The 142,634-nt window shown below is 42.5% G+C and overlaps 12 protein-coding genes and 4 long non-coding RNA genes across 19 annotated transcripts in view; 7 read left to right on the forward strand and 9 right to left on the reverse strand.

The window, feature by feature from the left end:
* Positions 1-15,598: 15,598 nt before the first annotated feature.
* LOC134182836 (52 kDa repressor of the inhibitor of the protein kinase-like) lies at positions 15,599-16,927 on the forward strand. The gene is made up of 2 exons (XM_062650277.1): positions 15,599-16,063; positions 16,118-16,927. The coding sequence occupies exons 1-2, from the start codon at positions 15,599-15,601 to the stop codon at positions 16,925-16,927; spliced, it is 1,275 nt and encodes a 424-aa protein (XP_062506261.1).
* Positions 16,928-18,457: 1,530 nt separating this feature from the next.
* LOC134183067 (uncharacterized) lies at positions 18,458-19,468 on the reverse strand. The gene is made up of 3 exons (XR_009970438.1): positions 19,357-19,468; positions 18,582-18,656; positions 18,458-18,519 (listed from the first exon to the last, which is right to left on the reverse strand). It is a non-coding gene; the product is annotated as an uncharacterized LOC134183067 (long non-coding RNA).
* A 4,840-nt stretch (positions 19,469-24,308) lies between these two features.
* Positions 24,309-25,283, forward strand: LOC134182838 (uncharacterized). Its single transcript, XM_062650278.1, has one exon. It carries the CDS (start codon positions 24,309-24,311, stop codon positions 25,281-25,283), a length of 975 nt encoding a protein of 324 aa, XP_062506262.1.
* Positions 25,284-40,157: 14,874 nt separating this feature from the next.
* LOC134183705 (microcephalin-like) lies at positions 40,158-50,508 on the forward strand. 2 transcript variants are annotated; one of them, XM_062651296.1, is made up of 9 exons: positions 40,158-40,293; positions 40,353-40,472; positions 41,221-41,306; positions 46,324-46,359; positions 47,213-47,295; positions 49,893-49,980; positions 50,037-50,091; positions 50,170-50,226; positions 50,276-50,508. In XM_062651296.1, the coding sequence occupies exons 2-9, from the start codon at positions 40,397-40,399 to the stop codon at positions 50,338-50,340; spliced, it is 546 nt and encodes a 181-aa protein (XP_062507280.1). In that variant the 5' UTR covers positions 40,158-40,293; positions 40,353-40,396; the 3' UTR covers positions 50,341-50,508. The 2 variants fall into 2 exon arrangements, with proteins under 2 accessions (XP_062507280.1, XP_062507282.1); XM_062651298.1 differs by having other exon boundaries at positions 50,282-50,508.
* A 399-nt stretch (positions 50,509-50,907) lies between these two features.
* LOC134182839 (uncharacterized) lies at positions 50,908-82,608 on the forward strand. The gene is made up of 16 exons (XM_062650279.1): positions 50,908-51,042; positions 51,122-51,185; positions 53,958-53,993; positions 54,036-54,096; positions 60,250-60,367; positions 60,570-60,732; positions 63,651-63,770; positions 71,627-71,746; positions 71,807-71,836; positions 73,262-73,788; positions 77,582-77,619; positions 77,686-77,848; positions 77,908-77,985; positions 81,980-82,120; positions 82,239-82,329; positions 82,388-82,608. Exons 1-16 carry the CDS (start codon positions 50,908-50,910, stop codon positions 82,450-82,452), a joined length of 1,950 nt encoding a protein of 649 aa, XP_062506263.1. The 3' UTR covers positions 82,453-82,608.
* A 50-nt stretch (positions 82,609-82,658) lies between these two features.
* On the forward strand, positions 82,659-84,337 carry LOC134183202 (transcription factor Sox-3-like). Its single transcript, XM_062650684.1, has one exon. It carries the CDS (start codon positions 82,978-82,980, stop codon positions 84,208-84,210), a length of 1,233 nt encoding a protein of 410 aa, XP_062506668.1. The 5' UTR covers positions 82,659-82,977; the 3' UTR covers positions 84,211-84,337.
* Positions 84,338-89,305: 4,968 nt separating this feature from the next.
* On the reverse strand, positions 89,306-91,889 carry LOC134183214 (uncharacterized). Of its 2 annotated transcripts, XR_009970461.1 has the most exons (4): positions 91,644-91,889; positions 91,463-91,584; positions 89,887-90,010; positions 89,306-89,829 (listed from the first exon to the last, which is right to left on the reverse strand). It is a non-coding gene; the product is annotated as an uncharacterized LOC134183214 (long non-coding RNA). The 2 variants fall into 2 exon arrangements; XR_009970460.1 differs by having other exon boundaries at positions 89,306-90,010.
* Positions 91,890-92,482: 593 nt separating this feature from the next.
* LOC134183212 (uncharacterized) lies at positions 92,483-99,436 on the reverse strand. Of its 2 annotated transcripts, none has more exons than XR_009970459.1 (7): positions 98,567-99,436; positions 98,358-98,508; positions 98,207-98,275; positions 94,186-94,271; positions 93,973-94,086; positions 93,175-93,317; positions 92,483-93,104 (listed from the first exon to the last, which is right to left on the reverse strand). It is a non-coding gene; the product is annotated as an uncharacterized LOC134183212 (long non-coding RNA). The 2 variants fall into 2 exon arrangements; XR_009970458.1 differs by having other exon boundaries at positions 94,186-94,274.
* Positions 99,437-102,241: 2,805 nt separating this feature from the next.
* LOC134182840 (uncharacterized) lies at positions 102,242-103,310 on the reverse strand. The gene is made up of 3 exons (XM_062650280.1): positions 103,006-103,310; positions 102,878-102,950; positions 102,242-102,790 (listed from the first exon to the last, which is right to left on the reverse strand). The coding sequence occupies exons 1-3, from the start codon at positions 103,308-103,310 to the stop codon at positions 102,242-102,244; spliced, it is 927 nt and encodes a 308-aa protein (XP_062506264.1).
* Positions 103,311-104,297: 987 nt separating this feature from the next.
* Positions 104,298-105,765, reverse strand: LOC134182841 (uncharacterized protein K02A2.6-like). Its single transcript, XM_062650282.1, has 2 exons — positions 104,358-105,765; positions 104,298-104,305 (listed from the first exon to the last, which is right to left on the reverse strand). Exons 1-2 carry the CDS (start codon positions 105,763-105,765, stop codon positions 104,298-104,300), a joined length of 1,416 nt encoding a protein of 471 aa, XP_062506266.1.
* Positions 105,766-108,755: 2,990 nt separating this feature from the next.
* On the forward strand, positions 108,756-109,798 carry LOC134183821 (uncharacterized). The gene is made up of 3 exons (XR_009970587.1): positions 108,756-109,251; positions 109,313-109,382; positions 109,447-109,798. It is a non-coding gene; the product is annotated as an uncharacterized LOC134183821 (long non-coding RNA).
* Positions 109,799-114,393: 4,595 nt separating this feature from the next.
* LOC134182818 (uncharacterized) lies at positions 114,394-114,865 on the forward strand. The gene has a single exon (XM_062650264.1). The coding sequence runs from the start codon at positions 114,456-114,458 to the stop codon at positions 114,861-114,863; it is 408 nt and encodes a 135-aa protein (XP_062506248.1). The 5' UTR covers positions 114,394-114,455; the 3' UTR covers positions 114,864-114,865.
* Positions 114,866-120,825: 5,960 nt separating this feature from the next.
* Positions 120,826-123,476, reverse strand: LOC134183177 (major facilitator superfamily domain-containing protein 6-like). Its single transcript, XM_062650658.1, has 2 exons — positions 121,902-123,476; positions 120,826-121,845 (listed from the first exon to the last, which is right to left on the reverse strand). Exons 1-2 carry the CDS (start codon positions 123,423-123,425, stop codon positions 121,828-121,830), a joined length of 1,542 nt encoding a protein of 513 aa, XP_062506642.1. The 5' UTR covers positions 123,426-123,476; the 3' UTR covers positions 120,826-121,827.
* A 1,506-nt stretch (positions 123,477-124,982) lies between these two features.
* On the reverse strand, positions 124,983-126,508 carry LOC134183238 (SPARC-like). The gene is made up of 7 exons (XM_062650728.1): positions 126,323-126,508; positions 126,171-126,260; positions 125,917-126,110; positions 125,769-125,842; positions 125,621-125,715; positions 125,439-125,563; positions 124,983-125,374 (listed from the first exon to the last, which is right to left on the reverse strand). The coding sequence occupies exons 1-7, from the start codon at positions 126,410-126,412 to the stop codon at positions 125,224-125,226; spliced, it is 819 nt and encodes a 272-aa protein (XP_062506712.1). The 5' UTR covers positions 126,413-126,508; the 3' UTR covers positions 124,983-125,223.
* A 3,649-nt stretch (positions 126,509-130,157) lies between these two features.
* On the reverse strand, positions 130,158-133,895 carry LOC134182842 (uncharacterized). Its single transcript, XM_062650283.1, has 6 exons — positions 133,649-133,895; positions 133,459-133,576; positions 132,115-132,842; positions 131,960-132,052; positions 131,193-131,706; positions 130,158-131,085 (listed from the first exon to the last, which is right to left on the reverse strand). Exons 1-6 carry the CDS (start codon positions 133,893-133,895, stop codon positions 130,317-130,319), a joined length of 2,469 nt encoding a protein of 822 aa, XP_062506267.1. The 3' UTR covers positions 130,158-130,316.
* A 1,431-nt stretch (positions 133,896-135,326) lies between these two features.
* The window catches only part of LOC134182843 (uncharacterized), a 7,808-nt gene continuing 500 nt past the window's right edge, over positions 135,327-142,634 (reverse strand). The window contains exons 4-5 of the mRNA XM_062650284.1: positions 135,673-135,741; positions 135,327-135,597 (exon numbers count right to left, since the gene is read on the reverse strand). Coding sequence (XP_062506268.1) covers positions 135,561-135,597; positions 135,673-135,741 — 106 coding nt within the window. The 3' untranslated portion in view covers positions 135,327-135,560. The remainder of the gene's footprint in view (positions 135,598-135,672; positions 135,742-142,634) is intronic.

Genomic DNA, 142,634 nt, shown 5'->3' on the forward strand with positions numbered 1-142,634 from the left:
ATTTGTAAAGGTTGCGAAGCAACTCCATTTCTATTGCAAAGCTAGGCTCACAATAATATGTCAATAATTGACACTTACACCCAGACAGTGAAGTTTGTCAGAACATATACAAGTTGATCTGTAACACTGCCATCACAACAACAATTTCATGGTGTCATAATGGTTTCGTCCGGAAGGTGTGGCTTTGCAAGTAGCTCAATTCCCTAGAGTAGCATTCTAACTCTAAAGTGAATAATAAAGAAACAAGTAGCTGAAGGAAACCTTGCAATTGGCAGGTGTGCGCTTACTCACTTCAATATTTTGAAATGGGTATGACTTGTTCCACTCGAGAGTTGTTACTTTTACGTTATTGCGTAAAGTATCAGTATGCTAACAGAGCCTATATTGCTTTGCACATTTGACGATTGACGTTTTCCATCATAGATCTCCAGCCGGCATTTCCTGTGTTGCTGTTCGACTTGTGCCAATTGATTTGAATTTGCAGTGTCACATTATGTCATAGGTAGAAGTAGACAGTTGCTTGAAGCCTCAGGCTATACCATTATTAATTAACTTACTGCCTCACATGTTTGGAAGTATTTCGGAATTAATTAAATTTTTCGGTTTAACAGTATTTAATTAGCCACGGGCGGATCTGCTAAATTCAAATTAGGTGGTTTATTGACTGCAGCAAGCTGAAGTTCCGCCCATTGATATTGTAGAGCTTATTATGTTTCCAGAACCACAGGGAATCACGACAAAATGCACTTTGCAGATTGCATCGTGACCCAATCCATCTGTAAACCAGGCAGATGGAATGTTCCCAAGTGCTGGCAGAGCTTTTACAAGCAAGATGGATTGAAGAAGGCGCAGTTGGATCAAGGTGGTTTGAAGTTTTGACTCTTGCTGTTTCAATTTTAGGTCGCCACGCTTTAGAAAACTCCACAAAACACCAATATGACAAGTTTTTTTTGACGGATTTCCTGTAGACCTCTAAGGATCTAAGACTTAGAGTGAGGTGAGGGTGAGGTGAGGGTGAGGTAGGGGCGAGGGTGAGGTAGGGGCGAGGGTGGGGGTTAAGGTGGATCAAGAGAGAGAGCTGGTTGAGTTATATCTAGCGTTAGGGAGGAGAGAGTTAGGGTGGTGAGAGACTTGGGGTGGAGAAAGAGTTGGTGGAGAGAGAGAGAGTTGGGGTGGAGAGAGAGTTCGGGTGGAGAGAGAGTTGGGATGAGAGAGATTGGGGGTAGAAATCTAGACTTAGGGTGGAAAACATCTAAAGTTATTACGTTGGAGAGTTATAGGGTGAAGAGAAAGTTGCAATGGAGATAGAGTTGGGGTGGAGAGAGCTATAGCTATAGGGTGCATGGAGAGAGTTACTGTGTTAGGGGTAGTCATTATTAAGCGTCCGGGGGACTGGCAAATTTGCTGTGGAAGCCATAAGTTTGAAATTCAGTGATTTACAGGGGTCACTAAGCATTTGCGTCACGTCATCTGTTGGGGTTCATAATTTTTCAGGGTTTCTATACTATAGAATTGCGGGTTGAATGGAAATGACCAACTTTAGAAATCATTCTTAGGCCGCACTTGAGCCCTGAAACAGACTACATTGTATTGTACATACCTATTTCATTATATATACTGTATGTGCACATATATAGGGTCATCAAAAGTTAACCGACAAACAGTGGGGCAACTATACGGACCTCTTCAAATTTGCCAGCCCCGGGTACTTAATAATGACCGGCGCCTTAGATGTTGTGTCGTCCGGAGTTAGAGTATCGCGATTCCTTGATGAATTATCAAACCGTCCTCTCGCGTTCGACTTTATCTAGAACGACGCGTCAGATCTTCAATCTGAAACGCCCATTCCTGATCTCAAACGGTACACACGGAGCGTATCGCTTATTACCAGCCGCGTGGATAAAATGCAATATTTTCGAGTATATCCAGGTTCTTCAATAATAGGCTTTCCTTCGTTCTCCCGTGTGTATGCACGCGCATCGAATAGTCAATACACTGTAACCCCATATAGGCTATAATATCCGTTATTAACCCGAGGCGCGCATGCGCTAGGATTACAGTAGTGTAGTCTGTGGACCAGTGATTCATTGAGCGACCGGCCAAATGGACGGCCAATTGGAATGAACCGCATGCGCTTATTGTTCTCGCTGATTTTTAATTAGCGTGCCAGTCGATGCGATGATGTTTTCGCGTGCTTTCAAGAGGTATATCGAATAACTGTCTGATGTGGCCAATTCCACGTGGTAGTCGAGCCTCCTTCCCGCTTTCTTTATGTTAATTGATTAACGGGTGCCCAGGAGCTGTAACCTAAGCTAGCAGCCGAGGCCCTAAAATTTAGAGGTTGTACGTGTACGTCGCTCAGAGTTACTTAAGACTGCTATAGATAGTGGGTTTGAGGTGTTGGAGCTCTAGAGCTCCTGTGAACGTCGCAACAAATGCATGATATTATGATGCAAGCGCTGATCACTAAACGGCTCCCGAGATCGGGAGCCGTTAATGTCACCTGGGAGCGGTTATTATGCAAAGATTGTACAGTAACTATAAATTGCACAGGAAGAAGGCGGTCTGAAACCAGGCTCTCCCCGCTTCTGAGTGACATACGGGAAACGTCAAAGAGACTGACTCGAGTCTATACAGCTTGTAAACCCATTCAGGTTTACGCTCCATTAATTAATGTTAATAAATTAACTAATTACTTCAAATCGGTAATTAGATAAAATGGTCATCAACTACAGGTGCCTCCAAAAAGTTAGAATCGATGGACATTAATTAATTAATTAAGCCACCTCCTGAAAATGTATCAGATTTATTTGCACTAGAAGAACGCGGTTCGCTTTCCATCCCCACGCGCGTTCGGAGTGGCTTAAGGGCGTCTTGAAGCAACCCATTCCGCACTGTATCTAGATGTTGTTGTGCCACTGGTAGTTGCCTAATGGGTCATAGACTACATATTTTGCGGAAATCAACCCGCAATGCCTGTGACAACATGACATCCGTTTTCACAATTACTGTACTAGGTCACATCTTATATATACGTTCTACAATCTTTCTTGCTTTGGAACACTCAATACCTAGTTCCTTCTATTTGAAGTCAATCTAGTCTGTCAAAAGTGTAGCAATTCAAGCCTCTATACCTTGCAGGAATCTCAAGATTTCTCTTGCCATCACATGGGGCTCACCATCTACAACAAGAAGAGGAAGTTTCCAGCTGTCCTACCTGGGGTTGATGCCGGCTTCCATCTCCCATTTTTCTTCATTCTGATTGTGACCCCACTGAGATGGTATCATCCTTCCTGTACCTTGGAAGTTCTGTCTCCAACGATGTCTAATCACGTTTGCAAAAAGGTCTTCTGCTTGGCTGTCAGAGCAAACAGAGCAAATTTTTCCATTCAGTCGTGGGTTTTAGTCTTGCCGCACCAGTCTGCTGCTATTTTTAGAATACACTCTCGGTTGGTTGTAAAAGTTGGTAGACCTGTTTGATGCATGCAGCCGACCGTTATCTGTGTCTAGGAACGGAGTTGTTTCTCAAGATTTATTTTGGACATTCTGTAGAGTTAGAGGGATATTATTGCTGTTGCTGACCACATGCATGCATTGTCTCCTTGTTTGCTGCTGCTGCTCTTGCGAGTGGATGCTTTGACACAATTGTATGCTACGGGTGTAATCGTCTTCTATAGGCAAGATTGTGAGATTGTTGAGTTAATTGTTGTAACCCACATACCAGCTGCTTGCTCATGTTTTCACTGTTTCAAACAACAGAAACATCTTCTACACAATGATGTGCTGTCTTCAATAGTCAATCAATGCTAACGACTGTGCTGAGAAGAAATATAACTGCTTCTTGTCTTGTAATAATTATGAAAGACGTCACTTCATACGACATGCACGAAACCTTGACAGATAGGTGCCGTTATTTAATGCATCTTTAAGCAACCCATTCCAACCCAGCCGTAAAACTCTCTAGATCTTGTTACGCTTGATGCCTAATCGGTCATCGACTACATAACCTGTGGAACTCCGATCTTAATTGCCTGTGACAACATGACATTCATATTCACAAATACTTTACTAGGCCGCATCTTACATTCTACATTTCTTCTTTGTTGGAACAAACTATATGTAGTTCCTCTTAATTACAGGTCAATCTGCTAGTTCTGTCAATGTTGTAATTCAAGCCTCTCTACCTGGCTGGAAGTCTGGATTCCTCTTGCCAACGCATGGGGCTTATCATCAACTACACAAAGACAACGCTTTCAGCTTTCCTACCTAGAGATGATGCCCGCCTTCCATTTCCATTTTTCTTCATCTGATTTTAACCCCATTGAGGTCGAAGCATCCTTCCAGTACCTTGGAAGTTCTGTCTCCACTAATAATTTTGAAGCAGGTCTGCAAAAAGGCCTGCGTCTTGCTGTGACAGCAAACAGATCAAAGATTTCCCAAACAGTCGTGGTTCCTAGTCTTGCAGCACTGCTGTGCTGGTCCTTCTTTTAGAGTACACACTGACTCGGTTTGGTTGTAAAAGTTGGTAGACCGATTTGATGCATGCAGACGACCTGTGCCTGTGTCTAGGGAACAGAGTTGTTTCTCAACTGACAAGTTTTGTTTTGTTACAAGTAGAACATTCTGCAAAGTGTTTGAAAGGTGTTATTGATGTTAGTGACCACATGCATGCATATATTGCTGATGCTCTTGCTATTATGATAGTGAGATTGTTGAGTAAACTGCTGTGACATAGCATACTGCTTGCTCAAGTTTTCACTGTTTCAAACAACAGAAGATCTTTGCAATGATGAGCTCTCTTTATTAGACGATCGATGCTATTTACCACTGCTCCGAAAAGGAATAGAAATGCTTCTTGTCGCGCAATAATTATGAACATCACTTCATACAACTTGCACGTTTCCTCAACGTATACTGTATATGTGCCGTTATGATCAGTAAACGGATCGATCTGCCTAACGCGTGCGGGTAGCGTAGTCTTTACTTTCGCTACCATTTCTACGTCCTTGTCGGTAGCACTGACTTAGAGAACTGATTACTGTAGTGCACGTCTACTTGAAATCGTAATTTACATCCAGAGACGTGATTGCTCCTATCTCTCATCACACTACTGGTATGTATATAGGCAATGAATGTATTAGTTTGAAATAGTTGAAAAATAGAAAACACAATACTGTTAGAGAAAGTGATAGGACACCACTGAACTAGTAAAACATTTTGCTAGAAGACATATTAGAAGGCTACTTGAGCTTACTTACCCTGTGACAGGCAGAAGGTTTATATACAGTACTATATATACTGTTTAAGAACATTTTCTTATAGTCTGATGTACAAATGGTGGCAACAGCCTGTATTGAGTTGAAAGAGAGAGAGAGTGTGTGTGATTGAGATTGTTTTCTTACAGTTTCCACATACTGCACACCGTCCGATATAATTAATCTCAGTGCCGCCTGCTTGTAGCAGTGAATTGATTTTCTATAAGATTTCGAAAATGATTTATGCAGAATTCAATTAGTCTAGTAGATTTATCTAGTCATATTTCATGAGCTCCGCATGAGAGTGTGTTGGAGAAGGAATCACTAGAATTTTCGATCTGCCAACAGTCTATACAACAACTTCCCGATTAGTGAGGACTATAGTAGAGTGCAGGTTGATTAAGTTCATGTATATGGCTTACAGTATAGAAACGATCTACTCGTTGATCAGCATGAGCAAAATATATGATCCAGACAGTCTGTCAAAAAATTTGGTGCGCGAAAAGAGGGTCTGTTGCTCTTACCATAATATGAGCTACCTGACTGAATTGGCACATGCTTTGTAGAGCTCAAATGGTTTCAAAGATTTTGGGACAGTCTTATCTGACGTGCTGCTTACCTCAGATAAATGAGATGTCTTCATGACGATGTTCTTTCTTTGATCTCTAATTAGTTACGTAGGTGTGCAGCTTTAAGGTACATACCCATTGGCGGTTCTAACAGCTTTAGACCTACAATCGAATTATCTACCTCTTCGAAAGAATAATACCAGTGTCACGGCGTAGAACCTTCCCTCACGCATGACCTCCGGGGAAGCTCAGGCCCTATGGTAAAAAAATCGACCGAAGTTACTGTACTTAGGGTAGAATTGCCGCCCGTAAGGGCAGAACTTCCTCCCATCTAGTTTGCAGTTCCCTATCCCTAACACTAACCCATAACCCTAACGCGAACCCAAACCCGAACCCGAACCCTAACTCTAGGATCCGAGGAGGTTTTAACCTAGCGTGTTAGCTTCCCTGGAGGTCGGAGATAATACCCTGTAACACTAGACTCGAACCAGTCTCTGTCCGCCTTGTCATTCACCGAATTGTCAATCGTCGGTGCAGAGAGACGTTTCAGACCGCCCAGTGACGTCACTAAATACTGCCATTAGCGCACAATGTGAGCCAGCTGCCTTGGGCACATTTCCACATGTCTTGTAACCGCCCTTGCCGTGGTTGCAAAGACGTGGCCCACAAACACTTTACAAATTACCAAGAGAGCGTTTCTATTGCTATCTGCGCCTACATTCGCATTGATCTATGAGTTAGCGCGGCTTTTGAATGCGAGTTTTGTCTTTTGTCGGATGATCTGGGTCTCTTACGCGTCGTTTGCACTATCGGCTCCAAGAGCTTCGGAATCCAATGCAAATGACTCGAGACAAGAAACGGTTGAGACGCAGTTCATGTGTTGATGTGTAATGCGTGCTTGTCTTTGACAACGTGCGGGCTCGTTGGCTGGTTAGTTTACATCCTGCATAAGTTATCGGCTCCCGGAAGCCGTTTATTATATATGTCTGATATATACTCCCCCGTCTGATACAGATCGGTAACGAGGTGCAATAATGGGGAGCACTAGTGCGTTTAGTGACGTCAGTGGGTGGTCTGAGACCAGTCTCTCGGCGCCCAGGATTGACAATCCGGAGAATGAGGAGGGCGGAGAGAGACTGGGTCCAGTCTAATGTGACAGCGGTATCCACTTGATCATGCAAGTCACTACTCATGATGAATGCTAACTCAATTTGGTAGTGTGGGTGCTGCATTCGACGTCATTGATTAAATGATATTACAATTTTGTGTCTGTGAGACAACTAGGTCGATTCTACACAAATTAAAATTGTCTTTTCTAAGCTATTCTTCTTGTCTACCTTACTTCCAGTTTGATTCTATTGTCTTGATGTTCCGTGGAACTTTCCGAAACCGAGCAAGAATGACGTCTAGAAGTATTCTCGATATAGAATGATCTTCATTACATCGGACTACACTATGTTTGTTGTGAGCTGTGCTGTTTGGTCTGATGACAGAAAACTGTACGACAGTGATAAATCAACAGCAATGTACAATAATAAGTTTGATAATGGCCAAATTGGTTAAACGACATTGTGTAGTCCAGAAAGCATCCTGTTGACAGTTGATGTGTAAACTTTACTTTGTGCTTCTTTGACGTTGTCATTTGCCAGCTATTTGAATTGAAGCTTGACTGTGGGATTTGCTAAACCAATGATGAACATCCTGAATGACTCTGAAACAGGATCTATTCTCCCAAACTAAAAGTAACCTTTCAGACTTTGAAATTCTAAGTACAGTACTACACTTACCAAATTTTGTTAAACTAACTTTACTTGGTAAGTCATTGTAGTGTGTTAAGCATTAACAAATAACTTTAATAAAATATTTGAATAATTCAGCAAGTTGCAATTGGCATTAGTGAAGTGAAGCTTTAGCTTGACAGCAATTACATTAATTAGAATGTGAATTGCTTATATATAGATTATGAAGGAAATTTCAACTAGGGTACCTGGTACATGCATTGCGAATAGTTGATCAGTAACGTGGCTGTGAGGTCATTTAGTAAACATGTTTGAACGAGTGATTGCGATGTCACTATTAGCAATGATGAAAGCTGAGTGTGGATAGCATTGTAAATCATGCTTTGGCTGCGTGCAGTGTTGACCAAACCATCGGGCAAGTTGTGAGCTGTCGGAATAGCAATAGTTGGAGCAGTTGAATTCTTCTAGTATTAGATTTGACTAGTTTGTGTAAGAGTTTGAGAGAAGATATACGGATCTATACAACTGTAAACGTGTTGTGTTGCTTGAGTGATCTCAATGAATGAGCATTTCAAGACAAAGATCTCTATTTTGAGACTAACAAGTTGCGAACTAACTCCATGCTCTATATACTGCAATTCTAGGCTCAGGAGACTGTGAAGTTTGTCAGAACACGTACACGTTGTTCTATAACGCCACGACAGTTGTCATGGTGTCATAATTGTTTGTGCGTAAGATGACTTTGCAAGTCGCTCAACACACAAGAGCAGCGTTCTCTGTACAAGCAAATAATAGAAAAGAAACAATTTGCAAGGAGAAGAGCACATCTCTATCAATACCTTGTAATTGGTCACTTCAAATTTTGCTTCCTTCTGCTGAAATGTATTTATTGATTTCGCACACTTGAGAGATGCTACTTTTACGTTATACATAAAAATGGGTATGCTAACAGAGCATGCTCTGCACATTTGAGTGAATGAAATAGCATCTCAAACATAATTAGGTGTTCCATGAACATTACGAAGGAGGACACAAGAAAAGTTAGCACTCTGTACTTATCACCTTTGCTAGACGGTGGCTAGAATGGCTAATTCCTGTTTTGAATCGAAGATGTCAAATTGAGAAACCTAGACCCAATGGCAAGTCATGATTACTAAAATAGTAGGTCATTATGTTTGATGAAGGAATGTCGACAATTGGACGATAGATGGCAACTGCATGTACACACACTGTTGTACTGCATGTTGCCTTTGCCACATCCTGGATACGGGTCTCGGCAAGTGTTTCTACTCGTAGGGTGCAATAACTGTTGGGGCAAATCAATGTTTGTATGTCTGAGTGTCTTTATCCTATGTATACCTACACAGAGAACGGCTAAAGTCGATAGCAGCAACTCTTTCATAGAGAAAAACTACAAAATTCTATCTTGACCCATACTCTTCTGGAGATGTGGTATTTAATTTTAATTTGGAAAATAATTGGAATTGGATTGTGGTGTTCTGTAGTTTTTGCATTGTGCTCAATAAAGCAATTTTACTGAACAAAACCACAGGGTACTAAATGAAAACCACAGGGTATTATGTGAAACAAACTGTTCAATCTGCCGGCAAACATCAGAGAAAACATCTCATTATACATTCACGTATGGTCTAATATCTAAGAGGCCACACCTACTAATATTGGGAAGCATAGGCGTAGGAAGCACGGGGGCCCGGGGGCACGTGCCCCCCACTTTTTGACATGTCTGTTCTGAACATAATCGCTACTGGTCTTGGGATTTTCCTGATGTCTTCGAGAACAAAAGCAACTGGTAACTGGTAACGCCCACACAAGACCGCCAATGAAGGTGCCCCCCCAGTCGAAAGTTGCTTCCTACGCCTATGGGAAGGCCATAGCCTCCCTAAGGTCGTCCATGCTTAGCGATGCCACTAGCTGAAACGAGATCTGACGTCTAGTATTCGATGTTGCACTAATTCGCGCGCCGGCACTGCAAGAAGCGACGAGGAAAGTGGAAAGGCCGAAAAGTGCTTTGCATGGTTTACTTTCGTCTTTCTAAAATGCCAGCTTGATTGTAACTTTTGGAAATATGGCTAAGTGGAAACGTCTCTAAGTGGAAACCAGATATGAGTATAAGTGGACACGAGATATGACTAACTGCAACGTCCTCTGTTCAATAATGCGCGCGCACCAAGCGTCGCTATAATAGTTCATTATTATAATTGGAAAGTGCAATGGTGCACGGATTTTTCTTATATTTATTACAATTGCTGTAGTGTAGTTATCTTTCATGACTACAACGTTTGCATAGCTACCTTTCTTGTCACTATGAATTGTTGATACCAACACGTCATGGCCCCAACGAAATGACAGCCATAATTGTTGTTATTCTAGTCCTTCAACCAGCTGACTTACCTACTCACTTACATAATCTGCCAGTCATCGTATAAATACATACATACAAACATACATACATACATATATATATATATATATATATATATATATATATATATATATATGTCTAAGTGTGCTGTAAGTCTAGCTTGTTCGGTGTTTGAATATGAGAGAATTGACTGCATTTTTAGGAGCATAAAAGATAGTCTATGCTAATTGATTGAGTTATCTCCTATTGGCTTCCATTAATTAGCTAATGAAGTATCTCTTGCTAATTCCAGCTGACGGTTCAATGATAAGCGGGTGACAGTCTATAGAACGGTTGCTGAGCTTTGTCACTAATCGGCACGCATTCTACCTATACCACGGAAACCAAATGAAGCGAGGTACAAAGAGAATGCGTCGACCCTCGCCTGTCTGTGTATATTCGGGACACAACGAAGACGACAGCCCATTCGTTCCTGCAGATAATGAGACGTTACGTAAAATGGCTGATATCGAGCCAATGCTACCGCAAGACGAGGTTGTGTGTCGCTCGCCTTCTAATTCTAGCAGAGTGCGCAGGCCTATGAACGCTTTCATGATTTGGTCGCTGAAAGAGAGGAAGAGACTTGGGCGCGAAAATCCTGACCTGCACAATACTGATGTGAGCAAAATGCTCGGGAAACTGTGGAAACTGTTGCCTTCAACGTACAAAAGGAAGTTTGTCGATGAAGCGGAACAACAGCGTCTTGCTCATATTCAAAAGTATCCAGATTACAAGTTCACGCCTCGACAACGACGCAGAAAATTCAGGAAAAAGCAGAGCTCGAACTCAGGAACGAGCTCCAACTCAGGAACGAGCTCCTCCCACCCGGTGGAGATTAGTCTCCGCGGTAGTCAGCTTACGCAAGGAGATCCGGCTCCCATAACTGCCAGACGTGACGACACTGTCGCTGCGAAGACAACCATCTCAAGTGATAAGTATACTTATTATAGGATGCCAAGAAAATTTGTAGACCAGTTTAAACAATGGCAAATGGAGGTGTTTGGTGAGATGGTGTCGGAGTGGGTGGATGTGACGAGGATAGGCTCACCCAAGAATTATTGCTTGCACGTCAAGTCTCCTTCTACTTTGCAAGATCAACAACCTTTGCGGGTCATGTCAAACAACTCAGGTTTAGTGCCATCTGAACTGAACGATTCGTCATTAGCCTTCTGTGAGTCCTGCGCGGTTGCTAATCCGATGATAGATTTGGCATCATCACCTGAGGAAGCTGTAGCTCTAATCGCTTCTCTCGCCAACAAAAAGTCTTTCTCCTCAGCGTTCTCTTCTCAAGGTAGCGGTTCTTACCCGTGGTCAATGCCATTTGATATGGAAGATGGGATCTATTGTAACTCTACAGTTGGATTTGCAACTAGTTCTGCTGCCACACAGTCTTCTTGTTTTGATGATTTGTTCATGTCGAATGTTCTCTCTCCAATAGCTGGAGATAGGTTATCTCACTTTGGCATGCTTTCAGCAGGGCAGCCTACTAATGGAATAGTGAAGCAGCTGCTTGAAACGCCAAGTAGGAATGTCAATGGACTGCAGAGCACTATTGGCATGCCTCATAGAACTATTGATCATGACTGGGGTCACTTTCCGCTGGACGTACTTATCTAAGTTTTTCTGACCATTTCATGTAAAATTGATCTTGTAGAACTTGCTAGTTTGATTAGATCAAATAGTTGCTGAAATATCAAATAGAATGCCTCCAGGTCTATTTTGTGTTGTGAGATGTCACTGTGTAATTAATGATGCTTCGAGTCTGTTTTACACGAAATCAGCGAGCAGCAGCGTACTTTATCAAACGAACACTACTATACTAGCTAGACTGGTTTAGCTTTGTGGTCAATATTGTTGCACAACAGCAGAACAGCTCGGTGACCAATCAATGTACATTGCTCGCGGACCATATAATCTTGTTTCGAACAAACAACTCCAATAAGTTGAATAGCAACTCAACGCCATCTGCTTGTAGATCTCTTAGGAAACGCATGATAATAAAAGAGCAGCTACCAGTGCACCATTGCCGTGTAATTTAAGAAAGGATTAGTAGTAGCTTTACATCAGTTGTGTGTATATATATATACTGTTTGAGGAAGCGTGGGATGCCCATGAAGCGTTTTGGAAAGCGAATACCATCGCTTGCAAAGTTGAGCTAGAGGCAGTTTATGGACATATGCTCAATATGCAACAAAAGTACAATGTATACAATGTACAATGTATACGTACGCAGTGTGAGGTGATCGGGTATCGACGGTCAATTTAGGAGTCTCCCGATGTGCAAATTAGCTAATCATTATTTGATCAAAAAAATTATGATATCCATTTCATATGTACTTGATGATAATCAAGTCATGTGCCTGAAATGGCACTTGCTCGGCATACATCGATCTAGAGCTGAATGCTTTTAAGCACTTGGAGGGAAAGTGTAGAGGACTGCAGAATCTTACCTCTAGCTACAGTGAATTGAGGTCTTGAGAACAATGTTCTTTATAATACTCAATTAATAGTAATTACTTCAGTAAGTATAAAATAATATCAACTCTATACATTCTGACAGTTTTAGCAGCTTTCAGAAGTACGGAACTACTCAATTACCATTCAAAAAATGATATCGCTCCACTTGATGAAGACTAAATAACTCTTTGTCAATTCAACATCAGATCATATTACAACCCCTTGTTTACGAGACATTTGCAGCAACAAATGTTTGTTCTAGATTAGTTTGGTTGATTGAAGTTTAACACTTCGATTGATATTTATTAGCCTCACGTTGCACTAAATTAATAGCAAGCTCCAGTTATGCTCGAGGTAATGTGTCTGTAGTTGCAGTCAGAATTATATTGCTGCTTTAACAGATTCCTAATGAGCTCGTCGTTTACCCAAGAACAATAGATGATTGATCATCGCGTTTATACACATCAGTCTGTTGCCCTTACATATGAATAGTGTTGAAACTAGCTGACAATGCTAAACTACATCTTGCTTGGTATTACATTTGTGAGATATATGTGAGACTAGTTATATGTTGAAATGTCTTTGCTCTGCTGACAGAGCACAGAAAGTAATAGCAATGATGAACTAGATGAAACATTAATAACAGCAATTACAACAAAAATACTAAGTGATTAATAAGGAATTTATGTAATCTACTATTTTGTGGACAAGTGATACCTTTTGACAATGTCAATGATTAACTAGCTATTTGAATTAAATCATAGCTAAGATTTGGCAAGCAAACAAATGAAAACAATGTAAACCAAACATTGAACGACTTGGACTGATCCACCTTTCTGAATAAAACTAATCTTTCAGACTTTGAAAATTTAATTTTAATTAAATGGGATTTAACCAAAGCTTTGTTGCACTGGGTAATTAGTAACAATATATTTAAAACATTGAAATAGTTTAGCAAGTTGATATATTTGCTTAATTAATTAGTGTGCTGTACGTGAGTACATGGATTGGCAATACTCGATCAGCATGGCTGTTGTGCGTCGTCATTCAGTGGACTTGTCTCCATATGGCATTGTGATGCCATTGTCAGTGTTAGAAATTATGATGTAGGCTGAGTCTGAATAGGACAGTAGACTATGCTGTGGTTGCATAGATAGAGGAAAATTATAAAACATATAATCTAAACAGATCGAGATGGTTGTGTTGCCTGAGTATTATCTCAAACAACAAATTCAACTAATATACCCCTTCACACCTTGAATAGAGAATGTAAGTTGGGAAAAATCATCATTATCTTCCTAAGTCCTGTCTGCCCATGTGCTATAACGTGGCGTTTAGTGTAATTGGTATAAGGCAAGAAGTCGTTAATATTCACACACTACTGTACCATCTATATAGTATTTCGTCCAACAGCGCAGTTACACTGTCAACTAGATTCTGTACAAGATTAAAAGGAATTGACGCCCACGCTGTCTGGACTGCCGCCCAGAGATCGGCTGCTGCGAGGGTGAGTGCCACAGATGCGCAGACACAAGACCAGTGACGTCATTAGCACGAATTAAGCCACTCTCTCGTCGCTAAACGCAGCGTGGATGGGGGCGTTGTCTTGTTGTAGTACAAAATCTTCGCCGATCAAAATGCAAGCGTCGGACAAGAATCTCCTGGTAGCCTGTAGCGTTTAGCTTCCCTTCAATTTCGTGAATGAAACCAACACCGCTAGCAGCAGCGTGTCTAGACGGGGGTGCGAGGGGCGCGCGCCACCCCTCAAATATTATCGTCCTTGATTTTCTGTTCAAGAGGTCATCTCTCTCCTCAGAATGTGAGTACCAATTTGCCGTCTATACACGCCAATTGTCCTGCCCGGATGTACAACGGAAGAGGTCTGGAAGTTCGAGGCTAATCGATTCGCTGAAGACTCAAAGTTGTCCAGACGTCGAAGAGCCGACCCAAACGACCCGCGCAGCAGAAAATTGATGGATTTTTCGCAAAGCCAACTTGTGTTGCGAACTGTGATGCGTCCTCTGAGAAGTCTGACAGTCACCCTATCGTCTGTAGTATTCGTGACGTTTCCGGAGAAGTCCCAGTCAAGTCTGCTGTTTCCGAACCTCAAGTTGAATCTGAGGTATATACTAGTGTTGATGCTCCAAATAGCCATTCATCGTCGTCCGTCAATCTTGTAATACGCGATGTCTTGGATGGAAACTCTAAGTGACGCTCAAAAGCTGAAAATTATTCGAGAGAGGAAGCCAGCAGCTGGTTGTTCATTGCCGTTCTCCCATGTCAAGGACAAGAGGAAACAGTCACGAACGTCACATCGTGTCCTCCAGAGAAGTCTTCTGACAAGCATGAGTGGATAGGCTATTATGATGGTGATGGTGATTTGTCCAAGGCTAGTGTTTTCTGCATACCTTGTGTTCTCTTCCCAACCGTCCACCGTGATGGATCACGCAGAGCTGATAATCTTATCACGAAACTCCATCGTAATTTCAAAAAGATTAGTGGAGATGCTGATATTCATGGTGGACTTCAGTACCATGCTGACTCAATGTTCAAGCTTAAAGACTTCACATTCATTTCAGCCAATCTTTAGCAACGTATTGATGCAAAGATCAGTCAAAGATCACAAGAGCGGATGCGCAAAAACAGGGACATCCTATTCTCCATTCTTCGATGCCTTGAATTTGCTGGTAGACAGGGTTTGGCCCTTCGGGGTCATCGTGATAATCTTATTAGTGATGGTGGTCCGCAAGGCAACTTTCACGCCCTCATTCGCTTTGCTGTGGCATCAGGTGATTTCATTCTTAAACAGCATCTGGAAAGTTGTCCCAAGAATGCCCAGTATCTTTCAAACACTGCACAGAATCAGCTGATTTTGTGTATGGGTGATGAGCTGACTGCAACCATTGTGAGAGAAATCAAGAAATCGCATTTCTATGGCATACAGGCAGATGAGGTCACGGATGTAAGCGAACGAGAGCAGCTTGGCATTTCAGTTCGATATGAAAAGGAGGGAGAAGCGGTGGAGAAACTAACAGCGTTTGTGAAATGCAAGTCTGTAACTGGATCCGCTATCAGCAGCAAGATCTTGAGTGAGCTATAACGTGATGGTTGGATCCAAAACGATGCCGCGCCCAGACGTACGACGGTGCAGGATCAATGAGTGGTCATCCAAATGGATGCCAAGCTAAATTCAGAGAATTTGTTCCTGAGGCACGATACTTTCATTGCGCAAGTCATCAGTTAAATCTTGCTCTTACTAAGGCTTGTGCAGTTAAATTTGTTCAATGTATGCTATCCGATTTGCAAGCTCTTCAGGTATTTTTCAAATACTCCCCTAAGAGACAGCGCTGCCTAGAAACTTGCACTGCCGTGCTTAACCTAGACCGAAAGCAGAACGGGAAATCGGAGATATGTAGCCTGAAGTTAAAGTTGTTGTCTGTAACACGTTGGGTTGGGCGTCATACCGCCATTTCTGATTTCATCAAGATATACGAGGCCATCATCTACTGCCTTGAGGTAATCTGTGGCCGAAGTCCAGTTCCATCCATTGATCAGCAGTCAGAAGCTGCCATGGCCCACCCAGAAGAAATCAATACGTTTGACGCTAAGTCAGTGACGAAGGCAAATGGTCTGCTATGAGCCCTGTTATCGGACAAGTTCATTGTCGCTCTTCAGTGTAATGCGTTCGTTTCTGGCTACTTGAAAGGTCTCAGTGTTCTTCTACAAGGGTCTCACTTGGATATCCTCGAGGCCTATTCAGAGATTCCCAACACTGTTCAGCTCTTTCAAGAGCACAGGAAAAAAGCTGTGGACACATTTCGCAACATGTACGATTCCATCTGCTTGATGACTAGTCTGTTTGGAAGAGACACGCCAGAAATTCCTCGTTTGGTGGCACGTCAAACTCTTCGAAGCAACCTCTCTGTATCAAGTCCCGATTCATATTGGCGGGCATCTGTATTCATACCATTTATAGATTCTTTGATTCCAGAGTTGTGTAGTCGGTTCACTAGTCTCACTCAAAAGACCATTCAAGCACTTCTCCTTCTCCCAGCCAACATGAGAAATTTAAAAGAGGAGAACATCATCAACACCTTTAGTGCGTATGAGTCAGACCTACCTGATGCTTCATCCTACTCAGCTGAGATCAACCGATGGCGCAAGAAGTGGGACAATGCGTCCCAGACACCTGAGACTCTCCCAGTTACTTTGAAGGAGACAATGGAGGCGACAAATTCCTTGCTGTATCCAAATATAGCGCGAATTCTACACCTTCTTGCCATCATTCCTGTAACATCAGCTAATGTCGAACACACTAACTCAGCACTCAAGTTAATCAAAACGAATCTCCGAAGCACAATGTCACAGGCCCGACTGAATGCTCTGGTTTCGTTGGTCTGCCACCGGTCTGTTTCTTTAAACATTGATGCAGTTGTCAATCGTTTTGCGCAAGCACACCCTAGACTTGCTCCTGAATCCAGTTAAGGATGAATCTGTTGCTCTTTTAAACACTTCTAATCTCTTAGCTGAGTAAAATATATCTAGTCACTCAAATGCTATCTCTTCTTGATGTCGGTATTTCTTCCAGTCATTTTAAATGATGAATTACTTGTTTGTCTTCTCTGGTAAGAAACATTTCTCTTGATCTATATACTTTCAACAAATTGTGCATGTTCTAGTCTCATGTATGGCATAGTGCTGGCATAGTGTATATTAATATTAATTATTCTGTCTTAGATCAATGCATTAGTACAATAAATATACTGTATACGCTGCGCCCCCACCTCAGCAAAATCCTGAAACCGCCGCTGGCTAGAAGCCATGGTGCCCCACAACATGACGCTAGCTGGATGCTAGTTGGACGCTAGCTGGATGTTAGTTGGACGCTAGACAAACGGCATTGTAGGAAAGTTCTTCTCCTTGTCTGCGCTAAACGCACGTACAGCCGTCGTTTCCAACGCCGACTGTTCATCAGTGAAAAGAACTTTATTCCAGTCGTCTTCTCTCCAGTCTCTGTGATTTGCCATCAACTGTCGTGGGACTCGCCGATGTTCATCGGTACATAGGCAGCGGTTTTTACGAGATCGTCGAGCATTGAGACCTCTCTCTGACAGGCGTCTACTATTGAGGGAACGTGACACGGCTGGCCATTCACGACGGTCAAGTCTCTGGCAGAGTGACTTGGCGATCTCGAAGACCAGCAAATTCAATATGTCGGTCAGTTCGAGTTGTTGTTTTTCTGCTTCGGACTGGTCTTCTTTTGTATAGTCGCAGCTGCCGTCTTGAAGCCTTTCTACAAAAGACTCCTACAGCTCGGGCCACTTCACGTTCTGACAACCCGTTCTCAATATGGACCTCTATGTTTTCTATAGTCTTGTGGCTGCACTGCTTTCCTCGAGGCGTGGTTACACACGAACAACGCAAAGAATCGAAATTGGAACGAAAGGATGACTGAACTGTAGGATTGCCGACGTTCGCCGCTCTGTGAACTCAAATAGCGTATAAGAACAGGACAATTTGGCGCCATTGTCTCAACTTGCTCCATTCTAAACTAAAGAATATAACCGGAAGTAGGGAATTTAGTGTGCAGTAAGAAATAACATTGAAGCCAACAGCTCCGTCTTGTAAACGTTAGTGCGTTGATCTAGTGCTTTTTGGTATTTTGAACAGTTACAAGTTTGTTACGTCATAAACAATTTGCTCATTTCCTGTTAAAGACAAAACGGCAATTTCTAGCAACATGACAATGAATGTAATGTTAAGTTCTCTCAGAAGTAGAAAGCGTATCAAAGAAACCGTTTAAATTGGACATTTGTGATTACTGCCTGACAAACGCACTTCGACTTCTTAGTAAAAGACGAACAAAATTATTTAGTTGTAGCTACTATAAGAGCAAAAGTATTGCTAGATGTTGGTAGTTCAAAGTAATCATGAAGGAACTCCTGCATGGTATTATTTTAATCCATTCACATATTTTGTCGGTTACGTGAGTAGGGTACATGGATTTATAATTTTGCAAGAGTCTGTACCTACACAAGCTGTTCTATAACGTTATCATCATGGTCCTAATTTTGCGTCTGCAACAAAAATATTTCCTGTGCAAATAGTAGAAAGAAAGCATTAGAAACAGAGCTCATACCTCGATCGCTGTTCCTTTGTAGGTTTGCTTTGTTTTCTTCAAATTTTTGCTTTCTTGTGCTTTTTCTCTTGACTTCTACATCAAAAGAGATGGCACTCTATAAGTACACATACAGACTGAGTATGCTAAAGTAATATAGAGCATGTTCTGCTCCTATATAGGAACTATAGCTTCTCCAACCTAATTCTGCCACAAAATTAACACTTGGTAACTAATTATGCAAACACTTGCCAAATTCTACCTTGAACCGGTTTAGGAAGCGTTGAAGTGAATCTAGACGCACTGGCCAATTCAGATGACTAAAACAATAGGTGATTGCTTAAAGTGAAGTAATGTCAATGCATGGTCAATTCCAGTTAGACTTTCCCCACACTTGCTGGCTTGGCAAAGTCTCTCCTGGGCAAGGATCGAGTAGTTAGCTCTAGGAGCGAGTAACTATAATCTGCTTATGCTTTGTACACTCATCGTCACCGAATGGGTTACCTTAATTTTTAGTGCCCGTTCTGTTACCGAAAATGGAAAGAGCTATCGAAAAGGTCAACTAGGCTCCTGCTTTCTCTTCCAACAGTGAGGGTGAAAAGAACGTCTATAGTCGGGCGAGAAAGGTGCTAAGATGTTTCCTGTCTAGGCATTGCGCGTCGTTCACGAGAAAAGAACAGAGGCATATCCAAGTCCTCTTTCTGATACGATATGACCCTCATGCCGTCAATCTAGATCGGTCATTGATTACCAGTTGGACTGCACATGCCAAAACATGTACCATACGATGGGTTACCTGTTTAGTTGGCGGGCGCCCAGTTAATTAAGGTAAAGACTTCAATTGTCCATCATGAGGGGACGTACGAGACACACAATAACAACGACGACGTGGCTAGAGTGCTAGTAACGGCACCGGATACCCAGACCTTGCAGCGCTGGCAGCCACGTGACTTACCGCTGCGCGGCTCCCGGGGCCGCATGCCTTTTGCTGTTAGACAGCTTCCAGATGATCTGACATTCGGTAATTTCAATTTTGTAAGCAGAAATATAATGGGCGCAGATCAATGGGCTCTTCCAGCCTCGTAGAGTGGAAGAGCCGTTCCGTATTTAAATACTGGTTGATCTTTTTACTGGTGTCAGGTTTTCCAAATTCTTCCAAACTCTTCCAGAAGAGCCCAATAGAACGCGCTCTAGTAGATGTGCGAGGCTCAGCTGTACACGTACCCAGATGTCGTGGTCCGAGACCCGATATCTATAGATTATAAGACTACTCCGTCATGAGAGTGCATCCAGATTACTACTACGTATCTGCTAAAATTAATTAATTGGTATTAATTAATTAAACGTGTCGCGTCAATGAGTGGCCCCTGCAAGTGCGAGGTTCTCAGGTTTGTACTCTGAACTAGCTTCAGATCCATGGCCATGCTGGCATGGCAGACCCACGTGCAAAGTATACCAGTGACACGAAACACGTACGTCGCGCTCTAACCGGATGCTTGATGGAGTAACTTTTCCACTCCAGTATAGTACCGGTAGGTAACACGCGCTGCATAGAGATCGATTGCAGCACACTGTTCCAGCAGTTTTTCCAGGAACAAGAGATTAGTTTTTATTTCGTAAATGAATCGTACAAGAAGTGTAGAGCTTGCTAGTTACGACGTGTAGAATATATAAGTCTGTTCTACCGATGCACACGCATGCATGCAGCAAAACAAACACACATCTTTCAGACGAGACAATACAAGCATTCATGCAGCGTTGCTGAGCTTTCAAAATTGCATAGGAAGGTCATACAGACACTAGAAAAAGAAAATATTTTATAATACAAGACTTCATAATTGTTGAAAGGCCATGCACACATTTAGACTAGTGCTTGGGAGATAGGGGTCCACCCTCCAAGGCGTATAGACTACACTGTAGCTCTGTTGCATGTGCGACGCCATTGAGACTATAGATCATACGCGGTAAGAAATTGTAGAACACATTGCCACGCAAATCTACAGAGACCTGACTCGTGCATTCTCCATTTTCCATGCGGTCTAGGCTGTCATGCAGTACAGTACAACGTGATCTAGAGTGTGGATGTTCGCACAGCCATGCATGCATGTAGTGAGTACTGCACGTACCTCTTGTATAGAAACGGTCTGACTGCAAATACATCACCAGGCAGTGATCATATCCCCTCATCTGACAATCTGTAGGCTGCAGCTGCTGGCTGGCGAGTAATTTGACTATACTGTATGCTTGAGATCATCTAGCAGTTGGAGAAGGCCGTAAACCAATGAAACACCGTTCTTGTCTTTGGATTTGGATCAGACATCGCGTGCGCATGGTTTTGTTTGACTGCACGCTAGCGCAATCCATGCGCTCATTCGCCTAGCTTTTGTCATAAAGAGGTGAAAAGGGCAGTGGAGGCTCACACAACTATTTAGAGATATACGCGTAGAGTCGACAATTTTATCATAACGCAAAACACACTCTAGACACAGTATAATTACGTTGCTATTATAGTGCATCAGAGGCGCTGGAATAAATGAAAAGTGTGCAGGTTTAACGCGCGCTAAAGGGCCTGGCTACTCTGTCGTCTGTACTCCGGGTTTCTACGTACGGCTTGTGACTGGATAACGCTAGTGAACTGCTGTGCAGCTTCAAATCCGCAATCAAATCCATGATCGATATTCATATAGGCCGGACCGCCGGTTGAGTAGCTAGGTGTAGGAACTGCTGGTACGTACCTAGTATTTGAGACCGTACTCACCAGTGGGGTCCATCAGCAGAAACCAGGGTGTAATGATTTCACTATGAGTGGACAATTTCTGGCCATTTCGGCCAAGGGATGTCATTGATGGGTGATGCCTTGGATCTCCTATCTATCATCACGAACCTACAGCTGTTGTAGGTAAAAGGAAGCTTTTGTTTCGAAATTCCAGGAAAACATATTACATGCAGTTCCAGCAAATGATATGATTTTAACTTAGCTAATGATTGCCAGTAGGTTTTGAGTACAGCCGTAAGCTGTGCCCTTTTTGCTTTTCGGAGCTGTTCCTGCCCTTGCATTGCCCGCCTGTCTACAAATATGGCCTACAAATGCTAGCAACAACCTGTCCCCGGTCAATAAGCTGCAAGACGAAAGAATGGTAGATCGAGTGTCTAGAAATGCATCATGACACATGAGCTACGTATGAAGAAATTAAGTAGCTAGTAAAGTTAGACCACTGGCTAGTAGACTGCTGTAGCTTTGTACCCAAGAAAATTTTCTATTATGAACGGCTCTTTCGCATATAATGTTTACGGCTAGAGGGTTGCTCAGAGCAACAAATAATATAAGTTGGATAGCAACTCAATGCCATCTGCTTTTACGATTAAATATAGATTTCTAATGAGATGTCGGACAATTATTCATGCAAAAGGTGCATGTAATCTAATAAATATTAATATGCATATTAAATAAGCACACTGGGAAATTGAATCACTTGGGATGTCGAGCAGCAAACAGATCATAGGACAACACCGATTTGCGACAACTAGTAATGTATACATCTACGGTGTGGGCTTATTGGGTATCAATGTTTACAAGGCTTATTAGTACAGTGTGGAAACTAACTAATGGTTGTGTAATTAATATGATCAAATTTGTGATTTAGAGAGTCTGTAAGAAAGAGTGGCGCAAAAAGAGAGGCTATTGCCCTTGATGATTATGCTCTTCTATGTGCATGACTAAAATGGCATTTGCTTGGTATGGATGTAGAACTGAATGTCTTCAAACGTTGTCGAGGAAAACTGTAGTACTGCATCACTTTACTTCAGATGATTGGGAGTTCTTTACAGTATTAACTAATCTTTCTTTGACTGTTGATTAGTTAAGTAGGTGTGAAGCTTCAAGGTACATACTCGGTAACAGTTCTAGCACTTTTAACAAAATATGGGTCCAGGGACTATCCAAATCGAATTACTGAATTTCACCCATTTGAAATGATAATATCGCTAACCACTTGAACACACCACTCATGATGCGTGCTAACTTTGACATTGTCGGATCTGCGCTGCATGGATTAGACATCGATCAAATCATATTACAACCTTGTGTCTTTGAGACTAATGATTTTATTCTGCACTAACAAATCAAATTGTCTGTTGTATATTGGGTTGATCTACGTCTCTTTCAGTTGGATAACCAACTCACGCTGCGATAAAATAGAAGGCAAGTCATAGAAATGCCTGATGCAATGTACTTGAAGTGGCAGCCAGAGTGATCCAAAATCACTAGCACATTTAAAATGAACTGTTCATGCATATCCTTTGTGTTGACACAAGAAAAGGAAATACGCCACCACATCTAATCAAACACATCAATCTACTAGCTGCACTCACATTGAAATCGTGTTGAAACATTTGAGTAAGTGCTGGAACTACACATCCTTCTCAGCTGTCGTGGTTCCCATTTGGATAGCCTGTGCCATCTCAAAGCTCTGCAAGACGTACTTAAACCTTGCTAGAATAATGTCATCTAGACGTCTTCTTCAGCTACACAATCTTGAAGTAAACAATTAACATTCTGCATTTTAGTACATTAGATGTGTTGTGTTGTTACTTTGCTGACAGAACACAGTAATAACAATGACAAAACAACAACAACAATAACAATTAAATGATAATGACCAGAAATGTGGCTGTTTAATGTATGTAGTCTGGAAAGCATTCTTGTTGCATGTGACGTGTGCATCTTTACGATGTCACTTGCCAGCTATTTTTGACTAGTTATAAAATACTGTCTCTAAGTCATTCAATTTACTTTTGGTCTACATATATTCATTTGTTTCTCAATAACTAAAACTGACCATTCATGTTTTGGAATACCACATCAACAAACTATTGGAACACTTCGATCTCACCGAAGGTGACAAGAGGACGGTTGTGATGAGAATTTGACAGATAGAGACATTATGGTATAGGTTCCACCAAAGAATACTCATCAAATTGGCTTATCCTATCCTAGATACTCACGCGAATGGAGCTTCTAGAGCAAGTCCAACGATGTGCCCCCCCCCCCCCGCCCAAAAGACTAGACTCTCACCAAATGCTAGCAACTATGGAACACTGTCGAAGATCTTATCCAGGGGTGGTAAGGTCTTCTACAGACACCCACTGTTGAACGTACCCGGATATCCTTTCCATTTGACCAACGCTCGTCGACCCCTTTTTTGTATCAACTTCTTGATGCGAAAAACGTGTTAGGACGTCTTTTGTAACCCTGGTTCGTAGAAGGAGCACTCTATGGTCTCTTCGTTCCAGTCTTTTATCTTGTAGGTCACCGGGTTGGTGTTTTGCATTTCGACGACCTCGAACACTAGTAGTATATAGAGTGCCGGTTCTGGACCACTTGCATCTCTCCAATACAAATGCCTATATTTCTATGGTCTAGTATTTTTTGGATCTCTCCAATACAAATGCCTACTTTTTGTGGTCTAGTATTTCACTAGTATCTCTCCAATACAAACAACTACTTTATGATCTTACTTCATCTATTTCACTTCTCCGCCCCCTGTCTCCCGTCCATGAGTCTAATGTATGTTTAGCTTCTCTATCTAGTATCTTCCCTCGACGAGGGCGCGCATCCCACTCGGCGCCCGAGACGAAGCAAGTTCTGAGAGAGAATTGCGCCGAAATGGTTGCGAAATCACGGTTGCGAAACAGAAATTTGCGCTATTGTTATAGGGCGCTCCATTAGAGAAATCTAATCTTTTGTATATGGCGATTCCGTTAAAATATCTTGCCGCTGCTCAAGTGGTGCGTTATCACGGGGCAACTCTTGCCGAATTTCCTGCGAATACGCATCAAGCTCTAGGGGTCCAGTGGCTGAGAGTTCGAATGCATCCAAATGGTAAAGATTTTATCGTAGACCACTACACCCTTTCTCCTAATAAAGTTATATCCATTGCGGCCACATTTGGTCACGCCGCTATGGTACCTCTGGCTCGAAAACTTGGTTCCACTCATATCCAAGAGGCTATGAATATGGCTGCTTATGGAGGCCACGAGCACGTCGTGCGATTGTGTTACAACTACGGCGACATGTTCGATCCTGACGAAGTCATGGAAAGGGCCGCAGAGGGTGGTCATGAACACGTCGCGCACCTGTGCCGCAAACTGGGAGCTACCGATCTCAACCGAGCAATCCTCTGGCCGCAAGTGGTGGTTTCGAGAACGTCATGCGTCTTTGTCGCGATTGGGGTCACCAAGTTCGATATGCCCATGGCTTGGGCCACGGACACCGGGCACGAACACATCGCACGTCTCTGTCATGAATGGGGCGCCACCAACTTCCACATGTCTATGAGATGGGCCGCAAGTGGTGGTCACGAATCCATAGCGCGTCTGTGTCGTGATTGGGGGCCACCTACTTCGACGAGGCTATGGCCTGGGCCGCAGAGGGGTCACGAGAATCTTGTGCGTTTATGTCACGAATGGGGTGCCACAGGCGTTGACAACGCTATGATATGTGCCGCGGACAAGGGTCATGAATCCATCGTGCGGCTTTGTCGTGAATTGGGCGCTGTCGATATTGACGCTACCATGGCGCAAGCTGCCGGGAAAGGCTACGTAGACATCGTAATTCTATGCCTTGAATGGGGTGCCTCCGACCTTAAATGGGCCATAGCATGTGCCAGGAATGAAGGCTACGAAGACATTGTACGCTTATGTCGTCGATGGTCATCTATCTAAAAACAGACCTAACCCAACCAGCTCTACCACCACCCTATATAAAAGATAATTTTTTTATGTCTTTGTTTTGGAGATGGGTGCAGTGGCTTGCACCACGGTTGATCATATGGTTCGTCTTCCACGGTCTCCTCTTCGTCCATGTCCTCGCAGGAAAGTGTCAGAACACACAATGCCGAGTCGAGCGCCTAGTGCTCGATAGACCCTAGGGTGTGTAGTAAGAGACAGCTGAGCTATTTGATTGGTCGGTTCAAGACTTTCAATGCCTTTTCGAGAGCCACCGAACTGAGGTGCCCGTCCTCGTGCAAACGCAACAGATGTTTGAGATTCTCCATACACAAAAGGTTGCATAAAAATGTTGCACCCTATTAGAGAAATGAATTCTATATATTAAGATGTTGTGCACATGCAAAGCAGACGATTGGTACGGCATCGCCTGCCGCAAACCCCGAGACGTTATTTGGTGTTTCGACTGTGGGGCCACCATCCACTACAATGAGCGATGTTGGTACTGCGCTCTCCACTGTCCTCTAAAGTTAAAATGGATCGATCCCACTCCTAAAAATTGTGCATGTGGTGGTGAATATAAAAAGGTGTGCGAGTATGAACACGAATGCAAGAGCTGTGGTTTCATCCACCAAGCTGAACAACCGCAAGCTGGGCCGCACGCTCACTATATCCCAAAATCTAAATACAACATGAAATACCACATCAGGAAACAACTGCAACGACTCGATCAGAAGAGGTTGGTCGTGATGAGAACTCGACAGATAGCAAGAATATGGTATAGCCTCCACCAAAGAAAACTCATCAAATTGGATTTCATCCTATCCAAGATATTCACACGTATGGGTCTTTCAGAGCAAGCCCAACGGTGTGCGTTCATCAAAAAGAAAACTCCAGTCGAATACGAGCAATTATGGGACACCATCGTAGATCTCATCCAAGGGTGGTAAGGTTGTCCACCCAACTGTTGAATGTATTGTGATATCCTTTCCATTTGACGAACGCTCGTTGTCCCTTTCTCCGTATCAACTTCTCGATACGAAACACATCCTGGGTCGTCTTCTGTAGCTCTGGCTCGTAGAAGGATCGGTCGACGGACTCACCATTCAAATCTTTGACCTTATAGGTCACCCGATTGGTGTTCTGTATTTCGACGATCTGGAAACTTCTTCGGTCCAGTTGGGTGTGTATCCTTTTCAAAGGTGGTCTTTTTCTTGGATATTCGAACGCGATCACCGACTTTGAATTTGGGTTTGTGGGGTTTGACTGTGTCACCATACAAATAATTCCAAACGATGACTTCGTTTTTCTGGCTTTGGTGGGCGTCATTCGCATAGATCTGTGATGGGAGGTATTGTATTGTTTCAACAGAGTATCCAAAACGTCAACATATCTGTAGGTGTTGTTGGCCGAAAAGTACTTCCACGTCTTCTTTTTCAGAGTCCGATTAAATCTTTCTACCACCACCGCTTTACCTTCATTGTAGGTCGAATGCCTGTGAATATCATTTTCTTTTAACCAGCGATACATGGTCTTGTTGCAAAACTTACCAGGACGATCTACCCATAAGTTCCTAGGCTTCTCGTTGATCGTATCCAATGCTTCTACGATGGCTTTACTAGTTTATCGTGTAGACGAATCGACCACGCTTACTTGCTAAACACGACGATGACGTTGAGGAGATACTCGAATCCGTCGATGTATTTTGAGAAAGACTGCATGTCAACTAAATCTGCAGACCACGTATTGTCCACACCTCCAACGAGCACACGCCTTGTCGGAAATCGACGTTTGATGGGTCTATGGAGTTCTTCTGCAAGTTGGTCTGTCCACACTAATTTTTCTTACCAATACCAGCAGTACCAGGCAAACTTATCCCTCTACCAGCAGTTCCGGGAAGTCTCAAACCCTCTCCACGAAATAATTTGCCTACAACAGGGTCCAATAACGATCCTACAAGAGGCGCCGCTAGACTGCCGAGCATCATTCCCGCCATCGGGCCTAACCCACCCTCCTTCGTGCGTCGTTGCTTCCCACGCCTACGACGCTTCACACCAGTAATAGCTCCATCAGTGTTGGCTGCGCCAAAACCGAACAAACTTTTTAGCACTCCCAGAAAGTCACTCTCTTTGGCTTCCTGCATGGATATGAATCTGGATTTCTTGGCTCCACATACAGGACATACAGATTTTAGAGCTATCCTGTTGCTCTTTGTCCTCACGCTGTGGGATTCGCTTCCTGAGTTTGCCTTTTACAACTCACACAGTACGACGACATAGTACTATATACAGGTCTACATAAAAATCTTAGCTAAACCCTCCTATACGGTGTTCGTTTTCGGATGACGGTACTTGAGTGAAATCAAGAAGAATATCACGCATAGGACGTCACTTCCAACGATGGACTACAAAGTAGATACAATAATAGCCACACAGAACGCTATTGATACCCTATAGCATACTGGAATTATATACGATTCCTTTACCAGTCTTCTGCATATACTGATAGACCACACTTGGAGACCGCATACCGAAACTATCAAAATATTCTACATCTCGTTTCTGAGGAACATTATAAATGGCGACCCAATGGGTAACATTACCAGCAAAGTAATCTTCCAGGTCCAGTATGAGACATTCGTCGGCTGTGGGGTTGGCGGGCATGGTATCCTTGCGATAGGTCCCTCTATAGTTGGCTACCCCTCCAATCATCAAGATCTTGTAGATCTGCATATTGGTCAGCAGTGACTAGTCTTTGCTCGTCTTCTCTCTTTTTTTTTACCAAACCCAAATAGTTTGCCTACCATAGGAGCCGCTATACCAGTGAGCATCGATCCCATAAATGGACCAAAGCCACCGGTCTTAGTCTTAGGGATACGACGCCGTTGTTAAGACGTTGCTTCTTACCACTACCAGTGATGGCTTTATGGATTCCAGCAGATGCTGTGCCGAGAGCTAGAGAGCCGAGTACTTTGGGGGCGTATTTGATGACGTAGGGCATTATTTTAGCAGCGATGGCACCGATGGCTCCACTATTTTTGCTATCTTTGTCTTGGATAGTTTCAACTCGATATTCCGACTACCCGCTTTTACTTTGATGATCTTGTTGTATTGAGTATTGGTGATATTTAGGATATCGTCTCCCAAAAGCTGAGAGTGAGACAATCGCATGGTGTAGCCCATATGTTTTTGATGAGCATTTCGTAGCGCCTCCTTCTGACTATCGGTCAGAGTGAATCCGTACTTGAGCGTGAATCCGTACTTGGCGTAACTAATGTCTCTATGTATAGGCTACATTAAACGATCACATTTATCTTTGCACTCATCACTTCCAACGTCATATACCGATCACTCAATACCACGCAATACACACGATACTTCGAAGTGTCGGAATTTGCCAAGTTTCTGAAATCGCTTGCCAACTGCCACCGCACTTCGATGTCGGAGGAGCCCATCTGCAACTTGTCTCGGTATTTGGATACATCAAAGTGTATGAGTGGATAAAGGCTTGCAAACTCTTCGATAGTCAATGGTCTCCCCGAATCCGTGTCCAAATATTGATGGACCGCTTCTTGGAACAACATGTACGCTCTCGAGTAATTTCTAGAGGTAGTGGTCAAGTTCGTCTCGATCTCTCTCTCCGAGTATTGTCTGCTATTGACCGTACACTCAACCGTGTTAGTTTAGTGTTATGGAAGACTTGATTGTTCTGCTCTTGTTTTTCTGTTTCCCGTTTGATAGACGCAAATACTACAAAGACGTATTGAGGGAGTTGTTCGCTGGCAACGCTGGTGACTCTCCAGGTGGGACCTAAATCGGTGGCTCCGAATTGATTTCTATACACTCTCATCTGCTCAAAGTAGAGACTACGTCGCGCCCTCGACACGAGCAAAGCTTCCAAATCCTTCTGCACGGACAGTGACGGTCGAACCTTGTGCATCACCCGCGGCTATGACATTTCAGTTGCCATTGACGACGTATACGTCAGACTGGACGAACCCGACGCTGACGACGAAGAGACCCCAAGCAAGCGCCCGCGTAAGGAAGACCAACCAAACTAGCAAGTCCAGACCGCTGGCGGCGAGCACATTAGTGCTGTTGGTACACACTCACTGGTGGCCCGTCAGCTGCCGACGTCGAAAGCGTAGCCGCGGTGTTTATGACAGAACTCTATGATAACCGTAAAAGCGACTCAGTTAGATAAGAGTGGTCAGACTAGCGAGATTGATGTGCCGGTAGAATGTGCCACCTCGTCGGAAAAGACAAAGCGTTCCGAACGCCAGACCTGGAGTGCTTCCCGACGAACTACCTCGCCTTCGAGATCGCTATCGCCGCCAGGAAGGAAACCGAGGAAAAGAAAAGAAAGCGGCTTAAATCAAGATAACGCTCTCCATGGTCGAGAGACAAGGCCACTGGAGTACTTACTCCCGCCCAGTCACCTCGATAAGTATATTATGTTCTCATTTCCGGATCTGCTCTACCTATGTATTTTCTATTGATTATGGCTGTCGTGAATATTGCTTGTCTGAATGTAAACAGTTTGAGACAACCGGCTAAGAGACACTCGATCAACAATTTGATCGTGACTCATGACATTCATGTCTTATGTATACAGGAGCCTCACTGCGCTTCGATCAAAGAGCAACACGGGTGAAAGAAAGAAATTGGAACCATGGCACTGTTCGACAGCGTGAAGTGACCATATTCAAGTCTCCTTCGTTGGATGCACCGGTTATGTCCATAGCGCACGATGATGAGGAACGACTACTGTCGGTGACACTGTCTATTCAAGAAGTCGATTACACGTTCACGAACGTCTACTGTCCTAATGGCAAAATAGAGCGCAGGACGTTCTTTAAAGACATTCTTGAGCCGACGTTAGCTCGATCGCGTCACTTTGTGGCAAGCGACTTCAACACCATACTAGGTGCGTCGAAAGGCAGACTGTCCGGCATTGTCTCCCATACCTAGCGATGCGATATCGACGAGGTTATTCGTCAGCATGCTCGCGACGAACGGTCTGAGTGACGTGTATCGTACTGTTTACCTGACGACCCGCGGTTTTACGTGGAGAAAACCAAATGCGCGTGATATGTCGCGGATAGATTACGTTCTGGTGTCCAATGACAGCCCGTTATCACAACCGCTTCCGACGTGTGTCCATGGCAGTGGTCGGATCATTCGTTAGTTAAAGCCTCTTTTGCCTTTCAGGACCGACCCGCTAGGGGCCTCGAATATTGGCACTTGAAAGTGTCCGTACTTAACGACCCTCACTATTGTCGGATTATACGCAATTTCTGGCAGACGCGGCGGGATAAGCGCCAACGATTTGTGTCTCTCCCCTCGCGTGGTGGGACGTGGGCAAGGCGTATGTTCGCGATATGACCATCGACGTCTGTCAGGCGAAGAGCAGGACGCGAAACCAGCGTCATAAACAGCTTCAACGGCGGATGGAGACCCTCCAAAGGCTCGTGGCAGAGGAACAGACGGTTGCTGACGCCGTCTGTTCTCTCCGTTCCTGTGAAGAAGAATTAAGACAGTTACACCGGGTCTCCCTAACTGGGAACCGTATCCGTTCGCTTATCTAGTGGCTTGAGGAGGGCGAAAAAGCATCTCGTTTCTTCTTATCGTAAGAGAGAATGCGAGGGCGTGAATCGTCCATAATAGAGTTGCAAGACGACGACGGTGGTGTTGCACACAAGACACCGTGTGCTATGCTGGATGTCGCCGCAACTTTTTGCGACCACCTATTTCGTGCGGAGTCTACGACACCGGAATATGAGGAAGTTATTTTCGACTCACTTACTTCTACTTTGAATGACGACGACAGACAGTCTGTCGACGCGCCATTATCGCTCGAGGAGTGCCGTTCAATCCATGAAGTCGAACAAGTCACCTGATATAGACAAGATACCGGTGGAATTTTATAGAGCGTCTTGGGATTTGTTGTGCGACGACCTGTTGGAGGTGTTCAGCGCCGTCGTCGGAGAACCAAGTCTCAGTCAGAAAACGGGCATTATACGTCTTCTGTATAAGAAGAATGACCATCGCGATCTTCGAAATTGGCGTCCAATATTGTTGCTGACCGCGGACTACAAGATCTTGGCCAAACGTTTGGCCAACAGGATTACATCGGTGCTGGCTGGCGTCTGTAGCTCATCTGGATAAGAAGTGCAGCGTACCCCGCCGCAGCATCCGAGACAACCGTCGCCTGTTGCAGAATGTGATCGATTGCTGCGACGTGGCTAATCGGCCAGCTGCCTTGTTTAGTCTCGATCAGGAGAAGACCTTCGATCTCTTGTCTTGGTCGCTCCTGGACGGCGTCTTACAGCGATTCAATTTGGTCCATACTTTCGTCGATGTGTCAAATGCCTTTACACGGACATCTCCAGTCGCATCATTATAAATGGCTGGCTCTCGCGACGTATTCATCCTAGTCGTGGAGTACGGCAGGGATGTTCGCTGTCTCCTATTTTGTATGTCCTTGTGTCTGAGACGTTCTCTTGCTTGATTCGGTCGTCACGAGTCGGGGGACTCGCCTTGCCTGGGACGGATGACTGTCTCGAGCTCATTCAGTATGCCGACGACACCACTGTCGTCGTCACTTCGAACGAGGACCTCGACGTCCTTAGAGAGTGCATTGGCGCGTACCAACTCGGCAGCGGTGCTCGACTCAACGTTGCTAAATCTCGTGGACTCTTTCTCGGGTCTGGACCGCCCATTAGAGCTCCGGTGGACGTGTGGTGACCTTTGTCTTTTAGTTATCTGCGTCGGAACGAATCCACGACTGCGTGAAGACAACTGGCAAGCGGCTGTTGAGATGAACGCCGTCATTCAAGCTTGGAGGAATCGAAGCGTCTCTCTCGTGGCTAGACAGTTGTCGCCAAAACGCTTGTATTATCCAAACTTTTGGTATGTTGCACGGGTTGTCCCTCCACCTTGGCGACTCCTTGATCGGTTGAACGCCGCGATCAGGAAATTCGTTTTGGGGCAGACACCGTGCATGTGTTAAACGTCGGATCTGCTGCCGTCCTGTGATAAAGGAGGCCTCGGGGGCATCGTTGTCAAGGGAAAGATCGACGCGTTTCAGCTGGAGTGGATAGGTCGTCTCCTCGACGATAGTTCAGCCAAGTGGAAATATTTTGCCAAGGACTGGCTCGGTCGCGCGGCGGAGCCGTTTACGGACTATCGTGAGCTGTTGTCTGGCAACTGTTCGCCGATCGCGCAGGGACTGCTGCCAACATTCCATTTTGCGAATCCCTGCGACATACCACAGTTACGGCAGAGCGGACAGGAGAGCACCCGCCACCATTACCGAAGCCCTAGCGTAACCTCTGTGTGGCATCTCTTGCGTGACGGGGGACGGAGAACGATGTTTCAATTCTGTTACGGCTCGAGCAGGAATAACAATGGTCGCCGATCTGAGAGACGACGGAGAATGGAGAGACCTATTTCGAAGCCGTTCAAACGAATTCCGTCTTATCAAACAACAACTGCTCTTTACCGCACGCACGTGGTTTACACTCCCGCAAGGTCCGTCCCGCCCGCTTGAAGTAACCATCAAATTGACTCTGGAACCATCTACGCCATTACTATGCCACTCGATGCATCGCGTAATCGCCCAGTTCCGTGACGAGGCCCCTCTGGCGGCTGCTCGGTGGAGATTACCGACGCCATTCGGTGACCGGGAGTCGGCGTGGAGCGATTTTCAAGCGGCTCGTCTCCCCATGCAGTGCTCGCGCGACATGGCGTTTAAATTCTTGCATGTGGTACTTCCGACGTCCGAACGTCAATATCTCTTTGACATTTTGCCTAGCAATGTTCGGTGTGCGGTTGTGGTAGGCCCGACCAATACCATGTATTCGGTCGTTGCCCTCTGGCGCGATCTTTGCGGCTTGCTCTTTGCCGCTTGCTGCACACCTTATACGGATTTTCAGTTTCCCGTTAACGTCACTCTCTGGTCTGCTCCCTTCTTGTGTGGAAGTTTGTCGTCGTCTACTTGGCGGGATGGTCGACGGCGGACTCCCGTGAGATCGCTAAAAAGATTGCGGTCTCGCTACGAACGAGAATTATGGACGACTGGTACGCCTTTCGGTGTCGTCATCTGTCAGCTATAGCATCCTTCAAGACCACGTGGATGCCTGTAAATAGCGACTTGTGTCGTCTTACCCCGCCGGACAAGGACCTGATCACCACCCTTTCACCTTCTCTGCGTTTAGCTTATAATTAGCTGAGCATCCTCTTGTCTCCATTTCCTTTGACCATTTTCCAATTTGGTAATAACAAAAAACACAAAAATGACAATTACAAAATCTACAAATATTTTGTTGGGAGGGAAAGGTGATGTTAGAGGTCCGTACATCTGTGTCTATGATTCAGTCAAGTCATAGTCTTTAGCCTTGCCAGTCGTTTCTGCAATACGGCATGTTTTCAAAGTTTGGTTGCGGGCAGTCAACTGGATGTTGTTGATCGTGACAACAGCAACGGCGCCCCAACAGAAACGATAAAACTAACTCAAGTACATAACGCCATTTAAGGGCCGTAGTCTTGCCGGTAATTATTATTATACAGGATGATTTTATTATTCTTAACTCGTACCGCGGGTTGCTACCCGGGGGTTTATCAATTTGTAATTGCTAACACCGGTAGCGTAAAAGAAAGACTTGGTGAAAGAATGAGAGCAATAACCACACAAATAGAACCCGGCCACTTTCTTGATATCTTTGATATAGAAGGCATGATGCTCAAACATTCCGATGGTCATCGTGTCGGAATAGTGGCCGGATTGTCGTGTCAGGTGCCATGCGTGCTCGGTCGGCTGGTACACGCGAATACCGAACTTGAAATTGTTTTTCGATTTTGTCGAGATTGTCTAGATTGGTCTTGGGTACATCGAGGCTCTTCTCACTGTAGAAGGATGTGGCGAGCTCTCTGGCTTTGGAGGTGCTGAGATCTGCTCGCACCCCTTGGTGTAGAGCAAGACAGCGAAACAGACATAGGTTGGCATTCCACGTGTCCAGAGCAACGAGGCCCTTCTTCTGGCGCAGCCATTTGGGTAGGGATACCGTACCGAGTAGGGCTACCGTACCGAGTAGGGCTGTCGTGTCTGGACGATGGACATTTGGACTTGGATAAATCGTACAAACACCCACTTGCTGTTGGGACGATTTATGTTGTCTGTAATGAATCGGTCTTCTTCTTGTGTGGCTATTAAGTCGCGGGCTTGTTGGAGCCGATTCATTCTCTTGCTGCTGGATGGGTTTTGCTCAACAATATCACTCTACCATCTTCGATATTTCGAAATTCGATAGGTGTAGGAGTGGTTGGGGTAGAATGCCGTCTGAGCGTGGGGTTTCAGCTTCTCCATCATTCGCTCAGTTAGACTACCATCTACACCTCGAAGAAATTAGGAGGTCACTGTTCTATGCCCTTTGGTCACTCGTTCTGGTTGACCTTCCAGCTCGTTCAAAAAGTAGGCACCTTTCTTGCGATGTGTGATGCTAGGGGTATGTGTCCCTTTTTGGGAGACTTTTATGCCAGCTAAGTGGTATCGTGGATTTGCATATCTTGACTCACCTTTTTGGCTCGCAATGAGGCATAGGCCTCTTCGCGATTTTTTTTGCAATTCACCTTTCGCCTGCGCAGGATCATCGACAACTCCGCGCTGTGCCAAATGTGGGCCATTTTGCCAGGCGCGTTGAATTCGTTGTTCCATCTCCAAGTCTCTAGCGTTGGAGATGAGTTGCACGAGTTGTGCTCAGCGCAGGCGAGAGAGTCTCTCGAACCCGATGTCTTTGGCCTGCTTTCGCAGATTTTCATCTTTGTTAAAACAACGGGTTTAGTAGATGACCCTCCGATCGCATTGAGTTGCTGAGACATAATCAGAGAAATCTGTGCTTATACAATAGAGTAGATTATTTGTCTAACAGGGCATAATTTCTTAGCGCTCCAATAGACAACGCACGCAAGTCTGTTGCTATATACTAGATATGCTAATTCTCTAATACACAGGGAATCCGACAGAAAACCATAGTGGTTTTTTTTGGATTTTTGGGGTTTCTTCTAGGGTTACTGATACAATTGCCTGGTGGGGTTTTCAAAACCCCTTCTAAAACTCCACAAAACCCCTTTCAAGGTTTTGAAGGGTTTATGTTACCACTGGTGGTTTAAAAATAGTATATTGATATAATTTTGTATGGAAATGTCCTTAATTCGATTAATTAAATAGGATAGATATAAAATTGGATCAAATCAAGTCCCGCCTTAAATTAAATTGGCAGAGTGTACCTATTAATAGCATGTGGTCTATTAATAAAATAAAATAGATATTAAATAATTATTTAAATCCCGCCTTTGCCATAGCACGCGTTTTCAAGGTAGCATGTGTCACGAGTGTATACATGTACTTGAATCGTTCAGTTATTACTATTCAGCTACTAGACCACAGCACGGTACACTGCAGGCTTAGCTAGGTGATTAAAAAATATCTACAAAAGTAATGTCCTCGTGGCGATCGAAGGATACGCGGTTTGCTAGTCTGCTTTTTCACTTGGTTTCTGATGATTCTCTTGCCCAGGTGATGAATCTCTAGCAGCAGCTGCGGTTTCTTCCAGTTGAACCGTCATGCGCGACCTTTGGTTGAGCACTCAGGAGATTTTATCGTTTTTTAATAGAAAGCAGTTGTTGTAGCTGCAGTAACGCAGACAAGAAGAGACAAGAGGTACCTGTATTTGTATTATCGAATCTTCTCGAAAAGCCTCAATCTCAGCCCCATTCATATTTGTAACAGGAAGAAACTGTCGACATCTTTTGAGGTGGGGTAGGCCTCTTCATCCATGTTTTCACCTACGTACAATACCAACAGGAAATGTGAAGAATCTGAAGTTGTTAGCGACAATCAAAGTACCTAGACGTTTCTGACAACTAGACCACGTTCAACCAAGACCGTACAACAGCGTAATTTCGTAGATGAAATCTAGCTAGAGCAAGACCATTGTAGGTGACCATGCAGCAGCTACTGGAGCGTTGGCGTGACAAAGTATACCTTTTGGATTAGGGACACGTCTTTGCTTGTCGCTGCACTGTGCTGTTGCAGGTGAAGGCATAGGATGCGTAATCCTCTTGCAGCCGCCGACGCTAGATGACCGCCAAAACAGATCGACCGTTGAACTTGAACTGCCGGTTGAGTCCAAGTGCCCGCGTATTTGCTATTTGAACAGTGCGTGATGGTGATTGGCTACAGGCAAGGCTCCCGTTCAGGTGCGATTTCCAAGCTTGATGCCGATTAGTTCATTTCGATCCTCCTCGATTCTACTACTGATGTTGCAATACCGGTCACATCTTGTCAGTCTCCGGGTGGGAGCTGTTTATTCTCTAAATAATTGTAATTGTTAGTCTACTTCCCGCTAAAGTATGAAAGTAAACAATAGCACTCTGTTTGGTAGGCGTGATCTTGGACCACGAGTGCACCCAGGGTGGTAAATTGACATGATTAATTAACAAAACATTCCAAAAATTTTTGTCTTCAGTTCTAAGAGGTTAGAGATAGAAATAGGGAAAGTGCAGCTCTCTCTAGGCTGTAAAACTAATGAGTTCTACTGAATAGTTTACAATTTACAAGTATGTAGTGAGGTGCCTCGGAATTCCAGCACCTTGCTCGTGACCACTGTGCGGTTTGATTTCTCTCTCACAATTGTAGTAAGATCAATAAGCTGTAGCCCAAGTTAATTTGCGAGTTGTTCATGAAGTCAGGGCTGTAAGAAATTTCTTGAGAAACATTCTCGAGATTAGCATCTGTATACAACATTGACGAATTGCTAGCTTGCATTAAATTGTTCTGCTGCCATCTTTGGAACGATCTTCACCAAGTCCTAGATCAGTAATTACTGCTGCGACTCCACAACAATTGTATATACCGGTAACTTGCAATTGGCAATCTTAAATGGTTTGCTAGGCTTATGCAAGGGATCTGGGATGTTTCAGGGTTTTGAAGGGTTACGGTGGGTAGTGGACTGCACTACGAACTCGTGCCGTAGTTCAGTTGAGAGCATTCCATCTGCCTGTTTCTCTGTTGTAGACGAGTTTGCAGATGGAGAGGGTCACGATGTACGCTGCAAAATGCTGACAGTGTTTCTTGCAACCGAAATGTAAGGCAGAAGGCGTGGTTGAAGAGGTGTGGTGTTGCAAGCCTCGTGGTTTTACGTAGGCACGCCCTAGAAACCCCACAAAACACCTATAAATCTGACAGGGTTTTCTGTCGGATTCCCTGTGATAGGACGCAACTTTCTCTATAGAGCACCTCACACGATTATGTGGCTTTAATTAAGGAGCAGGTGGTATCACCTTGACAGCAGATATACTACTAGCTTCCAAATGCGTCCGCACGGAGAGCGACGGTCGAACCTTGGGCACCCATACGGACAAATCCTCAGTGTTGAATTTACCTGCAGCCGCAGTGCCAGCTCTATGGATACAATTTTCTGGAGAACTTCTGTGTATGGTGTAGGTGTGCTTTACTCCCATCATAACTGTGCCGATATCCCGATGGGATCCCAACACGGCATTCAAGGGTAGGATTATGGTGACCGATTTTTGCACTTCTTTCGGTAGTGGGAGATAGGAGCCACCGCGGATCGGTTGGTGACGTGCAGTGTGGAGTTGAAACTTTGTGATACCGTTACCGTCCATCTGCTTCCTTCATTGGTAAAATTTCCAGGATACGTGGGATCCTTTGTCCAACGCATCTGAGATCTCATCAGCTGTAAGGGCTCCATTTTACTTCTGCATGCGGGTTCATTCCATTGGTCTACGCCTTCTGGAGTCTGTCTGTAAAGACGAACTTCCAGAAGCAGTTGAAATTTTACACCGTTCAGCGATAGTATTTCCTCGACGCGTTTGAGATGGATTTGTAAACGCGCGCTTGCCAGAAAGAATCGAGGGTCGTGTTGATTCTCTGGCACGTCCATCTGCCAGCCTCGGATGAAATTACCTACAGCGTAAGGCATCTGCTTCCACTGCAGCGCACGTAGGGAAGTAATCACACTTGGAGCTGAAGTGGGCTTCACATGTGGATTTGGAGTAGGTGTCACACGTGGAGCTGGAATGGGCTTCACCTGTGGAGTTGGAGTAGGTTTCACACTTGGAGCTCGACTAGGCTTCACACGTAGAGTTAAGGTAAGTTTCACATGTGGAGCTGGAATGGGCTTCACACGTGGAGTGGAGGTACGTTTCACTCGTGGAGGTGGAATGGGCTTCACACGTGGAGTGGTAACAACCACTGTTAGAGCTGTCTCCTCTTTGGAAGGGATTCATTCTTATACGTTTCCAAGGATGTACAATGTCCTTGGTGAAACAAACTTGCCAGGTTTGAAATAACACTATCCATCGCTGTGCTAAACGATCCATCGCTGTGCTATATTTATAGAATAGTTATTTCTCTAATAGGGCGCAATTTCTTGACACTTCAAGAGACTGTTACACAAATGTGCTTATACATAGGCTATATTATTTGTCTAATAGAGTACAACTTGTTAGAGGTCCTGACAGAGAAAATCACACAAACGTGCTTAGCTCGACCGAAAACTTCTATGACCAAGGACAGAATGACGCTATCTACGCAGTGCACTGCGTTTATAGTTGACCTGTGCACGTGATGAGCACGTGGGATTTCCCCCAAGTCCCCCACTTCCCCAGATTCTCCTGAAATTCCCCATGGAACGGATTTTACTGGATCTAACCAGTCTGGACCGGATTACTAAACGTCATAAGCTTTCGGCATTCTTCCAGTATATATTTCCGTAAACTTCCTGTTTACTTCCGGTAACAAAGTTTGGCTTTCGGTGTATTTCCCATGTACTTCCTGTGTATATCCTGTTATAGCAGATGTGCGCCCTACTAAACAAATGACCTCCATAGATATAAACTGTACCAGTACGTGTCTACTAGATACCCTCGAGCACATGCATAGACTAACGGACAGGAGACGGAGCGAAACAGATGGGGTAGAATCACAAAAATAGTTATTTGCATTGGTGAGATCCAAGTGAAATACTAGACCACAAAAATAGGCATTTGTATGGGAGAGATCAGAGTGAAATACTAGACCACAAAAATTAAGCATTTGTATTGGAGATATCCAAGTGGTCCAAAGAGGACACTTTACATACTACTATCATCCATATTATATATATGTATGGATGACTTAAAGCTGTTTGCTTTAAAAATTGTGCAAAAGTGACCAGGACTCAATTGATTAATTATAACCCTTAAAATGTTATCTGCAGATATGGAAATAAACTTTAGAAAAGACTGTGCATAAAAAAAGAGAAAACTACCCTAGAAAAGACTGTGCATAATAAAAAAAGAGAAATACCGTAGTTTCAAGCCCCAGCAGAGATTCTGTCTCATCTCCTTTCCATGAACTGGACTCGTGCAGTATATGACTCTAGTAGGTATCTTGGCATCTTTAAATCGAATCTTCTGCAAGAAAATGAAATCTTCTGTAACATCTGCGAAGCCTATACGTAGCAGATAACAATGCATGTATAAATCATAAACGTACAGTACGAAAAACAGAACGTTAATTATAATAATAATATAATAATATATATTTCTATAGCATCACCACAGTAATGCAGTAATTAGCTAAATTATAATATTTAATTAACACATATCTAGGCTAGTGGAGATGATTCTAGTTGTTAGTGGTGACCTACACTACGATATTAAAAAGGCAGACTAGAGCTAAACAACTGCAGTATTAAGTGTTAATGTTGACCTGAAGTGCTAGGGCAGAGGCGGATTTCCGATTTTCGCGAGTGGTGTCACAAACGTTGATATCTATGTCTTCGATCGCAGCTATACGCATGCGTAAAGTCTTGGCGGACCAGTTTGACTTGTCAGTCGACACTCTTGAATTTGCCGCGCTATCATACAGTAAAGACCTCTATACCGTAATTCTAAGCAACTGCTTTTATTTGCGACTCGTCGGCGTGTTCCGCTAACTATTGGTAGGCGAAGTTGTTTCTGCCACTGCAAGTAACAACTAGACGGTTCTCCTTTGTTGCAGTTGGTAGCGAGTTTCACGTGGAATACAACTTGAGGAGTTTTTCAATGGAAATTGGAGCATGCGCAGAGAACGACGACGAGGTTGTGCTTTGCACTCAGCCAGTCGCAGCACCGTTGAATGGTACGAGTTTTGTTAGGGTTGAGGTTTTCTCTTTCTGCGTTTCTGCTTCGGATTACAAACCGTTGTGTTGTTCTCCATTTTCAGGACACGTAGTTCAGTGTCATTCTTTATTTATTGCTCTAATAATTACACTACTGAATTAACTAGTGTTCAATGTGTTCAGTTTTGTAAATATTTGGAAGGCCAGGCAACTGGGAAGGTTAATTTACAGTGATCATTTCTGCATGAACACAAATGTTCCTTGGCACTTGCCACATTGTGTTTTGCATGTTAGAAATACCTATTGTTCTTTTGTTAATTAGTAATGATTGTGTATTCACCTGAAAAGGCGTGTTCTGTGGACTTCTGCTGTTACTGTTCTAATAGAATTGGCACAGTCTTGAAGACCACATAGAGGTTTGTTGTCACAAGCTAGGCTTATTGTGTCTTCAGAGCACTTTGATGTGTCATGAGTTTCTAGTGACAATTATCTTTTCAAAGACTAGAAGACTTGAAGTTTGTACTGTTATAATTTACACTGTATTAAGCTGACGTGATGGCAGACGATCTGTTTAGTACTAAAATCTAAACTTTTCTTCAGGATGGTTCAACTTCATGAATAATAACTGTTAGATTATATGTTATCACAACTGATAGACATGATTGTGCATTGTTTATTATGGTAGTCAGGCAAGTAATTCTGCATTCATCTCATGTCATATGTAAATGGTTGGTGGCTGTTTAAGATATTTTGATTTGTCATTTGTAGGAGTTGTAGCACTGGTGGACGTTCGTGGTCAATGTGAAAATCGTTTCCGGGGCATTGCTCGAGAGGTCGAGAAGCTGGGAGGCAAAGTAGGTGTTTAGGTGTTAATGTCTTAGGAGTTTAGGACCATCTTTGGCTGCTTTATGGGATGTGTAGAGGTAGGTAGCGACTGTCTTGACAAGAAGGAGGCAGCTATCTACGTTTGTCTTTCTCATACGTTTGGTTGCTATATATTCACGAAATTTGTAAGTGACTTAGTTGAATTGATTTTGCCTATTTTTACCACTTCCTTGCAAGGGTAAAATTTAAAAAATGGCAACATGTGCACTTTGAAATGCAGTTGCTTTCTTATCAGTCTACGGAAACAGCCCACGCGTTATCTTTCAAAACAAGACCCGGATTATATGCATCTCTTTGTGTTACAATGTCCCGTATTTGGGTGCTTGATATGTCAACTACTTTACTGATAATCTGTGTAGCCACCAGAGGTTTTTCTTCTCCATTGTCGCAACGTGTAGTGAAAAGAAGGTTTGGAGCATAATTTCAACGATAGGTAGGATGCAACAGAGGACGAGTTCTTGTAGGAGAGGGACGGAAGTGGACGCGCTTTGATGCTGTCACCGCCATGGCGCCTCACTTCGTGAATTTCGTCCCAGGAAACAAGATGACCAGCTACCCTGTTTCGATCAGCATAGGATGCAGTGTATCTTAGTCGATTGCTAACAGCAGTTTGCGTTGGTCTCGTGATTTCTATTGCACAGGAGCGGAAGATGAAACGGGCGGAAATGGCTGATCTTGAAATGCACAGTGTGCTGTAAGTACATTCACTACGAAGTACGGGCACTTTTGTATGAATCTTCAGGCCTTCAGGTGTGCATTGATTGTTTTGGAGGCGATTTATTGTCGTCTAGGGTACAGGCAAGACGATTTAGGTCTAGATGGTTTTGCGCCTTGCTGGTCGGGAGCCAACTTTTGAACTTCCTGTGCAATTAGCTCCACCGCTAGAAGGCAATTTGTTTCCCTCATGCTATTGCATTGATGTTTTTCTTTACACTTTGCAAGAGCAGCACCAAATCGTTGCTTGTGAGGGTGTCTATCGGTTGCATGAAATACGAGTTTTGTTGACTCAGGTCAGGTCTTGTGACAAACAGTAGGCGGGGCTGATGGTAGTAGGCGGGACTTAGGCTTTTGATCTTTGCCTGATGCTTACCCGTACTCCTTGTTCCGCATATTTCAGTCAGCAATAGTTGTACAAGCACTCTGACAAGTTGTACAACGTTGTACGAGCACATTTACTCTATCGTACCTGTAGCTGAACGTAGTTACGTCGGGAAGAGAACGTTGAACACCTAAAGGGGTCCTTGTCGTGAAATCTTGCCATAGCAATGCAAGTAACCCAGCGTGAGCATTCACGTTCGATAACAGCTATAAAGTCGAGACAACTGATCATTTTCGCTGATGTTTTGCTCTTTGGGATTATCCGGGTACTTTTGAAAGATAGACTACGGGTTGTTCCGTGCACTGTATTGGAAGAGCACTGATCGAGATTGGGTAGTCCAAGTACTTTGGGAGGTGTACTTCCCACCCAATCCAGCTGTGGGTTAACTCTAACAAGTCACTTGTACATTGCTATTACTAATTACACTTGTCACAAGGATGAGCCCCACCCTGTTGTCATGAGATGCCGTATAAGATGAAATATTGGCGGAGAATTTATTTTGGCAGACTGGTGGATTTTTCAGCGAGCGCGAATATAAAATCCGTCATTAATTTGGCCACCAGGATATGTTGACGTCATCACACACGTGGATCAGGCATGGGGCGCTACACGTGGATGAGACCACGAGATGGCAACCCCTGCTTGCTGTCTGTTGTGCCTACCTTGTCTAGCAGAGAGGTTAAACATGAGAATGAGGCTGTGATACTGAAGCTATTGATGAAGCAAGAGGAGTCGTGTGGGATACATTGTTTGCACTGACACAGCAATTCTTCATTAATACAGTAGTTGGAGACCAGTAATTAGTTTGGGAAATGTGATGGCTACGAACGCAGCTGTCACTCGCAAACTCCTCCATTATGCGGACACTTAATTAGCTAGTTGGTGGGGAATATTATACATATATATATATATATATATATATATATCAATTATCTTATACTATATAATACGCGAACGCTCCGGAACGCCCACTTCTGTCTGTCCACATGTCTGTAACGCGTCGATCGACACGACGCCGGTCTCGGATCGTCGCGAAATGCAGCGGAAGGGTCGAGATCGCAAGTCAGAGATGAACGGTTGAGTCCGATTTCGCCCGGACTGACTCTGACAGCCAGAAACGAGACTTTGGCGGTCTGAAATGAGATGCGCTGGAGTTTGTTTGTTCAATTGACCGAGTATGCGAATGTGACGTATGCTCACCAGCCATTGCCTAGGCTATCTGGTCTAGAGTAGAGTGCAAGATGCGGCCGCTGCAGTCAGAGGTTTTAAGCCGGCTCACTGGGCCACGTGTTCGTGCGTCCGTACATTTAATGTATGTTACGGAAGATGCGTCTTCATTCCGGAAGAGGCTTCATTCTCCACGAATAGATCATGACGTTGTATGTTTGCGTAGAGTCTAAACTGTGCTGTCTGGAGTGTGTAAGATGCATAACGCTTGGGAACGCCCACTTCCCTCTGTCCACATGTCTGTAATGCGCCGATCGACACGACGCCGGTCTCCAATCGTCGTGAAATGCGACGAACTGGTCGAGTTCAGCCGTCGGAGACGAACATCTAGTACTGTCACAATTGAAAGATTTCACTTATTGTCTAAGAAAAATTTACAATCTAAAAGTCCCAGTATGTTTTGACAGCAGTGTCGGTATAATTATGACGCAGACTGTAGTTTCGTGCGCTCTATCACTCTGTTTGAAGAAAACTAGCATCTATCACAAGGTCAACAAAAGAGGCACTGTTGGCTGATGAAGCCGTATTACATTACTTTAGCTTATGCATTGAAATCTCAATGCGCATGTCCTAGCAGTTTCATTTTACAAAGCAGATTTTTTGTTCGATTTAGTTCTGGTTTTGTCAGTTTCAATAGTAGCAACGCATCCTCAATTTCAATTTAGAACTGCAAATCGAACGTGCCCTATTACAGTATCAGTGTCACTCTATGCTCCTCATTTGCATACGAGAAAATGAAAATCTGACATTGCTTAGTAGGAAAAAGCAAAATTTATCAATAGTGAAATTTTGTTGATATGCAGTCTTGGTAACTTATCTGTAACTAATTTTACTGTCTTTTATTTGCTACACTGACTCAGTGAAGGACAAATAGGCAGGCAGGACACTTCGTTGCTCAAACCAGGTTCACACTAACTTACTACTTTGATCTCTTTTTGGAGTAAAAGTTTAACGAGTCTTTTGGAGAAAGGTTGAACACATGTAGGGTCTTAAAGGAACACGGTCACGATTTTGTCCATGATTGTTAACACTACTTTCTCATGCAGATTTCTTTAACCTTGCTATAGATTACCTATAGATTACATATAGTAAGACCGAACGGAGGATCTATGGCATTCCCAAGAGATGAAATGATGTTGTCAGACGAATCTGATGAAGAAGCGGAAGTAGATCTAGCTGAGCCATGGTATAGTCTTTTGTTGCACTTCATATTTTGATTTGTAAGCTACTTTTGTATTGCAATTGGTGCAGTAGGAGATTGTGAGATGCAAGTTGCAGCAGGAACTGCACTAGTGCGAGATGCGAAGGAAGAGTTTGTGAGCGCAAAGTTGCTAGAGTACGTTGAGGGGTTTTGGGCCTTGCAGATCTGAAATGTGCGTTCATTTTTTATGAGGTCATCCAGCTTTTTCTGTGCACCACTATGGCTTCTAAACGAAATCATGCAACGAGAGAAGCATAGAATGTCATGTGTTGAGCTATAGTGTCATGTGCTGAACTATTGTCGAAAACACATACAAAGATCCAGAAATGGTAACTGGTGAGATTTGGAGTGCCTATTTTGCTGATTAATTATTCATAAAGAGTCTTTGATTGAAGCTTTACTTATTGGGGAGAAATTTGAATTCGGCAATTCAAGTTGAGCATTTTGGTGTCCACACTTGAGTTTGAGGGAACCATAACTGTGTTCCTTTACGGGAATTACCTATTTTTAATAACCTTATATTTGGTTTTACAATACTATGGTAACCAGTGTTCCATTAACTTGAAATCACATCTAATTTGTGTGGATGAAGGAGGCTATAAAGGGGCACTTCACTGATTGACGCACGCCCAGTAGACGTTAACGTACATTAAGGCATTGGGCGGACAGAACGGTTTTTGTGTTGCGCGGTGCATTGTTTTGGTCTTGCTTTCCAAGGCCAACTACTATAGCACACAAGAGACAGGTCTAGATGCTTCACGCGACTCTGACCGTGAAAGAGAACAAGTTACAGTTCATAACTGACTCAGTCGTTTGTACGTTGTAGACTCCACATGATCGTCTTGAGCGACTTGCAATCGCTCGGTCTTTTGCACCTTTCTCTGTGTTTCTTTCTACTAATGGAGGCCATACTACAGTACAAAAGGGCTTAAGTGATGCGAAAAACACACGGAAACGTGCGTCACCGCATTAATCACGTGACAAAGTCCCTTCATTCCATAGCCGAACCATCAGTGTATATGTGCTTTTCGCCATCGGTTGAATGTTAGTCAGTGACGTGATAGCACATTTTACTTTCGCCTATACAAATATCAAAGTTTACACGAAGCGGTAAAACGAAACCTACACATAATGGACTTTATTTGAAGAAATTGTTTCTTACGATTTTGTTTTCTTGCGCTATCATAATGCTTAGGTATCGAGTTTGCTCTGAGATAGCACCAAACTTCCCAACTTGAAAAAGACCAGAAACGATTAGCTAATGCGCATACGTCAATCGGTGAAGTGCTCCTTTAAAGTACTAGTAGATGGCCAGACAAACACGCTGACAGACGGTGAAAGAGGACACACAGCACTGATGGAATTATTGATACATTAATGCGCTAAAGTGGTGTCAAAGTTTCCTTCAGGTGACTGTTTCCGAATCCAAAATTGAAATGTTTTATTTTTATGTCTGTAGGCTGTGAGCAGGTTCACATCTGACATCACTCATGTGGTTTGTAATTGTTTCTTTCTTAAGTTAATTGGGGCGAGCCTTGGCGAGAACCTGTGCTGTACTGTGTTGAGATGTGTTTGATGGTACATACCTAGGCGTACGTACGTGCGACCGACAGGCTGGAAATAACGTTGATTTTGAGGCAATCACAGACATGATGGTTTGTTATGTGACAATACAGGTGTAAATGTAATAGCTGTACGGCTCTCCAGGTTGCTGCACGCCAGTTCCACGGGACTATTAATAAGAGAATGTGCAAACAGGCTCGAGCTTCTAGAGATGGCTTGATGACTGCGGCCAAAAATGCAGCTAGATGTGAGAACACGTCACTATTTCAAAGATTTACATTAGTGCTCTACCTATATATGTGCATATTCTCCACAATGTCCAAACGCGAGCATCCACATCCGGCTGTGAATGAAATATACTTGTAGGCTGATTTGAAGCGAACAAGTTACAGGTGAATTTCTTTGCTAGAGTATCTACGAACTGTGTACTAAATGCTTGTGAGCATAGCACACCACAAGGTGGTTTGAGTTCTGTGTTGGCATGGTTGCGGAGGTGTACGAATTGGTTTGTGTCTAGATCAAATTTCTATGTGACACATCAAGAGAGGAAGATGTTTACAACTGATTGTTGTGTGCCACGGGACTGCTACGAGAATGCAAACAGGCTGGAACTCCAAACTATATAAAGAAATTTACGTTAGCGTAGGCTGTATATCGATATGTGCATGTTCTTCACGATGACAAATCACTGTGTCTCCGGTCCGTCTGTTCTCACCGAGGCTCGCCCCAACAATGCTTTGCATTTTTAACTAGTTAACAAGGTTGTATTTGGTGTTGCTCATCAGATTTTTCAGAATGGCAAAACTCATGTCAAAGAAAAGGCTGACAAGAAAGGCATTCCAGTTGTGTCTGTGCTGTGGCTAGAAAGGTTAGTTGACATTAGCTAACTATAATCATTACACCGTAGGTATTTACTTTTATACAAGAAGAAGCAGACAGATAGACAATTACACGACCAAATAGACAGCTCAGTGCCGGATTAACGGTTGGTCATTTGATTGGACATTTGTCCAACCAAGTCATAATCATGTTCAAACGACCATACTTACCAATCAGTTCCAGGCATATTCTGTAAGTCCACAAATTTTTCTATGCGTTTTATTTTCGTATTGTACAGCTCTAATGTAATAAACTAAAATGCATACCAAAATTTTTTGGACAACAAACTGTTATTCCGAATCACCACTAGCGATGTATGTAATAACACATGCAAGATTCAACTGAACAAACTCTGGCTTACAATGACAGAAGACCAAAATGACATTCTCTACTTACAACATGTCCTGTTTGCAACGTTATGATGTTACTCAACTCAAAAGTTTAACTGTTTTTGAAATTACTCTGACTTACATTAACAACAGAAGATGAAGATGAACCAGACAGTTGATATTAGTTCCAATGCGCATCCCAACACTACCCTTTGGTTGTCAACGCAGCTGCTGTCTTGCAAGGCATGCAAGTACTGTATTTCCGCACGATTAGGTGTATGCCGGTAATGGTGAGGATTCAACTGCACATGTGCCATAATTAAATTCGGCGGCAGACGTTCACCTAAAGAATTCAGCTTCTCCCGAAGTCCGGCTAGTAGAGAGAGAAGTCGAACAGTCAGCAGGTACCAAGAATGGATCTTCGCAGTGTTGCAGAAAGTCATACACAATCGATAAAAAGCTGGCGCTACTATGCAAGTACGACGAGCTCGGTGTACAAAATGAAAGTTGACAGGGAATGTGTAGTGTCTCGTCAGTCTGTACAGGATTGGGTTTAAACAAGCAGAAGAGCAGATAGACCTGACATATGAGGAAGACGATGAAGAGGAGGAGGATGAAGACAGAGAAATCAAACATTACAGGGTTACTTATATCCTACATCTAGATAAGGAAAATACGTCTTAGTGTTTATGTATGTTAGTTCAATCAATATCTAAGAACGGATACAGATATGGGTCCAGTCTATAGGGAGGTTAGTCAATCGCCTCTCTTTCTCAGGCATGCCGCTATACCCTGGGTTATACTGGCACCCTGGTGATCCCCAGCTCAAACCGGCATACAGCTAAATGCACGGAAATATGGTAAGTCTTCACTTTTTCGGCCACCAAAATGCCGGTCCATGAAAAAGGGGTCTGCCGCGACCTTTGTGCTAGTTGTACCATTTCCTCAGGCTATTGGTTTGATACTAGTAACTCTTTTCGATACACATTGCAGATTGATTGAACTGTTGACTTTGTGATTCTGTACGTCAGCAGTTTTTGCAGACAAGCACATTTTCTCGTAAGTACACATTCTTCAGTGACTTGGGCAATTGTTCTTGGAGTCATAGACGTGATATTGTCCTCTCTTTTTGCTTTTAGTTGCCGAGTGATCTCGATTCAGAGATTTCTCCACACCATCATTTGCAACTGCATGGTCCTCTTGTTGGATCCCAGATGCTCCTCAGTTTGGCACAGCTCTTTGGTAGTGCAAGGGTGCCGCCTGTCTGGCGCTATGGCAACGCACATAGTGCCAAGACCAATTTTGCAGTGCCAGAGCAGTGCCAAGGTTGTACATAGTAATACTTGCCACGTCCATTACTGATTCTAGTGTGCAGTGTAGGTATGTCAATACATCAAAGTGAGGAACAATTAACTCCTACTGGCTAAGCAATAGGAGGTTGGGTGACTCTGGTCTTGAGATGCAGACTACGGCTGTCATATATACTTTCATACTTTACCAGTCTTAGATGCCTACTTTACCAGTATGCGTGGGAGTGTCCATTGAGTCAAAGTACTTGGCCAGCGCCAAGTGCGTTTTAGCGCTGCATTTGCAGTGCCAACCATTTCAAACTTGGGCACCCCTGGTAGTGGTCGTAGTTATTTTTATCTTTAGTTGTGGGCCAAGCATGGATATCACTTTGCTGTAGCTTAGAACTCATCAATGACATACATTGACGGCCTGACCCACATGGAATGAAGCAATTGCTTTACTAGCGTATACTAAAATTGTCCGTTAGCTAAAGCCCTACGAAAATAGTCACATACAAAAATTTGGGGATTTACAGTAGCAAGGGCGGCCATTTCGATGTCTAGTAATGCAGATGATTGTGTGTGTGTTTGTTCAAGTATATGATGTGATTATAGCTGCAACTCGCAAGTATTGGCATATTCTAAAATGTAGATTAATTAATGCTATAGGTGTAGGTGCAGAAAAAATGTAACGAGTTGAGTGCTTCTGCGAATTCCTTATTGTGCAACGTCTGTTACACACATAATGTTTACAGTTACTTTATGAAAATACGCATGTATACTTTATATTCGTGAATATATAGATTTATAGAACAATTAAAATAAATATGCCACTGCTGCAAGCCAAATGAGGATGTTTGACTTTTTATGGATGCATGTCTGGTCAACCACGAGTTGTTATATAATAATAGTATATTCTGCACTGCAGCTGTAATCACCATGCACTAGATGATAAAGATGTCTTTTAGCTGTCGACAAACAGGAGAAATTGCTTCAGAGGCAAAGTATCCTGTCATTTACAACGAGTCAACACCGGTCATTTTGGGGAAGCTGAAGGTTTTGAAATTGCACTCACTATTTTCTGGACAGTTTCTATTGTCCTGATTTTGTAGAGAATGAAGTCAATGCAACCAAAGTCATTTGATGAGCAGCTCAGTCGTAGCATAGGTGAGACAAATTTTATTGTGTTGGACACTGAAAATACTGGGTGAATGCAAAAATGGAATCTGTTTGTGTGTTTTGAAGAGCGTGCAAAACAGAGAAGAGTCAAAGGCATGCAGAAGGCTACCTATCATTCACCAGGTAAGACATTTTTTGGTGATGGTGTTTTTGTTTTCTAACACCAGACAAGTATTAGCATTACTGCAAGGCTCCAAATTTGGCATCTTGGTCTTCTCTTACCCAAATCTCTGGTGATGACCCCACTGTAGCAGAGCTCGAAATAATGGACGGACATCAGACAATGTCCGGGCAACTGAATCTATGCGCAGACATCCTAGTCCAGTCATCAATCTGAACTGTAGCCAAGGAATCTTGATTTTGTTAACCAATGTGAGCTTAGAACAAGCTAGAGCAAGCTGTTGAGCATGTAACTTTTAGCATGTACATGTACAAGGCAGTATCCTATGTCTGCTGCATCACAGGTGGTCACAGGTGAAGATAACACGTTTAACTCTTTAGGTGTTTTACGATAATAAACAGCTGGTGTTACCATTTTAGGTGTTGTGTTAATTAACATGTGGTTGGGTTGAATTCATTTTTCTGGTGGTTGTTGCAGGTCTTGAATGTGTCTAGGTAAGGCAGCCATTCCATCCTTCGGCCAGCCATCCGTTGAGTGTAGTCCTGCAACTAGGCCACTGCTCATCTCTTTCTATGCAATTATAGCAGGCTTTACCCCTTGGCATAGTTTCACATACTGATGATAGGTGCCATGGGCTATCACAAATCATTTAGTTTAGCTTCTTAACTTGTCTTCGTTTTCTGATGGCTGCGTTTGAGTTCCCTACGATTGATTTACGTTCCTTCAGAGTGGACAACTTTGCAGCATCAATTCTGCCAGAAGATGCACCGTCTGGCTACCTACCAGTAATGGTGAAACGATGGGAATTGCCTCTTTTGGTCAGCAAGCGCTTTCGCATGTGGAGAAGAGAACCAACATAAAATTTTAATGGAAAACACAGAGTATTATGCTGATCAGTTTGTGTTCAGTGCATTAGCATTATATAATAGTACAATTATGCAAACAGTGAAAGAGTGCCAAGGTGTTAAAATTAATTCAAGTTACCTGAAACAACCTTGCTATCCCAGTAAGGCAGTGGGCTTTATGCCCCAAATGGCACACACTAATCTGGTTGCTAGGGCTCAAAGAGGTACATGTAGTGTACATGTGCATGATGCTGCATCGTGAAGTCCACAGAGCAGTGACATCAGCTCTTTATGGATACATTATGAATATATTATGCATATATTATTATAATATATATATATATATATATATATATATATATATATATATATATATATAGTATATGTTTGATCAAATTTGGTGGAAGTCTGGTCAAAAGCTGTAGAGTACTAGGCTAACCTGCTTACTAAATGTGTCTTATGTTATCTTTCATTATCCAACTCATAATGTTGTGACCTGGATGTTGTGCATACTGTATGTATGAGGGTATGTCCACTGAGTAGGTGATGATGATTGAGTTAATGTCACTTGCTTAATTGATGTGATAGTAAATCGGCATTTGAAAGACACAGTAAGTGACTTTGTTATAAGTAGGACAGGCTAAATTTGAAGTTGGAAGAGTTCTGATGGTAGAGTCATCACAATTTTTATGCTCGTTGTTGTTTTGTTTGAATAACACTGATCCTTGATTGCTCAAATGCTTCCAGCAATTAATGACACATCCCTGGCCATAGTCCTATGTCTTTTGTGCATATGTAAGCAGTACTACACTTGCTTCAGCAATTTCAATTAAACTACAATGCAGTACAACAGCAAGTTAGTGGTAGCTAGACTTAATTTGGGCACTTTTCTGACAGGTTCTGGGGCTTTCAAAGTCCCATGTATTATGCTTAAATTTGACCGACCCGTCTGAATACAGTATCAGCTCGACACGTTGGTGCATCGTTGCCGGCAGTTCCTAACCCTAACATGGGCCTTGCCATGGCCCAGAGAGAGTTTGTAATATCATTGCGGGTTTGGTTGGGAATTCCTATACATTTCCATCTGATCTGGGTTCCAAGCGTTCTTTTTGTAGCCAAGCCTTGGATCAATTTGGTGATCACTTGTTGGGTATGGGGAAGAGGAATTAAGAACAAGACATCATGAAGCTAGTTATTGTCCATGCTTTGTTAGTCGACAACTCCAATTGCTGTAAAGAACAGCATTATTGCCATGACTGCAAGACAAGGCCAAGTGATGTTTTTCACCCTGACTTTGAACAGGGTTGTCCCACTTACTTTGACATTATATTGAGGAACTTTCTCCAGCCTTCGTATATGATCAAAGCAGCTCAACATGCAGGTTCATTCTGCAGCTGAAGCAGGAGAATGAAAAAGATGAACACTAGAGTCCATTGTTCGTCTACTATCGTTCAAGGGAAACCTCAGTCAGCCAAGCCACCAATAACATTCATGAACAGCTTTCCATCAAACAATGGCTGTCCAATGCCAAGATTATTCAGCAGAGATTGGCTTTGGACTGTAGAGATAGTGTGTCTTGAATATATGTGTGTGTGTGTGTGTGTGTGTGTGTATATATATATATATATATATATATATATATATATATATATATGTACATTCCACAGTCATCTCACAATGAGCCAGGCACATCCTATTTCCACCAACGGCTTTCTATTAAACTCTGGTTGTATAATGCAGAGATAATTCTAGAGAGATTGTCTGTAGATTGCTCTGATGACGTTCTAGACTTTTTGTAGAGTGGGGGGTTTGGGTTGGTTTTGGGTTAGTTTTTAAAAATATATGCACTGCATAAATAAATATATATATATATATATATATATATATATATATATATATATATATACATACATACATACATACATACAAGTGTACCCACCACTGTGGGGATACTTAAAACTGAAACTAAACCGTAAAAAGTACATGGTCATGACTGTCTAAAGCTAATCTACGTAGCAACATCTTGGCATTGTAGGACCATAATTTGACAGACAGTTGTTTATGAAAATTTCTAACAGCTTTTGCTGACTGTCATATTCCCTTTAACAGGCAACCTTCGTGCAATAGCCTTAATGACATGATGACTGTGTGGTGACCAGAGGCTCAAGGATTCGCAGAACAAGAGATGACAGACACCGCCAGCTGCTGTTACACGACTTTCATGATGGTCGTCTTTGTCCTGCTCTCCTGACTCTGCAGCAGCACCAGCTTGGTGTGCCGCTTGAACAAGATATAGCGGCTGCAGAAAATTTCTCACTATAATGTCGAAGTATGTTGATCATCCTTGATCAAAATCAGGGTGAAATATATCACCTGGCCTTGTGGAGCTGTCACTTCTGCAACGTTGTTGTTTCCTGCAGTTAGAGTTATATATATATATATATATATATATATATATATATATATATATATATATATATATATATATATATATACAGTGTTCTCCCCAGGCATCTCAAGCCATGGCGGCCTGCCATCCCTTGCCTAACGCCGCCACGCCATACTATCTATGTGCTAGGCAAGAAATGGGAGACCAGTGGTTTGAGTTCTTGTCTATATGAATAAAACACCTGTTGTGGAAAGTCCAAAAGTAACGTCATAGAGATCGCTTTGTCCAAAATATATTTATGACGTTTTGAATCCAATCCGACGTCATTTAGTGGCATATTCGCCCACATTCCAGTCCGTATGTGAGTCACGTCCTCGGCAGCCATTTGTGCCGTGGAGTCGTTATTGGTGCGTTGAGAGAATACAAAGTCGCAAGGCAAAGTACATCAATGCGTTGAATTGTGTTGTTGAAGTGATAGCCCAATTTCTTGTTCTTCTAGTGGCGTTTTTGGCACCTACGGAAGCCGATCTGGAAGGTGTTACCTTGCACAGGATGTAAGACAATGCACTGATTACAGACGCCAAAACGTGCTTGAACGGCATCGGCCCAAAGCCTAAGCTAGCGAAAGCATTGCTCAGGTTAGTGTAGACACATTCGTGGTTTTGAAAAACTTGTAGATCTCGGCGAGCATGCGGATATGCTGCGCACTTGCACGTCTCTATCTAGTGTTGATATCGGCATGGAAAATTGTCACCAACTGCTTAGTGAACTTGTCTATTAGTGCTAAGTTACCAACTAAAGCTATTACAATGGATTTTGTGATTTGTATTGGCATGGATTCAATGGAATATGTTGGGAGGCACAGGTTTCCGACATTTATGCAGATTAGAAAGTAGCCCGGATGAAAAGCGGGGCATTAGAGGGTTAGTGATAGCTTGCTTGTGTTGTTCTCTGTCCACGCATAAAAATGTAGTGCAGCTAACATTTTAGACCAAACACAAGCACCCTATGTTGCTCTAGCACTGCACCGCAAAGCCAGCAAACCCCAATCAGATGACTACGCCCACTTTTGAAACACCTACGCCCACTTTTGAAACACCCACGCCCACAAGTGCGTTTTAGTTAGCCACGCCTTTGTGATATTCTGGGGAGAACACTGATATATATATATATATATATATATATATATATATATATATATATATATATATATATGTATGTATATATATATATATATATATATATATATATATATATATGTATGTATATATATATATATATATATATATATATATATATATATATATATATATAACTCTAGACCAGACTCTAGTCTGGACCAAAACGATACTAAAATGATTTCAGAAGTGCTTATCAAAAAGCTATGCTAAATGGTAGTCTAACAGCCTAGGGTCATTTTACCGAATTCGATAATGAGATGGAAAGATGAAGGATGAGATGGAAAGATGAATAATGAGATGGAAAGATGCCTGCTTTTGCATTACTCAAACATATCATTTGTAAATGCCATGAGATCTCACGAACAAAGAAGAGACGTCTGCCGTGTTTGCGGCGATAGCTTGGTGGACGGCATGACTCTTCAGTGACCGGCATAATTATAGGTCCACCTAGCATATGTGATGTAGTACAAAATATAAACACATTTTATTGTTGAAGTTAATTAAACAAAATGATAGAGGGTTTAGATACTAAGGTTGGTCATGCTGTTTTCGACACAGCTGGTCTTTGCAGATTTTCAAGCGATTCTAGAGTAAAGAGTTGAGGTAGTTTGGCAACTAGCTAAATTAGTGCTGTCTAGTGTGGAGTTGATTTCTGTATTTTCAAAGGAATCACGTGATGAGAACGTCAACAACCGATGCCAATGGGTTGCTGCCAATGTCTTACTTCTTTGACAGCCTTGATTTAGAGAGAAAAGCAGCTTATTACTTTGCAAAAAAGACAAAAGACTCCTGTGACGTCACAGGAGTCATGCACATGCAAACAGTCATCTCAGGGCTTGAGCAATGACTGTTTCTTGTTTTACCAATAGTCAACGCACTTTTCTAGCCCAATTCTTATGAAAATTTCAGATGTTCTCTGTCAACATTACTCTAGACAAAGGAAACACTGACTTCTGGTTTGTTGCAAGATGGTTGAAGAGTGCAGCTGAAAAAATCAGCTGTTTTAGTGGGGGCACCAAATGCTCTATCTGCAAAACTAGCATGCAGCACAGCCTATTCATTCAGCTGTTTTCTTTGGTCATGACAATTTTGTGCTGTTTCCTCTCCTTGCCATAGGCTGCGTGGTCTGCAACTTAGTGCTGGAACTCGTGGCAAAATCGAAACCCGACATGAAAACAGCTTTTTCCAATGCATTACTGAACATCTGTTGGAAAATCACGAAGGGCAGTAGCGAATACAGGAAACAGTCAGGAGAAAGAAAACGAAAATTGCACGAGATGATCGTTTGTTACAGAGATTCGCCATTGCTGACAGAGGCTACGTCGCGAGGCAGCCGAGTGGACGCTTTGCCACTGCAACAGGCAAGTCCCTAGCTGAGAGATCCATTGTTCGTCGTCTCAGAAAAAGAGTGAGTGAGCGGTAGCACGCCAGCACCTGGACAGAAAGCACACGTCGTTTTTTCAGCTGAAGTTACACGATGCCAATGCAAATGAAAACCTGTGGCACTGGTTGAAGGTCTCCGCTAATCGACACCATGTTGAAACACAAGAACGACTCTGGGAAGCAATACAGGACTCTTATAGATGGGAATTCCCCAAAACACGTGATCGAAAACTTGATAGCGTTACTTCCCAGGAGGAATGCAGCAATCCAGAGAGCAAAGGAAAAAGCCAGTAAGTACTGAACCATTCTTTTTAATGTCATTAGTCACAATAAATTTAAATCTGCTTTTATGAAAGCCACAACAAATCTCAGAGACAGCAAAGCCTTTTAGTCTACTGTTTCAGTCAGCTACGCGCCAAGCGACCCATTCTCACTCTCATGCCCGTGGAAAGTTCAGGAAAAGCCTAGATTTAGCGATAAACCAACTGTAGAAATGTGTTGCTATTACTCTATCTGCAGGAGTCAAATTCAACAAGATTAGTGAAGCAGAACTTCCATATATATATATATATATATATATATATATATATATATATATATATCAAGACCTGCCTGAATAGTCACATGAAGTACCACCTCCCCCTTTGTGTGTGTCTTCCACTTCTGTTCTAGAAGCTTCGAATGCTTCTAGTCCGGGGTTTTCCAATCTTTGGTCTCAGCACCGACCGGATGTAATAACGGGAACAACAGCACCAGCAGCTCAAGAATGTCGTGACAGCTTTTCTAAATTGTTTTTATAATGCTTTGCCTGGCAAGATTCTGAGCACCTCTGATTGCTTTGAAAAAGAGGTATTGGAGTGAGGCCAATTGCTGTTGGAGAGTTACTTCATTGCCTTATCAGTTGAATCTGTTGTGCCTCTGCTAAGACTAGTCTAGTCTGCCTGACATCTTACCTTATGGAAGTGAGTCTTGACATCTTAGGTGGTCTGGAAGGAGCTGTTCACTTATTTTCAAATTTAATTGAAGCTTATGGTACTGACCCAAGTTTATGTTTTTTGAAACTTGATATGAGCAATGCATTCAACAACTGCCATCGTGATTGTTTCCTTCTACATGGTAATAGAACTACCAAATCTATATGCTTGGGTGCAGTGGTGCATTATCACGCTGCAGGGGATTACGTTTAGGAAGGCACAGGCTAAAGTCAATAGCTGGAGTTCAACAAGAGATTCCTTAGGCCTCTATTGTTTGCTCTAGTCATCATGCAATTCCTTGATTTGCGGTACCTGGATGACGGTACTTTTATAGGTCCTCGCCACACTATTGCCTCCATGTCTGATACTTTCCAAACCAGAGGACCATCATTCGGTCTTCATCTCAATACATTGAAATGCGAACTGTTCTGGCCAAGTGGAGATCAGGCCTTCTCTGAATTTCATTCTAATATTCGTAGGGTCGGAGCTGTGGATAAAGGCATCGAGTTCTTGGTATCACCCGTTTATGGTTCACAAGCTTTTTGATTGAGTTTCTCAAAGCGGGTTGAAAATTATAAGAATGTCAAGAACACCTTGAGAACTTTCAGGTAGAGTTGCATATTTTTTGATCCTGTTTTTCTATATGTAACCTGAACCACCTACTTAGAACTTTATTGTTGGACAAAGCTCTTCCACAACTCTTGAAATTTGACTTTGCAATTGTCTACAAAGATATATAAATTTATCTATTCCTGATGGTTCTTGGAGTCAAGCTACCTTGCGATTGGGGGGAAAATAGGATTTTGTGAGGCTTGCAGAAGTTTTCCGGCGGCCTTCTTAGAAAGTTGCAATGACACTCGTCAGTTGACGTGCCAGCTCACCAGTGCAGGTCTACACAGTTCAACACTTCTTGTTTCTATCGTACTAGGAGACCAAGTAGCCAATACCAACGCGACCAACATCAGCTAAAAGTTCTATTGGATAGAACTATGTGGTCTAGTCTAAAGCAATACCAGTCTACGTGATTAAGCTTGCATCAATACAATCGCCGCTCACCATGCTGGGACATGGTTGTGAATTTTAAAATTTATTTATTTATTTATTTATTTATTTATTTGTGTATATACATTCAAACCCAAATGATCCCCAAACAATGCCCTAAGCATCCCAAACTAGCATGTCTTATACATTACACTAGGTACATCTCAACTATCAACGTCGTGTACTTCAAGCTGAATTCTGTTATAGATCATTCTCGAATTATGTTTCCAGGGTTTTCCCTAGAATTAAAATCAAACAGGGCAGATTATTAGTATTAATATATTGTTATTAATCTTAATGTAATGTGGTTAATATTACTGACAGAGCTACTGACAATATAGTTGAACAATCATTAGAGCAATTGGTAATATAAGTTAGATCAAACGATATGTCTAGCACGGATAGTGAAGAGATCTTCACCATAAAGTAGGAGGACAACAATGACAACTAATTTAGATCAATAATCAATATCACCCACCTATGACGCTTTAATTAAATGCGTGTTCGCCTGTTGATGTTAAAACAAGGCGGGTCTGAAGGCAGAACTTTACAGATCACATTGTGAGAAAGCTATACACAAAGCTGTACAGGTACACCTATTTACTTATTTCTGTTTAACATTCTCTCCATCTCTCCTTGTGCGTTCTGTATGCGTACAAATAGATAGAATGTTCATACTCACGTAGAGTCCTGAGATCCAGAAATTTTCTTACATTGTTGGCAAATACTTTAGGACCACATCCTCAAAATCCAAACAGGGCGGCCCGCTCTAAAAGATCGTGGGGGAAACCCTGTGTTTCCGCAATTGACTAGATAGTTGTTGCTTCATATTTTGGAAAGCTTGATGGAATTTAAGGCCTCTGACTGTTGAGGTTTTGAAGCAATAACATTAAGAGTTTTGATGCTGAATAAAGACCAAAGCCCCAAGGTCTCCACCACCAAGGGGTAAAAGAGACCACTAGCAGCAAAAACTTTGTTTTCATGGTGAATATCCTTTTGTTCTTCGCCTGCCTCTGCTGCAGCTCCAGCCCTCACTGCTGCTTTTGTCACATATACAATGGCAGCCGACTTTCTAACGGTATGTCAAATAGGCAGGTCTACTCTCCAAAGAGTCAGGGTGAAAAACATCACCAGGACTGGTTTCACTAAACCACTGCACCTCGTCTCCCTCATAACTTCTTTATTCTCAACCAACAATGCCTGGAAATAAATGTCTATGTGTGTGCTCTGGACCAAAACTGCAACCAACAAGGTCATCTCCCAAAGCGTCATCTGCTGACCTCAACTTCACAGGAGAGATGCCAGCGGAGAGGGAAACATCTCAATTCCCAACCAGAGCCATACATCAATAACAAAGTCAGGAGGAGACATGGAAAGGCCGAGATTGGGGGTGGGTATTGCCCACAACCAAGCTCCTGCATGGGATGCACTGATGAATTTAAATGCGCTTTATCCTGTAAGCTGGCAGTGTTCAACAAAGCTTGACTAAATCAGAGTCAATTCTGATTGGATTTGTCATTGAGTAGCATTGCTGAAATCTAAAGTCGAAGAATTGTGTTTCTTTTCAGATAATAACAAATCTGAAGATGACTTTTGGAGTCTCCTGATAGTAAAGGCCTTGAGAAATGCAAATTTGCAATATCCAGTGAACTGCAAGCCTTCTTGAGGAAATCGTGTACCAGATTGCGAGTAGAAATTGCAACTCCCTGTATAAGCAGCCAATGAAGACTTGACTGCTTCTCTGAAACTCAGTGTACCAAGTCTAAAGCCTCGTTTACAATATGTTGACGCTGACGTTAACGTTGACTTTGACTTGTTCACAATATTTGTGCGATGCGACACGCAGATCAGATGGCCTGAAACTCGAGTCGAATGTGCTCAAAGTAAACAAATAACGTTGTGACTCTTTGGTTGCTATTTCTACTGCATTGTAGACGCCAGGGAGTTCAACTGCTGGAAGGAAACGAAAGTGGATTAGAAATATTTTAGCGGCGCCGGCAGCAAAGACAATTTTAAGGGCATTTTCTAAGTATTTTTTAATTATTTGACCAGATTTGTCAATAACACGGGTAGTCCTCACTGATTCGTCCAGCACTTCATCCACTGCTGGTCCTAGGTATACTTTTGATTGGTTGAAAATGATCACATGCTTGTGGTTGATGCTAAGTAATTTCAGTTGTTGGCGCTGAAATAGAACTTGATTCAATTCCAGGATCAATGTCAACGTCGTAATGCCAGAATCTGTCGGTTATGCTGGTGTGTTCACAAGATTGACGTTGACGTCGGCATCAGACGTTGATGTGAACGTCAGCGTCAATATTGTGAACCAGGCATAATAGGTAATGTAGCTTGCAACCATGCCATGTCTGTACAGTAAACAACAAATAATTTCTAAAGATCGATGTAATCCTTGATCAAAGTGATGTAATTGTTCCAACAATATGGCAGAAATAACAGTGCATAAAAGACGATTGACTTTGAAACACTCTGACAGCTTCATACCAAATGCAATTCGACTTGTGGATCATCTAGATTACCAAGATTCGATTGGGACTTCAAGATTTTGTCAATAGGTTTCACTATGGAGGACTTCAAAAAGGCGATGGATTTATGAACTGTGATGATCCTAGTAACTCGACACCTTCTGATAAGCATCATATTCAATATAGATCATGGGCAGAGCTGCTGCACGAATGTGAGAAGAAGAGAATGATCTTTGTCATAGTGAGGAGGTGGATTCGGCTGGTGGCACATTCATTTCTGTTGTGGTAGAAAGCTATGGCCTTGGTCAGATGACAGATCATTGAGACTGATCACAAATAAGGCTACATCAAGATCTACCTTATCTTTTAGTGTAACTTTTTCTAACAGTTGTCTGTATGGCTATGGCAGCATAAGCTAGAATGATTGGTAATTATTTAGAGTGTGATGTTGACTTTCAACTGGGATATCCCAGTCTAAAGAATCTTAAAAGAAAATTTTAAAAATTAGAATATACATATGACACCATATGAGCGGTGGGTGATATGGAGAGAAGCCAGATCTGAGCCACTTGATAAAAGTCTTTGGTTCTGCTGCATATGCCCATGTTCCAGCCACACAAAGGGACAGACTGAAGAAAACAGCACAGAAACTCAGATTTGTTGGATATTGAACAAGGGCCAAGGATACTGCCAGAGTATTTGGCTGTGAGTCTAGCTACATAGAAGGCAATTTGGCTAAGGTGATTACAGAAAATTTATGAGAAACCAGCAGTGTTGATGGAAGACAATCAAGTTGGTATCAGTATATGCAGCAATCCTGGTTCACATGCAAGGACCGAACACATCGACATCAAATTTCATGATGTATGTGAAGCTGTGAAGGATAGAACTATCTCTGACCTAGTGTCCTATATTGAGGAAATGAAATTTTTACCAAACCTCTAAACCGTACCTGGTTTGAGTCCTTGTGTGACGCTATGGGTATGGACTACTGTAATTCCATAAAGTTTCATAAACTATTTAATTCCGTAAATTTCATAAATTGTAAAGCAGCGTTCTAGCCAGGATTTTTGCCAACCGTTAAAATGACGCCATTAAATATAATAACGTCAATTAGTGATGTCATCAAATGTTTGATGTTGACCTAGCTATTAATAGTAATAATAATAATAATAATAATAATAATAATAATAATAATAATAAGATATTTCAATTCGCATCCAGATAGGACACAGAACTCTCTGGAGTAACAACAAACAAGAACCACACAGACAATTTGGTAATGTCATCATAAAATTACTTTATCTGTTTCCTAGTTGTATTAGAGTCAGATGCATGTATGGTATGTACAGTAGTAGTAGTAGTGGTAGTGGTAGTGGTAGTTTATTACTCAGCAAAAGCATCCACCGGTCATGCCCATACTACAAAAGCCACTACAACGGCACTCAACACAACACTATATCAATCCATTCAATTAAACAAACCCACTTAAGTCAACGTCACAATCTACTTAGTGAGGCAAGCCTCACTGTTGATTAAATCCATGTCATGACATTTTAGAGGCCTGTGCTTGGCTGATCTACTTCCGCGAATGCACAAAACAGAAGTGGTAGTGGTAGTGGTAGTAGTAGTAGTAGTAGTGATAAGATGTCGCATTGGCTTTATTACGTGCATCCATCATGTGTCTCAGAGGCTGCAGAGCAAGAACACCTATCAACTAAGACATACTCTTGGCTTCGGCTGAGAGTAGACTACCTTGCAGTAGTTGAATTTTAGAGTTAGGTATGTGTTTAATGTAATTATTTTGCTTATGTTGCGTACAGTATCTTGCTTAATTGTTTGTCTTGTATGATAGAACTTGATTTTCAATACATCAGTTCTCAGTAGTAGTGGTAGTATATTGTTGTATGTAGTATTGTTGATATCCTACGTTCGATAGATGAGACAAAATACGATAGACAATGTCACATAAACTACAATTTTAAAAGAAGTGCGGTTAGCTAACTGTAACAAAATGTCAGCAGACTGGGTCACTCTATGTAAAGTCTTGAAGTTACTGCATGATTAGTAGACTATTCAATATAATTGCCACTCAGATCTTGTTGAGTAAACGTCGTTGTACATGACCTTGTTAAACATAACACAGCTAGACAGACAGACAGTAGATTATTGCAATGACAAGTTGACTTAAACTGGAATTATGAGCTGACCTAAAAGAGTAAGGGTGTACAAAACATGAGATTGAAGATAAACAGTAATTAGTAGAACACCTGCTGCAACCACAGTCTTATTAGCACTTCTTGTGTGAAAAGTCAACAGGAATTCACCTCAAACACCAACAAGGAGACCATGCACTCCGTAAGATTACCAGATGTCTGACATGAGAATACATGTATTGTTCTGTAGCAACTTCGGGACCATCAAGGCCACTATTGTCTTTAGATCCGCGATCCCACACTATGCATGCTAAGGCTTTCCAATTCTGTTCCCAATCGCCAATAAATGCTGTTTTCCTCACTCCAAACATCCTTTCCCTCTCCCAACCGTCATTTCGATGGTACTGACGGTACTGGTGAGAACACTGCAAAGAGATTACTAACTTTTTGTAGCCCAAATACCCATGTGGATGAACCTATAACGCTGTCTGAATCATCATCTTCATTACTTTGGTTGCGCAGAAATGGTTTTCTCGGCTCAGGGTAGTGCTCTGTCAATGGATTAGCTTTTGCAAGCCAAGAAATCAGACGTATTGAGACTGAAGTAGGTACGTCGGCAAGGACTTACCTGGATATTGATTAAGCCTTGTCACCTCCATGCACATGTTCAAGGCGCATGAGAGAAGTTTGCGAACATTTAATTCTTACGAAAGAGAGTCTGCAGCAGTTTACGAATTTTTACTTACGAATTTATTGATTTACAATATTTGAAGGACACTCTCAATCTTAAATTATGGAAAAGCAATTAAGAAGATTGAGTTCTGGGACGTTTTATTCCACCTGTGTCATTAGATAGACTTTGCTTTTGTGTTAACACCTTAGATGCTAAAACTTTCTAATTGTGCTGTGGGTCTTACTCATACACGGCTAGTAAGTTAGTAAGGGATTTAGTATTGACAGTTCCATTAATTAAGACATGTTTTCTTCTGCAGGTTGTAAAGTTTTATGTGAAGACACTCAGGCCAGTTCAGCATCTCCACTGCGTCCTCATACAAGAGCAACACAGCTATTTATACCTGACACAGAACCTATAGGTTTGTGAAATGACATCCTGTCAGTTACGTTATCTAATTGGACTTGTTTAAGTTAATAATACATATTTCTCACCAGTTATGAATGGAAGTGATCGATTACTGTATTTCCTCAAAAGCATCGTCACACTTGAAGAGAACATTATGCTTGAATAGATTGCCACTTAGTGACTTATGCATGTACATGTGGCGGAACAAAAAGGAATGGCAATCAAATAATTTGTCACTTCTATTCTGCTGGAACAGTTGAGGTTACTGTTACATTATGGGTCATGTATGTTATGTATGTATTGTTCATCACAGACCTGTGTAATGACATTATGTCTGTGCAACAAATGGATAGACTGTTGTTCACTAATGAGTATGAATGCAGTGAACGAGTGAAAGTGCTTTCCTAAAGTACATGCTTAGAACGATTGAAATACAATGCCATTGTAGGGTATCTATTAGGCTCGCAAGCCAAGCCTTCCTCCTTGCTCACTGTGCGACCTCACGTGCTGTTCGCCTCCTTGCATGTGAGAGAAGGTGCTTGAGCCAGAACTGCTCGAACAGAGGGAAGGTTTGGTTGCAATCTGTACGTCAGCTGATGACTTGCAACAGCATGTTCACGTCACGAAACTTGACCTAACTTGATTAACATTTTACCTAACATGATTATAATGAGCATGTGTTGGCATGAGTCAGCAAGGTTTCCATGCAGTAAGAGACCAGCACTTACTGCCCGTGTAGGTAATTGTGCGAGAAGCAGGCAAACCCAAACAAACTGATTGGATTGTTTGCAACTGAGTGACATACAGTCTCACTCATCAAGGCAATCTCCAATAGGGTTTTTGAATTTGGATTTCAAACCCTGGTAACACCGTCATCTCATTCTCTTACTGGAGCAGTGGGAAAACTACTCAGTCCTGTGACAACAGCGGATGCCCCTTCTCCACCCGGGCACCACCAAACTGACATTGAAGTTGTCCAAGAACGTCACGGCGTTCAGATGCAGTGTCATCAAATCGACAGCAACTTGAGCAAGTCTGCAGCCGTGGTACAAGGGCAACTGTTTAGACTTCCACACAAGGCAAAGAAGGACACTACTACTGTAGACTGACAGGTGTAGAAATTACCAGTGAGGGTAACGGTAGCATAGAAATCATGGCAGGCGCTTAAGTTGACCAGCGTGTAAACGGCTAGTGATATGATCACTCTGTGGGGTGAGAAATGCGTGTCCAGAGTAGCTAATAGGTTCCAGTAACTCTAGTTGCATCAGGTCGTCGACCAAATGGAAACAATTTATTTAGGTCAAGATTTGTGATGTGAACATGCCGCTGCACGTTATCAGCTGACATACAGATTTGCAACCAAGCCTTCCATCCGTGTGAGCAGTTCCAGCTCAAGCACCTCCTCTCACAGACCAGCAAGAGAAGACCATGTGAGGTTACACAGTGAGCATGGAGGAAGGCTTGACTTGGGAAGCCAGTTACTGTAAATCCAGAAATTTTAGCACTTCTGCCCATGAAGTAGTTCGTACACATGTTATTTTAGTACAGGATATCGGTACTGCCAGGGTTCGAAAAACCGATCGCCAAATGGCGATCTCTGTCACAGGAATGGTGACTAGTCAAGCCTAGGAAGTCGCCAAGCCGTAGCAATGGTAAACCATGACGAAAATCAACTTTCCAAATTTCCGAGTTTAGTAGGAGCTTGAAAACTAGTACGGCGTAATCTGGGTACACAAAAACCTCAACTTTTCTGTCTACATGAACGTAAACTGTCCGCCTGTGTGTTCCGCGATCCTAATGTGCTGAAGCACCTGCACAAGGAATGACGCTTACCTGCACCTGGGAAACACTTAGGTAATTAATTAATTATAGAAACCGCACAATAGGCTTGATTTTGACTGGCTTCCCGTACAATGGCGTGCATTCAGCACTTATGAAACTTGAAATGTGCAACAGAAGTCGAAGCCAGAGCAATTCTAGCTGAGACCGGCGAATACCAATATTCCGGGAAGCCAGCTACTAGTTTCATGTCTCGGTGCCAACTAGATTTGATGGCTCTGATACTAGACAAAGCTCCTGCAAATCTAGCTGTGGGCGCAGACAGAAACTGCATCTATCGTTGCTTTTTGCGGGGCATGAAAATTGCCGTTAAGAACTACGGCTTTCCACTGTTCTTGAGCTCATGCTCAATTACATCAGTTGCTGCAAGGTACGCACTGACAAGGTGTCAATAGAAGTCTGGTTTCTCTCTGCCTCACAATCTATTTGTCTAGTGTTACTTATGGTAAGAACTTCAAGTATGAGATAACAGAAATATGGCACGTGTGCATGACATCTACACAAAGAGACCGTGGCCTTAGTCGTAGTTACTAACAAACTGTTGGTCAGTTGGTCAGTTTATAAACTCTAGGATGTCCAAACCCTTGAACCTAGATATTAATCTAGAGAATGAAGTGCCTGCTATGCCTGCTTGTGGTTACATTGCCGCATCATACTATTGAACTAGGATGAGTGTAACAAAAAGTAAGTAGCTAGAAGACTGTTTGACTAATAACTCCTGAGGGTCACAAGTAGGCATGGCCCAAGTACATTTATTGAGGGGCGCGGCATAATAAGAATTGCTTCGGCGACCAACATTTCTTGGGTTTTTCAAACCCTGACTGTACTGTAGCCGAATTCAAGTGCATCTATGTATAAATTTTAGTATTCATGTTATTTTAGTACAACCAGGTATCTACGAAAAAATAATGAAAATTCTCATGAGTACGAAAATTTCTGGATTTACAGTATCTATGTAGCACCTGCTTTGAGGAAATACAGTAATCAGGGTTGCCACATCTTGGATTAATTTGCAGCCTAAGAGCTAACTTAAAGGCCAAAATAAGCTGTGATGTATGGAGGACCTTCCCATAAATTGGCTAACAACGTAGGATATGTGGACTTTGCAGACACATCTTATTAATCTGCTCTGTGCCTGGTTCACACTAGATGTTGGATGTTACACACACACACACACACACACACACACACACACACACACACACACACACACACACACACACACACACACACACACACACACACACCTCTAGATGCTAAAAAGAAGCTCCTCTGACCCAAGTCTACTTTCCCTAAGCCTATGGATGTTGATAGGCATCCAATAGTGTTAATAAGCTCACAAAATTCAAGAATAAGAGCTAAAATGAGAAGCAATACAGAGTGATCTGGCTGTATAAAAGTCGTGGTAGCTTAAGTTACATTAAATTACACACATAAATTTTAATGGCAAGTAAACATATTTGTCTGAAACTTCACTTGACTTTGTCAGTATCTTTAGGCATTGTTTGTTACTATACCGATATCAATATCAGTCATGGGCCCAGCAGGGACTGCTTATTGTTCTACCACGGACTCATGCTTTGATAGTGTTCTAGTTATTGGCACCTGTCATAATCTCGCAACCCTGCCAAAGCTCGAATGAGGTGTGAATCTATGTTGTCAAAGTGGATCCGCTGGCAGACGTCCATGCATGGAAGCTCACTTTGACGACAGGAACAAGTCGAATTGCACCCAGTCTTACGTCCACAACTCACTAGTTTCATGATGTCAAGTGGAGCAGGTGGCCTAGTGGTTCATTGAATTTAACTTCACTGTCTTTGTCGGCACTCATTGTCCAACCATGACCTTGAGGAGGTGGAATGTTTGGCTTAGGTTCAAGGTAGTCTCGTATGGCCAGATGTTCGTCGAGCAAGAGGGGAGCAGTCTGGCTAACCGAAGATCGAGAGAAGGTCTGGTGACTATCACCAGGTTTTGGTGTACCACGCCAGAATGTTGGCGTGCCCAATCACCTTTCAGATTTGGAGTAAGAGGTGTGACTTTGGCAAGTTGTTGTATTGAATTATGACGACCGTATGTAGCTGCATAGCGGGTGGTCATTCCTATGCAAACATTAGATGAAGTACAATACTCATGGCCACAGCTGGAGAATAGCTAGCAAAAAGCATTCTTTGCAACAAACTTCTAGTTTGTGTGTCATAGCTAACGACGACGTTTGACTTTCGCTTGACACTTCAAGGAAGTACACGAGGGGGAAGGAACCAGCATGCTAGAGGTTCTACTAGCCTCGTAAGCCAAGGAACGTTGTAGTGATGTGGAATCCACCCATCAGTAGAACAACTGATTTAAATTTTCTTGCTTTTCCATTTGACTTCCTGAACTTCACAGTATATGGCTTGGGCTAAACTGATGATAGTGTGAGACTGATCAAGTTTTACTGACTTGTGACAGAATCGCTTTAGAAGTTCATAAACAGTTGCAGCTTTAGCTGGAGGAAAATGTATTACTAGTAGGTAACCTATTACACGTGGACAGCCGGAATACTAACTGAGGCATTGAACCTGGACCAGGGCGGTACACTGGACGCCACCAGCTGAGCACTCCTAAGGCATCCTTGCGTGACAAAGGCAGTGATCCCAGCCAAGTTTTTTCTGTCTTAGTTAAGCTCACATCGCTATAGCAGGCAGAATATTCTTTTGCAGAGAAACATCTCAAGCTGTTCACTCCCCGGATGTGATCACCACATCCAAGTAAAGAGACTGTAGTGCTTACTTTTTTACAGAGGAGAGAGCACAGGAATTGCAGGTGGATCGTTCTGATTTGTAATGTCAAGAGCCTTCATTCTGAACAACTCAATCAAACCGTGTGGTACATGAAAAGTTTGTCGGCCTTTGGCGTGAATCTTTGTCTTGTGGAGCTGTTGCTTCGAATTTGCATCAGAGTAATGCATTTTTTAAGTCTACTTCATTCTTACAGAAGTATTGGTGAGCTATAGCCTACGTACATATCGAAAATGATTACATCCAGTGTAGGGCACGCCCCCAAATTGTGCTATATCTCAGTAACAGCTTCGATTACGCAAGGCAAACAAGTACCATTAGAGTTCTAATATGATGTACTTTTTATGGCAAACTCAAAAATTTGCCGGGAGGTGGAGTGTAACCCAAAAATGAAACGTCAATTTGGCAATGGGCCGACGTACTCTGTCTGTTGTGGGTTGTTTCTGCCAATGTGATGACCACTTGTAAACTGCACAGCCTTGTATTTGTTTACTAGGTTATCTAAGCCGAATAATAAGACTATATACATTTTAATGTACAATGGGTGGAGTGATAGTGATATTCAAAATAGAACAGTTTAATTGCTATAACATGTTGCAAATTTGCAGTTCTTACTGCCTTTAATATGCACACCTGCCATGACTTGCTTTTGTCGCACTTTAGTATGGTCCCAGAGTCAGGGAGTGGAACATCATGGTAGTCAAATTTTTCAAGGCTTGGCCGATTATCTGGACGTAAAATACTTTAGTCAGACAACCTCATTGCTAGGCCGGATAGGTAGTTGGCCAATGTCCAACCATTATACATAATGGTCCTTGGTGTTGTTATCAGTCACTTTTGCAGGGCTGCTACACCTATGAATAAATTCATAACCTACGAATTTTTAGTGGGAAACTGCCCAGAAAATTTTTTGTGTGTGCCTACAAATAAATAGATTGTTGAGCAAGTCACAGCCGGCTCACGAACATTAAATTGGTCAGTTTCGGTTTTTATTTTGCATTTCACAGTCATGTCCATTTTCATATAGCATTACCTCCATTTCACATTTGTGTCATATCACATTATGTCCACTTTTGCATTACAATCATTTTGCATTTCAGTCATTTCTTGGTGCATCTGCAGAGCAGAATGGTTGCGCTGCTGGTCTACTTATAGCGACACCCTACTCATTCGCTGTCTACTTTGACAACCAGTCTGTGCTTATTCGACAGCCATCCACACGGACGAAACGGTTCTCTTGCTGCCATTGTCGAATGAGTGCCTACATGCAATACTTGTTCTGTCACTCAAGCATACTGTTTGTTCAAGGTCCACAAAGAATTTCACAGCTTACGATTGTTAGTTCAAATAATTAAGTGACGTCTGAGCAGTAGATGACACACATAAATATTGCGTACTGTACAAAGGACCATTTAAGACTGTTTCAAAGCTGTTTGTGAACAACACTAGGTGACGTACATTGTAGGATTTGGATGTTGCGGGTAAAAAAAACACAAGGGACATGGTCCTAAAACACTGGAAAGGGTGTGTGTTGCTGATAAGTATTTGCTTACAAATTTTCGGTGGAAATTTGTGGCAACCCTGAGTAATCTTCAGTGAAAGAGTAAGGGGAACTATGATCAAGACTGAAGAGGCACATAATTTTGGTTGGCATGACATATGAAACATAATTATTCTTACGATCCAACAACATAAGTTAGTACATAACAAGTAGGAAAGATGTGTTTAATTAAATAAAATGCAATGCATTAGCGTGATCAGCATGAAAGTTTAAGGTGATATTTATGTATAGTGTGTCTTTTGACAAGGTCAGTGACCTAATATTGAGAGAGGAAGGAAGTCAGTCAGTGACTATGTATTTGGTCAGAGCATTGATTTTGTCATAATCAATCTTTTATCTATTTGCTTAGGGGTCATCCATAATTGTCAACATTTACTCAAGCGTACAAAGCGTATGCTAGGGTGGTGGGGTAAGAGTAGTTGTATGCTTTTGGGGCGGAGTATAAAACATTGATGATTTCATTTGGTCCAGAAGTAGATAGGAAGTGATACTAAAGTTAGGACATTGCATTTATGCATACGCTTGTTGTATCTACGTTTGTAACTATCAGTCGCACGTGCTTGAAGAGTCATAGCATGGGATGGTAGGTACTCTGTGGTAGGTACTAACAGACTTGTCTAAGAGACCTTGCGCTGTTCATAATATGCCGGTGAACAGGTACCAGCAGTGTGTGAACACTTTTGGTCTTTGCCAGCCCATCTTCGTCTTGCGAGGAAGCTGTACAGAAAGTGCAACGAACAATGGAAGACTGCTGGCCAGAACGACGAAATGTGCATATCAATCTTCTAAAAATGGCTTCTAGTTGTTTAATTATTGTAATTCAGCTATGAGCCTCTAAGAAAAGGGACTTTGTAAAAGTCACGAGACTTGGCGAGTAGCGTACTCTAAAAGTATAGGGCTGAACTGACTTCCGGTCTGGGGCCTATGTGGCTGACTGGCTGGCTGGCTATGTCTGTCACACTACAGGAATGTGCCACGCCTCCTTAGTGCGGCCCAATCATGAAGCATTAATTCCTTTATGTCGTACGTGGCAAACAGAGACAATAGACGAACAGCCAATCATACTCGCGAAACTTTCATGAGAGAGTTTTATTACCAAAAGGGTGTAATTTATGTTTGAGATTGTTAGGACCTGTCAGAAATAAACAACATTATTCACCTGTCTACAACTGCTGACCCGAAATCGATCGCTTTCTTGGTTTTACGATTTTTATACGGGAATCTAACATTACGTAACCAGGAAAGATTTTATGTCCTGTTTACGATGAGTCTACTTACGACAGACTATTTACGGAATTTGCGGTTACGCGAAACGACAGTCGTTATGTAGGATTTTAAATACATTTTACAAGTAGCACGTCTAGAAAGAAAAGAGCTTGTGTATTCGTAATTCTTCGCGACAATTACTCCTCCTAGCGTACGTGGTGTTCAGGACTGTGAAGGCTCATAGCTGTAGAAGCGACGGTGTAAACAAAGCTTCAATTACTAGTACCATGGTACATTAAATAGCTTCACATGACTAACATTTTTATGTACGCGTAGGGGAGGGGAAGGAGGTATGAAAAGAGAGTACGCTTTGTATGCTTGAGTAAATGCCGACAATTATAGATGACTCCTTAGTGATGAAACTTGATGAGATTTTCAATAGGTGTCAATGTTGAACGCATTGCTTATTGGACGTTGTGTTTTTAGAGTCTCCTGATGAAGTGCAAGTACCTACCGCAAGCCTAGAAGTGCAGAGCAATTTTTATGGATTTACGTACAAGGACATTGAGAAGGATGAGAATCTTGCAAAATCAAGAGAGCAAGAATGTCAGTGACATTCTGGTTGACTTGCTTTACTTACGCTAACAAATTTGCTTTGTCTCATAGCCATGGATCCATCACAGAAATTAAACTTTAGTTAGTCTTACTATGTTGGTGTGTGTCTATGTCTCTCTGTTCCAGCGGCGTAACTATAGGGGGCCTGCTGGAGACACGTGCCCCCAAATTTGGCTGTTAGTTTAGGTTTTGATCTTAGCAGTTTGCAAATTGCAACCAATATTTTCAAATTGTTAGTTCTCCAGATACCTGTTGTCAATGATTGTTAATGCCAATGACAATGATGATAATGAGGCTGTAAATTGCCTAACCCTGTTTGTCACGTGCCATCAACTTTAGGGCATGTTAATGCGACCGCATGGTTTGCTTAAATGCAAATCTAGTCAATTTCTTGTTTGCACTATTGTCTTTGAGAAGGTTTGCTCGTGACGAAAGGCCTATCCCAAGTACTTCAAGCAAAAGATCTAGACCTGCCTGCTGCAGTTGTATAGCTATATATTTGGTTGATACCACCAGAGAGACACTCTTTAGGATTGCATGGAGGAACGACTCGGCATTGTGCACGAAGCTTTGCACTGATATTTTCTACTTATGGCGAAAGACAACGGTCTTTCTATTGAAGTCCTCCTAGACCACATTGCAACTAGATTGCAACAACCTACCCGTGTGGATGAGTTTGTTGTAATGGAAAACAGGAGCATGAAGTAATGAAGTAGATTTTAGAGACATCGATAACTATATTATCGCGTTTCCATTTACAACACAACACTGGATCAGGTGATAAGAGAATTCAAATGATGTTTAATCTGTAATCAAGAGTCAGTCTTTGATGACGGCAGCTGCATGAGCTGTAGTGGGTGTAGTCCAAGATTGTCCTCTTTTCTTTACCGAAACCCTTGGCTAAGCATGTTAATCATGAAATGGTGTCATGTTAGGTGGAATCAGCAGCCAATATCTAATGTGCATAACAATTTAAACAGGAACTAAAATCTCTCTCTGATGTAATAAATAATCTCTTGCCAAGGCTTTCGTAGACCTGATGAGCTCAAAGTCCTACAATTTGTATTAACACTTATTGTGACTAGGTGTATCTACCACATCATGTGAACGTTTGTTTTCATGTTTGAAACATTTGAAGAGACTGAAGACTTTACCTTAGAGAGAGACAAGATAGATTAAAAAGCTTAGTGCTTCTGGTCATACTAATTAAGAGCCATTTCTAGTAAGATAGACTTGGAATCAGGTTCGCCGCAGTAGATGAATGCAAGATTAAGCTTAACAAGTGAAAATGTAGACATCTACAGCAGAAGTAGAAATATCAGATTTGCATGGAAATTTTTCTAGTGTTGCCCCTAATCTTGTACTCTGGCTACACCGCTGTCTGTTCGTATGTCTTTCCTATTGCTTGTATGCCTGGCTGCCTGTCTTTGGCAGCTGCATGTTTTAGTTGTAGTTTTGATTTCAACATTTTTTGACATTTTAAGTTGACGAACGATTGTTTTGTAGATGATTCGGGTAGTAGTGGTTTGGTATGTGCAGTTGGAGACAGCCCATCAACCGATTTAGTTTCACATCCACCTCAAGAACTAGCAGTGACACAGACACCCACAACTTCAAGGATGCCAGAAGCATCAGTTAAATCAAAACGTAAGTTGCTTGACAGGAATCAGCTTCTTCCCTTTGATGGCCAAGAAAAACCAGAATGGACAGATATCCAAAAGCTCAGCAAGAAGTCTAAGAGGAATCAAAGCAGTGTCAAGATTGAGTCAAAACCAAAGCGTCCGAAGAAATGTAAAGAAGTGGTTGATGGTGAGGGACAATGTGATGTTGTTCTTGAATGTGATGAAAATGAGAGTCAACAGTTGCTACGTAAGAAAGACAGGAATAGTCTAAACCTGTTTGAAGCTCCCAAGAAATGGCGTCAAGCTAATGGACTTAATCATAGACCTGTCTTAAAATCTTCAAGTAAGAAGAAAGGAAGAAAATCAGGGGAAGTCACACAGGCAACAAACGGATCGAATAAAGCACTAAAGGTTAGGCATGGTATTCTGATCTCTGTATGCATGGTCTGATACTTTGAATGTGTGCCCTTCAGTTGGTTGGCAAGACAGCTTCTTACACTGATCATATTAGCTTAATCCACAGGCCAGACCAACTAAATTTGTTGATGCTCGGATCTTTTGACATGGAAACCTACTGCCCGACCTGTGGAAAATAGATAAAATGTGACCACATGACGTTTGATCATGTGCAGTTTTTGTTGTCTTGCATTAAACAACGCTTCAGATGTTAAATGTTAAGGACCATTTAAACAACTGCTCAACAAGAAACAGTTCAGTTTGTGTTCTAAAAATGAGTAACTGTAGCACAGCATAGAAGCTCAGGTCCAAAGGGGACAGCATGACTTTTTTTCGAGAGCTGACAATGAGTCAGCAACAGCAGTTTGACACCTAAATAAACAGCGGCGGCGGTAGCCATGACATACTCAAGAGCAAAGAAACAGTGTTAGGAAGGGGCAGTTCCGAAAGAGACAAGAGGAACATACGCTGTCAAATAGGTAAGCAGCATGTGGAAACAGAGCAGGAAGACAAGAATCGTGAAGAGCTAACAGAACGAGAAACAGACACAGAAACAGTTGCTGCAAAGAGACAAGCGGAACGGAAGAGGAGATGCGTGAACACATGCTGTTTACACCTGGGCGGTAGCCAATGTTCCCTCGCAATACAAAGCGTTCCACGGAAAAGGTAATAGCACATGCGCACATCAAAATATTGTTTCTATTCTGGTCAAGCTCAAAACTGAACCTGCAAATCTGAGCATCAAAAATTTAGTTGGCCTGACTTTGTGTTAGTCTAGTCATCTGATATCTAAATATAATAGGCTAATTGAATTGTTTGAACGCTGAGAAACAACCAAGTATAACTGTGCTTTTGAGATTGTTTACGTGTTATATGTAAGCTCAGATGGAGTCTTCAGACAATAAGTGTGTAAGAACTGTTACCAGCAGGAGCCAATTTTGGCAACCAATTCACAGTTTAATTTATTGTTTCTTATTTTGTTACTAAATAAGAAATTAAATTGTTATAATTTGTAGACATTGATTTCATGAATTGAATAATGGAACGCAGCAAAACTCATCTTTAGGTCACTATGGTAATGCATTCAGAGAGGTCAGTAGGACTTTTTGAAAGCAGGGCGTAGACATATGTAAGGGGCATGATTACAGACTAGAAGTAGATTTGGTAGTGACATTTAAGTCAAACATTTGATTCGTTTGGAGTCAACTTCTGTAGCTCACAATGTAAATTGTTCACATGTAACCTCAACTTTTGTAGTAAAACACAGAATGTGGGCAGACCTTGCAGGCACTTGTTGCACTCCTGAAGATGTGGAACTGTAAAAAGAAAGTGTTGTACTATGCTTCTGTGTTGTGCTGAGTATCCATGCATTTAGACCTTTCTCCCAGGCTGTATTCTGGGGAAACTTAGCCTGGCTTCCAGTTGACGTGATGAAGTCATTCACGCTGTTTCTAATCGTTCATTATCGGGTTCTAGTTGGTTGTTACTGATTACTGATTCCCACTACAAATAGCTGTAACAGTAGTTTGATCATCTTTAATAGTGCTGCATTTCAAGTAGGGTACACGAATCATTAGTATTAGTTTCACAAACTACTGTAAATCAAGAAGTTTTTGTAAGCTATTTAGTTTTATAAATTGCTAAGAATTTACTAATTTTGTTGCTTACTAACTGTTGTAGTGCAAATATCCAGGACCATTAGTACTTGGTTTTTATTTATTTTATAGTCATTCTTTTAGGCACACCAGAGTGAAGTTCACTTGGCTTTTGGACAAAGTAACAATGTTCAAAAACCTTACTAACATAGCAAGCAGCAATAGCAGGACTCTATATTTGCCGATGCACATAAAATGCAAATGATCATCTTCATTGTTTAGGCTGGGCAGAAATAGCTCAGGGTAGCATTCAATCGACGAATTGGCTTTTGCAAGCCAAGAAATCAGTAACATATAGAGAACGAAGTAGGTCCGTCAGCAGGCACCTACTGATAGAGCCTTGTTGAGTGTCCATACACATGTTCAAGACACATTAGAGAAATTTACAAGCATTTAGTTCTTATAAAATAGAGTTTGCGGAAACTTTTTTAATTACCAAAAATTATTGATTTTCAGTATGTAGAGCTTACTGTTTGCTTGGCAAATAGCTGCTGTTGGATTGTTGGTGCCATCTCTGCTATCATGTGATGAATGCAAATAGACTGAATTAATTAAGGTGCTTGTCCAGTGCTATGAGATTATGTCATATTTTGTTGAAGAGCAGATATGTGGGCGAGCTTCAACGAGAATTGTGTGCAACATGGATGTTACTGCCTATGCCTCCGGATCATGGCTGTACCCCTCTTAAGACAATTTATGCGTCAAACAGCCATTGTAATGCTTGCTTTTGGTGAACTCTACTTACCTACCTGCTTATCGCAAAGTCTTCAATGGAAGACTATCTATCAGATACCGAATGGCGCATGGAACACTTTCCTTTGGAAATTGCTTAGTTGCTGACGGTCGATAGACTCAGTTTTTGTTGTGTTGAGAGCAGTAGTTGTTAGTTTTAATGGTTTTATATGTGGCAAAGCACAGACAACAGTGCAACATAGACCAGCTGCGTAATTGGAATCGGAAACCAACATCATAAGAGACAAAGGGAATGTTCAACATTTGTGGAGACTGCTCACAGCCCACAAAATTGTTTCTGACCATGTCAATGTTGCGCATGAGCAGAAACTGTAGTTGTACTGTGGAATTGATCAAACACACATTATCCTGCCTGTTGTTACAACAGCAATATTGCCTGTTAATGTTCTCGACATTCGTCAAACATAGCACTTTAACTCCTCATTGTTGGCTATTGATGGATAGCATGTAATGGTTGCCCACTTCATGTGTCATCACCAGAGCACCCTGTTAACACCTCTGGTTCGGTTATCACGTATTTGTCAAATCCTTGTCCTTCAGCTGTTTCCACAATCCCTTCCTTCCACAGATGTGCCTAGCCTTGTCACACAGATGGGCTTACAGAACAGAGCTGGAAATTACCGATAACAAATATAATGACCAGTGATAATGGACTTTGCCCGACACATAGTAGCTTTATGTAGTATAGGCAGTTTGAGAATCAATTTGTATTTCGATCCAAGTTGCCTGAACGAGTAGTAACACCTTGTTACTGTTGAGCTGACAATCACCTGTAGGCTAGTTTCCACATAATGGCATGATATGACTTGCGCAGTTTCACCATTATAGAGTGCATACTCCCTTATTGACAGTCTTTGGTAGATATGTTATAATATATATATATATATATATATATATATATATATATATATATATATATATATATATATATATGTATGTATGTATGTATGTATGTATGTATGTATGTATGTATGTATATTGTTGAAGGCAGTGGCGTAAAAAAGGTCCACACATCATTGATGCATTCATGTCTTATTATGATATTTTGTGGCATCATTCTGCAGTTAGTGCCACTTTGGGGTGAAGCTCTACTTCTGTGAATGGCAAAGCTGACCTTAAAAGTGGTGCCTGTTTACTTGTGTCCCCCTAATCTACAAATCCTGGCTACACCACTGATGTAAATTGTTCAACTCAAGTGCTTGAAACTAGAATGAGGTGTTGACACTGGCTTGATTGCAGCAACTGGCAGTAAAAATTATTGAATGGTTGTGGCATGACAATTATAAAATTTAAATTTGTTTACGTTTTTGTACTTGTATATTGTGATCTGTTTATTGCAGTCAACAAGGAGTCTAGTCATGACAAGTGTATCAAGCAAGTGAGGGCACACTCTTTATACTGCACGAATGAATGAAATGTTGCTAAGCTCACGCATCTATTCCAGAGACCGTGAGCTTGTTGTGTCCGTTGCACAAGAGCTTGGCGGATTTACTGTGGACAGTTGCGTGTCGGAGTCAACCACACATGTAGTATTCACTCAGCCGAGACGAACTTTAAACGTTCTGATGGGTATCGCTCGAGGCTGCTGGCTTGTATCAATTGATTGGGTCAGACTTGCCAATTTTTTTAATATAGAAGTATGTCTGAATGGCTGATTCTGTGTTAGGTATATAAATCAGTGGAAACCGGTTGTTGGGTCGAGGAAAAGTCATACGAGCTGGATGGTGCATTTCCAGCCGCCAAGGTATGAATGTTATGTCGTTTTGCTGTTTAGTCAGGAGTAGTTGTGAGTAACATGCACATAACATAGGAATGGGAAGAAGAAATATGGGATGGTGCATGAATAACAGGTAATAGATCACGCTACCCAGACATTTGATGTGAATGAAGCGTGTTAAGGTTTTACATCTGCATTTTTTCATTTTCTATTGTCAAATATGACGCATAATGTAGGTCCCTATCCATCCAAATACAAGCCCTGAGGCTTGAATTAAAATGATGGCATTCAAAAAGCTTGTTTGTGTACCGGGGGTTGCATTAAGACAGGCTTTTTTATGGTACAAACATATTGACTGCATGCTTAGAGAGTTGCAAGTTGCTTCACTTGTTACGTACACTACTGGATATGTGTTCACGTGATTGTCCAGCTACATAACAATTACAGCAAGTTGTCTGCAGTGAAGCCTTCAAAGTCTGATTCTTCCGAAGGTGTTAGATCATCTTCCTCTGCTCTGTGAGATTTGCCGGCATCGGCCCAGTTGCTTCCACTTGTGATTTGTCGTTGCTGAGGTAGAGATGATGTTTTACTTTCTTTACAGTGCTTTCTTCTGTCATGCAGGTCATGTTGGTAGTAACTCCCGCATCCTTCAAAGAATATAATATTATATGATAGTTCAAATGAGTGGTTGAGTAGGTGCCTCAGCTGCAGGTTGAAACAAATCCCGCCTGTATGCATGCAGCCGACAACAGGGTGGGTCTTCTATTCAGTCTAGGTCTTTTATTAAAGCAACACTCAGATTGAGTTGCAGAGTGGTTTGAATTGAAACCCCTGCACTTGAATTTCAGTGGAGCTTTATTAGGATGGATTCCTTTTTCAGGAAACAAAAAAAATGTCTAACTGCAGTACAAGTTGACGATGTGGTTGCAAATGGGACTGTACATTACATCATCTTACTATACTAGGTGGCATGTATGTCTGCATTGTAAGACAATTTGTTTGGTATTTGAGTAACTGCAAATTTAGTAAGTTCAACTTCCTCGTACAATATTTTCTTTACTGGACTGAAAGTTTCAAACATGATGTGATTAACAAAATGTTAAGTTACACAATCAGATTAGGTTGTGCTGCAAGAAGATGCCTTGTAAAATGCAATCATTGCTGGTCTTTTTTCAAGGTTTCTGTTAACACAACACTGGACAAATTTTGTAATAATTCCACTAATGTAGGATCACAGTTTGCATAGTACTGCAAGTCACCATGATAAAATCATGTTTCTATCTACAGCCAATGGAGGGAAACATTGGTATAAAAAGGAGATGCAGTTTGACTTGTTTGCTACTTATACCATAGTCACATGACGTGCAACCAGGTATAGTGCGTGGGCCAATTGCGAAAACGGCTTCGGAAAATGCCGTCCGTGCACCTTTTGGCAAGCCAATTTTTGGCACTTGGAGCTTGTCGCATGACTCTATGTTTGAGAATACCTATGGCGAGAGACATATCGTGTCCCATCACCCAGAACAAGACCGTTTTGCAAATTAGCCGCTCAGGAATGAACTGGAACCACGAGGCCTAACGTGCGTTATACAAGTTGAGGCAAAATGCTGTTGTGATGGCTTCTGCTAACTGAACGTTACTGTGAAGCTTCCGACACGTTAGCTCTTGCAATTAAGCGATGTAGAAAGTCTACTTATAACTTTAGTTCCAAGTTGTAACTTCAACATAGACAGCTAAGATCGATGTGAGAAATTGTGCTTTGACCGTAACATTGTTGTACTGTAGTACGCTACACTGCACTGATGTGCTGCAACTATAGTAGTGTGCGTAGTATTAGTGAACTTTATTGAAATACGTATACATGCAGCTCTAGAAAGACACTCGAATGCGATTCTTGGATTGATCATGACTGCCTATAGCTATCTACGAGCAAGTCTTCTTAAAATTTGGTCGATGACTTTAATGATCTCGTTGGTCTTTACTCTGGAGTAACTGCTCCTGTGAGGTAGACTACGACCTATAGGTCTTGTCCAAGGTGAGGCAAAAATGGCTGTTCTTTCAACAACGGTTGTCTAGCTAATGATGACGTAGACTTTTGGGTGTCGCAGAGAAAGTAAAGTGAAAACGCTTACCCCTGTTGCATTTAATTACCAAGAGAGTGAAAGGCAATTGTTCTCCAACGTTACCTCGGCCCTCAAGATTGTTGTTTTCACGACTGCATGGATGCGAAAAGGGTAGCAATTAATGAAAATTGTACCGGTATTCAAATGTAGCATTTAGACTTGCTATCTTTTGAATCCCTTCATCAACAGTTGATGGAATCGCTCTTGTATACGTGTTCCAGAAATTGAATTGACTTCGTGATTGATCGCTATCTGCATTTGCTAATTGAAAATTTGGCGAGAAATTGCAGTGCATCAATTGTCACTCCTGCTTTCATCCTAGTACAGCATCATCACAAATGCTTAGAAAAGGTTCGTGGCAGCAGCAGCAGCAGCAGCAAATAGAATAGCATTAGTAGATTTTCTGTCTAGGAAATGACATGCAGCTGCCAAAATATGCACGTCTCCTTGATGGTAAGTGTGTAGTTGTGTGTCACTGCAGCAAGGTTTACTACGAATCAATGGTCTAGTTGTCACTGCCCAATTGATTCCAGCACTTTCATGCAGTGAAGAAGAAGCATGACACCCGAATATTAAATGCCTACCATGCAGCAAACACAAGAGCATCTCACCTAAATATTGTCATCTGTTCACCAGATAGTGATGTTTTAGTGACAGGCTGTTCGGCGCACATCAGATCCTGGCACAGATTATATGGCAGACAGAGTCAAGAAATCAAAAGCGCCGCATCGGCATGACAAATATTGCTTGGTCACTAGGAGATGTGTGTAAAACACTTCCCGGGTTGCATGCCTTTACTGGATGCGACGGCGAACAGCATCAGTGTTACTGACTATATTTAATTGGAAGTTGTAGCTGCCACCACTAGATAACGTGCACAGAGAGACTACAGATCTCTTCGCATGCATAGACATCATCTATTTGAGCTCCGTTAAATACATCTGATATCTGCTGTTACGAAATCTTGTCAACCATACCTAAAATTTATTGATAGCAACTCCGACTTCTCTTTTAATGTTACATATTGGTTACTATGGCAACATTTTTAATTTAAGAAAATGCGGTTTTAGTCAACTTTGGACACTCTGATGCTAATAAACACATCATTTTCGTAATCACCACAAAAATTACATAGCATAGGCTAAAAAGAAAATGGTTTGCCATGGGGTGCACGGAAAAGTCACAATTCTGGACTTGGCCCATGGACTAGTATGAGCACTTGTTTAGATGGTGTATATGATGTATTGCATGGTAAGTGTGCAGTAAGTTACTTTCGATTAATATCGCACTCTCGCTTATATATATATATATATATATATATATATATATATATATATATATATATATACATATACATCACGTGACCATGATATGAATCACTTATGGTATGATTAGCATGATAGATGGCTTTTACCAGCACAAGGGGTGGGGTTATTGCTCGAGGCAAGACAGAGTTATTACTATTAACTTACAAGTATAGAAATGAAATGCAAATCATGAATATCGGCAATAAAATAATTAGACAACATGTAGGTACGATAATCATAGGATAATTAAGGAGCCAACTAACTGTTGCAAAATGTAGCTGAAAGTATTCTTGTCTGTATGGCTAGATTGCAGCTAAACCAATCGTTTTGTTCAAACATGACTTACATGTATGTTGTCAATGTGTTAGTGTAAGAGAAAGTCAGACAGCTAGAGCAACAGCAAGGTTGCATCAACAATGCTGTTTACTGTACCAGATGCTGCTCCAACAGATCCTACCTTACACCCATATTGCTCGCAGAATGACGTGTCTAGACTCATAAGAATCCAACCTTTGTCATGAGCTGTTACTTCCAGTAATAATTATTGTTACCATAAGGTCATGTCTCTCAATGGTCTCTTCCTTCCGCCAGGTTTCAAGAGAAAAGAGGTTCGCTTCCAGTGGGCCGTACAACTCTCAAATCTTTGCATCGTGCCCACCCATCTTCATCAGTGAGGATGCCAATCCACCAGTCGAGCATCTCTCCCAGCTCGTTGCTTTATGTGGTGGCAAGGTGAGACATGTTTTGCATCGAATCGAACAGCTATATGTGCATAAGTATTTTTGAAAATTTAGTAGTGCGTTAAATTCTTACTGCCTAAGTTTTCTGTTCTAAAGTTTTCATTGTATAGCTAACGTTGTCGAGGAGGAGGGAGAACGTTCTGTGTGTGGGCAAACTTGCAAGCCGTGGGGGTGTTTGGCTGTCAGAGCAATGGATAATGGGTTAATTGTCTCCTTTGTTCTTAGCCATGTGCGCTGTTTGAGCTCTTCTTTTTGATAGATTGCATTGCGCAAGGCCGCCTGATGCCCGTAACAGAGTATGGACTGAGGGACAGCACCAAGTGAATGTGTGAATATCAGTAACGCTTACAAAACTACATAAATTCAGGAGAACAATAAACATGAGTGTTTACCTCACGATAAGGGTGTCGGGTGTCATTCCCTGTAGGCGTAGCAAATCTCTAGTGGGCGGGGCCGAAGGACATTGGACGATACTTCGCTACTTTATCTCTAAAAGGGAAATTTGGCGTAAGTGTCACTCATTAGGGTCCTTGCGTGACCCGCCGCCGCACGTACTTACCTGAACTGACATTTTCGAATGCTTCGGGTCGGTTCCAGTGCCTTTGTTAGTCTCGTCTGTTTCACTCGCAGTCAAATTACTGAGGAAAATCACTGCCAAACGCGTCGACAACGGCTACGTGGGCGTGATGTCGAGATACTAAACACCGGTGATGAAATTTCTATAAACCAGCTGATCGAGTCGTGCCACCCGCGCGACGCGGGCGGTCTGGTAGGTGTATGGTACTGTACTAGAAAAGTGTTTACTCAAGACAATCTGTGCATTGCCCCGTTGGCCTCCGTCGACTCAGAATGAAACGTGCCTCCACTAGGAGAGAAACACTCGCAGAAAGACGTCCGGGTTTGCAATTGACAACTAGCGGAGATATTCGTGCGGACTGCAGTTTTATGCCGACCGACAATGAAACGTTGAGGAGAATGGCCGACATCGAGCCGATGCGACCCTTCGACGAGCTGCCATGCCAGTCACGTTCGGATCCCGATCGAACACGGAGGCCAATGAATGCATTCATGGTATGGTCAAAGATTGAGAGGAAGAGACTCGCAGGTGAGAATCCCGACCTGCACAACGCGGAGCTCAGCAAAATGCTTGGAAAACTTTGGAAACTTTTACCCCAAAGTACGAAAAGGAAATTCGTGGAAGAGGCGGAACAGTTGCGTCTCGTGCATATCCAACAACATCCAGACTACAAATACAAACCTAGGCGACGACGGAGTAGTGTGAAGAAAGCGTATAAAAGGATAGCGAGCGAATTGTCTTCACTCTCAGCAGGAGCAGGCGGAGACACACGTGACGACACCGCAAACGCTGGTAAAGACTTAGAAGTCGGCAATGATGACGCAAATTCGAGAAAATTGGTCGCCGACAAGGAAGGTTATGTCTATTTCAAGATGTCCGAGTGCTACACGAAGCAGTTTAAGATATGGCAAATTGAGAAGTTTGGTCACTTGGTGGTAGAGCCGTTGGTTTATTCAGATCTGATGCCTGCCAGGTCCCAGTCACTATCATGGCCTCTTCTCAGACGTGAGACAGAGTCCGTGTTTGTTACCTCTGGCTCTTCAGGCTCTTCAGAGACACAGTCACCAGGGCCTGTGAATTTTTCAAAATTTCAAGGAAGCGCGTTTCCTATTATGAATGCACTTAATTTTACTAGTATGAGTACTGGCCCACCCTGTGGTGGTCAGGTTGATTCATTTCCTTCATCAGTGAAAACTTTCACTCATAAACAGAGTTCGTCCTTTCTCAGATCTCACTCAGCCTTTCAACCAAGTATTGGATCACCGTTCATTGATACAAATCTGTGTAGCAACAGTGGATGCATGCTGCCTCCCACTGCACAATATTGGCCGTGTATAGATTCTCTGCATTATGCTCCTACTCCTTCGTTGCAGTCTACCGATGCAGCCTTGGAGCAGCTTCTTGAGATGGCATCCAACGTTGCTGTGGACGATGCGCCAGTGGACCCACTGCTTGTTTTCTCAACCAGTGACTTGAATACAGAGCCTTGTTCACAGAACATGTAGTAGTTGGTGCTATGAAAGACAACAGGTGTCATTGCAATGTGTAGAACTGGTTGGCTGCAGGTCATGATATCTATCATCCATTTTAGATATGAATAATTCAATTTGAAATATTGGAAATATGGTTTTCTCAGAGTCATTTAATAGCCATGGAATAATAGGGACTTATTTACTCACCCTGCACTAGACATGTACCCTCATGCGTGACCATTCTAGGGACCTAGTTGGTTTAGTTCCGACAGTAAGGAGTGCATGTAGATGTGTGCCCTTTCCCGTTACAACCTTGGAGTTAATTGGCACTAAATTGTCCATCAAGTTTGTTTTTCTAAGAAGGAATGGATGTGGTTTGCAATTCCTAACAACAGCACAGGACTAAATTGATGGAATAGGATGATAGTTGTCTCACTTTTCCACTTACTGCCGTGATTGTGGTTTAATGTTTGTTGACAAACTCTCCAATGTTTAAGCGTCCAACATGCTGACGCATACATATATACAAACGCACTGGCAGCACAGCGCGCCCCTGAAATCACACTTACCATGCTTGTCAAAATGATCCAGTCTGGCAGAGCATGAGTCATGGCAGTATGTGTAGGTGTCTAGGCAGGCTCGTTAGGATCACACAAGACTGAGTTGTATGTGCAGTTCCAGAAGAGATATCCAACACATTGTCCTACAATGTGACGTGGCGGACATTCTAGTTCACAGTAGAAAATGAAGTACACTTTGTTAAGAAGTACACTTTCTTGCACACACATCTTGCGATTGAACACCAAGAATTGTTTATGTTAGCAAGCTACAGGGGTATGACAGTCTTCGGTATACTGTTACGGTACTTATCTCTAATAGTTATCTTAGCCTGACCCTTCCTTACGTCATCTTCCGGCGGGGAACCTAGTAAGTTTTCTGAAGTTTGTATTTGCCGTCTGACCGGTAAACGGTCAACTAAAACACCAGATCTGCTTGCCACGCCTTGCAATCTCTCACACTTGTGACTACTAGTACAAAGCAGATTGTCCGACGTCTCCGGTGAAGAGAACTACGGGATAGTGTATCCAGACTCTATCACTCTCCCGGAGTTGTCATGCCCGGATCAGAAAGCATGACGCGGCGGTAGGGTCTGGCTACGCGAGACTACTTTGCAGTTCCTACTAAAATTTACAGCCAACGTGAACACGTGAGTCCAGACGTCGGCGGTATGCGTCTTACTCAATCGAGGGAGGCGACAACTGAGTAAGTTCCAGAGGAGATCAGTGCGTTATGAAAATCAGTGAGTTAGGATGGCATACAAAGGCAAGCCGATCCGGCACAGTTATCTAACGTTGTCAATCCTGCCAACCTAGCTAAATCAAAACGCATGAGTTTTCAAAAAAATGTGAGAGAGTTTTATCCACGTCTACAAAAGCGTTAATTAATATCAATATAATTGTTATGTGGCAGGAAGTGTTATATAATAGATAATTATCAAAATTTAAATACTTGCATGCCCGCATGGAATTTACAGAGTTTTACATGACCGACTCCTCCCTCATCATGGTTGATTAATATTTTGATATATTTTGACTAAATATAGAAAAGCCAGATGGGGAGACAGGCTGGTGCACATAAACGTCTAGATTCCATACATTGATATCACGTATGGTTACACAGAACAGGCACACCGGAGCTCAAATAAACTGAACATGTGACACCACAGACAATGTTCTATATTAAAAACAAATTCAGCACAACATCTGTCTATTATAACTTTTCAATAATTACATACTCAGCAACAGCTAATTTTAAGAAATTGTATTACACGAGCTTTTTAGAGAAAGATGTTTTCTTTCACACAGAGAAGCAAATTGCGACCCAGGATCATCTATACTACTTTACAGTTCTCTACTATGCATAACCTGTCAAAAATAAGATGTCTTAGGGCTGCTTGATTCTCAAACAACCCGAGATTAGATACAACAATAATTTTAATGAACCACATCCTAAAAAACTGGGGCTAGTGCCTACCCTAACCCATAGTAAATTGATGGAGAAGAGAAAGGTGTGGTGGCTACATAAGGCTACCCTTCCAATTATGCATGATCTCTTTGTCAACCTTTGAATGTATATTAGCCCTACAATAATTGCGTTTTCTGTATGTTATGGAAAACATGGAGTTATTGCCTCAGTGTTCTGTGAAATATTATCAGGCCGTGGGAAGCATACCTGGAAACAGTAAGCACAAATGTTGGGTAATTTTGTGGTTGAAAGGTTTTGCCACCAATGATGTAATTAATTAATAAAATGGCTATTCCCTAAACCTTTTAATTAAGTTACAATTGAAGTTGGGGGTAACTGCTGTGATTGCAAGTTTTACCACTGAATCTGTGCAAAGTGTGCTATCACAACACATATTGGACATGCTATGATGACTACAGTAGGGAGATAGCAATTTGTCATTGGGAAAAAGAGGACAAATAAACAAACTGCAAGCACTTTCCCTGCAGCTATATCATTATGTTTCTAGATAAGCAACTCATCCGGTATCGTATTGTCTTTATATCATGAAGTTGGTGGCTGCACTAATGAAGTCAGCCACAAATACTCTGATGCTTTGGTATGAATCATGGGAATCGATCAGTTCAAGAGTTCAAGCCCCTTTCATTCTCCTTTGAGTGGACACTATCTCACCCTTTCTAGGTAGCTGTATACTAAATTAACTGCTACAACTTTTTATCAGCTAAACCACAGTGCTTGCTGCAGGGCTATGTTACATGATGCCAGATAACATGGGAAGCTTTTTCCTGCTAATTTATTGGGTTTTTCTACAATATGTCAATTGCAAGATTGTTTTTTGGGAAGAAACTGTGATGGGTCACGTATTATGGGCTACCATAGACGCTAGCCCCAGTTTTTGAGGACATGGTTCGTTAAAATTATTATTGTATTTGATCTAGCTGGGGTTGTTTGAGAATCAAGCAGTCTTAAAACATCTTAGTTTTTGACATGTTGCACGTAAGCTGTGAGAGTAAAGTCATAAAGCTGGCACTGCTAACGGTTCCTCGAGGTTGCAAACTGATAGATTTCTGATCGTATTGACAACTAGAGAACTGAAGAGTAGCATAGATGATCTTGTGTCACAATTTGCCACTCTCTGTGAAAGACACCTTCCTCTAAATAGCTTGTGTAAACAATTTCTTAAAGTTAGCTGTCGCTGCGAGTGTAATTATCAAAATTTATAATAGATAGAACCTATAGCTTGTGTTGAAATATAAATTTTTTAATATATAACGTTGTCTAGACGTCAGATGTTCAGCTTTGTTTATGAGCCCCACTTTGAGACCCATGTGACGTCCTTGGTATATGCAGTTAGTACTCGTTTGGTGAATTGGACAAGATAGGTAGCCAGCACTGTGCAACTCAAAGTATAGGATACTACAGAGCGTGTACTTTGTACCTTAACTGGAGTTGCAGATTTACTGTATTGACTTTTTAGACACTAGCGCTCCAGGGGAACAGTGAACAGATATTGCCATTACTCAGTATCTGGTTTCATAAACTGTGACATCATTGTGGCAGACATTAAACTCCAATTATTGCAAAGTAGCACCGCAATGGCCTGGTTTTGTAAATACTACCAATGCAAATGAACAACTGAAGTCTTCTCAAGCACTGATAACAGAGAGAAATCTCACATAACATTGCTTGCTTTACAGGAAAGATCTGGCTATAAAGTAGGTTCCTAAGGTACACTGTATCTCATCTGCCTTGTTTATGTTCAGTTGACCAGTACATCAACTTAACAGAAGCCAGACTGATCGTTTTTTGGAAGTTGTGTACTCACTGTTGGACACCTGTCAAGCAGATTGATACAAGACAAGAAACGACTAGATTTGAGGGGTAATAACAGTGTGGTATGCCTAATCCATTTGGCCCAATGGATCATGCAGTATGTTTTTATATGACCACAATGGCCTGTTAGGCTCTCAGCACAGTATCAACCGGTACCATTATGATCCTTCCCATCTCCTGGTCAGAGATAATCTTGAATCTAAATTAGCACTTTCCCAGTAATGCAACTACTGTGTTGAAGATTTCCTTACAGCATGTGTAAACATGAAAACATCCATTACTGCATGCTATACTTATGCTTGTTCATGCCAAAGAGAGCACTAATTAAAAAATGATGGAGTCTTGATATTGCCTTCAAATCAGTGGGAATGGCTAACAGCTGTGACAAAGTGTATGTGGTGTAGTAAGTCTTTGCTACAACAATAGTGATCATGACTGGAATGTGACAGTTGAGTTGATGTCTAGGCAATGTTCTTGAGCCATGGAGGAACTTAAATGCTTACACTTACACACTGTTTGGAGATATTGCTGGGACACTTTAGAATCGCAAGAAATGAATATGGAGTCTCGTAGATAAGCTCCTGTTTCCCTGGATGGCCATTGGCCAGTGATTGAAAACGTGGTCACTACTGATAGCAATCGCTCTCCAAGACAAATGCCAATGTAACACTGCCCAGCATCCACCAGATATTGTGTTGTAAAGCAGGACTGCCACTCCTACGCATTAATTCTTATGTATCTAGCTGACTCTAAACGGCACTTCTCAACCCCTACAAATACGTAGAATGTCCTACGCAAATTCACTACTGCAAAATTTCAACGGCCTGGAATAACTAATCAGCTAAATTCTGTTGCTAATGTCATTTTGTAATGTTGTGTTGATTTGTGAGTGCATACTAACTAGTATTTATAACACCTTGCATGTGTCTGTGTAGACATCCTCTAAGAATTTAGTATAGCTACTGAAATCGTACTCTCACTGCATCCTGACTGGCAACTGGAAACCTTGCTAAACATAAACTGATGTTATTTGATATCTTGAGATGACATCACATTACATCATTATCATCTATTGTGTAGCAATTAAAAGTTATCCGTGATCATCCATGTAGGGGCATGAAAAGTATGTGTGGGTCTAATAGGCGTGGTTTAAACATGAGCGTGGGCGTGGTACAAGTCATCCTACGTATTTTTTACTTACAAAAAGGTGTGCCAGCCCTGCAAAAGCTATGTACATGTCATTCACTCATATGGTGACTTGTAAATTGTTGTACTGAAGTCTAGAAGTCTTAACCACCGTGGTGTTGTGCATTGCATTCAGATATCACTGTTGACATCTGGGGCAATGTTTTCCCTCCTAACATCTCCACAGATGATGAAGGCTCAAAGAAGTCTGTGTTGACTGCTTCATTGTCATTTGTGCTTGAGTACACAGTACAGTACATCCAGATAGTGCACACATCCACAGACCTCTGACCTCACTGGCCAATAATTTCAATTTCAGTCATCAAAGAAGAATTAGGTACACCAATCAGTTGTAATATACAGGGCTGATATGGATACACAAATACATAGAAACTAAGAGTAACAATTAGTTGCCTGTCATAGCAATGACTTTTCCCATGGAATGAGTTTGAATGTAAGCAGCAAGTTAATGTACGATGTGCTCACAACTGGTTTGCAAGCTTGTTCAAGGTGAACTGTTAAATCATTGGAGCTCACTTTTGTTTCCTGAATTAGAATAATTTGCTTCAGGTTGGTCTTTTCATTGTTGGTTCAAAGGATCCATTCTTCCTGCAATAACAGGTACTATTCAGCTGACAATTGGTGTATTGAGAATTGCACTTGTACTGGATAGGTTCAGCACAGAATTACAACATTTCTCCATGGGTATGCTTGCCGTAAACATTGAATGCTTGTTATTTGCTTCAACGACCGATTGGAGTCAGAATCCTCCCAAATAAATAGGTGCTTTCTAAATTGGACAAAAATTATAAATTAAATACCAAACTGGAATCAGTCTCTGTAGCTTTTAGTTACATGAAGAAAACACTACAGTAGATTATGAGGCAAACAACACCAACTCACCATGCACAAATAGGTGCTTCTAGATGTTTCTAGACACTTTCAATGTTCCCAGTGTTTTTTAATGCAGGTATGGATCAGTTTTAGCACAAATATTTATATTGGCATGACTACAAAACATTTATAAACTTGATTCCCTTGACTTGTCAGTAATTGGCATCTGACACCACCTCATTGTAGATGATCAGAATTTCTACACTGTACTGTATTGTTAACACCATGGTTACTATGGTGGGCCTGTTCATGCCAATATGGAGCATCACTATAGTACGTTGGTGCTACAAATCCCCATTTGCATTTTACTATGTCATTCATTATCTTTGAATTCTTTTGTAGCATATAGCCATCACTTTGACAATGGAGAAACAGAGGCTTGACATTGATAGCTACAACGCTTTCTTTTGTCCATTGTCATAGTGAATAATATATGAAGCAGGATCTGCAGTGGTTGCATGAGTCTCTTGCCTTACACCAACAGCTGTCAGGTTAGGAAGCAATAGTTGTCTATCTTTGGCTGGGCTATCCCAGTAGTCAAATTTTGCACAGTACCATAGACTATATAGTCTTTCACCAGATCATGAAAGAAAGGTTTACTCAAACTTGGTATATAACAGTGAGATACTGAAACTTCCCTCTTGCAGAAATCGTGGCAGCTACCAGAGTAATTTATGTTTATAGAGACTAAATGCTTTGACATCCCAGAGGCCATATGGAGTACATGTACATTATGTATTATTAGAGATAGTAGAAGAGATCTGCCTTGTACACTAGCTGTACTATGATAATGGGTAATGCATATTGCCAATGGACTTCAAGTTGTTTAGAAAGTCAGTGAGCAAAATAACTCTTGTCTATGTCTGTCTGCCACTGGAATCACTCTAATTTGTATTGTTGTAAACGGATGTGAGTACCATTTGTCTGCTCTCTTTGATAGCTCTATAGATGCCATTATATACGTAATTAAATTAAATTCTTTCAACCTACCCAGTGCGTTGCATTTTGGCTCTGCAGTAAAATTATACTCATTTTCAACCACTCCTATTACATGAAGATAGTCCTAGCTCATTGCTAAAATACTTTGACACAATCAGAGTCTACTATTACAAAGCTAGTCAGTTGTTAAACAAGAGAAGCAGGACACCGACAGACAAAGAGTATTAAATTTACAAGGTAAGGGGTTGTTGGGCTGATAAGTATGGCAATGTTGCCAGATACTGGGAATAATAAAGATGTTTGTGTAAATTTGTCTCTTAGAAGGCTATAGCTGTACATTCCTCTGAAACATCTCAAAAGTACTCAGCTGGCGAGTTCATGTAACTTGGGCATAACAATAAATACTTACCTTTTCACTTGGCAACTTCACTACAACCCTTGCTCGTGCTGCAGTTGCTATTGTACTAGACAAGCACGACTGTTGAAACGTCCCTTACTTTTTTCAACAGACATAAATGCACCAGTAGCATTCTGACAAATGAGAAGAAATTATGTGCAACACACGCACGCACACACACGTACACACACACCATGCCATGTGTCACGCTGCCCTCATTGAAGAGGGGAGCTAGGAAGTTTGCTTTTCCCTCGTTTGTAGACGAACAGTAGAGGAACAGTAGTGACGTTTCAAGTCTCGAGGTCATGCAACTCGTTACATACATGCTGGAAAGAGTTCCTGTCGACAGTTATGCGGTACCCACGATGACAATTGTGGCGTCTAAAACCAGGTGTGGACTTGAAGCTGCGCAAACATTGTCTACAGTGGAACAAGCAGCAAGCCATGTTAGTCAAAGCTGGATGCTCAGTTGAGGTGTCTAGATCACGGGTTGGTTCTGACAACACTGTTTGAGTTCTTGACACACACACACACACACACACACACACACACACACACACACACACACACACACACACACACACACACACACACACACACACACACACACACACGCACACACACACACGCACACACACACACATCTAGCTGTTCTGTTGAAAAGCTAGCGTTACACGGTCACCCTTGCTCCTATATAAAATCTTCATGCGTCCGCGTGAGTTCTCCCCCCCTCGTGCGATTCGCATGAAACAGCCGCTTCCGCGTGAGATTATCCTGATGTTCATGCGGAGATGAAGTCTGGATGCGATTCTCATGAGATTCGCATGATGTATAGGCTACTCCGCATGATCTTTGCATGAAACGTAAGTCTGTTTGAGCTCCGCACGAGTATTTGAGCTCCGCATGAGTAATTCAGCTCCACGTGAGTATATTATTATATTATAATTATATTATCTAATATACTTACTTATTGTGAGTAATTCAGCTCCGCGTGAGTACGTGTATCAACTGGATATTCTGAGACAGGTTGCATAATAACATACATTATCCGGGGTAGAGCAGTGTTCCCGGATGCGGTAGATTAGTGGCGCGAACACTAAAAACAATCGCAGTGGCTAGAGAGCCAGTATCGGCCCCGGATACGGAGGACTTGGAGTGCCGGTAATGTGCACGTGACCCATACTCCCGGATTCCTGCTAACGTGCGTCCTGGGTTCATTGTCACATTATCGTTCGTATTATGTTATGGATGCGGTGACGAAGTGTACGCGCACGCGTTCTTGAACATGCATAGCTAGTCTAGTCGTTTTCAATAGAAGGAGCACCTAGTTTTGAAGTGTTCATTGCTTGACTACCGAAGCCGAGTCTCACGTAATTTGGATCACACAAAATTGATGCTTCCTCATCCAAGATGTGAAAGCAAACTTGGCAAACATAACTGCAATGTTTACGTTTCTGCTTGACAACATCTGTAAGTAGTAGCCAGGCATTATCGGTGAAAAACTTTCGAATTATGTGCAAGTCAACATTGTCATCAAGGACTGCATTAGAGATGTTTTCTTGCTAAACTTTGATGTCTGATTCATCGATCAGCGTCTTGGGATTTTGTAGTGCAGCAGCTGCTATATTGTCATCAACAAACCATGCTAACATGACTGCAAAGTATGAAAAAGCACCTCGTGAACAAGGCCTTAATTATAAGCAAGTAAATGGACATGTGAATACCTCTTCTTTCAATGATGTGTGTAATTTAATGAATGGTTGTACTTTTCCTGACTTTGCTTTCTTCTTAGCCGGTAAACCAATCACAGTCAATTCATGGCCTTTTGGACGGCCACGTTTTCGAAGAATAAGAGGCATTAAAATACCTAGAAACAGTATCATTTGATTTCCTTTCATCCTTAGCAGTGATATTACAGTATTTCAGTGATTATGTGCATCAGGGGTATGTGCAGAATAGTCACTCAGTAACATTGTTACAAGTAAGGGTATTTGTTCTGTGAGTACTGTACATTGTTTAGGGAACAGTATGATCAAATTCATTGCATTGCCAAATTCAACAGTAGGGTGAAGGCAACTAGGAATATAATATTCTACTTGGACATCTAATTATGCAGGCAAAGCTAGCAGGTATCGCAGGTTTTAAGCCCTTTTTTTCACAACGCATGCATGCAAGTTTCACTGATACTGAAACTCCACACTAGCAATGCTTACTTAACAAGTCAAGTCGGCATTGCACATACACCACCAAAATTAATCATCTTTTCTAACATGTCATTTAATTCTATTTTTTGATTAAATGGTTACTCTGTAGGTAGTTTCATATACAGTCTGTTGATATGCTGATTGTTGTGCCTAAAAATTTAGTGTAGAACTAGCTGGCATGGTGCTTGCATTTAGTTGCTTGTGAAACTGTTAGGTACAGAGTCTACTATCAGATATGCTGATCACTTAAATTGAATGAGGTTGTAAGTAAGTAAAGTATTCAAATCAATGCAATTAATGCCTCTGGTTAAAACTCACTTTGGAGATTTTGTAAATTTTGTTTGTCATAGTTAGAGGTAGTTGCTTCGGATGAGAGAGTTTCTGATGGATGAGAGAGTGGTTGTGATTCACTAACTGTAACACTTCTTGGCTCTGTCAATATAGAAAACTATTCATCAGCGGACACAATGTATTAAACAGCATGAATGTTACTTAGCATTCAACAATAAGAGAAGTGTTTTGAGAACTTACCCTGAACAATGATATTTTCAGTAGGCGTACATACTGCTTTATTCTTTGCAAAGTTTGTTTTGTCTGATTTTTTAGTGAATGATCATCTGCTGCAACACACATAATTGTATGGAACATATTAGCCTAGTTTTTCTTACAATAATGTGGTTTGTTGTCTGTGTCAAGAGAGGTAATATGTTAATGCATACATGTAGGTATGTGTGCAGTATGTATGTCTGCACAGTATACAAGTATGCCCGCGTGTAAAGGGCATATATGTTGTGTGTGTGTGTGTGTGTGTGTGTGTGTGTGTGTGTGTGTGTGTGTGTGTGTGTGTGTGTGTGTGTGTGTTCATGCATGTATGTGCCATATTTCCTCAAATATTAACACGTGGTTTACTATTATTTCAACCTAATTAGCTCCATGGGTGACTATTCAAGCACTTTTTTTACTGTTTTTCAACATCTGGTATTATGCCTTTTCCACTCATTTGTTTTCATTTTTATGTAGATTTATTCGAATTTCTTTTTATCCACTGACGAAGGTTCTGTTTGTCGACTTTGTATTTTGTTGCCACACATTGTTCAGAGATGATACTCTACTTTCCTTCACAATATTCAATTTTTCAGATCTCTTTTTCTCTTCGTAGACAGTTCTTGGCAAATGGCAAACTAAACAATGAGTGTGAACAATGTCGGATACCAGTCTTTGGCTCCAAGGCATGGGTTACTGTTCAAACATGGGTTACTATCATTTCAAACTGATCAGATCCTTCAGTTATATTCGAGTACAGTTTATTATTCAAGGAAATATGGTATGTATGTATAGGTTATTGTGTAATTAGTATGCTATATGGCTTTTTAAAGCACGAGGGGCATGGTTATCAAGGTCTAAACCCTGCTGCTAGTAAAAGCCATATAGCATGCTAATCATATAATAAGTAATTTATACCATGGTTATGTGATGTGTATATGATAAGTGAGAGTGCAATATTAACCGGAACTTCTTGCACACTTGCCGTACAATATTTCATATACTCCATCTAAATAAGCACTTGTGACTGGTCGCACGTCTTGTGACCATGGTATAAGTGTATACGTATGCATGTATGTATAAATGTATGTATGTCTGCGTGTATAAGACACTGTTGGTTCATAAGTTTTGGGTACCATTGGTTGTGTTTGTAACACCATGATTAGATTTCATAGTGTTTTGTGAGTAGAGTGATTTGTTGTAAATTTTGTACGTTTTTGGTGGAGTCGCACAGACTCTTATAATACAAAGAAAAATGTATGTATCAGTGTTGTGCAATATTTTACAATATTGTCTGTTGGTAATATTCTCAGGCTTCATTGTACTACACACATCTCTAATTCAGGCCTTGCTTCCCATAGAGAGCAAGCAGCCACTACATAAAAGTGTCTCCACTGAAACCAGTGAATCACTATGATGTAGGTAGGTAGGTAGGTAGGTAGGTAGGTAGGTAGGTAGGTAGGTGTAGGTAGGTAGGTAGGTAGGTGTAGGTAGGTAGGTAGGTGTAGGTAGGTAGGTAGGTGTAGGTAGGTAGGTAGGTGTAGGTAGGTAGGTAGGTGAGTAGGTACAGTACCGGCAATAAGTAAGCTGACAGCGATAGGATACGCTAGGATATGATATGATACCATAAAAGATACCATGTAGGATAGGATAAGATAAAAGATGATACCATACAATTAAGATAAGATACCATCCATAGGATATACCATACGCAATATGATATATGATACAATTAAAATAAGATACCAGATGGTACGATTGATGATACGCAATACCATACCATACGCAATATGATACGATACGATACGATACGCATACGATAAAAATGTTAGGTTACTTATTGCTGGTACTGTAGGTAGATACACAGGTATGTGTAAAATCTGTTAGACAATTACATGTCAAGGGTTTATCAAGATTAAGCAGTAGTCATGTTTATTTCCTTCAGTTGAATCTATTGGCACAAAAGAATTAATAGAATGTACTAGTAGTCTCTCATCAATTCGATTAGTGAGTCCATCAGCGCTGAGACCGTGCTTCTACTGACTTGAACTTTTAGTGTCCTGTGCGTAGAAGTTTGTGTCTAACAAATTATTGTCAGTCAGTCAGTCAGTTTGCTGTGATTGTACGGACTTGAACTGTCATGGATAATATTTTTAACTTTAGTGTTTTGTATGTAACGAAAGCTTGTGTGTAATGATTATTTTTGTCAGTCAGTCAGTCAGGGGGCGGAGCTTCTAGAGCATGCGCAATCTTGAGGGTAACACGCACCTTTCGCCAATCTTGCTGTACACGAAATCCACGTTTCCGGGTCTGCTTCTGAACCGTAGATCATCTTGCCGTTGACTAGGCTTTGTAAGTAAGTTCACTACTTACCATTTCGTGCATCTTGTGAGAGACTTTGCCTGAGTAGAGACGCGTAGGAAGCCATTTCTTGAGTGCGGCTTCTCGAGGGTAAGAGACTGCTGTTCAAGCTGAAGGCGCCTGATTCACATTCTGAACAGATATACGTGGAGTGGAAGCACAGGCGTTCCGCGTTGTTTCTGGGCAGTCTAGCTTGCTTCTGTATATATGTGATTGGCCAAGTCGAAGTTCTTACTGTGATAACTTGCACTCGATAGGTACACTGACGCGGATCAGAGTACAGTACACGTACTCTGTAGTCTGTTTACAATTAGCTCTGCAGTCTACAAGTCCCAGCAACAGTTATGTCTAAAGTAACACAACACATACGCACTAGTCCATAGCTGTAATGTCTAAATCAGAAAGCAGAGGCTGTTCTACCTCATCTGCAGTTGATCAAGACGTGTATAGTAGTGATCTCAAAATTGAAGATGTTAGTTGTCAAAAATGTCACTGAGGCGCTGAAGCTGATGGTTTACGACCAATAATTGAACAGCAAGCAAATGAAATAGTGGAACTTCAAAACAAGATTAGAGTTCTGGAGCAAGACCTTGCATCTGCAGAGTCTGGGTTGCAAGGAAAGGCATTCTCATGATAAAATCAAGTCTTACACAGGTTTTGTGTAGAGAAATGTACTTGGTACAGTGTGGAGTTTGACTGAAAGCAGCCAAGACAATTTTTCTGCATAGCAAACAAAGAATCAGGCCAAGGCACATCAAGTGATGTGTAAGCTCATGAGCTCACTGCCTTCCATGAAGAGTTGGATAGGCTAGACAAACTTTTGCTGACTCTAGTTCGACGAGATACATAGTTTCACAGTTCCACAGTTCAAGTAATTTTTGCTAGATGGGGGAAAAGTAGTCCTAGTTTCAGCCGCACAGACAATGACAGTGCGTGACGTTCGGTTACCCCGAATGGGTTCTCCTACTACAAAATCTTCCCCTACCACAAAATCTTCATCTGACAAAACTTCCATCACTAAGCAATGAGTAGTCTGTCTTTCCACTCCACGTGCATCTGTTCAGAATGTGAATCAGACGACTTCAGCTTGAACTGCAGTCTCTTACCCTCGAGAAGCCGTACTCAAGAAATGGCGTCGTACGCATCTCTACGCTGGCAAAGTCTCTCACAAGATGCACGAAATAGTAAGTAGTGAACTTACGTACAAAGCCTAGTCAACGGCAAGATGACCTACGGTTCAGAAACGTGGACTTCGTGTACAGCAAGATCGGCAAAAGGTGCGTGTTACCCTCGAGATTGTGCATGCTCTAGAAGCTCCGCCCAAATATCGTCTATTATGAAGGTCGATGATTGACTTTGCATGGACATCATGCGGATTGACTTGGGTCATATTGAGGAACCGTAAGTGCATCTTTCCTACATGTAGTAATACTTCAGTTAGTCAGCCTGCACACCTAGGAATATACATGGAGGTCTGCTTAAAAACAACTCAGGCAGAGGTCAGCGGAAGTACTCGGGTTGATCCCCTGGTGATTTTGAGGGGCTGGTGCCCCTAACCCATACATGTATCTCCAATAAGAGTATGTAGGTAGGTAGGTATGTAAGTATGTAGATACACAGGTATCCTTAGATGCTGACAGACAATTACCTGTCAAAGGTTTGTCAAGATTAAGCAGTAGTTGTAAGGCCTCATCATGTTTCTCTCCTTCAGTTGAATCTATTGGCACAAAAGAATTAATATGGCTGTATGATGTTAAAGATATGTTTGCATATATGCATGGACGCTAGCAGAATCTTACCACTGATCAGTTTCACTTCTTGTCCCTTTTCCCAAGCAGAAACCAACTCTTTCATTACATTCAATCTGCTTGTGAAATTGACTCCTGATGCTTCTGAAGCTAAACTAGCAAGTTTGGTAGCAATCTTTAAAGCCTGATGGAATTTTTCAAACTACAACACGGACATGTGCTAATTTATGTAACAGTTGAGAATCACTTTGACAACGCACCTGAGTGTACTTTTCTTGATGGTGTTTCAAAGCTAACGATGGTTGCTGTAGACGGGCTTTGATGAGCAATAGGTGAAAATGCTCTGTGGTTAGATTTGTAGTAATCCAAAGACCATCTTCTGTCACAAAAAAGTTCTTCAGTGAACATGTTCAATCCAAGATCAGATCGAGCTGCCAGTATGTGATGACAAGGCAACCTCATTGACTGCCAAGTCATGCACTGGCATGTTGCGGGGGTGACTACTATTGTATGCAACATGGTAATGTTGGTTGCCATCATTTGCGAGCTGTACCTTTGTCTTCATATCCATCTGTTAGGCAACAAATCTGTAGGCATAAGGTGTAAGATACTTCATTTAGTTAATCGGTGCTGCATCAGTGATAGAATGGTATGTTACAGGGGCTTTGAGAGTAGACAGACTTGCTTGATAGTCTTGTTCTGATCGAAGCACTTGTAAAATAAGAAAGAACTTGTCAACAAATGTTTCTAGTGATGAGTACCAGGAAATTACTGATTTTAACTTTGCATTCAGGGACTCCAATCTATTGTTGATATTGTTAAAGAAATTCCCTGTGCTATACTTCATTCCCATCGTCCACTGCTTCCTAATAGGGTGCCACTGATCATCAAAATACTTCAACACAATTGGAGGAGCACAATTTTGAAACTGCCTATACAGATCCAGGTACTTTTTTTCAGTTGGAGCATAGGCCATTTGCTGTACCATTTCAAGGCATGTGCTTCGCTGGCCAGAGGTAATGCCCGTCTTTAGAAAGTGTGAAGAGAGAATGAAGACGGTAAAGCAGCAATGATGTATACTGGGTATATTTATGTATTTTCAATAGTGTAGTACAGTACTGTGCAGATATAACAACACTACATCAGAGGTTTCACTGATCAACTATATATATATATATATGTATATATATATATATATATATATATATATATATATATATATATATATATATATATATATATATATATATATATATATATATATAATAACAGTATTTGCCGAGCCTAGTTAATTACTGTTTCTTTTTACGTTTGTTCTTTTTATCTGAGACTACTGTATGTACAGTATTTTAGCCTGGGGCCACAATTTGCCCCATCACCATGGAAAAGGTGTAGGTCCTTGGATTCCTAAACAATTGCTAACGTACAAGCTGCACTTACGATGTAGACCGCTTTCCTTCTCCACGGGCAGCGAATTTTTTGCCTCCGTGAATGCAGCTATACGTCATCTCGTAGTATGTAATTGCGTCAGAAAGGGGACGATTGATTCGCTTCCGGGCAGCCTCAACACTTCTCGAGTCTCTTCTCCATAATTTTGTATATGTTTATGACTCATACACCGACAATCGCTCTTGTAGGTCGGCCAATGAGTTGAATCTTTTCCCAACAGAAAAGAATGCGGAATCAGTCGGACTTCCCGCCATTCGTCGCTTCTAATTAGCATGACATCATCGGTCACGTGCAAATTACCGGCACTCCAAGGCCTCCGCATCCAGGACCGGTACCGGCTCTCTAGCCACTTCGAAAAACAATAGTATGCTGAGTTGTGTTCACTACATTGGCGACGAGAATGGACGAAGCCACAGCGAGTGGAACATCAACAGCCATACCAATGCCTGTGGCAGCGTTCGGCAGGCTCTACGCCTTTGATGCGGAGTCCGACGAGTGGCCGCAGTAAGAGGAACGAATGTTGTGCTATTTCGAAGCCAACAGCATCACCGATATGTCCAGCAATTTTTCTGTTTGCAGTCGGCGCACGCACTAGACTCGAGCCAGTCCTCCCCGCCTTCGTCATTCCCCGGATAGTCAATTCTCGCCGTGGAGAGACTGGTTTCAGACCGCCTTCTTCCGGTGCAATTAACTTTGAAGAGGTTATACCTTCTAACAGACAGAGTTACATAAACGGATCCCGGGATCCATTTAGTGGTCGCTGCTTGTATCCTAGTATCGTGATTTGTTAGTAAGTGGTATCCAATTCTTCTACAGTGTAAATACGTATGCCGTGCCTGTTGCTAGGCCATACAGTGTCTAGTCTACTGCAAAACAACATGTTTTCAAGGAAACGGGGCGTCAAAACATTCCGTTCTTTACGAGGTAGCTAAGGATCATGCATGCTAGTTGTTAGTTCAATCGAGCAGCCTAGAGATCTCTCCACTCTAATGTACAGTGCTCATGCAGTCGGTGATCATTCCCAGTGTAGGGTGCGATTGACCATGCAGACCAAAGAGCAGTCCGTTGGTGTCACTACAGCTTTACTTCACGAATGGTAATTATTATTCTAGACTCACTAATGGCATCCGTCACTAGGCATTGAGATCTCAAACGTACAACATACGCAGGTTTGAAATTCATTATGAGATCGGCACGCAGTCTGAAGGTTCGTTGACAAACGATGTCTAAGCAGAAGTAAGTATACTATTGCAATCACTCCAGAAGCCTCCTCTACTCGAAGCTGACGTCGGAAAGATGATCAGAGATGTCTTTGGGCGGAGAGTACAAAGAAAGAAGACAAAGCACCAAGGAAACGATGTCAACAAATATTTCGGCCTGAAAAGAAAGCGTGTGAACGACGACATAGCACACGACTCTTCTAGGAGACCGAGTTCTTCTGGCCTTCCTAGCATAAACATAAATGTAGTCGACCTCTTGGAGAAAATACAGCAGCAAACGGACGCGCTGGAAAGTGAGAGGCAACAGCGACTGAACCTGGAGAGACAACTTCGTGAATTAGCTATAATTAATAACCTATAGTTAGAGACGTCTAGATTATTTCTATAAACTTCCTACATGTACAGGCTGTCAGAGCTACGAAACATACCTGCTCTTTCACGATTTCTCAACGACTGAGGCATCAGTCTCGAGACCTCAAGAAACAAAATAGGCAATTAGCGACAACTACCTAGATAATCTGCATGTCATTATGTGACCATGAAACCGTATCTACATGACGTAAAATTCCTGAGGGCGGTCTGAAACCAGTCTCCAAGGCGAGGATTGACTATCCGGGGAATGACGAAGGCGGGAAGAGACTGGCTCGAGTCTACGCACGCACGTACAAGTTACTGCGCAACTTGACGGCTTCCGACAAACCGAGAGAAGGTCTTTCACGGAAGCTCTGTCCAACCACTACAATTAACCCCAAGCATTTGGTCATGGTAACTTACAGAGACTGCGATTCAATTCAAGAGTCCGGCATACGGGTGAGTCAGTTGCAGAGTTTGTGTCCGCGTTGCGCGCGTTATTTGAGGTTTGTGAGTATGAAGAGACACTGAACGGGAATGCTCCGTGATCGTTTTGTTTGTGGTATTGACGATGAGCGCACGCAACGGCGATTGTTAGCAGAAAGGAGTTGTTGTTTGCCGGTCGTTGGAAACAGCGCGCGCTACATACGCGGGAGGGGAGAGGAATACGCGGGAGGGGAGAGGGAATACGCGGGAGGGGAGAGGGAATACGCGGGAGGGGAGAGGGAATACGCGGTGTATCGTATATGTGTTACTCTCTTGGTATACACCTTACTCTAGTGTACAGCACTACTACTCACATTGTGTTTACACACTCTACTCTACAGTCAGTGATCAATATCAATAACTCTACTAATTACCATACATCCTTCTTTCTTTAAAAAAAAACAAAAAATAAGTGAACTAAAGTATATGTTACTTTGTTACATAATCCTTCAAATACTTAGGAGGTCTGGCTGTTCTTCCGCTCCTGGTGGTGGTAGGCTTCTGCTGTAATTGTGGTTTTGGTTGTGCAATGATAGACTCGGTAGTTGGAATAGATTTGGTCACTGCATCTGATTGTTTTCGTGTTACTGGTGGATCAGCTGTGCTGGTGTTGTGATCTTCAGTCGTAGCTCGTAGTTGTCTTCTATTTCGTCGTAAATAAGTTCCACCCTCTGTTTCAACTTCGTACGATCTTATTCCCACTTGCTTAGTCACCATTGCTTTTCTCCATGTCTTGTGTTGTCCAGATGGTTGTATTCTCACTATCTGTGTCGGCTTCAATTGTTGCAAATCCTTGCTCCCCTGGTTATAGTAATGTGCTTGTTTTAGCTTTTGTCGTCTAATAGCTTCCGATTCATCATGAATTTCAGGTCTCAACAAACTTGTTGTGGTTGGTAATCTCGTTTTCGTTCGTCTTCCCGTTAGTCTCTGCAAAGGGCTTGATTGTAAACCTTCATTCAGTTGGAGTATTTCTATAATCTAATAGACATAACCACGGATCACTGCCTGTTGCAGCGGCTTTCTTCATCATTCTTTTGACTGTCTTGATCGATCCTTCCACCTTGCCATTGGATTGGGAAAAGTATGGGCTTGTGACGGTATGTTGAAACGACCAATTCCTGGAAAACTCAGCGAATTCCTGAGACGAATATTACGGTCCATTATCGCTGACAACTGTGTCAAGGATGCCATACCGTGAGAAGTGTCTCTTCAAGCATTTGATGACTTCTTTTGAAGTGACGTTTTCCAGGCAATCGTCTTCCACAAAAGAACTATAATAGTCCACAGTCATCAGGTACTCATAATCTTGAAAATGAAAAATATCAGTCCCAACTTTTGCCCATGGTCTTAGAGGAAAAGTGTGACTAATCAAAGACTCCTTGAGCTGCTTTACATCAACGCTTCTGCAAGTAGAACATCTAGATACATACTCTCGTATCTCCGCATCCATGCCGGGCCAGTATATACACTCTTTGGCTCGTCTCAGACAGCCGTTCATGCCTATATGAGCATAATGAACTCTATCTAACATTGTTGCTCTCAAGCTATGAGGAACAATGACTCTATCACCTTTAAAGATGGTACCATTCTGATGTAACAGCTCATCTCTAATATCATAGTACTGCCTGATTGACTGTGAAACATTGTTCTTGTGCTCTGGTCATCCATTCTGAATCATATTCTTCAACTGCATCAGTGTTTCATCTGTCTGTGTTCCTTGCTGTAACATCTCAATACTAGTTTGGGTCATAGGTAGATACTCTGTTGCATCCTCATCATCCAGATGTGGCACTTCTCCATCAAGGCATGCATCGCTGCCTTCATCAGCTACATAGGCTCTCGATAAGGTATCTGCTAAGAACATGTGCTTGCCTTTTCTGTAGACTACGGTCACATCATAACTCTGCATGCGTAGAAACATTCGTTGCAATCTTTTGGGAACGGAGTGTAGCGGTTTCTTGTGCAAAGCTTCAAGAGGTTCATGATCTGTTTGTATTCTGACTTGCCGTCCAAATGTGTATGTGTCAAACCTCTCTAGACCAAATAATATCGATAGCAGTTCTTTTTCTATTTGCGCATATTGCTGCTCCGTAGAAGTTAAAGCTCGACTGGCATAAGCCACTGGTTGTCCTCCTTGCATTAGTGCTACTCCAATTCCTAGTCCCGAGGAATCGCACTGAAGAGTTGCTCTTTCCTTGTCATTAAAGTACTTGAGAACTGGAACCTGTGTGATTGCTTTCTTGATACTGTCCATCGCTTTGTCATGTTCATAAGTCCAAATCCACTCAACATCTTGTTTGGTCAGCTGTCTCAAAGGCTCTGACATAGTAGCCAGTTGTGGCAGAAATTTTGCCAAATACGTGACCATACCAAGCATGCGTCTAACTCCTGCAACATCAGTTGGTTTCGGCATCTGATGTATCGCTGTTATCTTCTTAGGATCTGGTTTAATTTGCCTCATCAGTCAGTAGATGACCCATGTATGCTACTGATCTTAATTTCAATCGAAACTTATCCTTGTTCAGACAAATCTGTTTCTTCTGACATTGTTTCAAAAACATCTCAAGTTTCCTGTCGTGATCCTTAACTGCTTCTGCATAGGTAATGCCATTGCCTGCAATGAGTATGTCGTCTGTAATTGCAAACACTCCATCTAGACTTTCAATGGCCTCTTGTAACCGTTGTTGAAATATTTCTGGTGCAACTGAGATATCAAAGGGCATTCTTCGCCAACAGTATCTCCCAAAAGGTGTACCGAACGTGGTGAGTTTCTGCGACTCTCTATCAAGAGGAACATGCCAGTACCCATTCCTGGCATCTGCAACGCTGAAGACTTTCGCATTAACCAATTGTGGTAATAAATCTTCCAACGTTGGGATTTGATAATGGCTTCTTTTCAAAACTGCATTTAATGGCTTTGGATCCAAACATAATCGCAAACTGCCGCTGGGTTTCTTGACAATCACTAAACTCGATACCCATTCTGTAGGCTCATCAATTCTTCCAAGTACACCAAGTTTCTCAAGACGATCAAGTTCTGCTTTCAACTTTCCTTTAATAGCAACTGGGATGCGCCTCACTGGCATCTGGACTGGTTTCCTTGATCGGTCTACATCTAGATGTAGATCATTTCCTAGAAGACCAACTGCCTTCTCAAATACTGTATGGTACTTCTGCAGCATTGGGTGTGTGTGCTCTTTACTCCTCGGCTTAACCTCTTCGTCAGTGGCTATCTTCTGAATCATCTCATGGTGAGCAGTTAACAAACCCATCTGCTGCACAGTAGCTGAGCCCAAAATTGAATTTTGCGCATCTTGTATCACAACAAATTCCACATCATACGTTTTCTCTATTCTAGGATTTGTCACGTTCACTTTGCATTTGCCATATGGTTTAACTCTGCTTCCATCATACAAAGTTATCATCTGTGCTGTGGGCATAATCTTGGTCTCTCTGGGAACCTCATTCCTTTTAAGCACGTTGCACGTGGCGCCCGTGTCAAGCTGGAATTTGACACCTTTTCCATTGATGTGCATGTTGGCATAGACCTGGCGCTGATAATTCCACCCATAGTTGTCTCTGCATTGCATCACCTGAACATCCTGTTGAGGCGGAGTCAGCGTAAGAGTCAGGCATTCATCATCTTCGCTTTCATCTCTGTTGGTAGCTACATGTACTCGCTGTCGTGTGTCTCTCTGTCGCTTTGATCTGCACTTCTGAGCAAAATGATTCCTCTTGTGGCAATTCGTGCATTCTTTGCCGTATGCAGGACACTTGTTTGCACCTCGTTCATGTGTCAAACCACAATATTGACACTCTGGTTTGGGCGTGTTCTGACTTTGACCCGTGAGAGTCCTCTGTGTTTGTTTACGTTCCTTGTCTGATGACTTCCTAGAGTTCTCAGGCTTTGTTCGCCGTTTACTCACGGAATGTACCAACTCTTCTCCTGTCATCCCTTTCATCTGGTGTGTGGTGGCCTCATAGGCTCTACACATATCTAGGCATTCAGCTAGTGTCAAACCCTTCTTTTGTAATAGTTGCTTCCGTAGCACATTCGGTTTCACTCCATAGACAATCTGATCTCACAAACGTTCATCTGCATTTGTTCCAAACGAGCATGTGCGAGCAAGAGTTCTCAGTGCAGTAACATACTGATCAATCGCTTCGTTGTCCTCTTGCTGCCTCCTCTGGAAATTGTAGCGCTCGTATATCGTATTCGTTTCTCCTATAATATGCTCTTCCATTAGACCAAGAACCTTTTGAATGTCCTGCGCATCAGCTGGCGTCTCAAACGGGAGTGCATGTATACTCCCAGAGCATCTGGGCCAAACACGTAATGAATGTGGCAACTCTGTACTCACCTGATTGGCTCTTCAATCCTGAAACCAACTCATATGAGTCCCACACTTGCTTCCACTGCCTCCACTGCACCGACACGTTGCCTGTCACTTTGAGTCAATGCGGCAACGGAACATTGCTTCGTAGTACGGGCATAATGGCTGTAGCTTACGCTGCCATTTCCGCAGGTGGCACCTCAAGCTCGTTCTCTTCATGTTCAGACATGACTCACTCCTGACACCATGTATCGTATATGTGTTACTCTCTTGGTATACACCATACTCTAGTGTACAGCACTACTACTCACGTTGTGTTCACACACTCTACTCTACAGTCAGTGATCAATATCAATAACTCTACTAATTACCATACACGCGGGAGGGGAGAGGGAATACACGGGAGATAATGGCGTCCAAAGTTGTTGACAGGACAGAAGAAGCGGAGGGTGCAGGGGTACACTGAATGCAACCACAAATGCCCAAAGCCTGTTATCATTGTGGATGGTCAGGACACTCTTCTACTGAATGCAGGTTCAAAGAAGCCAGATGTTTTGCATGCAAGAAAGTGGGACACTTCAGTCAAGTCTGTAGATCAAAAGGGCAAGGCAAGAAATCCAGTCAGATTATGAAAGCACAGCCAAAACCGCAACCCACACATCAGGTGGAACAGGCAGACTGGGGATGATGAAGAAGAACCTTTAGAGCTGAAACATATACCCAGGTCCCTGTAAGCAAAACCAAAGCGGCTCCCTTGATGACACAAGTGAAAATAAACGGGAGATGCTTGAAACAGAGGAGCAGCAGTGGCAGTAATTAGTGCCACAACTTACAAGACAATGCGGGGCGTCTCCTCCACTTCTTAGAGAGAGTACACGTGTACCACCATACTGAGAGCATATGGGGACAGAGTAATTAAAGTGTTGGGTACTATCAACACCGGCTTAGCGTGGTCCTCAATTTGGGGGGCTAATAGATTAGACTGCAAACTACACCAATTTTTTCTTGCAGAGCCACGCCTTTTTACTTTTCGCTCGCAGTTTGTAGACATGTAAGTAAAGAGTATTGATTTCTATTTACAAATAAACTGAGTGCCGTCAGTGTGCGTAAACACTGTTATAGTCCGTGTCAAAAGTTTTCAAGGCTCGCTGCGATCATCAAATTAGAATTAGAGCGCGGCCCCGTTCCTCGGACACCATCATATTCCGGACGCGAGTTCTCAGTCATAGGCTTTTGAGCGCAGTCCCTACGACAGCATAAATGTAGGTATTGGAGTTGTAGCAAATACAGTGTCCCAAGATCAACACTACAAGACCACCTTACCGGACGAGTGAGCCTGGTGCTAGGTCCTGCTATCCAGAATATTTAGATGAAAATGAGAAGCAAATGCTAGTCTCGTTTGTTGAGAAAAGTGCTAGCATAGGCTACCCCAAAGATTGACAAAAGGTAAGCAACAGCTATGCACCCACTGATGTCAGTACAATTGGAAGCTCTAAATTTCTGTAGATTATGGACTTGGCTTCAAAACTCATTGCCGCTAAGTGTTTTCAGCAAGATGTGTCTCTCAGCTATGGATGGTGGGACCGATTCAAACAACGACATCCCAAAGTCACAATTTGAAAGCCAGAATTTCCCGTGCTAGAATGCTGGCAACAGACAGGCAGGTTCTGGACAACTACTTTGAGATTCTCAAGGACACGCTAACTGCCAACAACATCTGGGATCGTCCTTCACACATCTTCAACTGTGATGAGCCAGGCATGCCTCTCAAGCCAAACCCTCCCAAAATTGTAACCATCAAGGGTCAAAAGCATCTCTACATTGTAGCCTCAGGAAACAAGACCCAAATAACAGTGATGAGCCGCGTAAACGCTGCTGGCTATGCCATTCCTCTACGTGTAATTTTCCAATAGAAACCCGGAGTTAGTGACAACCTTTGAGTTGGGGGGGGGGGGTCCCAGGCACTTACTACAACGTGTCAGATTCAGGCTGAATGAACAGCGAAATCCTCATTTTTGTTCCATGCACCATCTCTCAGACCGTTCATACTTCTACTGGATGGGCATTCATCCCATTATAACCTTGGAGCAATTAAGATGGCAGTCCAAGAAAAGATCATGTTTTATCTGCCTCCAAATACTACACATGTTTTGCAGCCATTGGATGGCACCTGCTCCTCATCCCTCAAGGACAACTGGAGGTGAGTTTGCAAGAACTACACAGCGACCACAGGCTGTGCAGTCACTAAAGCTGCATTTTTCAGCTGTTTTGTAAAGCTTGGAAGAAATCTATGACTTTAACCAACATTGCCACGTCATTTGAACAGACTGGAATATACCCATTCAACCCCTATGCTGTGCGCATACCTGGTGATATGGTCATGACTCCACCACCAAAGAAAACCCTTGCAGAAGAAACTGGACTGCCATACATTCCATTGATCAGCCCAGCTCCAACCCATAATCATCCAGCTTTACCAAGACGACAGACATTAACACCAGAATCTTCAAGAGCATCATTACCTGTTACAGCTTTGAGACTCTTATCAATGAACTCTATTCAAGCACAATTTCAGAGTGTTTTGCAAACTGAATTATTGAAGTCACAAATTGCACTGCCACCTTTGCAGGGTTCTCAAACACAAGCATCATGGATGACAACAGAAACTGATACTGAAACCTTCTCAGACGCTGAAAATCGACTGTTCAGCATAAGGTACGAAGAAGGCTATGATATCAATGATGAGCGATACAATACGTGGCTTAGAAAAACTCATCCTGAAGTTTGCATAACTGTCAGGCAACGTGTGAGTCCGGCCATGGAGTCTCTGCGAGCAACGTTCATCCTCAACCACTCAGAAATGCTGTGACACAAATTCTCCATTTGCCAACAGTAACATCAAAGGACAAGGCAACTGTAACAAGGCACAAACCAACAGTCCTGACAGCTGTAGATACTGTCAAAGATATGGAAAAGAAAGAGCAGAAGGAGAAAACCCTTATAGCAGAAAGACAAGCCAGAAAGAAACAAGAGCAACACTAGCAGCGCAAAAACAACAGCAGGCTACACAGCAATGTCTGACAAGAACAACAATCAATCGCACTGGTAAAATTGTCGTAATTTTAAGACACTATAATAGTAAACAAAGTTTCTGTGTTTGGTACAGCTGGTAGGCCCAACGTCGACATGCAAGGTGCACGGACAGCAACACAGGTCTACAAGAGCGTCAGGCAAAGGTAGATATCAATCTGAGATACAAAGTGCACATGTAAACGTACTAACCGCAGCCAAATAACTTAGGGGCGTTGAAAGAAAAGCACGGGCTGTCCCTATGCGAACTGGAAATTGTGCTCTCGCCAAAGCTGGAAAATGGGTGACGTGTATTGTCTGCACCATCTGGGTGCATCAAGCCTGTTCATGCAGTTATGCTGCAAGACACTCAGAACTTCAAACGCCTAAGCTGTGTAGACTAGAAGCCTACCAGAGGGCTGCGCTAGATGCTAGTAGAGTAACATTGTAAGCAGAAACTAGATTAGTTGCTACTAGATTGATCATTGCTGAGTCAAATAGAGGTAGAACGACTCAGGGGTCATACCACATTTCCTTCCATCTCTCTCTCGTAACACCACCACCGGCAGACCGCTGACTGCAATAGACGATATTTGGGGGTGGAGCTTCTAGAGCATGCGCAACCTCGAGGGTAACACACACCTTTCGCCGATCTCCGTGTACACAAAGTCCACGTTTCCGGGTCTGCTTCTGGACCGTAGATCATCTTGCCGTTGACTGGGCTTTGTAAGTAAGTTCACTACTTACCATTTCGTGCATCTTGTGAGAGGCTGCCTGCGTAGAGACGCGTAGGAAGCCATTTCTTGAGTACGGCTTCTCGATGGTAAGAGACTGCTGTTCAAGCTGAAGTCGCCTGATTCACACTCTGAACAGGTACACGTGGAGTGGAAAGACAGACTACTCATTGCCTAGCGATGGAAGTTTATCAGGTGAAGATTTTGTGGTAGGGGAACCCATTCGGGGTGCCGAATGTGACGCTCTGTGTGGCTGAATAGGACTACTTGTTTCTCCCATCTAGCGTTCTTGAACTGTGGAAATGTGAAATTGTGTATCTTGTCGAACTAGAGTTAGCAAAAATTCGTCTAGCCTATCCAACCCTTCATGGAAGGCGGTGAGCTCATGAGCTTACATCACTTGATGTACCTTGGCCTGATTCTGTTTGCTATACAGAGTAATAGTCTTGGCTGCTGGTTCAATCCAACTCCACACTGTATCAAGCACATTTCTCACCACAAAACCTGTAAAACTTGATTTTATCATTTGGCAGTGTGTTGAGCGATTCCTCGCAACTCAGACTTCGCAGATGCAAGGTCTTACTCGAGAACTCTAATCTTGTTTTCACGTTCCACTATTTCATTTGCTTGCTGTTCAATTATCCGACGTAAACCATCAGCTTCAGTCTCAGTGACATTTTCGACAATCAACATCTTCACTTCTCTAGGATCACTAGACTATACACATGTCTTGATCAACTGCACCTGCGGATGAGGTAGAACAGCCTCTGCTTTCTGATTTAGACATTACAGCTATGAAATTAATAGCTAGTGCGTGTATGTTGTCTTAGTTTAGACATAACTGTTGGTGGGGCCTGCAGACTGGCAGTGCTAATAAACAGACTGTAGTGTACGTGTACTGTACTCTGATCCGCGTCAGTACCTATCGAGTGCAAGTTATCACAGTAACATCTTCGACTTGGCCAATCACATATATACAGAAGCAAGCTAGACTGCCCAGAAACAACGCGAAACGTCCTACATGTCTGGTTACCCCAAAATGGGTTCCCAGGTGGCATGATTTCACTCGCTAAAACTAATCCATCAGTAGACAATGAGTTGTCTGTGCTTCCACTCCACGTGTATCTGTTCAGAGTGTCAATCAGGCGACTTCAGCTTGAACAGCAGTCTCTTACCCTCATGAAGCCGTACTCAAGAAATGGCTTCCTACGCGTCTCTACGCAGGCAAAGTCTCTTACAATATGCTCGAAATGGTAAGTAGTGAACTTACTTACAAAGCCTAGTCAACGGCAAGATGATCCATGGTCCAGAATCAGACCCGGAAACGTGGACTTTGTGTACAGCGAGATCGACGAAAGGTGCGTGTTACCCTCGAGATTGCGCATGTTCTAGAAGCTCCGCCCCAAATATCGTCCATTAAAAACGAGTGTCCGACGAAAGGAGCGGAACCTCGGCCCACGGAGCATGCGCTACCTTTCGCGTACGAAAGCAAACTGAGATAGTGGTAGTATCCTTGTGTTGGCTAGTTACCTATATACCTATAGCAGGTGCGAAGTTGCAGAATTGCCTTTGCGTTTTTATGGGAGAGGTCGTGTCCGATGAATGATGGTGGTGTCCGATGAACGGGGTCGTAGAGAAGGATCATGTTTACTGTCCTAGCATAACCGTTTCAAGCCTTTGGAGGTCCCACGTCTGGAATCAGTCTTTACTAATCCGTCTTACTCTAGGCTTCAACAAAGCTCAGTCTTACTTCGTTTACTTCTTGCACGGCTGTCCGATGATTTGATGGTGTCCGATAACAGGGGCGGTGCTCTAGATGGCACAATGGAATCTAGAATACTAATTCAGTTCAAACCGGCGTTGACCAATTTTAGCATTCGCTTAGTGTAGCGAGCAATATAGGTCCAGGTAGTTACCTATAGAATAACCTGGAGAAAGTACGGAGTACAAGCAAATCGTAGGTAGCGGAGCCGCTGGAGATTCCCTTCTCCAGTCAATCAGGTTGTCGACCTTAATAAACTTACTTGAAAAATACTTGATGGATAGATAAGCTTCTGCCTATTGATGTGGTCTGTTTTTACTCTGTCACTACCGGAGAGCGTAGCAAACGTCTTGAAAGTGATGGGAATGCGCACTTCACGTGTCAATGACTTCTCGACACTGTTTAAATCATACTGAAATGATGATGTGTATTATCAAACAGGTAATCAACATCGTCGTCAACTACTCTACGATTAATTAAGTGAACTGTTTAGTAACATAATTATGAAGTTCTGCTTGAACTGGAGTGCCACACCCAAAATGCTTGGGCTAGAGCCTTCCCCAGCCCCCACCGATGCTACGCCGGTGCTGTCAAGGCCAAGGACAGTACAAGGGCAGACAAGGCTGCTCCTAAACAACTGAAGTTACACGTGGTTGAAGGAAACGGACCCAGTTTGCTAGGTAGAGATTGGTTACGACACATACAAGTGGATTGGAAGGCACTGTTCAGTCTACACACGCGTGCGCACACGCACACACACACACACCACAGTAGCCTAAAGGAGCTACTGGAAGAGGACCGAGAGGTTTTCCAGGATGACCTTGAAAGGCTAAAAGATATCCAAGCCACACTCAACACAAAGTGAAAAGCAACACCACGTTTTCATAAGGCACAAAAGGTGCCATATACACTGTAAGAGAAAGTGGAAGAAGAGCTGTTAAGTCTTCAAACAGCAGCTATTATTAGCCTAGTGAAATTTTCAGATTGGACGACACCAATCGTTTCAGTGGTGAAGTCCAATGGAACGGTAAGGATTTGTGGAGATTAAAAGACAATGGTAAATCCCATATTGGAGGTTGACCGACACCCATTGCCGGACACAGATGACTTGCTGTCACATGTAGCAGGAGGGGTAACATTTTCAAAACTAGACCTGAGCCGAGCTTACCGCTGGTTACCGTTTGGAATAGCCTCGCCACCAGCCATATTTCAGAGGATCATGGAAGGCTTGTTAAATAACATGTTGGGCGTCGTGTTACATATACCGTGATAATGTCGTGATAGCGGGGAAGAGTCAGACTGAGCACTTGGATAACTTTGGAGAAGTTTTGAAGAGACTAAGAAACTGGGTGGAGATTACAACAAGACAAGTGTCAGTTCATGAAGGATTCTGTGGTGTATCTAGGACATCAAACCGACAGAGATGGATAACACCCCACGGAGGAAAATGTGAGGACCATTTGAGATGCACCGATACCACGAGGAGTATCAGAGTTGACGGCATACCTTGGAATGCTGACCTACTACAGTAAATTCCTTCCAGATCGAGCGACAGTGTTGGCACCGCTGCATGCCCTCTTACAGAAGGGAGCAACATGGAAATGGTCAGGGGATGAAGACTAGGCTTTCCAGGAATCAAAAAGGTTGTTGACATCTTCTCGGGTACGGTACACCACAATACCAAGTTATCACTGTTGCTGGCATGTGATGCCTCACCTTTTGGACTAGGTGCCGTTTTGTCACACAGGCTTGAAAATGGGAATGAATATCCCATTGCGTTTGCATCGAGACGACTGTCGGCAGCTGAAAAATTATTCACAGATTGACCATGAAGGGGCTGCAATCGAATTCCACCGCTATATCTATGGCCGACACTTTGAACTTTTGTCTGATCACCAACCACTGAAGGGACTGCTTGGCGAAGTACGAGGCATTCCAGTAATGGCTTCGCTCGAATTCAACGGTGGACACTACTATTGGCTGGATATCAGTATACCTTTCGCTACAAAGCAGGAAAGAGGCACAACAATGCTGACGCACTAAGCCGAGTGCCCCTACTTGATCTACCACACCATACATGCCAGCTGGAAGCAATGCTTCACGTTTTGGAACAGTTGGAGAAACTTTCAGTTACAGCTGCACAGATTGTATGGTGGACCACCAACGATCCAGTACTGTCTCAAGTGCGAACACGGGTTAGAGAAGGCTGGCCACAAAAAAGTAGCAGAAGATGTACGACCATGCAAGATATTCATAAGGAGTCACGAACTGTCTGTGGAGGCTGACTGTGTAGTTTTTAGAACCAGGGTTGTGATACCGCCTGCAGGCCGCACACGGATCTTGACAGAGCTTCATGAGGCCCATCCTGGAACTGCTAGGATGAAAGGATTGGCAAGGGGTGTGGTCTGGTGGCCAAGCGTTGACCCAGAGGTGGAACAGCTGGTCAGGAAAATGTGAAATATGCCAAATGAACGGCCCAAACCCTCCTTCAGCGCCGTTACACCCATGAGAGTGGCCAAAAAACAAGGTCAAGAGCACGTGGACTATGCAGGACCGTTCTTAGGGTGTTCCTAGTAATAGTGGATGCACATTCTAATTGGATTGAGGTTTACAACACAGGGCAGGTATCTACAGGCTTGGTGATGGTACGTAAACTGCGACAAGCTTTTGTTCAACACGGACTCCCAGATTCGGGAGTCTCGGATAATGGGCCGTGTTTTACCAGCAGTGTGTTTTCAGAATTCATGAGGCAGAATGGCATCCAACATATCAAAGTTGCACCTTATCACCCAGCTTCCAATGGTCTGTTTGGCCATGAGACTGTTTACACCGATCACGCCGCATTGCGTTCATTGCTAGGCACGCTTAATCCGTCCGGGAAGCTTGCTTGCCCTATGGGGAATGATGATATAGGAGATGTCGCCCGAGATGGCCGAGTCAACCACAATGCCGATGCGTTGTCTCGCCTACCGCTTGTTGAAGCGGACGTTCCGGTCGGTACAGCATATGAATCGACTGAGAGAATGGCCGCACCAGTAGCGGTTGTCGAACAGCAGGAGAAACTGGAAGAATTTAGCGAAAGCCGTGAAGAGATAGTGGAAAACAGAAAACGGACACAATCTTGCGGAGATCCAAAAGTTCGTGGTAGATAGAAGGCGTGGTGCTGGACGACGGGAGGTAAGCTCGGTACCTGGCGTTGACACAAGGGCGGTTTGATATCATCGACGACATTTTGTGTTACGTAGAGCCCAACAGCTCCATATCGTGTTCGTGTGGCTGTCCAAGAATAACTGAAGTGCACGTAGACCGATTTTCTGGGCATTTTGCGGAAAAGACTATTTACGGGATATTTTCCAAGCGGTATTGGTGGGGACATTCGATGCACTTGCCTCACATGTCTTCCGTGCCTCAATAGGGATGGGCCTGGTAGAAAGTTACATCCGCAGTTGAAGCCAGTGCCGGTTGGTGGGCATTTGAGAGGGTCGTAGTGGACGTATTGTCGTTACCGCGTACTCGGAAGGGAAATCGTTACATCGTCGTATTTGTCGACTACTTGACGAAATGGTATGAAGCTTTTGCCACCCTAGATCATGAGGCTACCACTATAGCCGAATTATTGATTAAGCATGTCGTCTGTCGTCACGGAGTATTGGAGATGTTGTCCGACCGCGGGGTTGACTTCTTACCTGGTCTTCTAACAGAGATCTGCCAATTGCTAGCTATGAAAAAGATCAACACAACTGCTTACCATCCCAAACGGACGGAAAGGAATGCTGGCGAAACACACGGAATTTCATGGTGAAGAGTGGGATAAATATCTGCCTTTTTATATTTTCGTACCGGGTGAAAGTGCACTGTTCTACGCGGGAGTCACGCTGGGACGCTCTAATACCAACGGAAACGTCATTGGAAGGTCCAAAATCAGCCGCACAGCTTGACGCAGATGATTATAAAGTGGATGTGCTTTTGGGATTTTCTTTTGCGTGAGCTCGGAACAAAATAAGAGAAGCTAAGGAACGCTACAAGGGTCCGCCAGTATGACAAGAAGGCTACTCCAGTCAAGGTAAATATTGGTGATCGGGTTTTCGTGAAACAGGAGATTCGTACGAAAGGAAAGTTAAGTTGTTTATTCGAGGGTCCTTGTCGTGTTGTGGGATAAAGGAGTAACACGGTCCAAGTTCGTCCGGTCACGAAACCGACAGCAGCTTTAGAGACATTCAATTTGGAGAAAGTTCGTCTCTGCCCTTCAGAAGTGCTGGATATCGATGCTGAAACTCGGCGACACGGTCATCGAGTTGCTGGAGGACGAGCAAGCAAGTTGGGAGGGAAAATGTAATACCGTCTTAGATCTTAGAACACTGTTGATGGTTGCTGACGTCACGTAGTAGTACGTAGAGATCTTGATCACGTGGTTCGTAGAGCGCGGTTCTGTCTTAGATGTCGTAGAGTGTGTGCTTCGCTGTTTGTTGGGAGTAAAGAGTGACTGCTACAGTGATGTGAGTACGTGGGCGCTACACTAACCCTCACAACTCTAATCCTAACTCTCACAATTCTAACCCTAACCCTCACAACTCTAATTCTAAACCCCACGACTATAACCCTAACCCCCACAACTGTAACCGTAAGCCTCGCAAGTCTAACCCTAACCATCACAATTTTGACCCTAACCCTAACAACTTGAGCCCTAACCCTTAGAACTTTAACCCTAACCCTCACAACGTTAACCCCAACCCTCACAACTTCAACCCTAACCCTCACAACTTTAGCCCTAACCCTCACAACTTTAACTCTAGGAAGATTTGAATTAGCCAAGTTGTTTAGGTTTAACTATCACGTGCGCTAATGTTCCCGTAGCGTTCCGATCGATAGCTGCGACAAGTCTATCTCTCTTCTTGGTCTTATTGACGCTCTTAGATATGGAACATTCTGGAAAGAAAGCGCCTCAGGCAGTCCGAGGAACGAAAGAGAGAGTTGCTCCTTGGACATTTGAGACATCTTGCTGCACTAGAGATCCCGAATGTAATAGCAGGTCCCGTACGTGAAAAAGCCAAGTGCTGACGCCCTCAACTAAACAGGCTTAGAGCAGATCTAGCGTGGACACAGTCTCGAATGTGAATGGCAACCAAACCGCGCTGTCATTGATACTAATTTGTCTTATTGGCGTTACTTTTGGAAACACCACAAGAAAATCCTGGGTACAGTACTGTCCTGTACAGCTGTCAGCAATCACTCAGGACCACGAACACCCACATCAAAATTAAATTCTATACACTCGATTCCCACACTTACCAAGTAGAATAATGGCTAGCGATTGGTATCATCCAACAAATCATACCACAAATTATGACTGGTCCAGTGTTATCATGTTAAAATTACCTCAATTCTTTGGTAGTCCCAGTGCAAATTTACTCCTCGCTCCTCAATATTTGTGGCAAAATTGATTTTTCTTGAAATTATAATTTGCTTTATACACAATCGAAACATCGTTACGATTTCAGTTTTGCTGCATCATAGTATCCACAGTAGTAACAGGATTCCGAGGCCATTCCGGGTTCTTTCCGGCAACGACTGTAAAACTACTCTAGCGTCGATATATATTGCCGCTATTTTGCTTAGCAATTACGTCTGGTCTCTGTCATCCATATTTGCTCAAAAAGTTGCCTGCAAATTTGGACCGGGTATTCCAAATTTGCCTTCACACTCTCGGCAACTGATCTTGATAACACCTCCCAACCTAGACTCGTGACCAGTCTCGCCGCGCTTTCGTAATTCCCGAATGTGAACCACGCTGAGGATTGCACATCCGGGAATAACGAAAGCGCGACAAGACTGGTCTCGAGTCTACTCCCAACCATAATCTAAGTAAGATTCAGAACTCAAAAATTATGCATGATTCTAAACAGCAGATTAGAGCCACATTGGAAAGGGAAGTTGAAACTTTGAATATAATACATTTATATTTGAATTCTCGGATCGACTTTGGATTGAATGGTTTCATTTTTGAGAGAACAGACTTGTTTGGAGCCACGTGATTTAACCGCGCCTCTTAGCACGCGCTATGTCGGACCAACATACGTTTTCTATTCCATGTACGTAGTACCATTGTACCAAATCAGACTCTCTGGTTATATATATATACAGAAGAGCTGTCTGTTCGTGTGTGTGTGTGTGTGTGTGTGTGTGTGTGTGTGTGTGTGTGTGTGTGTGTGTGTGTGTGTGTGTGTGTGTGTGTGTGTGTGTGTCAAGAACTCAAGCAGTGTTTTTGGAACCAGCCCGTGATCTAGACACCTCAACTGAGCATCCAGCTTTGACTAACATGACAATAAAAGATATCCCCGTATGACGTCATTGTAAATGGAGTGATTATGTAGTACGCAAGGGGACAGTTACTTGGTCTAGGTGTGTTTGCAGAACAACAACTATTTACTGGTTTCTAGGTGAAGGCACATTGTGTTTCCCGTGTTACCTCACACATATCCTTATATACATATGTCTAAATATATATCACTGCGCACGACACCGCCGAGAAAGATGTTGCGCTCTATAGTCGTCTTCCTGACAGTGATGAGATCTATAGCTTTCCGTGTCTGCATGGGCGTATTCGATAGGGACTTTACGGAAAACGAAGCGGAAGACAAGAAAGAACGGAAAGCCAATGCAAATAGAACAAAAGTTTTTGGATGCAGGAAAAGTGACACGCACATGCGCAAATGGACGATGCAAGTGGCTGTTGCTTCAGTTGCAAAATCTAGAGCCCTCCTGACGCACTGTTTTGTCCAACTGTATTTAATTGACTACCTGTTATAAAATATAGAAGCTCTAGAGATAACTTCTCTGGAATGCAGTTTGCGCACAGACTTTGCAATTTCGCGGATATCTTCCGGGACTTCAAATTACGGATCATCTTTTCCAGATTTCCCCCCGTCCTTTCGAGTCGTGAGAGTGGAAGCCTTTCCAATTAGCTTACCAGAAAGAGAAAGTACCCACCCTAACCCTCCTTTCTAATCTTTCTTTTTTTCCTACAAAAAGTCCCTATCGAATACGCCTTCTAAGCTCTTTGTAGCTTTTCTACATTTCTACATACTAATATTAACCTAATTAAACAAGTGTAGGGTCGAATTCACCGATTGACGCACGCGCATTATCTCTTGACTCCGCCCTCGGTCGCTAATCGTTTCTGGTCTTTTTTCAAGTTGGGAAGTTTGGCGCTATCTCAGAGCAAACTTGACAGCTGAGAATTATCATAACGCAAAACGTACGAGACGTTTTACGTCCATTATGTGTAGGTTTCGTTTTACCGCTTCGTGTAAACTTTGATATTTGCGTAGACTCGTACCCAGTCCTCCTCCTCGCGCGCGCTCCACGTGTTTTGTGGAACAAAAAGCACGTGCCAAAACACGTGGAGCGCGCGCGAGGAGGAGGACTGGGTACGAGTCTAATATTTGCGTAGGCGAAAGTAAAATGTACTTTCGCATCACTGACTCACCTTCAATCGACGGCAACAAGCACACATACGGCGATGGTTCGGCTGTAGAATGAAGGCATTTTGTGTCGGTGATTACTTGCGGTGGCGCACGTTTCCGTGTGTTTTTCGCATCACTCAAGCCCTTTTGAACTATAGTATGGCCTCCATTCGTAGAAAGAAACGGAGGAAAGTGCGAAGACCGAGCGATTGCAAGCCGCTCAAGACGATACGGAGTCTATAACGTACGAATTATCGACTGAGTCGCTATGAACTGTAATTCACTGTTAGAGTCGCCTAAAGCGTCTAGACCCGTCTCTTGTGTGCTCTCGTAGTTGGCCTCGGAACGCAAGACCTAAACAATGCGCCGCGCAACACAGCAAGCGTTCGGTCCGCAGCCCAAAGCCTTGACGACGTCAATGTCTACTGCGCGTGCGTCAATCGGTGAAGTGCTCCTTTAAGTAAGGTACGTAGTCTCAAGGTTTGTGCATGCTCCAATCCTAGATCCGCCACTAATTTCTTTGTCGTCAACCAGCCATTAAACGCAAGCGTAGTAAGCTACAGAGTTGAGGTCGTAGACAAGTCTGCATGTATACTGTATGCATGAAATCTGCTCGTAGAAAAGTGATGTAAAGACAAAATTCCTCAAACAACTTCTGATTCCCTAAACAACGTTGATAAAGTTGATTCAGGCCTTCTGCTATAAATTCGGGGAGAAAATGTGCTAAGCCTAGTGGACATGTCGCTTCGTAAAAAATCCTGCAAAGACCTACACGTCTCGCTGTCTCTTCTCACAACGTGCATGACACAGCATCGCTTCCAAGAGTTCCGCGTATGGCAAATATGGACCCGCAGACTGTTTTTGGGCATGCCAGTCGATGAACGACATCCGAGTGAGTAACGCAAGCTTTCCACATCGTAGGGGACCCTCCGCCCATAAAACATTCAAACTTATCGTTTCAGCCGATTTCGAAAAAACTGCGGTCAAGCACCTATATCGAAAACAAACACAAACCGCCGTCATCGAATAAACGTCGAGCTTGCTTAAATGCCCCACTCGCCTATCCCCAGTCCTCTAGTAGTTAATTAAGTCCACTGGATGTACTTACGTATCTGTCCAGGTATTGTATGACCACGCCCACACATCATCCCCTGCAGCTGCACTTCTCTCTTAGATTCCGTAATATAATAAGTCCAGTATGCAAACACATTTTCAAATTATTTCCAGAGCTGAGATATTATAGTCGACCATCTCTACTCTTAATTATCTGGTGGTGGCCGTGGGATACTAACTGATTGATTCAACTGACTGACTGATTCACAAGCCTTGATTTCAACATGTCTATAAAACTTGCCTCATGATACATGCCAATTACCTTTCCTCTAGAGCTTATAGCATTGCAAGCCACTTTCTTATTCAATCTTGACAGCAACCGGTTGCAAAAGAGAAGAAAAAGTCTGAAGCTAGACTGTAATGTGTAAGTGTCTGTTGCCTTTTGCCCTGCCAACGCAATGCATACCAGACCTCAATCACATCAAGTTTGAGACCTTGAGTCAGGCTACTACTGTTTACGTGTTGATTGAAACCAAACACAAAACTACAACAACATGCAGTAGCAACTCAAACATCAGCTGCAGTTGCAAGTCCCACTTCCAATTTTCTGTTTTTATTTCCTATGTAAATGAGACATGATAAAGTTGTAATTCTATATAGAAACACAGCTTGCAACAAGTTAACAAATCCTGTTTGTAAAAAGGATTTTCTGAGTCAGATAGCAATTGTCACTGTCTTGTTGATAGGGTAGAGAGTCCTCCATGCCATATAACCACTTTGTAATTACCGCTGCGCCGCTTAATTTTACGCGGACTTTGAAGGAAGGCGCTTATTGGAGTGTAGCACTAATTTGAGGCAGACACTTAACATGGAAACCATGCACCCAACAGCTCTGATCGATATGTAAAATATACATGATATGCCTGCAGGCTTCAACAACATGGGGAAGGTCCGGAACAAGTCTGTGAAAAAACGTGATTGGTATCTTTGGCGGAGCACACGGCGCGCCTCTCGTTAGCAAACTCTGTACATTCTTGAGTTTGACAGAAGCAATTCTGGTTGTAACCTAAGACTCTATAGCTATTAGTGGCAAATCCTTTCCACCGCTCATGGTTGACTCAGACTCTGACACTTCAGGTTCTGATAGTTCAAACTCTGCTGCTGATTGTGATTTGTAAATTAATCGTTGGCTTGTGACGAGTGCGTAGGCTGTAGCTATTTGTAGCTATTGACCAAGGAGTATAGTGCAAGGGCACATGCCTAAGTCAGACAGCTTATTTGCTTGAGGTATCGGTTCAGTCTGCTAACTTTTCGCTGCAACTTGTCTTGTCCACGTCCTTCAGCTGATTCCTGGATCCGCCACTGGTGACAGCGTCCTGTACGTTGCGTAACTACTGCTTGGAAGCGCCTCGGAGTACGCCTCGTTCAATCAATCGCGCATCAGACCGGGCAGTAAGAGCGGAAGAGGTCGTTCCTTATTCCTGTCGGATGTCATTTGACTGCAATATGGCGCTTATAAAAGGACGGTAAAACCGGTGGGACGGTAAAAAGTGGTTATACGGTATTTGTCTACGTCTGTTTTACAAGATTTGTTGATTGATTACCAAGGTAATAAACTCTAAATAAATAAGAACATTTACAAAGTCATTGAACAGATTGGACAAGTTTGTCAACCTCCTTCCTGTTTGGATATTTCTCTCCACAGCAAGCAGATATGATTGCATGACCAACACAAAATAGAACCAAACCTGCTATAGATACCCAAGCTGATATTCGAAAAGTCATTCGTGAGCCCAAATGTTGCCAGCACAAACCGCCAAGAATTGCTCCACATCCTCCACCCAGACCTGTTAGTACACCTTCAAAAAGGGTCTGTGCCGAAGCTTCCAAACCACTGGGAGCAACAGCACGAGCATATAACACCAGAGCTGCCGATCGAAGAGCAAACGTTACTCCATGAAGAAGCTCAACAGGCAGCACAGTCCACGGAATGGTTATAAAAGAGTAGGCAACAAAACGAACAGCATAGCAAACAAACGTCAGACACAAGACGCCTGTGTATCCAATCCTAGAAATCAAACAATCAGATAGAACAAATGCTGGGATTTCTCCGAGTGACATGACCAAAACAGACAATCCCATGATTGTCTTACCACCGCCCAGATCCTGTATAAACCAGAAGAGGAAACTCTCAATAACAGACATTAACATTCCAATCAACCAGGCAGCAACAAGAAACAGGACAACTCTTGGATTCTTGAGCAATAACCTCAACTTGAACCAGAAGTTCACCTGTGGTTGATTCAGTTGATTTGGTAGACTGGGTTCGCTTGTCTGACTTAGATTGTGGCCACTTTTGTGACCCATTCCCATTAGAATGGCAAATAAGACGGATAAAGCCGTAAGACCACCAAACAGGTAAAAGTACAAGGAATAGTCTGGTGAGCATAATGAACTTCCTAGCTCATCCGAAACAAAACCTACAGCAAATGATGCCAATCCCCATCCTACAGTTCCCCATACTCTTTGCTTTCCGTAGTCACCATGTCTCCTAGAACCCAATATCTCCAAAGTGTAATAATCAGACAGAGGTGGACCAGGAGCAGCAAAGGCCTCACCGACAGCAACGAGACCTGCAATCTCCAGCAACTTTATATTTCTGGCATCCAACGCATCTCGTCTTAATTCACGACAAAGTTGCGTCGTATTTCTACTCCTTTGTAGAAAAGAAAACTGAATTTGGGAGTGACCGTCCGACGTGGACGTCAGCCATTCCGACAAATTGGATTGGTTGCCGCAGTAGCATACACGCTCTAGGTTTCCTCTGTCTGTGTCTGGCCTCACTAACGCAATCAACCAAGTCAGAACGATTTGCAGCAGCAGGGAAACGACCCAAATTAGCTTGACACCACCGAATCTCTCCCCAACAACGCCCCAGAGAGGCGTCGCTGCGAAGTTGACAAACGGTCTGACAGATTGAACGACGCCGTTCTGGCGAGCCGAAAGACCGACGTAGCGGTAGTAGAGCGTCAAATAGGGAAGGAGACAACCCCAACCCGCAAAGAACGTGAAAAAGTGAAGCTTGACGGTAAGCAGTCGACAAAACCTTACTCGACCTCGAGAAGAGTCGTTTTCCTCGTCCAAATGGCTTTCACTTTCACTGCAATCGTCAATCAGTCGTCTCGTCTCTTCAGTCATTCTTCCTAAGTACACTGAAGCGGTGTTCCCGACATTTGACCGACGTACCGAATGACCGCGCCTACAAAGATTTTATTAATATTAGTATTAACATTAATATTAATCAAAAGCGAATTTACAACACCATATTTGAACAGCGATACAGTACTGTAGTAGTGTATCAGCACAGGCCCGTAGACTGAGAGCGTCGGGTCGATCAAACTCCCCGCTCGTTGAACCTCTGCTCATATGCGCTGTTTTGATGACATAGTCCTAGTCATTCCTAGCCAAGCCGTATTTCTAGCTTGTAAATAATTTTTGAGACTGTCTAGCGACGTGCACTGACACCAGCGATTGCAGACTGTGGTGCGGTCAGTTCTTCATGCATAAACAATTCCTCTCCGTGTGGTCGAGGAAAGAAGGGGTTTCCCCAAACATTGTGGGCGTGTCAAAATTTCCTTTACACACGTGCCCATCAGAAAGTACTTGAGATCGACAGCCTTTTCCTAATTTTCAGAAATACTTTATATCATGAAAACGCGTCTATTTGAGTACCAGCTAGTCTCTTCAAACTGATTATTTTCTCAGGTTCAACACTTAGTTGAGAAGCAAACAGTGGCGTAGGAATACCATCCAGGTTGGGGGCCAACATGGATGCCATTATTGGAGCTCCTAGTTTTTCCGCTTGTACCTGATATTGTTTTAATCACCCCTCGTGATTCCTACGCCGATGTAAGATGGGCTGGCCAAATCTAGAGCGGTAGCCTCGTTAGGTAGCACACTGAACTGTGGAGAAAGGTATAGAAGCCGAGAGTTAGTTACAAAACTGTGGAGTAATCCAATAACTAGATATTAATTAATTAATTTTTATACGTTATTAATAAATTAATTTTTGATATGAACCACTGTGACTAATCAATTTATTTTTCCGGACCATTTTCATGCAGGCTTACTTTTGGGCGTGATCTATAATTTTCCAAAGCCGTGCAAGACCTGAGGCTGCTTTGCCGGTGCCAACATTGGAGTTCTAATCCGTGCAAACAGCCTCCACTCTAGCATCTCGTGAATGTGCATGAACGCATGCAGCACCAGCACATTATAGCGGCTCTAGACACGATCTTTGTGGGTCAGGAAAGAGATCTAGCTAGACTCTACAGAAGTGACTTCCATGGTGTTCACATGCGTATATGTTATTGTACCACACTACTCTACTAATTATTATAATTATAAATGTTACTTAAGTTAAGTAAGGAAGTATAGTAAAAAGTACGACCGATGGCAGCTCAACGACTGCCTGGAGTTATACAGATTTTTTCACAAAACCGTAAATTTGCAGCTTCTCGAAAGAAATTCAGTATCCTGTACTTTACACGCGACAACAAGATGTCAAGTGCTGACAGGAGCAGATTCTAGCGAGGCTCAGAATGCGTAAGGCTACGCAAGACCAACGGAGACTTTGAAACAGTATTGATGAATATTCGATGGCAAGGACGAGAATACGTAATTGAATTTGAAGTATGAATGCAGACAACTAAAAGTACGTACAGTCGCATTCAAAAGAGACGACGCATGCGCAGCTCGATTTACCGTACCATCTATTGATTATGTACATATGCCGCTTCAATACGCAACGTAGACTTACAAAACTTAAAAGCCGCTCTTGTCTGTAGGAATTCTAGATGTATGTAAAAAAGGCACCGAAATGCCAATTACATGATGCATGGAGTTATTATCGATGTCCATAGTTTCTAGTCTCAGCCATAAACATGTGGTCCTTATATCCTAAAATATTTTCAGAACCTCGTCCTGCTCATCACATTCAGTGCTCTTGAAGAAGACAAAATCTCAACTCTGCTCTGCTGTGTCGCCCATTGTTGTCGATATCACACGACGAAAGAAGATCAATCAAGCATGCCTTCTTGTCGGGCACCAATGAATACAACCTGTTGGTCTCATGAGGGCTCAAGTATCTGTAAACAACAACGTAGTGCATAAAGCAAACATATGTCTACTAATAATGAATCCTATGCTGACTCGTCTTTGGGATTCTGATCCGCTGCAGCAAATTGCCAGTTGATGACAGCATTCTGTTGAATTTTCGAGAGAAGACCAAATTTCCCCGACACAGTGCTTGAAATCCTTCCTGTTTCCATAAGTTGCTATTTCGATGTAAATGGTGATGAGAAAGGGAAAGTAAAAGGACAAATAAGACAAACCATTTCATCCAGTAGTCGATCCATAAAGTATGCAGTAAAGCTACTCTTTTCTTTAGCAGAGCAATCCTTCTCAGAAAAATCGGTCACTTTCGAAACTAAATATTGCCAATATTAATCATGGACACAACTGTGAACACTGATGTCCTACCAAGGCATTCGCCCTTGTGTGCTTGTTTTAGTGTCTTACTTCTGGTAGAGCAACGTTGGTACCTCAGAGCACACCTGTACCATACAAACAGTCTAGCTCTTAGCAGGGAGTCGCACACTAAGTTATGAAGCCAGGAAAAACATGTTACTTGCTCGGGTAGGTCTGCCCGTCTGTACCACAAACTGGCTTGCTTTTCCTAGACGAAGTCACAGGACAAGTTTTGCAGACACAGAACTCGCGTCCTTGACCATCGATGACACACAACTTGGATCGTCCACACACTCTGATTCGACAATGTGAGTCAAACGGACCAGCCACGACTCCAGTAACGCCATTTGAAGCCTGAAGAGAGAAACATATATCAGTCGCATCTTCACTGTGACTGACCAACTGGACACTCACTGGAGCTGGAACGGGTCCAGAGTCACTGACACACGTAAATGCAAACAGAAGAAGCACAGCAAACAGAGACATCTCGATCCTGCTAGTATACTAGAGAAGAGACAGACACATCTACAGATCCAACACTGACTCTCCTTCCCGGTCTCCCTTACCGCACTATTGGCCTCTCGGTTTACACAGTACGACCTGGAGCTGCTCAATCTGTGGGAGCTTGCTGATCGCTCTTGTTTATGTAGGAACATGAGCGGAAGCAACCACTCAAGCTCAGCATTTTCCTAGGCGGAACCGTAGGGATGCTTTCGCCGAAACTAGACAGGAAGTGGAACCATGTGCGGAAACCTGTTATCATCTTTGCGCCAGATGGCGTCGCTAATCGTCTCGCACCTTTATTCAATAGCGCAATGATTGCTCAATAAATTTCTACACGATAATGTGATATTGTAGTTCTCCCGCGCCTCCACAACTATTCCAAACGCGTAGTAATAGCGTGCGAACGTCAATCATCCCGCAACCAGCTGGACATGATAAACCCTTGATGCCTGTACATTCCACGAGCACAATACGAGCCACCACCACAGCCAGACCGACGTCGAGAGCAACACAGAAGCCACGCAACCGTCGAAAAACACACAAACACACGGACAGTCGTTATGACGAAACCACTGCAAGGCACGTCAATGCGTAGGAAGCCGAAACGGCTCCAATTGCCAGGCCTATCACCGCCGATCTCAAGAGGACGAGATCGTCTGGGTATGAATAGCATGAGTGATATAACAAAATGCCATAAATAGCAAGGCGAGAACGGAAATGATGTAGTTGATTACTTGATACCGTCTCTTTCTATCTGTTACACACACAACGGGTTACGAAAGCGTTAGAATGCGGACAGACAGTGAAAGAGAGGTTTGAGGTCAAAACAAGCAGCGAGACCGTTATCTCTATGCATGATTTCTAGGAGAAGACGGTGGACTAATTACGCCTAAATTGCCGTGCAATTAGAGCGATAAGATTGCCAGAATTGGAGAGTTTCGCGGTTACTGGTGGATCTTAAGCGTGGAAATCAAACGGTTGCTGCACTGGAACTGCTCCCCATTGCGTTTGTTTCCTAGAAGTGCTGCTGACGTCAAGACAGTGCTCGAGTGTACGCATTGAAAACAAAGGTATCCGTGTGTAACACGCACAACAAAGCGTCATGTAGTAGTAAAGTACACAGTTCAGCACACGTACAGCTTCTGTACACGTGCAATCAAGCAAACACCCAGACGGTCGCAGTGTGCAGAGAGCCCCGCTGTGTTGTCCCCACTTTCCTGATGTTTTCCTTGAGTAAATTTCACAATACTCTCCTGATGAGGGTATACGCTTCCTGAATTACGTACAGAGTGACATACATCTATCCAGATCACACAGCTCTAAGGTAATTTGTCTCATAGACTGCAAATCTAGTACACAATGCAGCACCAGATGCCTCAATTGCGTGAGAAAGATTCAGTATCCTTTGGCGATTTGCTTTGAGAGCTTGAAGAGATTCCCTCATATCTTTTATAAACAGATTACATCAGCACTTGATTGCCTAGTTATTCAAACAGGCTGATTGGTAACCATACTAGACATGGAAAGTGTAGGTCTTCAATAAAAACCAAGCGGCCAAAAGAGTAATCTTCATTTACAGAACCCATACTAATCGACGAGCACGAATTAATGACAGACAGACCAGTGTCACCCCCTTTAGCAAACTTCTAAAAATGCTTCAAAAAAACTTCATGAAGCAATATGAAATTCAAACAGAATGGCAACCATTTGAAGTAACTGAGTTAATAAATGAGTCAGCCAAGCAGAATGTTTCCAGGCTTCTTCGAAGATTTAAAAGTAAACTGCAATTACTCATTCTATTTTAACTGACATGAAAGCCAGACAGTAAGTGTATGCTTGATATTGTACATAAATGTGTGCTCTCTCTCTTGCACACACGCAAGCATGCACACACACAAATGGCAATTGGATAAGAAGCTGTCATTGATGGTCACGCCCCAGCCAGATGGCTGGGGTGCCTTTGCTACCCCAGTCAAAGACCAGGTACTCATTTATACTCCTGAGTCGACACACACACACCACAACACACACACACACACACACACACACACACACACACACACACACACACACACACACACACACACACACACACACAAAAAAAAAAACCTTACAAAATACCGGAAAATCAAAATAGAAACGGTTAGAGCCAATACCTAATTAACAGACAAGTCGACAAAGTTTGGAACAGACACTTTCCGTATATACTATAATAGTGAATAAAGAAATACCTAAAATTGTTCTATGACACGTAACAAAGTTTCAATACGTCATTTAGTTAATGCATCTGTATCAGCTCAATGACTCATTTCCTCATCTAGAACAAACAATCCACTAACAGTGGTCATCATCTGAGTAATACTACTGTATGTAAACAATACTTGATAATTAATTAAGACGTTTGAAGCATCACTGCACTGTTCTTTAACACTGCATTATATTCCTAAATATAAAGACCATCTGATCATAAGCTAGTTAGCCATTGGGTGCTATGGCATCATGGCAACTGTCAATATCTGTGTTATCGTAGAACAAAATGAGCTACTGGCAGCAATTCAAGTGAAACGTTCCAAGTAGCATAACTATATTCAGATTCCTATTCAAGTGCTATGTGCATTAAATTGAGCCGGCCATGTCTAGTTTGGTGAGTGAATTTGTGCTACTAAAAAATACAGTGGCTAACAATAACCACTATAAATAAATATTCAGTAAGGCCACCTCAGTATAGAAAGATATGCAAACAGCTCATAAAACACTAATGATAACTGACACACTACTTCCATTAAATGCAACCTGATGCACAAAAATTAGATCGTACCTACAACAGTCACAATGAATCAACAATTACCATAGCCATGAAGTTCTTGCATAGATATCTATAGAACAAACAAAGAGTCATCAATGTGGCAACATTCAAAGGTTTGGTCATCAACACAGTAGCATAAGAATTCAAGCAAATCCTTTGTTTACTATTCAATGCAGTGGTACAGCACTCAAGTGTCTCCTTATAGTAGGTGTGTCTTTAGTCTGAGTTGGATACCTCAGGAATTGGCTATCTACATAATTGCAAATAGGGTCTTGGTGTTTCTGTAGTCTGAGTTGCATTGATCGGTCTCCAATACTAAAAGCCAGCATATACAGTCATAATTTGTAAAACCTTTTCACAGTTGTTTACAAGGCCAGGCCATGATCCACACAAGGCCTTTGTTACAAGGTCAATGCTACATCAGCAAATCTGCTCACTGAATAAATAATCATCCCACCAACAGCAATTTATTAGAAATACACAAGATAACGGGAAACATGATTCATAACAACAAAAAAGTGTAACAGCATGTTTATAATTTCAGTATCAACAGCAAACAAATGATGTACTGCTTCTTGTCATGGCTTGGTAACCACAGTTGGAGCAAGATTCAGTTAACTAAACCATTTTTTGAGTGTTTATGGCAAGATGAAGACCATTATTTCTAACCTCACAGGGTCAAAGAATTTGCAGGTGCCCATCACTGGCACTGATTTAGCAGACATTGATCAACATCTGTGCGTATTAAGGTTCCCCTACACAGATAAAGTGAATGCCTATATTAATTAGACCATGTTATCAACTTTCAAGTATGGTTTCAGATTTGATGTTTCAGCAAAAAGGCAAACGCCTCACATATTCACTACTAATACTTGCTCAAATGAACATGGTTCAAGAAGTAGTGAGTGGTTACCAGGTATCTGGTTTTACATAATAATAACATTGTTCATGGTCTCAAAACGCATTCTCAGCATAATTCTCTCAAGCTCATCTCTGTGATCCCTAAACCTGTTAAAAGCATGCTCAACAGCTACAATCATAGTAGAAAATGCAATTAAAATGGCTGATCCTTGTGGTGTTGGGGATACCCGGAAACGGACGCCAAGTACAGTACAAGAAGACTGACTATATTATATATGTCTAGGCTAATCATATACCAAGGAGACGCATGCGTACACAACATTTTCCCTCCCCTTTTATAAGCTAACGCAACACAACAGGAACAGGTACTGTAATACAACACTGAAAAGTTATGTATTGTAGTCCACGTGAAAATCAGAGTGAGCAGCGGGCCTGGAGGTAGGACGGTTGCTTCGTCGAATGTGAGGCTGTGCTTGGTGAGAGACTGCGCGAGATTCAGCAGGAACGCGACTCGAATGATCAAGTGGTTCAGACTGAGGAGATGGAGTAACCGCTGCAGCTTCAATGAGGAGGTCGGTGTTCCAGAGAGAACCATCTGATAACCAGAATGAGGTTGGGGAGACTTGCTTCTTGATGGCAATTGGTTTAGAGTATGCTGGTGCCATCTTATGCCGTCTGATTGGATTTTTTATTCTTACAAGCTGACCCGGTTGAAACTTTGGAATTTGCACTGGGTGCTTGTAATCAAAGTATGCCTTCATCTTTGCTTGTTGGCTTCTGATGTCCTGGGCTAGCTGGTCGGTGCAGGGCACATCTGAAGTGACGACTTGGAATGGAGGTTGTAAGATGCTAAGAGGTAGTCGAAACTGCCATCGAATCATAAGCTGAGAAGGAGCGTAACCCGTTGTATAATGACGTGAAGATCGATAATTCAGAAGGGTTTCTTGGAGAGCCTGATGAAAAGTGAGACCTTGTGCTCTGTGTGTACGTAGACCCTGCTTTAGTGTTTGGTTGAATCGCTCAACTCCTCCATTAGATTGTGGATGATAGAATGCTGTTGTGGAATGCTTGATCCCTTTGTTGGCCAGAAAAGATGCAAATTCATGTGATCGGAATTGAGGACCATTGTCCGAAATTATAACCTCCAGGAGACCCCACCTTGTGAAAGATCACATAGGAAGGAGATGACCCTCTGAGAGCTGACATGACTGCATGCATGTATTTCAGGCCACTTAGAATGCAGATCATGGAAAACAATGATGTACTTGTGGGTGGAGGAAGCACCATGAATCTCACTAACTATATCAATCTGTAGCTTCTGCCATCGTTGTTTTGGCCACTTCACTGGGTTCAGAGGTGATTTTGTGGGTTTGATGGACTTCCCACTCTGAATGCAAGCTTCACAGCTTCGAACATGGCCTTCGATCTGCTTATCGATGCCCGGCCACCACACTGAGGTACGACACTTCTGCTTGGTTTTGACCATGCCTGAATGGCCTTCGTGAGCCATAGATAAGACCTTCTGCTGCAGAGATGCAGGTATGACCGCACATTCTCCTCTGGCTAAGCAGCTGTCATTCCAGACTGAGAGCTCGTCTCTGATCTGATAAAATGGCCATAATAGACTATCCTCGATCATACATGGCCAGCCGTTGATGGTAAATGTGCAGACTTGACATAACAGATCATCATTTCCTGATGCACGACGAAGTTCATCCAAGGTGATGATGTTATCGAAAGGTGCTGTCAGTAGCTGCACTGGCTCTTGTGATGTGGAGGCTGGACCAGACAATATTTTGGGTGTCCTCGACTAGCAATCCGCTACCTGGTTCTGGCTTCCAGGCCTATAAGTGGTAGTAAAAGTGTACTGGTGAAGGCGATCAGACCATCTGCGCAAGCGAAGTGGACGTCGTCCAGTTCTGGATGAGAACATAAGAGTTGTAAGAGCCTGGTGATCAGTTCTGAGTGTGAACTGACGACCATACAGGTAAACATGCCAATGTTCACATGCCCAAATGCAAGCAAGCTTCACGTTCGCCCAATGAGTACTTCTTTTCGGCATCGGTCAGTGCTCGTGAAGCATAAGCAATTGGCTTCTCCTGACCATCAACTTGCTGTGATAACACTGCACCAAGAGCAGTTGATGATGCATCACACGTCACGATTGTCGATGCCAAAGATAAAAACGCGACAACACAGGAGAAGTAGTGAGTGATGCCTTTACTTTTTCAAATGCTGCTTGGCAATGTTCTGTCCAGTTCCAATCAGAATCTTTCTTTAGTAGGTTTCTCATTGGTGCCGTTATAGTTGCGTACTGGGGTATGAATTTGAGGTAATATTTCGCCATCCAAAGAAAAGACCTCACTTCTTTGACTGTTGTTGAAGCTGGAATGGTAGAAATTGAATCTACATTGGACTGAATGGGCTGAATGCCATCACCGGAAACCCGAAACCCCAGGAATTGAACTTCGTTGCTTCCAAACACACACTTTGTGTTATTAAGAGTCACGTTGTGTTTTTGCAGGCAATCCAAGCCTGCAGACAATCGTCTATCATGTTCTTCTTGGGTAGCCCCATGAACAACGATGTCATGCATGCAGACAGAGACACCTTTGAGGCCAGCAAGAGTTGACACCATTATCTTCTGAAATGCACTGGGAGCAGAAGAGAGTCCGAAAGGCATTCGTTTGAACGGGAAAACGCCATCATGACTGATGAACGCAGTAACATTTCTTCCTTTCTCTGTCAGTGGTATTTGCAAATAACCTTGAGATAAGTCCAATTTGCTGAACATCTTGCTGCTGTGAAACTGGCCAGCTAGTTCATCAACTGTAGGCAATGGATACTTGTCCGGAATGACAGCCTTGTTGACCTCCCTGAGATCCACACAAAGTCGGATAGTTTTAGTCTTCTTTCTGACAACAACCAAATTAGAGATCGACGGAAATGAGTCAATGGGTTCAATGATTCTTGTGCTTGAAGACGTTTCAGCTCAGCTGACACTTCATCTCGTAGTGCCAGTGGTAAGCGACGGCAACGCTGAATAACTGAAAGAATCATTGGGTCCATCCTAGGCTCGTGAGTGTATCCATCTAGCTCTCAAAGTTCACAATCAAGAAAAAGAGACGGCCAACGTCTGGTGATTTCAGCTACACCCAAGGCTAACACTGGAATTTGGTGTTGTGTAGCAATTGCGAATCCCAAGTGATCGAAAAGATCGAAGCCCATCAAATTGGATCCCTTCGTTGCCACAAAAAACTGAAATTGACTGGCTGGCTGATCTTCATGCTGTACAGACAATGAAACCGTACCCAATGCCTTGATTGGTTTCCCATCGTATCCGGTAAGCTGAGTTGAAGTGGTTTGCAACTTACAGCTGCGAAACAATCGACGTCAGGTTTCTTGATTAATGATTGACACTTTGGCTCAAAGGTCAACAATAAAACTGAGGTTATGACCAGCCATAACAAGGGAGCACAGTTTGAAACCTGTTTGGTGACAGGTGGATATCTTATTGATAATGGATCTGACTTTGGATGATCTGGAAAAATTCTTGGAAGAACGACAGCATCTGCCAAATGGTTCAACTTGTGGCATTGAAAGCATTCTTTTCCTTTAGCAGGACAAGATGAACTCCCAGATTTGTGGCCTGACATACCACAATTTCCACAATACGGAGACGATTTGGCCGGTTGAGTTGAAGATTGTGATGCAGATCAACCATATCGCGGTAATCGAGACATCTGTTTGGGCTGCTTTGGTTTTCGTGCTACTCTCTGTATGTCACTTGTTGTGGGTTGTGCAGATGCAGATGAGGTCCCGCCCATCTGCATGGCTTCCTGCTTTGCGGATTCTACTTGGCAGGAGACTTCCAGTGCTTTCGTGCATGACAAATCGTCCTTTTTGAGGAGAAGTCGTTCCTTAATTGCCGAAGACGTTGTCTTTTCGATAAGTTGATCGTGAATCATTTGGTCATAAAGAACACCAAATTGACACCTCGCTGCTAACTGGCGGAGAGCGGAGACGTATTGCTTAATGGTTTCCCCTGCGGCCTGTGAACACTGGCGGAATCAATGTCGCTCAGTGATCACGGTTGCCTGTGTGCCGAAGTGTGCTGTGAGTTCGCTCACAATGCGCTGATACTGTTGTGCTTCAGCAGGCTGTTGCTCGTCGTTTGCTGGTTGCTGTTGTGGGACGTCCCAGGGTGGCTAACCGCGCTGACCCTCTGTACCCAAGCAGTGCTCCAAAAGAGCCTTCTTTCGACAATCAGGCAAAGCATTAAGACCTGCGGCGAGTAAATATGTTTCAAATGCATGATACCATCGAGACCACTCGACTGGAGGATCGCTGGGAAACTGCAGGAATGGTGACGGCGGCTGCACGCTGATGGGCGGAGCTCGTAGTGACTGTTGCTACTGGTCTGCTTCTGCCATGTCGGGTTGTAGAACATCCTCGTCGCCAAATGTGGTGTTGGGGATACCTGGAAACGAACGCCAAGTAGAGTACAAGAAGACTGACTATATTATATATGTCTAGGCTAATCATATACCAAGTAGACGCATGCGTACACGACAATCCTTAGGTAGGTGACCATGTTCTTCCAACTGCTCGCCACTCACTTTGATTTCGTCATCATATCACAACTATATATAGCATAAGTGCATCTACCTATAATTGATATAATATTGCATATTAAACAGTTATAGTAAGTACACATATGCACACAAGAATAACTTCCTGAAGAAAAAAGGTGGGGAAAAAACAGATGTACAGCTACATTGAGACTTAGCAATAATGCCATTAGGCAAACATGGCTCACTTAGAAAAAACAATCTGACATTGATAAGCTAAACAACCTTAATTTAGGCCATCACTTTGGAACACAAGTTTGCATATCCACATCTATCCAACAAGCCTGATTCACAAATAAAACCAGCTGTTATCCTATGGAAAATTTCCAATTGTACAGTGCAGATCATGGCAATTAAAATATTATATAGCCAAGTCATAACAAAGCCATAATGAGACAGTTCCTTGTTGTAACGTGCCCACTTCTTGTGCACAAAACATTTATCATTAAATTCCAAATCACATCAAGAAAGCCTTGATCACTAAGCCCACCAACTCCACAGCAATGATTTAAACTATGGCTGATACTACCAGATATATTAGACATATCAGAGTAGGTTCTCTTGAAACAGTTAATTTGCAGCTGTCACCACATTCAAGCCAATCAGTTAAAGTCGTGACAAAGAAGAATGAAAATCTACCAATGTACCAATGTAAAATCTCATCCAGTCACTGAAAACGACCACTGATTCAAGTATTGTGTACAGGCATGACTGTCAATTATAATCAGTTAGTACGAGATATCAAAGATATTATACTACGCAAAACCAAAAGATGTCCTTCTTGTCTAAAAATTGAGGTTTGTGGGTGGCTGAGTTCTGTATGGATGTACACACCTGAAGTGTGTTGTACTACCTTGGACACTGTGTGAGAAGTGTGAAGCAATTGTAAAGTGGAGTCAATTTTCACAAGCCAATGTCAACTTCATGCTACCACCTGGATATTTGACAATGTGCAAGGACGTCCATTTCCAAAGCACTCGCACTCAGCCCCAGCCACCATATTCATGTGCAAAGCAATACAGAAACCACATAACTCATTCTGAAACATAATACACAGGCAGCCAATTACATGCACTGACCATGTCAGAGTGCCTTGTAAGCCGAAACAACTCACACTGCTGAGGTATCATTGCAAATCTCAAGATGGCAAATTGTCTTGCATACAAAATGTACAAACATTGCCCTAGTATCCACAATGAGAGAAACAAGAAAGTTAATTGATACCATCTCTTGATGCAAACTCTAAGAAATTAGTCATGTAGCTCGCAGACAATAGAAGAGAGCTCTGAGCCTCATGAGTCAAAACAATTAACAACGAACAAAATGCCAACAATATGTATCTGTAAGTATGGTTTCTAGAAAATCATCAATATCCTAGCCTAGTGACAAGTAAAAAGCATACTAGTATCTTATATAAAGACTTAAGAAATCAACAAATTTTAACTTCCAAGATTTTTCTTAATTAATAACCCCACCTGCCACCTAGCACATGTACAGCTGTAACTACACACCACCCACCTGTACTGGTAACCATGCAGCCATCCACTCGCCAAATTACAAGACAGCTAACTCTGTCAACCCTCCTTTATGTCAATGCATAAACAAGATCAAATCAAGACACAAGTCTTGAAAGTTAGCTTTGGAGCAAATAAGCAGACATGACTGAATCATATAGCAAGGCTGACATAATTTATCTAATCAACTACAATCAGTCTAGTACACAATGCTCTACCAGATGCTTCAATTGCATCAAAGACTGGGTGTCCTTTGGTCATTGTATCAACAACTTGAAGAGATTCCTGTTCGATTCTTCTGTAAACAAATTACATCAGGTATTCATTGGTAAACCCTACTAGATCTAGACTTATGCCAAGTCTAGGTCTTCAAAGAATAGCAACTAAGAGGTACTCTTCATTTATATGGGTACGTGTATATCCCAAATCTCTCACCAACTCAAAACAAACAACATTTCAGATATGCAATTTTAGCAAATATCTAATACAGTTAATTAAGTTAAATTTATCCAATAATCAGCAACTCGTGCCAACCAGGTAACTTTCATTTGAAGCAACTTGGTAGATGCAACATTGATGCTGCACAAATTCTTCAAGCTTCTGCTAATTGCAGACTTCAACAAGTCATTCAATTCGCTTAATATCTACAGCCATACTGCAAGGATCTTTAGTCTTCGTATCTGATTGATACCATGGCACACTGTAACTACATGTGCATGCACACACACACACACACACACGCGCGTGCGCGTGCACGCACACACACACACACACACACACACACACACACACACACACACACACAAACACACACACACACACACACACACACACACACACACACACAACACACACACACACACACACACACACACACACACACACACACACAAATTTCAAATGGCAAATTGATAAGAAGCTGCTGTTCGTTATGGTTACGCCCTGCAGCCAGATGGCTGGATTCCTGTGCACTACGCAGGAGCTATGGGCCGTGCTAAGCAATCTCCTGGAGCCTGACCAGGTACTCGCAGGAGCACCAACTGCGACGCCAACTGTGGTGTGGGCACCTGAAGTCCCACCAGCACCCCACTGGCTGATAGACTTTTTGTCGCAGTCGGGGCCTTTGCCACCCCGGTCAATGACGAGGTACTCATTTATACTCCTGAGTCGAGAAAAGCAATTGTGTGTGAGTTTGTTGCTTAAGGAAATTATGCCATAGCTCGCCATCACTGTGACTTCAACCTACAACCCTGCAAGGTCCCAGATCTAATCACTCCATAAGAGAACTCTCTAACCAACTGAGCCATAACGTGCGTGCGTGCACACACACACACACACACACACACACACACACACACACACACACACACACAAACAAACACACACACAGAAACAGACACACACATAAGCAAACACACACACACACACACACACACACACACACACACACACACACACACACACACACACACACACACACACACACACACACACACACACAACACAAACACCACATTTACACCATATTAATTAAAATAAATGTCACAGCAACTCACTGCACAGAGTCTGACAAGATGTTAGAGGGCATTTAATTAACTAATAGCAAACACACTCAAATCCCCCTATTGCAACAAACCATCCCTCACCCCTTCACAAAGCACTTAATTATCGACAAGTTAGCCATTAAATAGTAAGAGATAACTGTTGCCCAGTATTAAAGAACAGGTCTGTAACTCTGGTGCCATGGCTACAGGTAGCATGATTACTGTGCTATCTCTATCAATCACTATTCAAGTTCTTAGTCAAATGCAATAACAACAAATAAAGACTCAGTGGCTTCCATTACAGTACTATTATTATTAGTAGATTGATGACGTTTGCCGCATCAATTTGCTAGCAACATCAAAATGATTAAATGCGGATGTAGATAAAAAGTCCTGCTTCTTTCATGTTCAATGAAACCACCTGACCCAACATGCAAGTATGACAAACGTTAAAGAATCACTATGAAAGACTTGACACCGTGCACTTCCTTTAGAAGCAACTCAGTGCAGAAGAATTCCAAATGCCACAAGAATCCTATATAATAATTACAATAGCCATACTGTCTCAAATTCGTAAAGAAAATGTCGTCAACTTGATAACATTCAAACTGTTGGTCAACAAAACAATGCCTAAAATTCAGGCAATATCTATCTTCATGGGTCTATATATACACACATACCTATATAAATATATATATACATATGTATGTGCACAACACCATAAATAGCATTATCACCTAAAGCAGTTCCAAAATTCTAAAACATGTGTCCAAATTTAGTAGCATCCTAAAACAGCAACTTTTCGTGAAAGCATGCAAATTTTCCCATTTTAAATCTGTCTATATCTGTAAACGCTACAAATAATGGAGCTTTCAGCAATGTATAACAATTATTGAAATCACCGCAGCTTCTGCACTACATGGGGCCTTTGATTAAAGTAATACCTACTTTTGGAAATGAAGCTATTGCAACCTGAAATCACTACAAGTCAAGTCCAATACAGAAATGTAAACATTTTGCTTCATTGTAACTTCAGCAGTGCCTATCTCGATCGATTATACCCAAGTGTTCCAATGTGCAGGTAGTACCATCAGACTTCCGTTAATCTGATGTGAATACCTCTCAAGCTTAGACATAATTCTTAATTTAATAAAGGTTGTTTGTTGTCTCCGACTCACTATGAGAGCAAGAAAATACTTTGAGAAGGCACACTTATGTAGCTATTCTAGAGATACCACACATTACATACTACAGATACCATGATGGAGACTACTAGATTAATTAGTTATGTTGGAGACCATATGGATGGTTACTGATTTGTGGCAAGAATGAACACCATGTACAACAGCAAGTCTGCTTTGTACTGCACTCAGGAACCTCCATAATCGGGACCTCCAAGATCCAGACACCTCCCTAAACTGGACACTTTCACCAGCACACATCAGGTCTTGGGGCTCTGAGGGTAAGCACTTGGCAAGAAACTCCCCATATAAACACTCAATTCTCAAGCCGTCTTGACTATCACGTGCCAGTGCGTAGCAAAATGCATAAGTAGTGTTAACTGTAGTACAAAGTACTGTACACATGTACATTACAGTGTAGTCCAAATGTGTACTGTACACGCATACTGTATCCAGAATTGGTATTACGTTCACCAAACCATACATTAAAATGATCTGGCATTCCAAGGATATAACGCGTGTTAGCTATCTCTATCTTCCGGACATTTCTAGAATCCGGACAGCGGCTGGTCCCATACTGTCCAGATTAGGGAGGGTTGAATGTACCTTAAAGGCTTTCTATTTGATAAATAATTGCAAACTGACATCAGCTTGTTACGTATGCGTAATAAAAGCACAACTGTGATAAAAGCACAACTGTGTAGAAACAATAGGTGTCTATGGCTGTGTCTCCACTTGTTGCCCTTTAAACATGTTTAACATTAAACATGTTTAAACTCTAAACATGTTTAGTAGACAGCGTCTCCACTTGTCCATTTATTCCGGGCTATTAAAAGAATTATCCGGGACTTTGTTGTACCGCGCGAATTCGTTTCTTGTGCACCAGACAGTCGGAGATCGTCTTCTTGTCGTCTGAAGAACAATCACAGACACAAGTCTCTGTCTTCGCCAAAATGGCTCTCTCCTGACACTCTGCATCAGTCTAAGCACTCTCTGACATTGCCTAGTTTTGTCTTCTTCCAATAGTCTCCAAAGAAAGAGAAAGAACAGCGTGAAAGAACTAACATCCACCGTTTTGGAACGCGCGTTTATATCACGTGACTGTTAAACCTAAACCACTTTCGTTAAACTACCTCTGAAACATGTTTAGCAAAAGCTGTTTAGGTTTAGAGTTAAACAGGTTTAACGCCAGTGGAGACGCATTATTCTTAAACATGTTTAGACTTAAACAGGTTGTAAACATGTTTAAGCCCTAGTGGAGACACGCCCTATAACTTCAAATCCATCAGTAACCAGATTACTGCTACTTGTCCTTCATAACCACATTCAATTCAAAATTTGCCCTAATTGAACCATTTAGGTGTCAATGTTTAGATGTTCATTCCTAGCAATCAATAATTGACATTTCAGTATTAGTAGATGTGGCAGGAAGCAACTCAGTGTTACAAAATGTCATTTCCACTACAAAGACTAAGAAGTAATGCCTCTCATAAATCGTATTTGAGGCTTTGAGACCTGATGAGACACTTAAGCCGCGTTTACATGAGGCACGCTAAAATGTGTTCAGGGCTTGACCTGGGATCAGTCCTGTTTTGTGTTCACACATCCATAGCAACCATCAGCATAGATGCACAGGGTCTGAAGTGCGAGTCAATCGTGTGGTCTGTAAACAATGCAGGATGCAGAAGCGTACATGTACTATGGACTGACAAAGAGGTGATGCCACTCATTGGGTTTGGGGAGATGAGAGCATGCGAAAATCACGTGAGATGAGTTCACGATCTCCCACCATGATTAACTGCATGCGTGCACTAGTCAATAATGGGCAGAGCTATATCATAGCCAGTGCCTCGACCCAGCATTCGAAAGTGAGCCGTGCTCGTGGGCCCGGGGCCCAACTCGGCCCAAATAATTGCCGTGTAAACACGCGGTCTTGGGTTCGGCCCATAACGTCGTGTAAACAGGGCTTTAGAGTTTAAGAAAAGACGTGCTTCATCTCTTCACTGAAACTTCCCAAATAAAATGGTTCCCCAAACTTTACTATGAATCTGTTTGGGAAATCATTTCTATTCAGAAAGTTTTAGTAAAGAGATACAGCATGTCCTTTCTCAACATAGTACAAACCATTCATACCTTTCTCAAAAATGTACCTTTCCTTAAACCTGCAGAACCATTGAATAGTTTCTTGATCTACAGCATGCAGTCTCATAAAGTTAAAACAGTTACATTGCCTCTGTCGACTTTGGTTAGTAAAACTGTTTAAAGCATATGCTAAACAACTATAATCACGTTAAGAAAAAATGCCACTTAAAAACGTTGTTTGTTAACTCCAACTGATTGTCACTTGCTGGCATTTCTATAAATTCAACCTAACTTTTTCTAGGGAACCCACAAACATACCTAAAATATTAATTAATGTCATGTTATAAAAAATGTCACACACACACACACACTTCTCACTGTGTGTACTCACAAGTCAACTTACTCAAAAATACTAGAGATACAATGTTTGATTAATTTAACCAACAAGCATCTACACCGAGACTAAACCAACTCTGTCCAGTAAACATGACTAAAATATAATGTTGTTAGCAGTTAATTAATTAAATAAATAAAGTAACCACATTCCAACCAATAATGCTGCATGAATAGATTTTAGACCACTAGCTAACTAAGTGAACGTTCTGGATAAGCATGTACAGTCGAACCTCGCTAATCCAAATTACCTTTGGCAACCTGCCTTGCATACACAGATCCTATTAGGCAGCCTGGTCCAGGTTGCTGTTGTCTAGTTTCCAGCAAATGAGCATATCTGACTATTCTAAATCCTGACTGTCACATTATTTAGAAGTACATGTAGTCGTTGCAGCGGTGACCTTTGCCACAAACATGACATACATAAAGACATACGTACGTAAACACGCCAGTGGTCCGGTGTCAGAGATAAGGTCTGGACCTCCAAGGTTACGCGTTTTGGCATTTTTGGTAATCCAAACAACTTCTAATCCAAACAGGGCTTGGCACGGGGCTGTTTGGATTAGCAAGGTTCTACTGTACCAGGTAACATATACCTCTGTTGTAAAAAGTCTACACATCTGACCGATTACACATACAGTACACCACCAATACAACTAAGTGTTAATTAAAATGGTGTTGCATTGCAATAACCACATTGCATAAACCAAAGCCATCGAAGGGGTACACTGCTTGCCTAGCTAGTGTGCCTGAACAAATGTAGCATAGGGCGGTCATCTGTGGAGTTTCAACAAGGAATTAATCAACATGTCATACTGTAACTATTGCCTGACGAAAGATTATCTGGAAAGAGCTCTGAATGAGAAGCCATGGCTCCATCAAAAAAAGATGAGCAAATTGGTTCATAGAAGCTAATGAGAGGCTAAAACAAGACAAAGATGTCTCAAAACATTTGGAAATCTTTAGAACATATACCAGGCTCTCGTTGTGTACTTTGAGGTACAGTGATTTACAGCACAGTCGATCTATAGGACGCTTGTAGTGCTCTGATTTGATTTCTTTTTCTACTTCTCCGTAAATCTTTTCTTGACTGACTTTGTGCACCGTGCTTGTATTGGTGTGATAAAAAATATACATAACATACATTGCCTGCGTAAGTGAACCATAGATGCAGTCAATATTTCAAAAGAGTACCTTCGCCAGCGATTACTCAATGCAGAATTGTGGTATAAATAAATTTATAAAATAAAAAATAAATATAATAAATAACATTTTATGCAATAAATATTTGTTGGTGAGAGGCGTTAATTTCCGTGTTTAACAAATTTTAGTACTCCCCAGTGCTGTTTTTCGTTTACACAA

Source organism: Corticium candelabrum, chromosome 8, assembly GCF_963422355.1.
Source record: "Corticium candelabrum chromosome 8, ooCorCand1.1, whole genome shotgun sequence".
Classification (NCBI taxonomy): domain Eukaryota; kingdom Metazoa; phylum Porifera; class Homoscleromorpha; order Homosclerophorida; family Plakinidae; genus Corticium; species Corticium candelabrum.

Excerpts from the sequence above, each read along its gene's own strand:
- LOC134182818 (XM_062650264.1), top strand. The coding sequence starts at position 114,456 with ATGAGGCAGAATGGCATCCAACATATCAAAGTTGCACCTTATCACCCA.
- LOC134182840 (XM_062650280.1), bottom strand. The coding sequence starts at position 103,310 with ATGAACGGCTGTCTGAGACGAGCCAAAGAGTGTATATACTGGCCCGGC. Across the intron at positions 102,951-103,005 it reads TTGAAGAGACACTTCTCACG|GAATTCGCTGAGTTTTCCAG; the intron begins GTATGGCATCCT and ends TATTCGTCTCAG. Across the intron at positions 102,791-102,877 it reads ATACTTTTCCCAATCCAATG|ATTATAGAAATACTCCAACT; the intron begins GCAAGGTGGAAG and ends TATGTCTATTAG.
- LOC134182839 (XM_062650279.1), top strand. The coding sequence starts at position 50,908 with ATGGCTGCGTTTGAGTTCCCTACGATTGATTTACGTTCCTTCAGAGTG. Across the intron at positions 54,097-60,249 it reads CTAGCGAAAGCATTGCTCAG|GATCAATGTCAACGTCGTAA; the intron begins GTTAGTGTAGAC and ends ATTCAATTCCAG. Across the intron at positions 77,849-77,907 it reads GGCTTGTATCAATTGATTGG|GTATATAAATCAGTGGAAAC; the intron begins GTCAGACTTGCC and ends ATTCTGTGTTAG.
- LOC134183705 (XM_062651296.1), top strand. The coding sequence starts at position 40,397 with ATGGAAATTGGAGCATGCGCAGAGAACGACGACGAGGTTGTGCTTTGC. Across the intron at positions 46,360-47,212 it reads CATCTGACATCACTCATGTG|ATTTTTCAGAATGGCAAAAC; the intron begins GTTTGTAATTGT and ends GTTGCTCATCAG. Across the intron at positions 47,296-49,892 it reads TCTGTGCTGTGGCTAGAAAG|CTGTCGACAAACAGGAGAAA; the intron begins GTTAGTTGACAT and ends GATGTCTTTTAG.
- LOC134182841 (XM_062650282.1), bottom strand. The coding sequence starts at position 105,765 with ATGACAGGAGAAGAGTTGGTACATTCCGTGAGTAAACGGCGAACAAAG.
- LOC134182838 (XM_062650278.1), top strand. The coding sequence starts at position 24,309 with ATGGCGATTCCGTTAAAATATCTTGCCGCTGCTCAAGTGGTGCGTTAT.
- LOC134183238 (XM_062650728.1), bottom strand. The coding sequence starts at position 126,412 with ATGTTCCTACATAAACAAGAGCGATCAGCAAGCTCCCACAGATTGAGC. Across the intron at positions 125,843-125,916 it reads GGGCAGACCTACCCGAGCAA|GTGTGCTCTGAGGTACCAAC; the intron begins GTAACATGTTTT and ends TGTATGGTACAG. Across the intron at positions 125,716-125,768 it reads ACACAAGGGCGAATGCCTTG|TTTCGAAAGTGACCGATTTT; the intron begins GTAGGACATCAG and ends GGCAATATTTAG.
- LOC134183202 (XM_062650684.1), top strand. The coding sequence starts at position 82,978 with ATGAAACGTGCCTCCACTAGGAGAGAAACACTCGCAGAAAGACGTCCG.
- LOC134182842 (XM_062650283.1), bottom strand. The coding sequence starts at position 133,895 with ATGATTCACGATCAACTTATCGAAAAGACAACGTCTTCGGCAATTAAG. Across the intron at positions 132,843-133,458 it reads ATTTTTCCAGATCATCCAAA|AAAGAAGACTAAAACTATCC; the intron begins GTCAGATCCATT and ends GGTTGTTGTCAG. Across the intron at positions 131,707-131,959 it reads GAAGTACTCATTGGGCGAAC|CCTCCACATCACAAGAGCCA; the intron begins GTGAAGCTTGCT and ends TGTCTGGTCCAG.
- LOC134183177 (XM_062650658.1), bottom strand. The coding sequence starts at position 123,425 with ATGACTGAAGAGACGAGACGACTGATTGACGATTGCAGTGAAAGTGAA.
- LOC134182836 (XM_062650277.1), top strand. The coding sequence starts at position 15,599 with ATGAGTGGTCATCCAAATGGATGCCAAGCTAAATTCAGAGAATTTGTT. Across the intron at positions 16,064-16,117 it reads ACGCTAAGTCAGTGACGAAG|TGTAATGCGTTCGTTTCTGG; the intron begins GCAAATGGTCTG and ends GTCGCTCTTCAG.